General features: G+C 28.3%; 5 protein-coding genes, 1 long non-coding RNA gene, 1 other non-coding gene and 1 pseudogene across 8 annotated transcripts; 4 read left to right on the top strand and 4 right to left on the bottom strand.

Moving 5' to 3' along the window:
• Positions 1-11,270: 11,270 nt before the first annotated feature.
• LOC135929764 (uncharacterized) lies at positions 11,271-15,297 on the bottom strand. The gene is made up of 4 exons (XM_065466474.1): positions 15,139-15,297; positions 13,925-14,830; positions 11,428-11,520; positions 11,271-11,348 (listed from the first exon to the last, which is right to left on the bottom strand). The coding sequence occupies exons 1-4, from the start codon at positions 15,253-15,255 to the stop codon at positions 11,271-11,273; spliced, it is 1,194 nt and encodes a 397-aa protein (XP_065322546.1). The 5' UTR covers positions 15,256-15,297.
• A 4,329-nt stretch (positions 15,298-19,626) lies between these two features.
• Positions 19,627-23,524, top strand: LOC135929765 (mitochondrial import receptor subunit TOM40 homolog 1-like). The gene is made up of 5 exons (XM_065466475.1): positions 19,627-19,762; positions 19,807-19,964; positions 20,008-20,109; positions 20,155-20,473; positions 22,521-23,524. The coding sequence occupies exons 1-5, from the start codon at positions 19,627-19,629 to the stop codon at positions 22,880-22,882; spliced, it is 1,077 nt and encodes a 358-aa protein (XP_065322547.1). The 3' UTR covers positions 22,883-23,524.
• A 7,297-nt stretch (positions 23,525-30,821) lies between these two features.
• On the top strand, positions 30,822-51,579 carry LOC135929963 (sulfotransferase 1A1-like). Of its 2 annotated transcripts, XM_065466724.1 has the most exons (7): positions 30,823-31,143; positions 31,195-31,464; positions 40,001-40,218; positions 48,257-48,386; positions 49,176-49,276; positions 49,603-49,783; positions 50,422-51,579. In XM_065466724.1, exons 1-7 carry the CDS (start codon positions 30,921-30,923, stop codon positions 50,538-50,540), a joined length of 1,242 nt encoding a protein of 413 aa, XP_065322796.1. In that variant the 5' UTR covers positions 30,823-30,920; the 3' UTR covers positions 50,541-51,579. The 2 variants fall into 2 exon arrangements, with proteins under 2 accessions (XP_065322795.1, XP_065322796.1); XM_065466723.1 differs by having other exon boundaries at positions 30,822-31,464.
• On the top strand, positions 46,223-46,739 carry LOC135929964 (uncharacterized). The gene is made up of 3 exons (XR_010572679.1): positions 46,223-46,399; positions 46,463-46,500; positions 46,546-46,739. It is a non-coding gene; the product is annotated as an uncharacterized LOC135929964 (long non-coding RNA).
• LOC135929962 (exocyst complex component 3-like) lies at positions 51,505-88,031 on the bottom strand. The gene is made up of 21 exons (XM_065466722.1): positions 87,788-88,031; positions 87,679-87,735; positions 87,521-87,633; positions 87,389-87,479; positions 87,241-87,347; positions 87,027-87,108; positions 84,630-84,892; positions 84,128-84,233; positions 65,973-66,056; positions 64,149-64,222; positions 63,478-63,573; positions 62,943-63,009; positions 60,803-60,895; positions 59,065-59,158; positions 57,057-57,127; positions 56,822-56,979; positions 55,982-56,053; positions 54,997-55,149; positions 53,363-53,465; positions 52,529-52,813; positions 51,505-52,053 (listed from the first exon to the last, which is right to left on the bottom strand). The coding sequence occupies exons 1-21, from the start codon at positions 87,965-87,967 to the stop codon at positions 51,811-51,813; spliced, it is 2,592 nt and encodes an 863-aa protein (XP_065322794.1). The 5' UTR covers positions 87,968-88,031; the 3' UTR covers positions 51,505-51,810.
• Positions 88,032-91,044: 3,013 nt separating this feature from the next.
• On the bottom strand, positions 91,045-103,554 carry LOC135930589 (ubiquitin carboxyl-terminal hydrolase 46-like). The gene is made up of 11 exons (XM_065467434.1): positions 103,513-103,554; positions 103,382-103,468; positions 102,931-103,147; positions 102,802-102,882; positions 102,622-102,759; positions 94,991-95,245; positions 93,977-94,446; positions 93,589-93,749; positions 93,036-93,174; positions 92,110-92,271; positions 91,045-91,708 (listed from the first exon to the last, which is right to left on the bottom strand). Exons 1-11 carry the CDS (start codon positions 103,513-103,515, stop codon positions 91,595-91,597), a joined length of 1,827 nt encoding a protein of 608 aa, XP_065323506.1. The 5' UTR covers positions 103,516-103,554; the 3' UTR covers positions 91,045-91,594.
• A 3,730-nt stretch (positions 103,555-107,284) lies between these two features.
• Positions 107,285-110,381, top strand: LOC135929766 (uncharacterized oxidoreductase YtbE-like; annotated as a pseudogene).
• On the bottom strand, positions 107,992-108,062 carry Trnag-ccc (transfer RNA glycine (anticodon CCC)). Its single transcript has one exon. It is a non-coding gene; the product is annotated as a tRNA-Gly (tRNA).
• Positions 110,382-122,974: the final 12,593 nt, after the last annotated feature.

Raw genomic sequence — 122,974 nt, forward strand, 5'->3', positions numbered from 1 at the left:
TAATTTCATCAGTAAATTACTTAGAATTATCTTAATGTATACCAACTAAGCTAGGTTAATCGATGTGGTTTTATTTAAAGAATAATCAATCTAAATAATTATTATATGTCATTGGATTTATCTTAATACATCATGGCTTACAAAAAAAATATTTAAAATTTTTTTTTACCATTTATTTATAATAAAACTCTTATAATTTAGAAAAAAATAAATATTCTATATATATATTTAATTTAATCATTTAAAGAATATAATATTATTTTAAAATTAAATATAAATAAAATATCATTTATTTAAATAACTATTATAAAGTTCTAAATTAATCGTTGAATATCTATTTAAAATTTTTTTTTAAGTTCGTTTAGATTAAAATTCTCAAGATAATATTGTTTATGAAACATTAAAATAAAGTTTTCAAGAATAATATTTAACTGATCATGTATTGACTTGATTTACTCCCCTCTTCTAAATATTTTAATTCCATACAATGCATACCGTGTATTTAGATCGCCCCTGATCTTTCCCCTATTCTCTTAGACTTTTTAATAAAAATATATTTTCAGCATAAAAAATATTTTTAGATATAAATTTTTTATTTCTTATCAACATATTAATTATCATTCTTGTCTTGTAAAATGCGTTATTGTTTATCTATAGAAATTCAATGCATATTGAATCATGGACGTTTAACTATTTTCAACTTTCTATTGCTATAATTATAATCATTATACTTTCTTAATATTATTTATTATTTTTTTAGAAATCAAAATACAATAATTTGAAGGTAAAACATAATTACAAATCACCAGTGTTGTTAAACCTTACTTTTAATAATATCACGCTAAAATTATCACTATTTTCTAATGTTATATAAAAATATATTTTAGTTTTATGGCTCTCGGTGTGATTTAAATTATTTTAGTTTTGTTTATATTTTATCGCGTTACAATTTTCATTTTTTTAAAATTATTTTATCACTTAATTTAAAACACATTCGTTTTTGGGTACTTTAATATGACTAATCACTCTCTGATTTTTATTTTATAAAACATTTTATGTTATACGAAGACGAAAATGTATGATTTTTATAGTGTCAAATAATGCTATATTTCAAATTTTATTATATACAATGAACATTTGGTGCAATTTACTAATCTACAACTAATTTCACTAAATATTACATGGTGGTAGCTCCAGCTACTCCGAGGACATAATAGTATCCTCTGATTTATATATCAATGATTTTTTGAATTAAATATTATAAATTAAAATTTTATGGCATCTTGATCTTTTGCTATGAATTTTACTATGGACATATTATTGTGGATATATTACTATGGACACTTATTATTGATATTTTACTATGGATATTTTATTATGGGTATTTTACTATGGACATTTTATTATGAATATTTTACTATGAATATTTTATCATGGATAAATATACGTAAGGAACAAATAAATTTATCTTGTAATCATAATTTAAAATATCGTTTCAAATGAAAGTTTAATTATATTTTATTAATCTAATTATAATGAATAAAAATAAAAATATAGAAAATCTTGATAAAGAACCTAATTAAAAAAAATATATCATAGTAAATTGTTTTATATAAATATAGTAAAAAAATTATTATAAAAAGTAAATCAATTAAAAATATATTTTATATGGCTAAGCCCTAAAGTGATAATGAATTGACTATCAGTTTACCTAAGGATGAAACAGAGGTTTTTTTTTACTTTTTCTAAGTTTATAAGTAATATTAATTCATATATTTCAAAAATTAAAGATCTGTTCGAGTCGGCTAAGTTAAATGATCACAATATGGCTATTTTATTAATTAATAACTTACCCGAGAGGATCTACCAAAATGTTAGGGCCATTTTGACAGATGAGGAGTTTACAAACATTGTTATAGATAAGCCTCAAGCTTATATTTCCATCTAAAATTAAAAACAAAAAATTTGAATTCTAAAATACTACACAACCTAATGGGGAATAATTTGCCGACTGGATAGCAAGGATTTGTAAGTTAGGAAAAGATTGTAGTTTTAATTTTGATAGAGCGATCTAAAAGATTAAGTCTCAGCTTATTCTAAAACCATTATATAATAATTAAGTGAAAAGGATGTTTATACAATAGATGAGTTAATTAACATAGGTAATAAATTAGAAGACATTGTGACAGATATTTAGAATATTACAGCTAAGGAAACGGTAGAGAAAGATGACAATTGCAAAACTGAGGAACACGTCAAACAGGTTATGAGTGCTATAAATAAATTCCATAGAGATAAACACCCAGTATAGTATGATAATCACATTCAACAATGGTCTTCACTAGATTTTGAAAATTAAAGGTTCAACAATTATTAGCACAATTATGTCCCACATCACCAATATTACAAGAGATACAAGTTTCAGGACAGGTTTCAAGCTTATCAAAGACCTCACGATGATGATCACCGAAGATATAACACAAATTTTAATAACGATTTTAATCAATACAGAAATAAAAATTTTAATAATAATTGCAGACAAATTTATGAAAGTCAAAACAATTATTACAGCACCAACCCAAGATGCAACAATAATAATTACAGAGGCAATAATGAACACTATAATAATAAATAATATATATATGAAATCAAGACAACACACAATATAGACAAAAATGGGAATTAACAATACTACAATAAATTAAACAATGAAAATAACAGGAATTGTATACAAAATGGTAACAAGATAATCACAATTAATTTTGAGTAATTAAAAAGTGACAAGAGTGAAGTCATAAATAAAGATTACGATTTGCTAAACATAAGTATAAATAGCTTGGAAGAGTTCTTGATGGCGAGGAGAATAACGCATGCAAAGTGACACTTAAACTTAATAATGCAGTGACCGCGATGCATGTAGATACGGGCAAAGATTTACAATCATATGGCATCTTAGAACATGGGCATCAAAAAATTTAAAAAAATCTTACATCAAAAAGATTATGCTAGGAACATGATAAAGGTTCTTGGCAATGCACACCTCAACGTAAACTATGAAGACACAATAAAAAACTTGGAAACCTATATTGTGGAGAGTACTAAAGGTCCATGCTTGGTAGAATGTGGTTTAATGAGTTTAAAGGCATCTTAAAGAAATTAGTATGTTGATAATAACTATAATGATAAACAAATGCTACCATTGAAATATGAGAATATGGCAGCAGAAACTTCGCGTGAATATTTAGGAAGTTATAGTACAAGGAGAGGCGATGTTATGAAAAATAGGACTCGAATATAAAATAATAGAAAATCTACCATAATAGTCAAAGATCGTTTCTTCAAATCAAATAAAATAATTATTCCAAAAAACCTAAAAAGAACAATACTACAAGATTTACAGCTAGACATCTGGGAACAGATAAAGCCATAGTAGAAAATCCTGATACAGATTTATGTATAAATAATTCACAATTCTTTTTTAGAAGGGGAAAGGGTAGTGTAATTATTCCGACATCGAGACCGGTAAGATTATTAAGCAAATCTGAGAGGTTCAAAGATTTTATTATGTCTCTTGACGAGACATTAACAATGTAAAATATTTAGAAAAATAAACAATAAATAATATATTTCCAATAAAAATTAATTTATGAAAAATTAGAGCACACGTATTAATATGAAATTTAAAATTTATATAAACCAAATTTCGACGTCATCAAAATTCATATCCTACTTTAAATGTAAAATTGATAAAAATATGATTAAACCCAATATTCATATAAAATTAAATTACTAAAAGGTGATACAACTAACACGCGCCAATTAAAATATTAAATAAACGTTAAAATAAATATAAAACGCGACTTTTGTAAAATTGCATGTATAACGCAAATTTGTATAATTTAATTATTCCTATACAATTCAAAGTCTAATTCATTATAAAATCATTTGCATACTTGCTAGCTTATTCAACGAACCTCCCTTGAATCAAACAAAGGACATTTTTTTTTTATTGTATCACTTAATTTAAAATTCGTTTTTGCGTAACTTAAAATGACTAATCACTTTTTTATTTTTTATTTGTGGACGCATTTTTAATTGTTATATGAAGACGATTTGGATTATTTTAAGTAGTGTCAAATAAAGCGATATTTCAAATTTCACCATTATATACAATGAATATACCAATTAACTATGTGTAGAAAATATCAAATTATTACCGGGTGTACAAGGAGATTATATCAAATTATTATACCCTCAAAAAAATTGGATATCAACTGTTCTAACCCCTACAGCTCATGTGGACGCATTAACCTCAAGATATCTGAATTCATCACTTTCAAGTCAATTGAATTGAAATAACTAATTACCACATAAGAATAACTAAATCATGTAGGCTCCCCTGTTTACACAGCAATCTTTTCCTTACTTCATTCCACACTTTATATGCTTTTTGAGTTAGCTGATTTATTTTCCCTTCTCTCCTCCTATAAAGGTTTTTTCTTTTAGAAAATTTTTTTTAATAAACTTCGCATCCAATATACGCTACGATCAACTCCCATTTTTAAATATCTCATACCACTGGGTTTTATGAAAATGAAATCAAAGTAATGCTTGAAAATATTTTAAATCTTAAGTTCGATAAAATAGCTTGGACTCAAGCTTCTTTACTCATCAAAAATGGTGTATTAAGGCATCAGATCTCTATCCGATCTTGCACCATATCCAGTTGCTTTTTAAAAAAAAATATTATAAATTCCCATTTTATTAAACCTGACCCGTCCTATGAATGTGCTCCTTTAAGCTATTCCCTACTTTAATTTACAATTACAACTAAGGCTAAATGAGCTCACTCACAGTATTTGCATTTAGACGATAACCCAAACCACACTTAAAGTAATGGAAGATGGAAGATATAGCCTTTATTGTCGTTCTTAGATCTATGAAATCAGCTCAAATTCCATTTCTTGAACCTCCATGTTTTCTAAGATCTGATCAGAAATATCAAAATCAAATTACTCAAATTCCCCTGAAGCAAGGTCAATTCCTGGCTTGTGATTACAGGTGCATTGATTTATTGGCTCCTTCCGAATATACACTTAGCATACTTGAGAAAAAGGAACAACCGAAAATACCAAATTCAGAAATTTCACAAGAGCACATATTCATTCCTATAATTTCCATCATCTTAACAACCTTTGGGAATCTCATCTTATCTTTATGGAACTTGGCCCTCACATTCGTAAATTTACTGATGAACCTTATGTAGGCTTTTTCTTGAGGCAAAGACTCGCCATAACTATTCACAAGGCTAATCACATTGCTTTGTTCTTTAACAAGAATTCGTGATATTTCAATCGCATTTTTAGAATTATAAATAATAAAGTATTTTATAATTGAGACTTCCCTCAAAGTATTTTTCTTGAAGAATCTTATACCCTATTATGCTAATGGATCCTTTGGCATGGTGTTTATGTGATCAATAATGAAATCTCTATCTTGATCAGAAATAACATTTTTATAATTTTTTCTTTTGCTCTCTTCTCTTGCATGGAGTTCTAACATTATTTTTACTGTAGAAGATAGATCTCTTAGCTTCATTAGCAAAGTTCCAAAAAGCTTCATGAATTTTACTCTGATTTGAATTAACTTTTCTTATGACACTGAAATATAAATTTATTAGAAATAATTCTGAAACATCCTTGCTTTTTTTTCAAATCACCTTTAATATTGATGAAGGTCTCACCAATTTCTCTTAGTCTTTTTCTTTTATTATGTCTTACTTCTAGAAGCTAAAGGGCTAGATAAAGTTAATAATAATAATATTACTTAATTCAATTTTTATATCTATATAAATTAATAAATTTTACATATACGCATTACTTGTTCGTAATTTGTGCTTTTTGTGATAGTTATAAAATTGGAAGAAACAACAAATGTATTATTTATAATTTTTTGAGATTTTCGATTGAAAATTGTTGTAGGTTGCGAAATCAATACGTTTTACAATGATACACTTGTAGAAAGACCGATTACTAACAACCCTTTCCTATTCGATTATAGTAATAATAATAATTGTTTTCGTTTTTAGAAACATTGAGAGTCGTATGATTATGTTTGAAATAATGATGATTAATTTTTTCTAAGATAAAATTTAATAAAGGTTGAAAAAGTATTAAAAAGAGAGATTAGGAAAAGGATTTAAAAAAAAAAGAAGGCTAGGAATGAGAAGGGAAAAGAGAAGGCATAGACATGGAGGGTTATTCGATGAAAGAGATAAAACATAGATAGTTAGAGCGAATAATGGCGGTAGCAAGTCCTTGTCGTAAGAAGAGGGATTCCTTAGGGTGATCGGTTTTTTCTCGAATCCGTTTGCCTAATTCTTTAAAAAAAACTATACGCTTTGCTACCGAAGGTGGTATCAAGGAGCAGGCGATGGGTATGAATAAGAAAGAAGGGTCTATGGGACAGTACTTAAGGATTTTTCGGGATTCTGCGAGAGCTAGGGCGTCGACATTTTAGTTAGATGTTGCATTTGGGTCAATGCAGGTGAAGTCTCAAACCAGGAGCTGAAGCCTTGACCAAGGAATCAGGGACATTCCATTTTCCATCGGTTCTAAAAATGCCTGTTGGTTCAAGTCTAGATGCAATGCCTGCGAATTTAAGGGCACGTAATATATAATTACATATTGTATACATTGCAAAACGACCTCGACAAAAGTGACATTTGCAATGTGTTTTCATTGGTACGGCAGAACAATTTCGCTATTGAGCCGTGGGCCAATAGCAAATCTTAACCCGCCAGCAGAAAGCAACAAATTTGTTAGAGGGTATGGTTTCCAGAAACTCGTAACCTGATCCTTGGTTCAAATGGTGAAAAACTGCGAGATCGTCATATTATATTATCTCATTTATTTTTGATAACACTGACAAATAATATTTTTTTTTATAAATTTAATTATGTAAAATTTGATTTATTGAATAATAAATATATTTGATAAAATTATGATAATTATCAGAGTTGTTAAAAGATACTTTTTAAATGGATCTAGATACAGATACATTGTCTAAAATAGTATCTAGATACAGATATTTTAATCAAAAATCTATCTAGATACAGATATCACATTTTTATATCTAGATACAGGATCTAGATACTTGCATTTAAAAAAAACTACTATTAATACAACTCCATTTTTTAACTCACATAATTAACCAACACAACTCTGAAACTAAAATTAATAAATTTCCAACTCCAAATTTTATCGATTAAATATATTTTAAAAAAACAAAAAAATGTCATGATAATTATATCCAGTCACTTTTGTACTTTTTTGGGATAAAGAGATCACGAGTTCTGCACGTTGAGGCGATTATTAATAAATTTGATAAATATTAAACAAAATATTTTTAAAATGAATGATAATAATATGATAAAAATAGAGAGACTATTATAGAAAGATCATACAAAAATTAAGTAATAGAATAGGAAGTAAATAATAAAAAAATAGTTGATTATTTGAAGAATATAATGAAGAAAAGGATTTCCCACATTTTAAAAATTTTATTTATTTTTGGATGATTTAGTTGGAAGGAATTTAAAAATACATTTATATCTTATTTAACTATGGGAGTTGAGTCAAAAATGGTAATTAATTAAAGGAAGGTAGGAAAGAAGGAAGGAAGGAAGGAAGGAAGGAAGGAAGGAAGGAAGGAAGGAAGGAAGGAAGGAAGGAAGGAAGGAAGGAAGGAAGGAAGGAAGGAAGGAAGGAAGGAAGAAGAAGGAAGGAAGGAAGGAAGGAAGGAAGGAAGGAAGGAAGGAAGGAAGGAAGGAAGGAAGGAAGGAAGGAAGGAAGGAAGGAAGGAAGGAAGGAAGGAAGGAAGGAAGGAAGGAAGGAAGGAAGGAAGGAAGGAAGGAAGGAAGGAAGGAAGGAAGGAAGGAAGGAAGGAAGGAAGGAAGGAAGGAAGGAAGGAAAGGAAGGAAGGAAGGAAGGAAGGAAGGAAGGAAGGAAGGAAGGAAGGAAGGAAGGAAGGAAGGAAGGAAGGAAGGAAGGAAGGAAGGAAGGAAGGAAGGAAGGAAGGAAGGAAGGAAGGAAGGAAGGAAGGAAGGAAGGAAGGAAGGAAGAAAGAAAAGAAAGAAAGAAAGAAAGAAAAAGAAAGAAAGAAAGAAAGAAAGAAAGAAAGAAAGAAAGAAAGAAAGAAAGAAAGAAAGAAAGAGAAAGAAAGAAAGGATGAGAAAGAAAGGAAGAAAGAAAGAAAGAAAGAAAGAAAGAAAGAAAGAAAGAAAGAAAGAAAGAAAGAAAGAAAGAAAGAAAGAAAGAAAGAAAGAAAGAAAGAAAGAAAGAAAGAAAGAAAGAAAGTTTTGTACTCAACGGTGCACAAATTAGTCATGTTTTACTGTATTTTAATAATAATAATATTAATAAGAATCGCATAAGTGTTGATTGTTAATTATATTTAATAATTGGGTTTTTTTTATTAGCAAATATGGCCTATTTATACCTAAAACGAATTTTTGTTATTCGATTCGATTTGATTCGATTCGTATTTTACGAATACGTATAACACAATTATTCTGGAAAATATATTATTCGTCGATTAATTTTTTATCTATTATTTGATCGAATTATTCGAGATTATTCGACTAAAATAATTTATAGTATTAATATATATTGGAAAATAATCATATATAAATCATATATTATTATTAGGAATTATTTGAAATTATTTCAATTTAATAAAATCTCCTTGTGGAATAATGAAAATTGCGCCAAATTGTGAAACTCCATTTTAATTTATCTCATAATAGACTATTACTTTAGAAATTTCTTTTATGATAGAGATGGACGAAGAAGGTAATTTATATAACATATAACATATACAATTATAATAAACTGTTAATCCCATCACATCAAGAATGACGGGCAAACCTGATATTTCTCTTTAATTTGATGATGGAGAAATCATAAATTTGACTTTTTGCCTAATTTTTTATAAGCTATCATCTCATCTACATTTTTGGATAATTTATCAATTGTATGAGCGGTTTGTAAAAAATATTTTAAAGAAAATTCTGATATGATGATTATAGGATCTGATGATTTTGACATATATATATTACTGACTAACTTATTGATTGCCATATTGGGTTGGCTGGCTATGCTATAAATATTATAATAATATTTAATTTATTAAATAGATATTCAACCTATTGGTATAATAGATATTTCTGAATCAGAAAGCATTGGAGAACAAAGACAATATTCATCATCCACCTCAATTCTATACAGTCAGGCTCGGGAGGACGGAAAAATGCAGATATTTGGAAACATTATATTTACCAAGCATCAACAGAAACTGCAATATGTAAGATTTCTCAGGTTGAAATCAAGTGTAAAAAAAACTACTTCAGCTTTGATTAATCATTACAAACCATTCCATCAAAAAACTTATAATAATAAATTTATTGAATCATATTTTGATAATGATATAAATAAAAATCATATGCACAACAATAATGATATCAAACACCATTTATTAAAATTTTTGATAAAATCTAATATCCCATTTAAAATTCTTGCAACAAATGAATTTAAAGGTTTTGTTAAAGCATTAAATCCTAGCATTAAAATATGTTCAATTCCTACATTAAAACAATACATTAATGAATCTTTTGATAATGAATTCCAAAAAATTAAATTGTTAATAAACAAATCTAATACATAAATAAATTTTACAATAGATATTTACAAGTCCAACAAATGTCCCAAACTTGGGATTAACCTGCCATTACATTGATGATGAATGGGTACTAAAATCTATATTATTAGACATTGTTCCTTTTACAAATCCCCATTCTGGGGAAAACATATATAAGACATTTTATAGAATCATTAACAATTATAGCATAGATATAAAGTCAACGGCTATTACATGCGACAATGCCGCATCAAAAACTACCTTTATAAATACCCTTAAAATTAAAAATCCAAGATCAAAAATTGCACATATTCTCTGTTTTGCACATGATTTAAATCTTGTTGTTCATGAAATAATAAAACAAATTGATGAGTAATTAATAAAATTAAGAGGGACTATAAAAAGCATTGGAAATTCTTATAAGAAAACTACTATGATGAAAGAATTTTGTAATTCACAAATTCCATCTATTACATATTTGATGAAGTTAAAATTAGATATAGCTATCAGATGGAACAGTTCATATTCTATGATAGAACGAGCAATACAAATGAGAAAAGCTATAGATCATGTCGTTATTAATAGTTATGATATATCTATTATTCAAGAGAAACAACTTAGTGAAGTATTTATTAATATTTAAATCTAATTTTTATTTTTAATATAGGATGAATGGACCGCCTTAGAAAGAATACATTTAAACTTAAAAACAATTTATGATTTTACTGTTGCCATATCAGGAGAAACATAACCTACACTTAATCTGGTCATCCCCTTTTATATATCATTAATTGAGCACTTAAGTGTCTTTGATAATACGCTTATAAACGCAATTAATGCGCAACAAAAAATAGTATCATATTATAATTTAACAGATTTCCAAACAATCTGAAATTGGCACATATTTGAAAGAAGTGAGAATAACGTCAAATAAAAACCCACTAGAATGGTGGAAACTACATGGAGACCGTTTTCCCGTGTTATCTAAAATGGCGAGGGACATATTGTCGATACAGGGATCTTCAACCCAAGGGGAGCGACTCTTTTCTGTTGGAGCTCATATGGTTACAAAATACAGAATGTCGTTAAAGGAGGAAACTATCCGAAAAACTTTATGTTTGAAAAATTGGCTGTTGTCAGATTTATCTTCTACATTATAGATATGAATATTATATTGATTTTTCCACATTGTATATAAATATATTATACATGTATGCTTCTATTTTGTCTCACTAATAAAATTTGTTTGTCTTTATCCTTAGTTAAATTTTACAAAATAAATTTTATAATAGATCTTTTTTAATTCATGGTAAATAAAATTTTAGAATCGAATCGAATAATCATTTTATTATTCATACGAATACGAATAATAAATTATTCGATTTAAAAGAATACGAATAATTCTATTATTCGATTCGATTCGTATTTTTGTAGGTATAACTATTATGTTAGCCAAAATATATGTATATGGTTTAAAATTAACTCTTAAATTTACGATATTTATAAAACAAAATAATTATTTATTTTTGTGAGGTGGGGGGGGGGGGGGTAAATTTATATACGTGTCGCCTCATTTATTGAATCATTCTACCATTCGAAACAGATGTTTCCTTTTCGAAAAGCTCCACATTTTTCCTGTACTCGCTTTCCTCCTTTCCGCACATTTTGTTAAGATTTTCGGCCTTTTCGTAATTTTCACTCAACCAACCCTCCAATTTTTTATTGTAATACCTCAGGGCATCTATCCTTTGCCGCAAATCGTCGGCGTCGCAGGCAAGTATCATCTGGAGACTCTTTCGTTGACGCGTTTTTCGGCATTTCGATCTATAAGGTTTTTGTTGACATTTAGAACGACACTTTAAAATGCTATATGTATAATTATTTACCTACATCGGGCCAGATTTTTCAAACCCGGTCCGAACCCGAATTTTTTTTAAATCGGCCCGGCCCGAATTTATTTAAATGTAGAAAATGCATTTCTAAATAAAATCAAATATTTTTATTTTACATAAAAAATTTAACATAAAATTGATAAATTTAGATATATTTTTAAAAAAGATTCGAAGGCCCGACCTAACCCGGCACAAATTTTTTAAAGAAATATTAAGCCCCACGCAACCCGAAGCCGATATTTTTTAAAAAATAGGCCCGGCCTAAGCCTAAACCTAAACTGCAGATCTCTAAAGTATATATACAAATACGACTTAACACCTTAAATATAGACTTTCTACCTAAACGTCCTGGTAAGTTTTATGGATATACAGACTCAAAATATAGAAAACTACGTACCAGTCAATTGCAAAGATCCGAGTGAAATCTTACGACTAGACTTTTCTGATGATAACATTTTTTTTCCCCCCAGGAAAATAAAAAGTATTAAAAAATGAATTGTTAAATTTAAGAAATACGAGAGCCAGTTATGCATATTATACACCAAGATGATAGTATTTTTTACATTTTATAAAGGTTTTTAAAAAACGATACAATCCCGATCCCCTAAATATATATTTGGAGTATCTGAATCGTATCGTTTTTTTTAAAAAAAAATTAAATAAATTTTCACGAAAATTTTACGGTCTTTAATAAATTAACGAATTCGTATGACAGGTGCCAAAAGTCACTTAATAAAGCCAAATCTTGTTGTGCTTTTCTAATTGCAAAAAATAAAGAAATCAGATGACAGGTTGATAGAGAAGGTGAGGGGGGGGGGGTAGGAGGGTAAGGAAAATATTTATATTTATTCTTCATTATACTTAATCTAAGCTGTGCAAACGAGAGATAGACCATAAGGGCATACATTCGGCTAATTAATTTTATGGTCTAATATAAAATATCAAATTTTTGTCTTAAAATAATTTAGCATTGACCACCTCACCTGATTACTCTCACTGTAGACAGCGATCCCGCATTTTAATTTAAATGCATTGAAACTTATTTCTCAGTAGAACAAACAATTTACCACCATATTTTCCCACGTTTTTAAAAAGATTCCATTTTTAAAAGCAAAATATATTATGAAATCCTGGAGTTTTCCTACTACATAGAAGGGCAGAAAAGTTTGGAGACATCTATTAACGAAAATCAAGAGGCTCAATGTAATTAGTATTTTTGGCTAGAATCTTTATTTTTAAAAAAAAATTGGTCGTATTAAGGCCGACCAACAAAACTAGTCGCAATCTTAGTTCTCGCTTCCGAGATAATGATTAATCAATGATTGAAGAAAAGAAAAATTTACATTTACGAGCACTTAAAAATAAAGTCTATCTATTACTTCAAGAGCTATGTATAATATCTATGTATCGGTTTTGATTGGGGACTTTAAAAAGAAAAGAAAAGAAAAGAAAAGAAAAGAAAAGAAAAGAAAAGAAAAGAAAAGAAAAGAAAAGAAAAGAAAAGAAAAGAAAAGAAAAGAAAAGAAAAGAAAAGAAAAGAAAAGAAAAGAAAAGAAAAGAAAAGAAAAGAAAAGAAAAGAAAAGAAAAGAAAAGAAAAGAAAAGAAAAGAAAAGAAAAGAAAAGAAAAGAAAAGAAAAGAAAAGAAAAGAAAAGAAAAGAAAAGAAAAGAAAAGAAAAGAAAAGAAAAGAAAAGAAAAAGAAAAGAAAGATTTTAAAAAAATTGAAACCATTTACAAAATACGCATATAATTTTTTTTTTAAGGCTGTGTCCAAAGTATCAAAAAAATTTAATCGCGCAATTTGCGCAAATCTAGCGAGAAAAAAATATAAGCCATTTTTAATGGAAAATTAAAATTTTGGCCTAAATCATTTTTTGGTATTTATAGAAATTTGAAAAAATCATTTAGGTCAACATTTTAATTTTCCATTAAAAATGGCTTATATTTTTTTTTCGCTAGATTTGCCCAAATTGCGCGATTAAATTTTTTTGATACTTTGGACACAGCCTAAATAATAACTCATTTTGACTGCTTGCCGATCATTTTTCCTTTTTCAAAATTCTAATCAGCGTATTAATAATAGTAATTTTCAAATTACAAACAATATTACACATTTAATCATATTTGAATAATAATGTTATCACCTCCAAGTATATCAAAATCTACAATTTCAAGAAAATAATTGGTAATCCTTGCTTCTTTTTCCGAATATAAATTCAGAATGATAAAATTAAAATTTACGTGGAGCCTTTCCCTTTGACCTGATAAGTCAATATGACTTAAAAATTTTTGAAAGTTTTTTTTTTAAATCTAAATAAATATGAATGAAAACTGACTTGAGAAGGTGATTCTAGATTTTTCTGGCAGGCGTCATTGACCAATTTCGGTTGAGTTCGGTAGGTCTCGTAAGTGCTTGTAGGTGAAGAATGCCCTCCCTTCCCCAACGAGTCATTTTTCCAACCGGATAGCAATGTTTTTTCCAACCTTGCAAAAATGGAATTCGAGGAATCCTCCATCAAATCTTTAGACGAAGATGAGTCTTTCTTTTTTAAGATGATTTTTTTGAAAGATTCGATCTGCTTTGGGACAATTTTGCTCGATGAACATATGTTGTCTTTGTTGAAGCATTCCATCTTCTTAGGGAAGTCTGTACTCAAGGTCTCTTTCTTAGTCGATGCTTCCGGGGAGATGGGAAGATACATGTCACCATCTTGCAGCTGGTTTTGGATTGGTTCGTGGATCCCTTTTTCTTTACAAAATTCTGCTGTCGTTTGATTCGAATTACCGACCACGACACTTTTCTTGTCTCTCTCGTCTCGCGCGGAAATTATCAGGTTCCGCGAAGATGACATTCCGGAAGTACTGGATCCTTGACTTATTTCCTCCACCACGAGTCCGCTTTGGTTATTCGGATCTTTGACGTACTTTCGCAGTTTATCGATAGAACCCGTAGAAAATTTTTTCATCAAATTTTCGAAAAAGGTGCCATCGGACGACTTTCTTTTGCAAAGGGTATTTTCTTTCTCCTCCGGCTTCAATTCGAGAGCCTTAAAAGTGTCTTTGACCGAACCCTTGTATACTGCCTTTACATCCTCCGATTTTTTCCCATCAGGTGGCAGCTTCCTTATGTTAGGAATGACACGAGAATGACCAATGATTATACGATCATCTTTGCTTTTATCGCAATTAGAATTTTCTAGGGTAGAAAATTTGCTAAATGATTTCGAAAATACAACAGGTTCCTAATAATTTATTATTTTTTTTTATCTTGACCAAATTAATTTCACAGATAAAATTTAATGTTGAACCAAAATGACGTCAACAATAGCCTAGATTGACGTTTCGTATATTAAAATGACCATTAAAGGGGTGTACATACTTTGAAGTTAGCCATAATAAATTAGACGAAAAGGAAATTTAAACAAAAATATCTCTTAATGGTATTGACTATAGCTGACTTCCATAAATGTACGTACCCTTTTAGTAATATTAATGTCAATCGTGTTTCACTATTAAAAGTTTAAATGCTATAAAATTGTTTATAAATTACCTCGTTCAAACTAGAATCCGCCTTTCTGTCAATGCTAATGGAGTGAGATCTCGGACTCTTGGATCTCTGTTGTTTGGAGGTTTCATAGTACTCTATAGGGCTAGGAGTATGATTCATCTAATGAGAGAAAGCGTTAGGGAAAAAAAAGATAGAATTGAACAAAACTTATTACATTAACAGAAACATTAAAAAATAAATTTTATTAGTAGGAGAAATCAATGACGTTGCAAGCCAAAAATAATACGAGAAACGTATCAATTTGATATTTTGGAAAATGAGTAATACATTTTAAAATTTAAAAACAATCATCGAATCGAAATTATAATTATATATCGAATGAGAAATTGGGAATATCATTTATTCCATCAACTCAAACCCTAATAAAAGCCTAAAAATTGAGCTAAATTCCCGGTTTGTCGAGAAACATCATTTCGTTTCAGATTTCGCGCAGGGATGTGAGCCTCAACCCTGATTCAGGAATTATAAACTCTATTAAACGGAAATTTTGATAACAGGAAGTTAATCGAAAACCACTAGTAGAGGTCCGAACCGGTCCTTGGCTCGTGTTACCCCGGGTTTGAGAGTTGTCCGTAAATCGGTCTCCGTTTGGTCTGTGGTATCAAAATGCCCAGCCAAACCATTTTAAATTTCTGAACCCAGGTTCGGGTTCGCCTGGTTGCAAGAAGGTCTAGCTAGCTCTTCGTTCGATTCCTCTATCAGTAATTTTTTCCGTTCTTGATATCGATTATTATGTTGAAGTCGGGTTTTCGCATTTATCGGCTGCGACCGGGGAGATTTTGTCAGATAAAATAACTAGATTTTCCTTGGTTTTAAAAACCTGATCCTGAATGCCTTCAACTTTGCTTTGGACCGATCAGAACAGATTTCGGTTGACTTTCACCAATTTGAGAGCTCTTCAAAGTCCAGGGAAATAGCCCGAAAATATTAATTGGGCTTTTTTTCAGAATTTGCCTAGAGTCCCTATCTAGTGTTGTTGAACGACACTCAATAATTAACAAGAAAAATATTGCCTAAGCCTAGAGATATCGATAATATATGTCTGAACCTTTGTTCAAACTATGAGCAAAATCTTCAGGATTGAATAATATTTTTCTGGATAAAATATTGAATTAGCCATTTTTAAAAATCGGCTCCAAAGGAGCTGTTTAACAACACTAGTCTTATCTACTATATTAGTATAGATATTTTTTTAAAAGAGAAATTTGAAATTTATTGCCTCTGGTCATATAGGATTCCAATTATCTTATAGATTATTATTTCTTCTTTTTTTTGAAGATTAACCATGTTATACGTGTTACGCTGCATTTATAGTAAACGTTTGATCTTCTAGCGTTTCCTTATTTGACGCAATATTTTTCCAGCTGATTCAGTTATAAAAACTAATTTTAAGATAAAGCTAAAATAGAGATAATTATTTTAATATAATATTTAAGAAAAAAATCATATACCTTTTTTTTATAGAATTCGCTATTATTTCTATAATCGTAATCGCGTATTTTTTATCAACGCATCGTAACATATGTTTTTACGATTTTATTATAGCAATATCAACGCTGCGTTAAATAACACAACGCTTCGACTTAAACGTATATTCTATAAATGCGGAATTAGTTAGCGTCAATAAATTATTTTTTTAAATATTTAAATAACTTTTTGAAGAGCGTTTATTAAATTATTTTTTTTAAAAAAATTTGATTTTACCGGAAATGCATTTCATTCATATTAAGAATACCATACCCTAAGAAATTTCAGAAAATTTTGGCTCCAAATTTTGAGTCATTTACAATTTATACAAAGAATCTATAAAAGAAAATAAAAAACTAATATAAATTGTTTTAAATATTTATGGAAAAAATATTTATTTTTTTTGAAAAATCAGAGTAGGGTTGTTAAATATGCTGGAATAAGACTAAGAAATCAATTATGTTGTGATAGTTGATTAAGATGTTGATAAAGCATTTACATATTTAATCTGAGTATAGTCTAATTTAAAACTTTGTAATGCTTTGAAATTATGATTTTATATTAAATATGAATGTTATTATTGGGAAACTTTGCCGATTTATTATTATACATAGATGACCAGGAGATATTATGTAAAGTAGTTGCTAATTTTATTCACGAAACATTTTAATTTTTTGGGGGAAACTTTTAATTTGTTCGATTATTTTTAATTTTTTTGCATTTTTTTTTAAAAATATTTATGATTTTTTAAGTTGCTTTTGGAGATATGATTTGTAGATCATTTGGACCCCAAGCCCTAAAATTATTCAAAACAATAGGGCAAAGTTTATATTTAATAACAGGTGATCCATAAAAGGGCTTTTACTTACAATTTATATTATAGATCGAAATTTTCCTATCCAACTATATTTGTATATCAAATCTTCTTAATACTTCTTCTAGACTAACTACATGATCAAAATTTATCTCGCCAGAAATTATTATGCCATTTTAAAATACACTAACCATAGGAATTCTATTTAAAAGGTTTTGCATAAGTTGAAATATTATCGGAGCGCTAGTCAACCCAAAAGATATTCTTAAGTATCGATGATATACGACATGAGTCGAGATTATTAAAAGGTCCCTACATTCTGGACTAGCTCTGAATTGTTAAAATGCATTTCTTAAATTTATCGTCGAAAATATTTTACCACCACTTGCGTTCCTATTTGTTAGGTCGACGAAAGTTGGTAGTAAATCGTTATCTATCGTTAATTTTTTTTTTAGTGCTAAACGAAAATCTTTGCATATCCGCACTGCAATTTCTGTCAAATTCAGCTTTAACGGTTTGACGGGAAATGGAACTTTTTTTGTTGGTATAGCTATCGGTAATGCTTTCGGTTGTATGAGGATAACTGCTTGTTAGAGTTTTAATCTCCTAAAAAAAAATTTTAATATTTGTGAAAATTTAGATGAAGTAGTATTTAAAGTGGGAACATTCATATTTATATTATTTATCCGAAAATTTTCCGTAAGCTTTTTATCGAGATTTGTAAAATATATTTCTTTTATTTTAAGTTTTTAAAAAATTATTTAAAAATTTCACGTTATATCAATATCAAAAGTAAAAAATGAAGTTAAAAAAATATCTTATGGTCTTCAAAATGAATGTATCTATATTAAGTGCTAATATCACAACAAAAATAAATAGTTAAATTTATAGGCGTAGCGGGGGTAGGGGACAAGGGGAAATTCCCCCCCCCCTTCTAAATTTTTCACTTTTGTGAATATCATTTTAAGTTATTAAAAAATATCCCCATTAGTCCTCCCTCTACTCCCTGATCCCCAAAAATGTATGCATATATCTAAAACAATAATTTGAAAGAAAGAATGTAAAACTTGATATTTTTTTAAACTACAACTATTCAACATAATTTATGCATGGAAAAAGCATTTAAATATAAAAAAAGTAAAGCAAAAATGTTTTTAAAGAAATGTAATATAAGCCAAAGATAAGTCTTAAGACAAAAGTGAAATGTATTATAATTATAATAATTGATCCATAAATTACTAAATAATATAATATATAAAATATAATTTTTTATAAAGTGAGTAATTTAATTTATTTATTCTAATAAAAGTAAAATATAATTATAAAACTATTGATAAAATTAAATCGTAAATTAAATAAAAAAATTGAAGCACAATCAATACAAACAGTGGAATATTATATGCAGCCTTTAAGTTATATCAATATACAAGAAATATTTAAAAAATTTAGGTTATGTTTAATAAAAAAGAAATAATAAAAAATTCGATTCAATATAGATTACGTTAATATAAAAGAAATAACAAAAATATCAATTTAAATTAAGTTACATAAGTATAAAAGAAATAAAAAATAAAGAAAAGCTAATTTTTGTTTATGCAATATAAAAAAATAACAAAAAAAAATAAAAGTTAACATCATCAACTACCTTTAGAATAAAAGAAATATTTATTTAAAAGGTATGAATTTTAAATAAAATGATCACGATCCTTATTTTAAATAAAAATCAAAAATCTAGGAATATTGCCAAAATTTGGTTCTTTCTTTCTTTCTTTATTTATTTATTTATTTCTCCTTTAACTCCATCTTTTACCAACTTGGGTTTGAGACCTAAAATTAATACTCTATCATCCTTTAAAGGAGACTTATATTTTCAGTTGGTTTGCCTTAATTTTATATAATAATAATGAAGAGGAAAGTTTTTCCATTCCCCTAATTATATATCTTCCAATCACTATACTTTAAAAAATGAGAGATATTTGAGATCTCGTTCAATTTTTTATGCAAAAATTTCCAGCATTTATCAATTATATAATTAAGTAATATTATTATTTTTAATAATTTCAAGTAAACTTATATATATTATATTTATAGCTTAATAAAAAAAAATTACATTCATTTAAAAAATGGTTCATTTGTGAGCTTCATCTCGTTACATTTCAGACACCGGCTCAAATATAAAAATTAAAGGTATGGGTAACGTATTAGCAGCTACACAACCCTTTAACTCAAATTTAACTCCTTCTGGGGATGCTTTAGAAAAAAAATTCGAAGATATTACCTTATCTAACCCTGGACCATTTGAAGAAATTCATAGAAAATGCAAAGGTTGTTTTAATCTAATCTATTATATATAATATTTCTATTTAAAGATGTATATCCTATGACTTTTGAAGGGGCACGTTTAATGGTTAACAAGGGATTAAGTAATCATTTTCAGATCTCACACACCCTTTCAATTGGGAATATGAATTCAGGTTATCGGTTTGGGGCAACTTATGTTGGTAACAAGCAATATTCACCTATTGAGGTTTTATTTATTAATACAAATGAATATTCAATATTTGATATAGGCATTTCCAGTTTTTTTAGGAGACATGGATATTAATGGCAATTTAAATGCTCAAATTTTACATCAACCCTCATCTAATCTTCGATATAAATTTGTTTCTCAGGTAAATTAGCTATGTTTAATATATATATATTATAATTTTTTTAAGATTCAAAATAATAAAATGGTAGCAAATCAATTCACAGCAGATTATAAAGGTAAAAACTATACTGCATCCCTAACCCTAAGTCCAAATATGGCACAAAATATATTTGCCTCTCATAATATACTCTCTTCGATCACATCTGGCATAATAGTAGCTCAATATTTACAAAATGTCACACCAAGTATAGCTTTAGGTACAGAATTAATGTATCATAGAAACCCTGAATCTAATGGAGCAATGATGATATCTCCTTTTGGGGGAGCTATGGGTGCAGGCATGCCAACCCATAATGCAATCATGAGTGTTGGGGCTAGATATACAGGTATCTCAATTTTTAATAAAATTTCACATAAAGTAACATGATAATATGAAACCAAATATAAGAGTCATTCTTGTGATTATTGAACCAAGCCTGAAACATTAATAATATTGGCACATAAATCAGTCCTTTAAAAAAATCTATTAACCTGTTTGAATATTTTGTTTTTAAATTTGTCATTTGTGTATATTACTATTTGACAATACTTGCTACCATAGGTGGCATCTAGTAAAAAGCCAAACTCGACATTTTAGGCCCAGCATGGATATTAATTTTTTTTTTGTTTTCAAGCCTGATCTGGCCAACATTTAAAAAAAGATTTCGTTTTCAAGTCTCTGATCTTAAAAATTTTGGCCCAATTTACATTTTTTTATCATTTTGTAGCCCATATTAGAATTTACTAATTGTTTTGAAGGGATGAGAATTTCCAACTGATTAATTGTTATATTTTTAAAAATTAACCTGGCCAAAGTTGAAACCCCTCCTACCCCATCTGGATTTTACAAGTCATCATTTTTTTGGAGCTTGTCCTGTAGGTTTCTAGTAAGAAGTACATACAATGAAATTTGTCTCCTGATAGATTTGTTAGAAAAGAATCATTGCAATCCTTTTTTTAGGAAAATACTTATTTTAATTATTTTATTCTGTTAATATTTGAATTATATATATGTATTTGTGTTTATAATATAGGGGAAAATGTGCTTCTTTATCTTGTACCTAATTCTAATAAATTTATATGCCAAACAGTTCAAACCGTTTTTTTCTGAACTGAGTCAGAATTTGTTATGGTAGCAATCCCTATTTTTATTGAATCATAATATCATCATGAAATTTTCTTGTTTAAAGATTTAATATATTGGAGTCCGTAGTGCCAACTAGGGAGGGCAGCAGCCTCCTGAAACATAAGAGCCCCCTCAAAATTTAAAATTTTTTTTATACCATTAAAATTAAAAAAAAGGTATTTAAAAATATAATTTTGGTCCCCTGAAATTGTAAAGGCTTGTGACACCCTTGGTTGGATATAATTTAAAGTATCAATTAAACCCATGGCAGGTTAAATTAATTTTGCCTTGCCATTAATTTGAATCATCCATTTTTCTTTGACTTTAAAATCTTTAAATTTTTAGAATCATAAAATATGCCGGTAAACTTTGTGCCACATATGATCAAAGCCTTCAGGTTTGCTCAATATTCTTCTGGGTAAAATATTGAAGCCATTTATATTTAGAAGGGGCATAGGCAAGACTAACTTATTTAATATTTCTTCCATATTAATAGTTAATGCATCCTCCAACTGTAGTTGTGTATAATCATAAATAACATTTCATTTACCCAACTCTTTCAACAAAGTGACATTTTTTGTTAAGGTATTAAAAATTATAAGGTCAAGTTAAAATTAAATATTCTTTGTGGGAATTATTTGAAATGTGACATAAGTAATGTATTGGTAAAATTTCTATTTAAAGCAATACTTCTTAATTTCCAAAATTATTTTGAAAATGGTGTAGAAATAGTATTATGTTATTTTCAATTTTATAAATATAAATCACTTTTACCAGTACATGACTACCGCTGGAAAATTTAGTAAAATAGAATGAGTAAAATCGTAATTAAATTAATTATGATCTACATTAGATCTTAAAATAGATAGACCAAAAGATTTATTTGTCAATAGTCATGCCAGTTAATAATAACAGAAATATCGAAAAATACTTTGAATCAAAATATGACTTTAAAGATTCATTGTAAATGCTTTAATATTACGGTGGACAATAAACTAATAGTTTTTAAATATAATAGAAACCTAAAATCCTGAATATTGATCAATATCATTTGCCTTAATTATATTGGCAAATTTATGTTATGCAATGATAAAATTTATAGCACAAATATAATAGTTGAAAAAATTAAATAAACAGTTAGAAATCACGTATTTTATTTTCAATGTAGGCCAAATGGTGTAATTTAATTATTTGAACATTATTATTTCCAAGATTTAGACCAAAAAAATATACACCTCAAAAACCTTATAAATTTTTGTTTAACTTAGGTTCTAACTACGTAGCCAGTGGCTCTCTCGGTAGTGCTGGCATCAAGGCTACTTATTGGCAACTGATTTCCCCCATTTTTCAAGTTGGCGCTGAGGTGGAGACAAATCCAACATTTGGCGAGAGCTTAGCTACATTGGCCTACCAAGTTAATATTGGGTCTGTTGCTAGCCAGTACCCCAATCCTTCCCACAATATGAATTCTCAACCATCAACTTTCCGAGCCTACATAGATTCTAATGCTACACTAGGAGCTACCATCGAGAAAAGACTCACTCCACTTCCGTTAACCTTGAGTTTGAGTGGGTCACTAAATCACGCCAAAAATATGAGCAAATTTGGTATAGGAGTCATGCTGGGATGATCAATACAATTTAGAGATTTTTTTTAAATTATACAGATAGAATGTTTGCGTTATTAGCTCCTGTACAAGCCTGAATATCATTTTACAGTTACCCTTGTGCCTTTTTACAAAAATGTGTCTTTTTATTACTTTATTCTTGGTATCCTTATTTATTATGCTTATCTTAATTTCAGTTAAACTTAGATATACTTTTTCTTACGCAATACTCTAATAAGAAACAATTTTAAATCAAGCTGTGATAAAAAAAATTTATATAAGATGGTGTTTTTTGATAAATTGTTCATCTTCTTTCTAGCTAGTCCATAACTTTTTAAGTAAAATTTTTATCTTTGGAACCTTACAAACCATATTTTTTTTGGTCGGATTTTCTAGCCAAAAAATACTACCTTTTTATAAATTATAATTTCATCTTTAAAAAAAACAAACACCACGCCATTTTAATATTTCCTTACCAGCTCAAATCAAAATGAAGGAATCCCTTTTTTATTTTATAATTTCTATAGTAAAGGCTATCATTACAATATTATTTGAACAAATATTTTTATTGGTCCAAAACCGCGTTATTGATTGCGTACGATTTCATGTATCCATTTATGTTGAAAAATTTTTTATATATAAATTGTGATGATACAAAAATTTCGCGCGCAATTGAACCCGAATTATTAAAATTTTATAGGAATATATTATATATATAAATTACTTGAAACGTTTTTGATTCCTTATTTTCTTTAAAAAAAATTTTTTTTTTTAATGCTGTTATATAACATCGTTATCTTTTTCGAAAAAGATGGAGCCATTCGTTACCTTCTTTTAGAAGAAGCGGAAACGCGTTTCTTATTTTTTGAGTAAAGGTAACGCAAAACGCTACTCGTTATTTTAAATTTTATTAATAACCTAATTGTAAAAAAAAATGGATTTTAATGACGTTCAACGCTACGCATAATTACTTCGGTCCAGTGTCTTCATGAAAGAAGTAACATGTCTGTATATACCACACTATTTTCCAACTAAATTTTTCTCCCTTACCCCTTTAGAGATATATGGGGGGAAATCGCCCCCATCTCCTGGTCATAATGTCACTGGTCGGGCGAATCAAACGGCCTTACTCTTTTGGATAATATAAAATAACTGGTTGCGAGATATATTTTTTAAAACTAATTGCAAATTACCTTATGTCTAAAATGGGTGCCAGTTTTCCTCCAAAAATTTTTCCTACTACACTATACACTAAACAACAGTTCTACGAGTGCACTATATATTATATTTAATAAAAATAATTTTTTTTAAATTTGGAAAGATAATAAATTAGATACATTTAAATATTTTAAAAAATTACATGATTTAAATAGTAATTAGTTAATCTTATTTTTCGCAAAAATCTACTTCGAGCTCATTATTATTGGAGTTAGGGCTTAATTATTACAACAAAACCATCCAAATGAGTTGGTCCTTTATTTTCAAGCCGGCAAATCAACACTAATTTATAGGACCAGAAATTCTAAGGGTAAACGTTATTCTCGAATTTTATATATTTAATATAATCGCAGAAACTATTGGCCTTGAGATCTGCACTGCAATAGGCAGGTTTTAATCCAAACGCCCGCTCGTCTATTTTTAAAAAGTTAGCAGGCTCTGCTAGAATTTTTTAAATTAGCCTACCCATTTTACTAAAAATTTTGTTTAGCCCAGCAATGTTTACAAATTCTTCTGATGGCTGATTTAGCTCTTTATATTTTATAGTTTTTTAATTAAACTTAAAAAATATGCAATTATGAAATAAAAAATATGAAATTTTTACATATATTATTCATTCTGCTCAAAATTATTTAAAATTCATTCGCTCTTTGTTTTAAAAATAGTTTTTAACCCACCGGCCCAATGTCTAAAATCTTTTAGCAAGTCCGCCTGAAGAATGAGTGGGCCAAAAAACTGCCCAATGCGGATTTCTACTTTTGCCCACCTCCAATAAAAAAATATCAAGCCTTAAGATTCCACATATACATGGCCGAAATGTTTGGCTATCTTTTTATTAACCTCTATAAGCAATATTTTTATGTTTTGAATCTTGATTTAGGGTTTTTCAAGCACTTAAATCTAGTGTTGTTAACTAACTCAATATTTTAGCCAAATAATGTAATGCAAGACTGCAGATTTTCCTCATAGATGGCAAAAATGTTTAGACATTAGCGAAATCGCAAGGTTTAAATAATAATATTTTGGCTAAATCCACACGTTAACTACACAACTTTAATCAAAGTTTCGAGATCCATGATGTTAGCAACATTTGAAAACATAATTTAATTTGTATTGAACATAATTTTGATATGATTATTTTTAAAAATAATATTCGTAAAAATTTAAATATTTTAAAATCAAGCTAATAATCTGACCAAGTCCAGGAAATGACATGACCTATTTTTGATGATGCAACATTCTATTAAGAGAAACCATAGACCTATTCCAGGTTTTGAAATATATAAATGAGTTATACCACAAATAGATTTCAATTCTGATTAAAAGATTTATTATATCTCATGGCCTGGATATCCATGGTGATCTTCCCAGAATATTCTCACCTTGTCATAATCTCCCCTTGCCTTATATCTCTCTATCATAGGAAAGTTCCTAGTCCTAGCTCAGGCGCGTAACCAATGGGGGGGAAAGGTGGAAATTTCACCCCCCATAGCAAATTGACTGTTTTTCTAAATATTATTTTAAGATAATAAAAAATTTTACCCCGACCCCCGGACCCCCTCTCCCATTAAAATTTTTCAATATCAAGCAGAGTTTATCCTTACTGCTAGTTGCATTAATAAATTATTTTTCTATAGCTCACTACTATGTAGAAATTTACAAAAACCAAATTTCAATTTGGTTCAAGTTATTGATTTGGAGGAAAATGTGGACAGGAAGAATGAATGTAGTTGAATATTTCAAAATATTTATATAGACGTTGAATTAAATCTTATAAAATATCCAATTTCATTCCATTCTTAGATACTTTTTTATCGCAAATTAAAGTACGGTTTTTAGATAAAAAACAAGTCTTTGGTAATCTTCAAATTTTATTACCTAAAGACCCTTCTTCGTTTTCTGATGCCATTATTGGTATAATTAAATATTTAGCAAAATTTTATTCCTATGATGTTGATACTGAAATCAATTTAATCAGTGAATTCGAATTGTGGTATAAATATTTACTACGTTTATTATTTTACCTGAGCATGCTATTGATGCGCTCAATCGGTATAAAAGGCTTAATTTATTTTGAAGGTATTCTTGCATGTTTGCCTATTACAACATATACGAATGAAAGGACCTTTTTCAAATTTAGAAGGTTGAAAACTTATTTACAAAATACTACTTCTCGGCTAAATGGGTTAGCTATGTTAAATATCCACAGAGATTTATTTCCAACGACAAAGAAAATTCTTGATGAATTGGAAAAATTCCCACGAAAATTAAAAATCGCATTATAATTCTAGTATTTAATAAATTTTTTATATAATATTGTATTTAATAAGTTATAAAAACTTGTTCTTTAAAAAATTTTCTAGTCAATATTTTATACTCACTACAATTAGAATTTTCAATCAAAAAAATTTTATATTTATATTATATGAGAATTTAAGCTGAGGCTAGTTTTTAAAGCAAATTTTATAAAAAAAAAAATTGACACTAAACTTTATTTCAATTTTATACTTTTTAAAAAAAATTTATCTATAATATACCTAACTTAAAATAAAAATTGGGTTATAACTTTTATTTCTTCTTATATTCATAAGCGCGAATTAGTAATCAGGAGACCCAAAAGAAAGCGACTACTTACGTCAACGCATAGGAATTCAGATTATAAAATCTAATTTTACACGCCATAGGTTCATTCCCCGAGGAGCCGATTAATCTAGATTTTCTTCTTCTTCACTATGAAGTCCTTGTTTGTTAAATTTCTTGAATTTTCTAGAATTATGTTTTGGACATGATTTTATTTTTATACTATCATTTTGTCAGATTTAATTTGTCTTTATTAATAAATGTTAAATTTAAAAATTAAAAAAAATATTTCTTAAATAATTAATTTATAAAAGGAACCAAAATTCAAAAAAAAATTAAAAATATTAATATAATTATTATTGAATTATGAATAATTTAAAAGAATAGATCAAAGATATGACCCGGCCGAAGGTGAGGAAAAAGCTGGCCAAAGGGGGTTTGGAGGCAAATCCCCCCAAAAAATTTCCCCCCTATAGGAAAATCCTGGATACGCCACTGTCCTAGCTAATGCATATTTAATTCATTTTTTTCTATATAATATTGAAATTCATCAATTGTATTGATGTACTAAATTGTTATGTTAACATTTCTTAATTATATTATTCTTTCTATGTTGTCATTTTATTTAATGTATTTTGAAATTTTAATAAACAAACATTTCATTCATAACAGATGGGTGTAAATATCATTTTTATAACTTGCAATTTTATGTTGCTCACGTTAAGATGAATCGCCTGAAAATCCCATACAACAGTAGCTTTCTCATCTCCACTTAAATATACATTTATTTTAAATTAAATTTACAAACTTCAACAATAAGATAAATGCCACTGTTATATTTTATAACAAAAACGCATACATTTATAAACAAAGGTTAGATAAATACAATCAAAAAATTAATTTTATATACTAATAAATAAAAAATTAACTTGTTTTACTTTCTTATTAAATTACTTTATTATAACCGTCATTTTTATTATTGGGATTACATTAAAAAATAATTTTGTTGGTTGATTTAATTAAAATCAGCTCTCTAATTTACTATTACCTTTATAATTTGTAATATTTTATTTTAATAATTATTAATCTTAAGCAAATTGTAATAAAAGATATGCTTTATCTCAAATAGAGACGAAGTAGTTTATCTTCTATTTACCCTAACAGTACTAATACCGGTTGAATCTAAAAAATTTTATTGCTACAATCCAGAAAGTGATTGTATCTCAGCTAGCCTTTATAGCATGTAGAAGTGTTAAACGACTCAATATCAGCCGATTTTTAGAAATGACTAACAATATTTCGAGAATTCGTTAATAGATGTTCAAACCTTTGTGCCATAATGAACAAAATCTTAAGGTTTGCATAATCCTAATAAAATATTGAGTTAGCCGATTTTTAAAATTGGCTCAAAATGACCTGTTTAATAACACTAATAGTCAGGGGCGTCGCTAGCCTTTACAATCTCAGGGGGCTCAACTAAAAAAAAATTTAGGGTTCGGCCCGCTTGTCCGGGTTTTATATTAATATATTATACTTTTTATAAATTTGCTAACTCTGAATAATTTTTCTGAATTTCATATTTTATCATTTATTATATTATGCATACAAATAAATAATTTTAACAATATAAGACATTTCTAAAAATATTATTTTTTTATATAAAATCTATTTATTACAGTATAAAATTTATTTTCGATTGCTGATATAAATTTTACGTCTATAAAATTACAAGTGATAAAAAAGGTTAATTAATTCATACATATGCCTCAATTGATAATGTTTTATAAAAACTACATATTATAAAATTAGCAACTTACATTGACAAAAGGAGAAGAAACTAATATAACACTCTGTTACCATTTTTAGACAATGTTTTATAGAATGGACTAATAAGGAAATAAACGACCAATCCAAATCATAAAACTATATGGTGGTTAGAGCTTCCTCTAAAATGACATAATGGAAGCTAGATAAGTAATTGAGAAAAAAATTGTGAGATATTAAATTTCTAATAGATTATCTTCCATTTTTAATTATATATACAACTACACAGTTGACCATTATTGCTTATAAAATATGCAATCATATGCTCTCAGCAGCTGTAATAATAATCTGGTTAATAAGCGGTCATAGCCATGACACTCACTATATTAACTTATATCAGAATTTATTATGCAAGATAAATTGATAAAACAAAAACGCTAAAGATCTTTAGAAAAAATTATGCAAATATATTGAAGCTTTAAGTTATTTACAAGGCAGGGATGCCATATTAGAAATGAAACATTTTGTAACTATAAAATTAGAACCAGAGTATGATATGATAAAAGAATTAATTAAGATTTTATATATTATTGTCGCACCACCTCTAGTTGGTATATTATATCTTAAAATAGTAGTAGTTTATAATATCAAAAATATACTAGTATTAAAAATTTAACTCAAAACTGTTTTTCAAATAAGAAAAAAAAATAGCTTTCCTAAAAATGCGTAAAAAAGAGAAGAAAAGTTATCTAATTTATTACATCCATTCTGGGATAAATAATAAGATGTTAAATTTTAAAAAATATTTCCAATTGTTAGATGGCGTTAAATATTTGAAAACAATTTATTACTTATATTTATTATCAAAAGCATTTATTAGTAAAATTTATTAAAATATTTACTGCAATATATTATATAACTGTCAAATACGTCTTTAAAAATGGAATTTAACCTAATCTTTTATAACCAATTATATCTAATAGAGGATTAATAACTATACGTTTACTTAAAATAAATCTCTTATACTTATTTGAATTTGGACCTTGAAAATAATTATATTAAATTTAAATATCAATAATATAGTTGATTAGTGATTTTGAACTCGACTAATTACAATATTAAATTTTTAATTTTCTATTAATATTTATTTAATTAATAAAACCGCAAATAATTTTATATAAAAAAAAAATTAGGGTTTTATAATAATTTAAATAATAAAAGTCAATAAAGTTTCAACTGTTAATGCTAAATTAATATTTAGTGAGTGATATAAATATTCTATTTTTAACACAGAATTTGATTGCAAGCTGACATAGTGAAAATATAATTTATAAATTTAATCTAATCTAATAATTAAAATAGTATTCATTTAAGAATAATTTAGATAGACTTATTAATTTTTAAATTATAAAATTAAATCTATATATTACTCTATAAAATTATAAAAGAAATCATTCAGTGGGCAATCAAAAAAATTTATTTTTAGTTCAAGGGAATATTAAGGAGGCATTAAAAATAAATTTTTCTTCAGGGGGCTATTCAAATTTTTCAGGGGGCTTGAGCCCCTGCGCCCCCCCCTAGCGACGCCACTGTTTAATAACATATATTTTGGTTTAGGCCTTGTATTTAAAAAAATTAAAAATCACTGGCAATTTTAGTGTAAAATTGAAACTAGACTGGGCCGGGCAATTCCCAAATTCCAACAGGACTTGGCCTGAAAATTTTGGCATTCGTAGAAACCCTAAAATAACCCTAATTATCATAAAAATATGAAATTAACAAGTTTGTGATTTGATTTTGTTTTTATTTAGAATTTAAGGGAGAAATTGAAATACGAGCATTAAATTAACTGAAGTACAAATCTCAGAAATCATTAAATTTATATAGCCTCACGTTACATATGTCTTAGGTTATATTTCATTTTAATATGTAGGATTATTTAATAACAAATATAAAATAACTATAGATTATATACCTTTTTTCATATTATATGATATCTTATGATTTTAAAAAAATGGGTGCTTTCGCCCCAAAGCATAGTTAGCGACTCTCCTGGCAAACTCTACTTTCCTATATCAAAATGGAAGCAATAATAAGAGTAACATAAAATTTTTCATGGGGCTAGCCCCTGCGCGACCCCCCCCCCCTCTAGCGACGCTGCTGCTAATAATATATTATTTATTATAAGACCATAAAGTTATAATAATATTTTGATTCCTTTATAATAGTTATTGCCTTGAGTTATATTTAGTTAAAGGGAAGGGTAAATAAAAATTTATTGTATTGATAATTATTCAGTTAAAAATATAATTTTAATTTGTGTATTTTAAAATTTATTGGTATTTATGATATATAATTTATTCAGTGATCCGAGCTTATAAAAATCATCTGTTTTTTTAAAAAAATTTATGTTTATGCTATGTAAAAATATTTATTCAGTTATTAGTTCTTAGAAATTCAAAATATATGGAATTCTAGTCCAATTCAGCAAGCACAATATATGAAGACCTCAAAAATAAATGGAGTCGGTGTAAACTCCAACATAAATTGTGATAATATGTGTAATTTAAAAACTCCTGTAACTGCAAACCATATTTCAAATGTAATATCTAAAACTGAATGTTCAAAACTTAATGGTTTACACCTTTCTCTCAAAAATGCAAATAATAAAAATGAAGATTATTTAGCTTTCAATGGAAGCAAAAATCATACAGGTGAAAGGGGTAATGAACAGCTTTTATTTAATAATTGTATAAATGAAAATAAATCAATAGATAATTTATATTCTATGAATGGAACTAATGATGAGGATGAAGAAACAGATGATAAATTATTCGATAATCGATATACCAATGATATCAATGTTTTATTAAGGGGAGAATCTGATAACATATTTAAAAATTATATACAAGCTATTCCAAAAATTCAAATGTACAAAGGAATATTGTTACAAGGGTTTCTGGTGCCCCAGAAACTCATAAAGGGCTTAGAAGGTTTACAAATTAGACCTGATGACATCATCATAGCCTCATATCCAAAATCAGGTTTGAATAACTAAATCATAAATTTAACTAATGGAATATTTTATAAGACTACTTCTTGTTTTATATAAAATTTGGAGGTTATATGTTATTATGATCACCATTTTATTAGTTACATATTTATGATATATTATCTTAGGCCTCAACTATATTATGCACCTCATTACAATGTGTAATATTCAAAATCAAGTAAATTATTCAACTGTGATATTGTTCAATTTAACTCAGCTAACTTTTTAGATTTATTATAAATTAGACCTTAATTACTTTTTAAGATTGTGTGATAATTATCAAACAATAATTACTAAATGTATAATTATAAAATATATTGTTTAAGCATATCATCTTTGTATAATCAAGGCCATAACAGTGGGGTGAGGACATTTATAGGTCTAGCCCTTCCATATTAATAACTCATCTCCCCAATTAATTATTGGACTGGCCTGATATTTTTAAAAAAAATTGAAAAACTTTTTTTTTATTTGTCTCAAAAGCCCTCTTGGAAATAAAAATTAAAAGAAAAAAATATATTAGTGCCTTGTTCCCTGCAGGAATTTTAAAATATGTAATTTATTTGACAAATATCATATTTAAGGGATTTAAGCCTGTCCCAGCCCAAACCCAAAGTTATATTTTAAAAATAGATCTGATCCGGCTTGAAACCCATTCAGGTAGGGGCCAGGTCTTGGTTTGCAGATCTTTACGGTATGTAATACATTTATTTTCGTGGATCCATTCTAGCTTGTATATTTATACATATCTCAACACATTTTTTTTTTAAATTTGGAAAATAATATCAAAACAAGAGGGGGATTATATTAAATATAAGGAAGATTAATTTTATAATTTAAATTTTTCTTACTCTATATTGAAAAATATTTACTAATTAAAAGAAAAAGAACACATTTTTTATTTTTATGTCTTTTCTGATTTATTATTTACCATTTAAAAATTTTGTAACTATTAAAGTTTTCAATTTGGATTTGGTATATATTTTTTTAAAAAAAACCTTGTTTTTTTAGATGACTTTATTAATTAAAATACAAAAAAAAATTATATGATTTATTATTTTATGCCTCTGTGTCTTAAATCAAATAGACACATCCCTGGTCCAAATTATTAAGAGTTTTAGCTTTGGTTCATTGAAATTTTGGAAAGATGCTTTAGAGTAGTTGACCATGATTTGGGCTCCAAACTGTTAAAAGCATCGATTTTTTTAAATCTTACTTCTAAAAACGAATTGTTTACCATTTTGAGAACAATATACATTTATAAAATTTGTGTATACTCATGTTTTGAGAGTTCCTGTAAAATTTAAATTCTTAATTTGAAGAGAAGAATATGTTTCCAAAAAGCTATCTGGAAAAATTAAAAAGGATATAATTTATTTATTTATTTTTTTAAAAAAAATTATAATTTAGATTTCTTAAAAATTATTATACCCAAAATAATAGATGTATGTCATCTAGCCTCTAGCTTCTATAAATAAAATTAAATATTTTTATTTTACATTAAAAAAATCAACATTAAAAGTGATAAATTTAGATATATTTAAAAAAAAATTCCAAAGTCCGACCCGACCCGGCCCGAATTTTTTTTAAATATTAGGCCCGGTCCAACTTGACCCGAAGCCCAATCGGGCTGGGAACGGGCCGGGCCTACTTTTACAGATCTACTATTTATATTCTATTTAAAACATATATCATTTTGTACAATATTATTAAGAATAATAATATTTAAAAAAAAAATTATTAACATCTTTATTCATCGTATTCATTCTTATTGTTTTAAAATTTAAAAATTATTTTTTTTTTATAAATTATTAAAATTTTATTTATTTTTTTTAAGGTCAAGTAATAGGAAAATATTTTTATTCTAATTTTTTTTTTTTTTTATAAAAATTAAAATTATATTATTTTTTTATCGAAATCGTTATGACATTGATACTGTTTTTTTAAGGTGTAAAAATAATTTACTGTTCATATAATACCTTCCAAAATTTCGAGTGCAGACTCGGCCTGGCCTGGCCGTATTTTAATTTTTTTTAAAAAAAAATACTTGGGTCGGGTCGGGCATATAAAATCCGGAACCGATGGTGCCGGTCTATGATTTTATATGTATATAATTTAAATCATAGACCTCTCAGACCCACTGGTCAAAATTTAAAACAAAAAATAATCCGGTTTTTTATGGTCGGGTATAATACGAAGTCATCCCGGGTTTGAAAAATTAGGCTCGATGCAGATCGCTAATTTATATACCGGTTTATATAGCTATTATATTATTTTTTTAACCATATTGCTAGTGTTGTTAAAGGGCAGCTAACTCAATATTTCATCCAGAAAGATCTTACGCCAGCCTGAAGATTTTGCTCATAGAAGGAACAAAGGTCTAGGCATACATTAACGATATCTCGAGGCTTAAAATTGGCTCAAAATGAACCGTTTAACAACACTACTTATTGCTCTTAATTATTCATATTATTTTCAATATTTTTTTTTGTTTGTGTTCGAAATTATCGTATCTTCAAATATAATGATTAGTTCTAAAAGAAAATACTCCAAGAAAATTATAACCCCCGCCCTCCTTCCTCCTTAGAAAATTCCTAGCTTGCCTGACCTGACAAAAATGATAAATCTTTACTTATTCTTGCTGCTCTCTAGAGGTTCCAAAATTATAAACTTAAACTCGGAAATCATTGTGGTACCCTGCGCCTCTAGCGATTAATTTTATTATTCGTTGCATTATATGATAAATAATTCTTGTATCTCTCTCTCTCTCTACCAGGCGTAGCTAGGTTTTTCTTAGAGGGGGTCTATGCATATAAAAGCCTTCGGCCGGGTTTATCTTACAAATCATAACCATATCTTCTATAATATATATTAAATATATTTTTTTAAATGCATCAATAATATGTTATTATAATTTAGTAGATTATTCTCAATGACTTTATAATAATACTGTCCAGAATAATTTCAATAGTAATATAATATCCTTCCACAAACATCGAAACAAGAAAAATATAAATACTAATGGTATTTATTTAATATAAAGTCACTTTTAAGTCTTTTGAACGTATAATCTAGAAAAAAAAATTTGCTCTGGAAGGGGTCCAAACCCTAAAAACACCCCCGTAGCTACGCCACTGCTCTCTACTAACACGATTGTTTGGTGTTCTTAAGAAGAATATTTTTATAAAAAAAGCATGGGAAAAAAATATAGTTATATCTTAGGTTCACATCTGGATCGGTCATCTAGAAACTTTTACAATTATCGGGCATGGTACAGGACAGTAATTCCGAACTGCGCAGCTGTTCACGAAGAAATTCCGATCCGCCAATCGGTCCCCACGGCGCCGCATCCACTTTTTTTTAAAAAAATCATAAACATTGATTTATTTAAAAAAGACAATCCTTAAAACAAAATAATATACACTTTTCGGCTTAATGACGGTCTATAAATGTTGGATATTGTAACCTAATTAATCATTTAATTTATATATATATTTTTATATATTTACATAACTTTTTATTCTTTTTGGCAGAATATGAATGCAAATAATTATTTTTTTAATTAAATCTATTTCCTATTACCAATAAATTATAAAAAATTCATAAACAAAACATGATGCCTAGGAAATTTTAAAAAAATAAAAATCGTTATTTTGGACATAACCTTATATATATATATATAATGAGTTAGCTAGAGGCACGGTGGGGTTTTATCTCCCGCTTTTACGACCGTTCATTTACCGTTAACTACTGTTTAAAAAATTGAAAAACGAGCGGAATGGCACGTTTAGGCTAAATTTAAATTGCCATAGGGTGTATTTCTTTATTTTTTTTAAAAAATAATAATTAATGTCATGTGCTTCTTCCTTGCATTCATTTTACCTCTGCCTTATATTTTAACTTTAGGGCTAGAGGTCCTTGGCAAACTTTTGAAATTTTTATAGAAAAAAATTCTCCTGCCTAAGGCAACATTTCCTTGCAAATCGGGAGGCTTAGGACTTAGATCTGCTGAAACTATTGCCTTAGTTTCTTTCATATCCTATCTTCTACAATGAAACATATCATTTCAACTTAAAATGAATAGTTTGATGCCGAAGCCTTTGCTGGACCATCAATGCATTGCCAAATACAGCTCAACCAGAGTCATCAAAGCAAAAATACTGGGATCTAGCATTGCCTTCACTTACTTCAACTTGAGCGATGATTACCAATACAAATCCCTCCTCAGGACGCTTAATATTAACAACTCCGGCCATGAATAGCCTTGATTCCTACCCCAATATCTTAAATAATCCAACTAATAGACGACGACTCTTTTCGTTATGCAATCAGTTTGCGCCTGGACGTACCATTTTTAAACCAGTACACTTGCGACAAATGTAATCAAGTCGCAGATTGTTTTGGACGTCATGCGCTCCATTGTAAATTCGTGTCAAAAATTAATCGACGCGACAAAATAAACACACTTTTTGCTACATTTCTCAATAAGAAAAATCTCCCGTGCTTTCTTGAACCCGTGTTCTGCATAGATAAAAAAAACGCCACGACCGCCAAAACTATTGTTACCTTTGTATCAGGCAAACCCCTGGTCTGGGATTTTACTTGCCTTAGACCTCCCTTGCCCCTTTTCTAATAATATGCATGTCCCTCTTGTCGGGACCGAATCATTAAAATGTCAGGAATATTCCTAACCTGATGATTGATCCACTCCCTTTTGGGGCAAAAACCGCCTTGAATCTTTTTAAAAAACCGTTTTTGAAATCCATAAAGCTACAAACTAAACCAAATATTGCTATCACAAATAATTCTGTCCAATTATTTAAATGTTTAAAAAAAATTCTTGACCTGAATCACATTAACTTAACCTTCTCCTTAAATAAATTTTTAAAAAAAATTTTGATTTAAAATAATACTTGATATTTTTTTTATGTTTTTTTAAAAAATATTTTCATGTTTTTTATGTTTTTTTTAAAAAAATTTAATATATTTTTTTCTTTTTTTTCTAAATTATTTATCATATTCTTTTAGTTTAAATTTATTTTTTTAAAAATAAAATAAATTGATTTGAAAACTGAAAAATTAGAAAATTAAAAAGAATTAAAAGCCAACGATTATTAGTAAAGTTACCAAATCGATAACCTTTATAAGGAAAAAAAAAATTTCTTTCCAACGACTGTTCATTTGTCGCAAATATTTTGTCACTTATTTATATACTTTTTATAATAGGGAATTTAATAAAAACAAAAATTATTATTTTATTTGTCCAAATTATAAAAACTATATTATTATTACGTCGAATAATATCCTTAACAAGAGCTCGTCGGTTTAGATTTAGAGTGTTCCACTCGACATTTTCAAAATTTTTGAGTTACAAGTTGGATAATAACTTATTTATATCCCCAATATATATAAAAATAAAAACTAAAAAAAAATATTAATTTTTGCAAAAGTTAAAGCTTCCGTCAAAATTGATTCAATAAACTTTTTTCCTTATATTTGAATTTTAAAACTTTAAATGTTGATTTTCTCATTTTTGAACATTTGCGCAAGTGGAGCATTCCAATTCTAGAACCGACCAACTATATGATTGGCACTTGGGCGAACGGGGTAAAAAAAATACTTTTTCAAGGATGACTTATAGTGTCTGGGGCGAGTTGGCTCAAAAATTGAATGATCTGGCATTTCCAGAAATCATGGGTGGGCAGCTTATTTTTTTTTCCTTCAAAAAACATGGACGGCTCAACGCCAGCTTCCCGGAAGAGGATTGGATTACTTCCGAGAATATGCCCCAAAAAATTAAGGGCAAGGAGCTTATACGAGGGTAAGAACCTGTGGAAGTCTTATTCAAATACACTGAGAGCGGACCGTCGTATATTTATTGCGGGTGAGGGTAGAGAATAGATGCGGATTATAAGGGGAAAATAGGAAGCAAAAAACTCAAAATTTTTAAATCCTTCAACCTTAAAATTCTCTTTTCACCAGCTAAATTAAAATATCACTATACCTGGCACTTCCCCCCGATAGACAGCTGGCGGCTAATCCCAAAATCAATGATGCACATTGATCATCTCCAGACTTTGAGCCTCAATTTTGCAACCTATACCCTGGAGATCAGAATGGCAAGTTATCGCCGATATTAACTTATTATTATCGCTTAAAGCGTATCTTAACGAATTGGCTCCTAGAAAACCGTTATTTTGTATTGGCTTACACACCTCGATAGTTTATTTATTGAATCACTATATTTTTTTAACCCTCTAAAAAATATCGGCTAAACCCAAGTTTTTTAGCCCGAAAACTCAGCATTTTGGTATAGAGGTTTTTCTTGGAAGAAACTACTATAAATTAGGACGCCTCCATGTTTATCGGATTTTCTCCGACAAGCGCCTGGCCAATTACCCAACTATAGAGTAGCAACTGAGAGCCATTTATTCTTTATGGATTCTTAAAATGGCTCCCCCCCCCATCTCTTTCGAAAAATTCTTGTCCCTAATCTTTCACGTAAACATATTTGCGAATTATATATTTTTTTTTAAATATAATTCATCGTGAAATATTTTTTATTTAAAAAAAAAAATGTTACCCGAACAAATTTTCGCATTTAATTATTTTCAATCGACAGATGAATTTAAAAATGAAAAGATATATTACATAAAAATCCCCCTTTTTTTTTTATAATATAATATAATAAATAAAATAATATTAAATCTTTGTAATTTATGACATTTTTTTAAAAAAAATATAAAAAGAAAGAAAAAAATATGAAAAGAAAGAAAGAATGGCTTTGTTTTTTTTATCTCGCCACGGCTCGTTTCGAGCCTATAAAAAAATATTGCTTAAGTCTCGAGATTTTGATAACAAGATTTCGTTGATTGATGTCCAAAACCTTTCAGCGTATCTATGGGCGGCAAGATATCCAGGGATTGCGTAATATTTTGGGGTGAAATTATCGGGCTAGTCGTTTTTTTTAAAATGGCGACCTTTCCTTTTTTCATTCGAATCAATCCGCGTTTCTTAAGGAGAGGGGACGAGGGGGGAAGGCTAATCATATCCTTTTTGGCCTCATAATATCAATACATAATATTGTATTTTTTACAATGACATATAATAATAACTAGACAGACGATGCATTCATTAAAAGTGTACATCGAATGAAAACAGCTGAGGACGCCATTTTGATTACCCGGGCCAATTTATTCCCATGTCCGACACAAACTTCATTAAAGAAATTGCCAGATCATCTAGATAATAAGGAAAGCAAGTTATCAATTTAATAGTAGTTTTTAACATGAGAATAATTACCTATATCGGTTACTAAAAATGGCCGGTCCAGCTGATTTGCATTCAACGACGCCTTCAAATGCAATGCGTCGTCAGTCTCGGTATTAATATATGTCATTGATTCTCTATCGAGAATAATATCTTACCTTAAGTTTTTTAACCTGATAGATCCCTAAATGTACCCGGGACAAAACATTTTTTTTTATTCATCATTTTGGTAAGAGATTGAAAAAAAATATATATAACTTTTTTTTTTGTGGAGATATATTTTGCCCAAAACTTTGATCTTGAAAATCTTTGAAGATCACAAAAATTTGAAAAATCTTACGAAACAAGATTTGGAATTTTGATCCGAAAACATGTCGGACCATTCTCTAGAAAAATCTTCAGAGATTTAAGATTTCTGCATTTCAAAAAAAAAATCATCTCTAACTGTATTATTATATACGATACTATATTATTACAATATGGAGGGGGAAGGGGTGGGGGTGGAGTCCAATTTTATTATCCCCCCCCCCTTTTTGTTTTTTTTAATGATTTTTTGTTTTTTTTAATGATTTTTTGTTTATTTTGTTGACATAACAAAAAAAATAATAATGATATCCATCTTAACAATCACAATAAATTTAATTTTTGGGGGTGCTGGCTGAATACGACTTGTTCGCTTCGCAGCTGATTTCCGTTAACGTTCCTTTCCTTATAAACGATATCCGGGATAGGAATCAACTGAACATCTTGGCCTTTATGGCTTTGATCACCTTTTTTTTTTGATTATTCATTTGATGTTTCTCAGCTCTAATTCTCACATTAGGATTCGAAAATTTATTGCAATTTTTAAATCATCACTAAGGCCATCTGTTATGACTGGAGGATGTTCTAGCATATAATATATGTAACGTTGTAAGATAACCTATCCCATGAATCTCAAACAATAATTAAGGCTAATTCAAAAGTTCACGGCAACGCTGATCTAAAATCATGGGATTTGGGATATTCTAAATTCCTCGCGGTATTCCGGAAAAAAATGTGCGGCATATCGCTGCTTTATTATTATAAGGTTCTAACTCCACCCTTGTTTCAAAATTCGGTTAGGGTCTAAATATTATTCTAAAGACTCCTCCACCCCCGTTACATTTTTTTTAAAAAAAACTGCGAATATTAATAAGGGTTCTAGTCTGTTTGACCAATCATAAATTTATTTTTTTCTATCACGTGATAATGTAACATATGATTAATATTTTTTTTAGGTACTACGTGGACCGAGGAAATCGTCTCTATCCTTTACAACAACGGGAATCTGGAGAAGATAAAATCGAAAAATTTGATAGATCGCGTCATCCACTTGGAAGTGGGCCGGCCCCTATTCCCTTTGACCTTCCTCAACAACCTTAAGTCTCCTAGGCTCCTGGCTACGCACTTGCCTTTCCATCTGTTGCCGGCGCAAGTCAGGGACCTTAAATGCAAAGTTCAATAATTAACCATTCATTCATTTAATCTGTAGTGGGAGTGGGAGTGGTGGTAATGATGATATATCTGGCTAACTTTTTCCTTACTCTAATCTCTTCGGAGGTTGGGTTTTTTTTAAGAAAATAAACTGTCCCGTCAGGGATCGAACTTGGTCCCATCAATATTGGAATCATTATTTTAAATTCTGTATTTATTTATTTTAATTTTTTAGTAAAATCTTTAATTGAATGACAATCATTTAGCCTAAAAATAGCACTTTTATTTACCTGCACCTCTTAGTATGTATACAAAATTTCACTCAAATCCTTTTTTTGAAACGATTTGACATGTGGATTGATTCGTATAATATACTTATACCTAGACTGAAGCTTCATTCATTTAAATAGGTAATCAATACAAATCAACGGGAAATCTAAATGCTCTGTTATCAGCTGATTCAATTGATTTGCACATCTAAATGAATGATGAACCTGCAGTTTGAGTATCATTAATATAAAAGGATATATATCAGCAACTATTGAAATAAAGAGAAAATTTACCCGTCAAAAAAAAAATTTACGACGTTATCCAATATTAACACATTTTTAAAATTAACCAATGACCTCTGATCTTACTACTCATATTTTTAGAAGGTCTTATTTAATAGAGGATTCCCAGAATTCAAATGGCTTTCCTGGAAATTCGGCTCATTTCCCTGTCCTTTACATTTCTAACTAGTAAAAATGCGCCGAGGACCATTCAAAGGGTTGCATTGATTGGCTAGTCTTACTTTTTCGCAACCTTTCCTTCCTTCATATGTCTACTTTGTGAAAAAAACCCCGCTAAGGTGACATAATCATGTATATGCACGCGCATGCGCGATCATTTTACTTAATTTGATTTTAAGAAAAATTGGAAAGCGGAAGTTTTTTTTTTATTTTATATTTACAAATATAGAAATAAGAAAAGAAGAAGAAAAAACTTATTACGAGAAATTATGTAACCATATTTTATACCTCGAAGTTGGGACGTTTAATTTGTATTTGGAGCTTTTCTATTCTTCTCAATCTTATTCTTTATTTATTTATTCTTTTCTATTCTATTATTCATTTATTTATTTATTTTTTTTAAATTCTATTTTTTATGTTAAAATTCATATACAAATATGATAAAATATTATTATTTAAAAATTAACATTATGATATAGATAATATAATTAAATATGTCATATATCAGTTTCAAATGGCGAGGTCGGGCCATGATGTTTTAAATATTTGATAATTAGATCTAATTATAGATGCGACGATTTTCTGCTTGAGTTTGTAAAATGGAGAAAAGTATGATTTTTTTATATAGATTTGGATATTATTTTGAATAGATCTAAAGCCGCTTGTCCAAAAGAGCAGGTTGATGTAGCTGCTATGGGAACAAAGTGGTTATCACACATTAGGTGTGAGTATTTTATATTTTTTAGAGATTCGGCTCTGTTAAGGGGATCATGGGAATTATTAGATGGAGCCATGGGATCAATGCAGGTAAACCCATGAAAAAAGGTAACGACGGTTTTGCCGTAGGGTCTAAAATACAGGGAAAATTGGCTTTATTCAAAAAAGAAGCTATTATTGCATTTATTTTATCATGTCGGCTGATTTTTGGTATAAATTTACAGTGGAAACCGTGTCTCCCATACGCGTCTGCCGAGTGATGGCATTTAATGCAAATATAATGGTTTAGGAAAAGTACGCCCAAGCGTAAATTGATTGCATAACGGAAAGCGTCGTCATCTATTAGCTGGTTATTTAAAATGCTGGGATATGAATCTAACCATTCATGGCCAAAATTGAAATTAAGAGATCTTAGGAGGGATTTATATTGGTGATCATCGCTCAAGTTGAGGTAAGTAAGCTAAGGAACGAGATACCAATCCTTGATCCCAATCTTTTTGTCTCGTTGAATCTGGTGGGGCTATGTTTGCTAAGACATTAATATTCCAGCAACGTAAGGCTTCATCTAATAAATTATCTTTATCGATGGTAATAATTTGCGAGATAATATTTTTTACTGATAAGGTTGATGGGATGAAGGAAACAAGGGCTATACTTAATGCCTATCTTAGGCATAGTCCTCCGGATTTACAAGGGAGAGTTGCTTGAAGCCATGAGTTAGAATCGAGTTTGATGTTTAATAACTCTGTCATCATTTGTAGTATCTTTTGTTCATATTCTTTTAAAAGAATTTCGAAAGAGAAGGCACCAGAAGTTTTTAAACAATACTGGATTTGTGGTATTAAAAGGTTGTTGTAGTTTATAACTATTTTCCTGGTAGCATCATTTTTTATTTTAGATTGTTTTTATTTGGGACCATTTCTTCAATCCAGAATCGTCCAGATATAATCAACAAACACTTTGATGAACTTAATTTATCCTTAAATATAAATAAATGCGAAATTTATCCTTCTCCTCCTCCAACAGACACCATATTAGATAACTTTAGACGGACACCCTTACAAGATTTCAGTATATTAGTAGAAGCCCCATTGGGAGGTGCAGAGGGGAGTTTTTAATTTTTTAAATAATCACCTTCAATCTATTCATTTATTTTCTATTCCTTATTTTATTTTAATCATTTCTTTATTTTATTTTTCTTCATTTATTTTCTATTCTTCATTTATTTTTATTCAATTCTTTTCTATTTATTTTATTCTTATTTTTATTTTCCTTCATAAATTTTCGTGATAATTTATTCTAATATTTTTAAAATTGAATATAAAACAAAAAAATATGTATAAAGATATTTTAGCTATAGGGCAAAAAAAAATATGTAAAATACAACTTATAATATTATTTTTTAATTTTATCAAATTCATCTTAAAATTTTAAAAATAAAATCTGAGACAAAATTTTATGTAGCGAAATGTAACAAAAAAAAATCCCCCCAAAAAATTAATCCACTAGGTTATTTCCGGTTTTTTAATTTTTTTGACATAAGGGGCGGGTCTATTAATAGAGTCAAAAACATTTTTAGTGCATGTCGTGATAGTTTTTACCCTGTCCGGTCCAATTCTTGCCCGAAAAATGTTTCAGCTCGGTCAGCTGGCCGGGGCCGTTTCGACCTCTATAACAAATGGAATCATTTTGACGTTGGATTCGCAAGCCAAAATAGGACAACTTATTTTGTAAGCGTATCAGTACGCGCAATTTGAGCCTTTCATAACGCTGCTTCGCCAACGCAAAATGATGCGCTTCAAATGTCAATCAAATTAGTGCTTGAAGTATAGAAACCATTTTCAAAATCGGATGAGAAAATTTATAGTAAACGTGTTTTGTTCAAGCGGTGCGGTATTTAACGCGTTGCGTTATTTACAAAATCAAGCCAATAGATAGATATAATTTACAAATATGAGAGCCAAATGAATATGTTTATGACATAATTTTAAAAACATGTTGCTAATATTTCAGATCTGCGGAGAATCAGCTGTAATTTCTATAGCGGGTCGGGTTTAAAACCGTCGAAAATTAAAAAACTGGTCCTGGTCGATATTTAAATTTTAAAAAAAATTATAACCAATTAAATCAGTGGAAAAATATTCGAAATTCTTATAATTGGCGCCTTTATTATTTTATTTATTGCTCATATTTTGATTTCCTCCCTTTCAAATAATTTTCCAAAATGCCGCCGAAAGAATTCAAAATGGCGGAATTTTATAAAATTAAAATCTGGGCCGTAAAATGATCAAAAATAAAAACTGGAACTGGTTCGGGCTTAAAAGTGAATTCTTTTTCTGGCGCATAAAATTTAGATCCTCTGCAGATATCTTGTAAAGAGCGATTACGTATTTATTTGAAGGGAACAATTTTTGATATTTATTAGACCCTAACAGACAGATCTTAAACCTATCTTTAGAACTTTCAATGTATTACTTAGTAAAGGATGTTACTAAGAGTGAGAAATTCAAAATGGTTAACTAACTGACAAATCCCAAAATGATATATCACAGGTCAAGATCTCGAAGAAAATGGCAGATAATAAATATAAAGAAAATGTCGACCAGTCCTTCCCCCCTCCCTATATTGTATTTACTAACCCCGTGACACACATGACGAACCTTTTCTGGAATCGATTAGCCATTTTATTTTTAATTATGGATATATATCACAATAATACATATGTATATATATATATATATAGACTTCGTAATATTTTAAAATCTGTATCAGGCGATCAACGTCAATCATTAACAATTTTAGTTAGCATGAGTTATTTTTTGGCGTTGTTAAACTACTCAACTTACTCAGCCGTTTAACAACACTACTAATTATTACGTATAAACCTATACTCACCCCCCTAACTCTCAAAAAATGGCCGATCACGTAATGTTTAGACCTTCGAATTACAAGTAGGCCCCTTGCCCTCAAAATGGTGGATGGCCCATTTATACATCAAACTAAAAATACGCGTTATTGATAAACAAAACCTAATAATAAATATTCTGGCGCGGAAATTAATGGTCGTGTAGTAATGACTATTATTAAATTTAATTTTTTTACTTTTAAAAAACTAAAGCTAATAAATTATTGATGTTCAATTAGAATTCACTTAAATTTTTATTAATTTTATTCAGTCTGGAAACAAGTTGCATATTTTTTTTCAAAAAAAATTCAATAATTGATAAGTAAGAATAGATGGAGCTGGCCTAGACAGTTTTGCCATTTTTTTTTGTATCGATTTTTTTGCTACGATATTTCCGGTATCTTGAAATGAATTACGCAATCGATTTAAATCAAATTATAAAAATTTAAGGCTTTCCGCCATTCCTTCTCTTCTCTTCTATTCTTTTTTTTTACTTTACTTATCGTGACCGATTATCTACTTAGAATTTAAACTATCCAAATACAAACAAACAGTTTCTGAATCTAGCAGCAGAAGTTAGAGTTTTTTTAGAAATCCGAATCTGGTAGCGGAAGTTAGGGTCTTTAGAAATCCGAATCTGTCAGTAGAAGTTGGGGTCTTTAGCAATTTACGTCTCTTAGCAGAAGTAAATTAGGCGCGGGAGTTTAGTTTCTGATAAAAATATAGAGATTTTTTGAATCCAATCTTTAACAGATTCGCCCTAATGAGGAATAATTTGGAAAAAAATATTCAGGGTTCAAAATCCCTTGAGGATTTATTTTTTTTGAGAAGCATTTCAAACTATGACTTTTATTTGTTACATTTTAATTTAAATATTATAAGATGTGATGGCGGGAAAGATTTTGTACAAAAAATTTTAGCGGACCTAGGTCGGGTTTTTCGTAAAACTTTAACTGACCGCGAAAATTCTTAACGGGTCGGGAGTTACCGACTTTTAATCGAGATTATATCGATTGACAAAAATAATCTTCAGCGGCCGGGACATTATTTAGTAGATGAAAATATTATTTTTATTAAAAACGGTATAATTAATGTCAGGAGAGGAGCCAGAAAGAATTCCGATATTCAAATCGATCATTATCGGATTTATCCTATTGGCCAGGCTAGCGGATCGATTTATTCATAACTTATATCAAAACGATCTTGTTATTTGAGCGGAAATGGCATTCATTTCCTACTGCCCACCGTTGTTAAAGAGGGAACTGCCATATAGTCGCGTTTGCTAGAGGTAGTTCTATAAAGACCAAATAAAAAAAAATCAGGTTCTTATCTCATTTGAATTTATATATAACTTATTCGATAGAAAATTATCGGTGGTATGAACACTTATTTTCTATGTTGCGAATCTAGAGGAAAAATGGCACTTCTGGAAAGATTTTATTCTTCTGCAAAACCAAGATCAGGAGTCCAATAAAAAATATTCTTGCCGTGATTCCTGCTTATCAAAGAAAAAAGCTGAAAAAATTGGGTTATATATTTTTGGTTCCATAATGTATCAAAGTTGAACAAGCTTCATTTTTTAAAATTGAAAGAGTGTTTGCTCATCAAAATATAATTGGATATTGTTGTGATTGACGTTGGAATGTTGAGAGCTGTCAATCAAAATTATTATACTTTTTTTTTGTATATATCGTAATATTGTAATCGAGTATTCTGTAATTTTGAAAGATTAACATATAATAAACAATCAAATAAATACGGATCGCAACAGATATATAATTAGGTCTACCATGAAAATTATATTTTGCTTAGAACTTTGCTGTTAATTGGGATAGATTCTAAATCTCTAAGTATTGGAAACATTTCTTATATATATATATATATATATATTTATTTAAAAAAAATTTTAAAAGCAATGCTGAAAAAATAATATTAATAGATGATGCTTCAGGTAAGTTAATTATTACTTATATTTCAAATTAACTTTTATTTTAAGATCAATGGTACTGGCTGCTACTTCACAAACGATTTTTTTTTATAAAAGTAGTCTGCTTCTCAGATTTAAAATTTAGAAAACAAAATGGTAATTTAGTTATATTTTTGTCAGCCAAAGCAGACTATTTAAAAAAAAAAATTTTTTTTTTGTAATGTAATATTTCTCAACATTAATATTAATAACTTCCTTTTCAACACTAATGTTAACGCTCAAATTTATTTATTTAAAACTAATGTAATCATTATATTTATATTTTTTATAAATTTTCCAATAAATAAGAAATTCCACTAAAATTTTCAATTACTTTTTATTTGAATGCCAATTTAAACACATTACTGTAACATTTTTTTCCCGATCTCACAAAAACTTCCATAGTCAAGTGAATAAAATTTGAATATCAAAAATCCCATCATTCTATTTGTTAACTTTATATATTCTCAATATATGTAAAATAACTCCAATTTCCATACATATCATATTATATATAACAAAATGAATTTAACTTGCGCACAACAAATGAGTCTGTTTTCATATGATCACTGTCATATTCTCTAATCCATGGTGATTGACAATCTCTTGATGTCTTACATGCATATCATGTAATATTGTCATATATTTAATCTTAAACATTATTTGATTCACGTTGGATATTATATATTGTAAAAATACACAATTACAACTATACGGATATTCCCTTCCTTTTGCGATTTTTCACCTTTCCTTTTTTTTTCTCCTTCGTCTTTCCTTTCGAGATTACAAGTGGAAGAGGACTATTTTACTAAAGAAGGATAGGAAATCAAGAACAGAACAGTCCATATAGCAGTGGGACATGGAAATCAAGGAGGATTACGACATGCGCAAGGAAAAAGGCCCGATGCTGTAGCGCGGGAATAGTAAAAATCCGAGGATAGATGAAAAAAAGAGGCATAAAATCAGGGAACAATCACGAAAACTATAATATGGAAACGAAGCGAAAGAGATGGGAGAAAGGAAAGACGAAGGGAAAAGGTGAGAGTGTGGGGGGGGGGGGGGTTAGGAGGGTAAACAATATATTGATTAATTTAAGTTATTAGATATTAAACTCGATATTCCGAACCGATTAATTTAATAAAACGATTTTTAATATTATCGGTAAAAGGGTAAATAAAAAATAAATGATTAAATTATATGGTTAATGATGCTTACTACAAAGTCAACGAATAGCAATTTTCTAATTACCAACCAATTTGCTAATTACCGACCAAAATTTATTAAAATGTAATTAGACCCTTATTATTTAATATATTATAACGGAATCACGTGGTCGAGTCTTGCCTCCTATGTGTCATCCGCACAAGGATGGAACCACCGCTTTAGATTAAGAAAAAAAACATGATCATTGCCGGTATTCGAACCCATTACCATCGGATAGGTAGGCTACGCTCTTGCCGACTAAGCCACTGAGGCTTTCCCAAAAATCACGATTTTTCGAATATATATTATAAATAAATTTGGTAGTGCCTATCCACATGAAAAATAAACAAAACACAAATTTGATAGGTAATACCTTGAGGTAAACATGCATCATTAACCCAAATTATATCTTTCAGTATCTCGGCCAATTTTAAAAGATATGTAACGTACTCACAAGTTGAACCACCAGCTGATTTATACTAACGGATCATAATAACCAAAAAAATAATTTATATTCTTATTTTTTTTAAAAAAAAAGATTATATACGTTGCTCGAAATCCGAAGGATAACGCGGTTTCCTACTTCCATCATCATAAGATCGCTTCCTTCCTCGGTAATTACAAAGGCAGTTGGGACGAATTTCTGCACTTGTTCTCCCACGGGAAACGTAAAATATAACCAATCATTTTTGATTATTTTGTGTTATTTTTAAGACTCATCTTAATAACGTTTTTTTTACAATTAAAAATACATAGAACTGACTCATTTTTAAATGCGTATCGATACTAATCAGCTGGTGTGGCGCGCCATTTAACGATTTACGCACTAAAGTAAAAAGTGGGAAAACAAAATGGCGCATCATCAGCTGATTTCTATCCAACGACACTCTTCGAGACGTACTTTAAATGAATAAATTATCAGTATAGGCAATTATTATAATGTCGTCGTAGGAATGAAGCAATTTTCTCTTTTGATTACATAAAATTGGCGTAGGTGAATGGTAGATAGAACCATGTTTTTATAACTTCCAAGGTTTCGAAATAATCGTTACGGCTATAAATAATGCCGCTATAGATAGAACACTCTAATTTTAAAGCAATAGTGTCGTTAGAATGTAGGCTACAATGGTAATTTAGTAACTTTTGCAAATTTATTTTGAAACGTTTTGATTGGTTAAGGGTCAATAGTCCAATCAAGTTTTTGTCTTCGTATCAGGTCTTTCAAATTATACGCGCGGTCAGGACCGCGACCTTTAGTTATGACCGCAAAAATTTTAAAACGGTCTAAAAAATAATAAAAGTTAACCTCCATAAACATACCCTATACCTAATCATTTCCATACATTATTTTACTTTTTATTCTCTTCTCATTAATGGGTTTTTAGATATATTTTTTTTAAAAAATCAATAAAATTATCTGTTTATATTTATGCTACACCCTTTCCTTAAACTTCAAGTTGTTTACGGCTCCTGGTTTCATCACGTGGCTAAGTATTGGGAGGAATCCATCAATAACCCCGACAAAATACTGTTCCTCAAATACGAAGATATGAAGAGAGTACGGGCCACTGATAATAATTCTAATAAATTTTATCGATAAAATTCATTTTATACATTTAAAATTAGACATGCTCAAAATTAGGGGGTTCGAACCAAAAACAAATTTGTTTTTAGTTGGATCAATATGAGCTTCTAGTAAGGGGCTATAATAATGTATCGTATTACGCTCGTTAAGCTTCGGTTTTAATTGAAAAGATTTTCGGGTCGGGTTAGATGTTCAATGATTTTTTTTTTTATCATTACCGGCGGCTAAAAAACCGAGCCGGGCTCTTGTGCCGATTCGACCCGTGCTGATAGTTTAAACAACAACAAACAAATTTTTAGGACTTAGAAAAAGAGGTCAGGAAGATTCTGGGATTCCTTAACATGGAGATAACTCCCGAAAGATTAAACCTGCTCATAGATCACTGTTCCTTTGAGAGCATGAAGAACAATAACATGGTGAACAGGGAGGTGTTGCCTATCAAGGTCTTCGATTTTTCTCATACCAAGTTTATGAGAAAAGGTATAATTATTAATTTTTTTAAAAAAAAATGCATATATACTTTCCAATAAAAATCTTTAACTGATCTAAAACCATTTTTTTTGATACGGACCAGAAGCCATTTTTTTATTGAATTTTGCTTTCTACATTTCGATATTATAGTGTTTTTGCAAACTGCATTTTCGATTATTATATTCTTTTTAAAAATGCTCTCCAGAAATCACAAATCTAAACTAAACCGGAAGTAATCATTATTATTTCCTGATCATAAACTCTATAAAATAAAAAGTAAGCGAACTGATTTGAACCTTTAGGACTCTTTAACAATGATTGATACACGGTTTTGATTGGTTGATAAGGTATTATTAGTAACTATTTTTTTTGACGACGATGTCAGTTACCCAAGTTAAAAAGTTATTCCTTCTTATAATTTTACGGGACAGAACCTTGGGAATTTTTTAAATAAAAACGATTTTAAGTTCGTAAAAATGTTCGAAGTTCGAATCGATCCCGGTTTTAAAGGTGGAACCCGAGCCGTTTGAATTCGTGCCCGAAACGCTAACAATACTCGGCCGACGAGCTGTCAATCAATCTTAAATATATTTTGTTACGAGCCGGCAGAGTTTATTAATTTTTTTTTAACGTAAATATTATCAAAGGGATCATCGGGGACTGGAAAAATTATTTCGACGAAACGCAGAACGTAGAATTCGAACGAATATACCAACAAAAAATGAAGAAAATCAAAAACAATCTAACTTTCGACTTCGAACCTTAAAAGGGGGGAAAATGAGAAATTTAAAAGCTGGGGGTGAAAAAAAATTTTTTTTACTCCCCAAACCAAATTGTAATTTATAAGAGTATCCATTTTTACCTTTTTGCGTGCTTAAATATTTATCGTTAAAAAATATATATATCCCCCCCCCCTTTTTTTTAAAGCAAAAAGTTGCATACATTATATAATTTGATTCGCCATTAAGACAGACAGACAAATAATACTACTTGTTATTTTTTTTCTTCAAATATATTACAAGTTAAATTAATACGATTTTTTTTGTGTTAAACATTTCCAAATATATTTTTATAAAATTGTATATAAATTTTGCTATTATTGTTATTTGGCAAAGTTTAAACAATTTTTCATAAGAATATTGTCGTTACAAAATATTTATATATATGGGAAATGTTTTACGATACAAAAATCATATTAATGTAGTATGTACAATATATATAGGAAAATTAAATAGTTTTTATTTTTGTATCTATTAATTTAAAAAAAAATTGAAATTGATTAGATTTAGTTTCGAAAATATCGGAATTAATTTTTTTTTTAAATCTTGTAAAGATTATTCATACCCCGAGGAGTAAAATGACCCTCTTTTTTTTAAAAAAAAACAAATTATTATTTTTTTTTATATAAATTATGACATTTTTTTTAAAAAAAAAAATAATAATATCTTGTATTTAATTTCTAAATGTGCTTCTTTTTTAAAAAAATTTGTAAGAAAATATGTTTTTTATTTTTTTAAAAAACACCTAAATATAAATATTGTTTTTTTTTGTGTGTATGTGAGTCCTTCGTTTATATTTACTTTTAATCTAAAAAAACATATAATATTCATTGGTTTACTACTTAATACGCGTGTAAAATGATTGAGCTAAAGAATACATTTTTATTGTAATTTTGTAAAGTATTTATATATATAAAAAAAATTTTTTTATGTAATAAATACAAATAATAAAAAAAAAATCATTATATTCAAAATAACTAACATATTACAGCAAAAAATTCATTTATTTATATTTCCTTCCTACTCACAATTTAATTATCTATTTTACAAATATATTCTCGTTCTTAAACAAAATTTTTAATAAACGAATAAAACGTGTTGGTCATCATCAATTGAGTGGATATGACTGAGGGAGTGGAGGGGGGGAGGGGTGAATGATAATTTTGGTGATTGAATATTAACATGGAGAGGTAACTATGGACATAAATTTATCATATACTACGAAAAAAACTGATTAATTCTGGAACATGAATATTTTTATGAATCGTTCAAACGAGAAAAAATGGATTTTTCGGGTTCAATGAAGGAAGGACTGTGTTTAAGGCTGAGCGCCGATGCTGAAGCGGTTAGTTTACCGGTTACGCCTCTGGCAGCTTGAACCAATATGTTGCTGGAGGCATTTGGTAAGGATAAGAGAGGGTTAGTAGAACCTAGCCCAACTATGCCTAAAGTTTGGGACGTTGATCCGGCCACATTTTCTGGCATGATCTCGAGGAGGATCTAAAAAAATTTTTTTTAAAGAAATCTATTCAATTTTAATTACGCATTAGAATGATCATTTCAAGTTTCTTGGAGTCAATAAGTGTCCAAAGTAAAGTTTGTTATTATTTTTCAGAAATAGGTTCTAACTGCGACGGTTCTCGTGCTAAACTCTCGTATCAAATTTTTACTATATCTCGTAAATTTTATTATGGATTCTAACTCAGGTCTCTAAATTTTAATGGACGGTTCTATACTCTGGATAACTTGATTTCATATCACTGCACAGAATATTTATTGTAAATGATTACTTACAGATCCCGAAAATACAAGATGGGGCTCTCATATGGTTGCTAACTTTTTTAGACAAGTACATTTTATTTTTTTTTAAAAAGGCAAATACCTAAAAAAAGGATTTGGGGGCATTGTGTAATGTAATTGCACACTGAATAATACGACTTTGCTTTCATCTAAAAAAGTGTTTATAATATCTCACATTTTTTATATCCGGTTTAGATAAATCACCTCTAATACTAAGTATCTGGCATAGATTATCGTAGCTGACATCCTTGAACTTGGCCAGGAGACCCGAGATTTCTAGGGTAAGTAGGGTGGTATCCTTCATCTTCAAGATTTCGGCTATAACTATCAAACAAGTAGCGTTGTTTTGCGTGGGGGCGGAGGACTCCAGTTTGGTCATGTCCAAAGGTGAAGTAATAGAAGAAGAGGTCTTGTAATGTTTGATCAGATCTGGATCCGTTAGGCTTAATATCTTGATAGGCTGATTGGAAAAAAAAAATATTCTCTTAAAATCATCTTTTTGAAAATTTTGATTACTTAATAGATGGGAGTTAAAATAATGAAACGTTCCACAAGGAACAAGTGTGAATTGGGAAATAATTTCAAAATTATTTACCGATTGCGAAAAAAAATAATACTATTTTGAAGAATAAATTTTTTTTTAAAATAATCATATTCGTTTTAGGTATGATATCAAAGATAGAGAATGCAATATTCAAGCGATTAATCGTCTTTATTTGATATAAAAACCAGTTTAACAGTACTTAACAAGATAAATCAAATATTACAGAATTAATTCTTAGTTATATATAATTAATAATTTTGATTTCTCATATTCTATTGATTAATCATTTTTATCTTCCATTTTAAAAAAAACATTAATCGAAATGGGAGAAATTTATATTATTTTTTAAAAAAAACTCATAATTTTTTGGTTGGCTTTTTATTCCCCCAAATTTCAAAAAAATTCCTAAATATAATTGTCATAATTTATAAAAAACAAATTTTTAAAAAAAATATAAATTAAAACTTTGCTTCGCAGTTCGTTGAAAAAATTTATAAGGTTAGCCGCTTCGTTACTCAACTTTTCGCACGCCTCCTTGCGTTCCTCGAAAGATTTGAAAACGTATCTCCTGAAAGGTGTCGTATGTCATAACAAAAAATATATATGTATGGTGATAAAATTAACGAAAAAATGCAAAGGAAACATCATTTAGCTCATTCCATTGATCAGGATTATTCCGATACATTTTATAGGATCGGGCCGGTTTTTCGTCGGTTTAAAAAATCGATTATCGGCCGATATTATAAAAAAAATTCCGATCCGATAAATTGGCGTCTTAATTAAAAAAAAAATTTTTTTCATTAGCTTAAAGTTATTCAATAAAAATATTTCATACAACTTTTTAAATTCGTGAATATATACTATATAACTGATCATTTTAAAAGAATTTAAATAACTTATGTTATGGTAATAATAGCTAAAATATAAATTGTGTGTACTATGAAAATGTATAGGAAGATGTATGCATTAAAAAAAATTAAAAAGATACGTTTGTTTTACAGAATACTAAATCATTTAATATCCGATCGGCCACTAAAAAAGTGATATCGGTTACATTCCTATTTCTTAGCATTTTAAGAAGGATTAGATTCCATTCCTTGTTAAGGGATTTGAAAGGAATGGCCTACGGTCTGGAAATATATCATTTAAATAAAGATATCAAAAAAATATATATGAAAGCAAGAGAATGTATCGTAATCATTCCCGATACTCCGTTTTCAAAAAAAAAAGTCTTTTGACTCAGTGTCATCTCTTAAAACAGAGTTGTTAAAAGGGTACTTTTCAAATAGATCCAGATTATAAATGTATCTGTTGTATGCAGATATAATTTTTATTATTCTTATATGTAGGGATTTGCCTTTGTTATTATTAGAGCAAAATTTATATAGGTAAATAATCATTTTTATATTTTTTTTTTCTCATTCAATTCGAGCACCATATAAAAGATATGCCAATACTCCTATTTTTATCGTTCTTTCCAACAAATTCTCATTTTAAACGAGCATTTATTTTTTAAAAAAAAATTTATAATTTATTCATTAAAAAGGTCAAGTGGGGAATATCTGTAAGATTAATTTTGAAAAAATTCTAAATTTATTTTGGTTTAAAATCATTTTGTGCGTCAAATCACAAATAGTATCGTTTTTAATCCTTCAACAATCTTTGAACCAGTATCGTTAAAAGGCTCGTTTTGAGCCGATTTTTAAAAACGGCTAACTCAATATTTTAGCCAGAAAAATTTTTGCCTCTAAGCCTCGAGATTATCTAGACCTTCGTTACTTCTACGAGCAAAATCTTCAGACTTGCATTTTTCTGGATGAAATATTGAGTTAGCCGTTCAAACAACACTACTTTTGAAACTGATATTTTTAGACTTTTTAAAGGGAAAAATAAAAATAATATTTATTTTATAAGTTTTTATATATATTATTTTTGGTCTCTTAATATTTATGTTTTTTAAATATAATATTTATTTAAATGAGTTAAATTATTAACAAACTCTGTCTCAAAATGAGCAGAACTTTAGCAACCGGGTTAATTACAAAAATCTCCATGGGTGAAATTCAATTATTTTATTTATTTTTTTTTGTAATAATAACTTGGCGATCATTCCTTTAAGATATTCGAGTACGACCCTATTCTCCGCTTCCATCACGATCCTGACAAAGTAACGAGGCTTAAGGTGCACGTAATCTTGGGCGTAATCGTCTATAGTGGCTCTTATAACCCCGTCCAAATTTTTGTCGGTCAGCCTTTTTCCCCCCATTTTTTTTAAAATTTATATTTAAATCACCTTTTGAAATAAAAAGATCTTCAACACAAGCAATAATCAAAAATAATTTTTTTTTTATATAAAACCCGTTAATTCCCTCATCTTAGCGTTAAAGTGTCATTTTTTTACCGGAAATTGAACTTTAAATCATTTTTTGGGCGCGTTTTTAAAATATTTAAAAATCTGATTTTACCGGAAATGCAGGCCGTTCATGTTTGGAATACCTGCCCTACGAATTTCTGGCAATTTTTCCACGAACTTTTTAAGCTTAATAGGATTTATATTAAATTTTTTCCATATATTTTTATTTTATATAATTTATAAATGACTCAAGGGTTATCGGCAAAAATTATCTACAATTTATTATGATAAGTATTCCAAACATAATGGAATCTTATTTCCGGTAAAATCTGGTTCTTAAACATTAAAAAAAAATGCTCAAAAAAAATGATTTTTTCCGGAAAAAAAACACATTGAAGCTAACATAAATATAATGATTTCACTCTTTATTAATTTGTTTTAAATCTAAAGTAAATTCAATATTCGATGGTCTGATGAAACTACAATTTTATAAAACTAAAATTAAGATTGTGACAGACGTTCCCTAATTATGATTATAAAACAAATTCTTTTATTCCATAGGTGGTTTTTAAAAAATATATATATATAAGGGAATGGGGGAAAAAAAATAATTAAATAATAATGATTGACACTTTTGCGCCAATAAAAAAAAAATAAAAATTTATTGTAAATAAAAATAATGTATTTTATAAGTAAAATACATTTTAAAAAAATATTTTTTTTGTGTTTACCAATCTTTCGTCATCAAATTTTGAAAATGTGTCTCCAAATCCAAAAAAACTTCTTCCAGCAAATAGGAACAACTTATGGAGATTTAAAACAAAAAATAATAATAATATTCAAAAAAATGTTTTGAAAAAGAAAAATTGTAACTTTTCTTTCGATCTGATCATAATTTATTTGTTTCAAAATAAAATTAAATGATTGTTTAAAAAAGGAAAAGTAACTTGGAGGGGGGTGGGGGGGGGGGGGATTTTATAGATCTACCCTGAAACTTTCTCTAGTTTCCTACCAATTTATATATTATGTCTTTTTTTGTTTTTTATCATCTTTAAAATTTAATATTTTGTGTTTTTTTATTGTTTTTATCATCTTGAAAATTTGATATTATTTTTTTTTTCTCCTCAAATCCGAAATTATATTATAAAAAGAATTTTTAAAAAATGATTTTTTTTTTAGCATAAGTATACTGTAGTTTAAAGGTTAAGTGGATTAGAATCAAAACTATTAGATAAATAAGTACTATTTATCTAAAAGAAAAAACGATAAATCAAGTTAGGATAGATGTATCAAATCAAATTGGGCATGACGTAATAGTTTTAAGTTTATATTTTTTTTTAAACTAATGTTAGAAATTTATCATAAAATGACTAAAGTTCCTTATCACGGATCGAGTGAGGATTCGGATCAGAACCCTAAGCAAAAGTAGCGGGCTTAATCACCCAATATTCTAAATAAAAATGACTCTCAACAACGCCTCAGAGAATCTTGATAGGAAGCAACGATTCCAAATTACAGGAAATAATGAAAACTTAAGATGATAAATTATTATTTTTTTTTAAAAAAAACACCCCCTATCGGCCACTTTATCGAGCGTTTTGACCAATTTATTGAGTTTCATTTGCAAAATGCTTTTGTCCATATCATCCTGTTCCTCTGGGTCCACCACGTCGTCCCTAAGTTTTACCATAAAATCGCCGAAACTTTGACAGTTGTCAATGACAGCCATCTAAAACATGTTTGTATCATGGAGAAAAAAAAAAGAATGAATAAATTTGAAAAGTAAAATGTTTTTTTTAGCGTTACCGTATAATGAATAAAATAGTGAGGATATTTTCTGTCAACTATATGCTTATTGTGGTATTCCTTGAGAGCCTCTAAAAAAATAAATAAATCCAAAATTTTATAAAAAATATAATGACATATAATATGTATATATTCGCTTATAACAAAACAATTAATTATAATTTATAAATTATGAGTCTGTAAGCAGAGTGTTGGGCAGTACCGCGAATACTTGTATCTGAGATAAAAGATACAAATAAAGTATCTTTTTTGATATTTTGAAAAAAGATACTAGTATCTTATAAAGAATCCGTATCAAGATTCTTTTTTCCGGAGGACCTGCTCAACACTGTCTGTAAGTCACGGCTCATTAAAAAAATTTTAAAAAAAAAAAACCCGCTCGGTTTCCCGAAATTTAAAGAAAGTCGGACCTGACTCAGCCCGCTAAAATTTTACCGAATTTTCTGTTCGTCACATTTTTAAAATATCTATATATATAATTCTCTCCCCCCCCCCCCCCCGCCTCCCAAAGTCAATTTCTCTTCCTCTTATGGCTATCTGTATCTAAATCAACCAATTTTGTATCAAAATATTAACTTGAAATTCGAGAAAATATATTATTTAAAAAATTTTAATGCCCTTTTTCCCTGTATCTTGCCTTAAATTTTATATATATATATATAAATTGTCCAAGCCCATGTCCGAATTTTTTTTTCGATAGCACGGCCCGGATATATACGACTCGTCCGTCTATTACAATTTTCCGGTCCGACCCGCAGGCTACCCGCCGGAACTCGAACAAATCGAGGAACCAGAACCCGAAACTCTCTTATCAAAATTTATAGGAAGCGAAACCGGAACCTAGAACACCTTTCCAAATTTCTGAAAATCCGTTCGTTTCTATACCCTAAAAGTTCACAGTAAGGCATGCCCGAAGGGCCTAGAATTGATATTTAATTATATAAATTAATCAATTAAAAAATCATTACTATCATAAGTTTTTAAGACTAAATTCGTTGACATTTATTTATACCTAAATATCCGTACAACAAATTTTTTGGTCACAATCGGCTATAATATAATTAACTAATTCGAATCCCCAACAACAGATTCTCACGACAGACAAAGAAAAAAAACCCCTGATCATATATAATAACGTTAAAAAAATATGTATATTAACTTTACTCCAAAAATAAGATTAAACTGTCTATAAATGTCAATTAAAGCGTTCGATGTTCATTCGCCGCTCCCATATCTTCATTTTTTTTCCCCCATTCGAAAAAAAATTTACAAAAATATAACGGCCAAAATAAAAGTAAAGCAACAAAATTTCGAAAATAATCAAAATACAGAGGGTTTAAAAAATACATTTTTATCCCTCCTAGTCTGGGCGGACCGTAAGAATTCTCTGCAGATCTTTGCTAAATATAGGATTTAGAATCAATCTTGTCTTTAAAACAATAACGTTAACAACAATTTTTTGATCTCATCATGAAAGATTTTCTATGCAAGAAAATTGCTATTTGAAGGTTCATTTCAAACTCTGATTTAAAAATGAGTATTATCGCTCGCGGGTTCTTGGCGCGATGAGCATAAAACGAATTTGATCGGACCAAAATAACCGGGTTTGTATCCGGTTTCTAAAATTTGAAAAAGCGGATCTTCGGCAGGATTTCGAGAGTGTGAAATTCTGGTTTCGGTTATTTTAAAACTTGGCCAAATCAATCAACCTTTATTAAATCAATCAAAAAATAATAATTTTCTAATTTATACTATAAATAAACCTCCCAAGCAAACCTATTTACACGATATAATTATATAAATTACTATGAGCCCTGGAATTTAGAAACCAACAGGTTACCAGAAATTTCTAAATGATTTCTGTTTCCGGTTTCGGTTCCTATAAATTTTGATAAGAGAGTTTATGGTTCTGATTCCTTGATTTTTCCAAGTTCCGCCGGTTCCAATCTCTGCCATTTTGTTAGAATTTTTTCTTTAAAAGAAAAGAGATAATTAAATAAAATGTAACCAGAATAAAGATTGGCGAATTCGCTCATCTGATTTACTAGCAAATGGACAGCTTTGGTTGTCAAATTTTGACTGACTTGTTCGGCTACTTTGATCTTTAAAAAAAATATATATATGAATATTATATACATATACAATATGGCTCCTTAGAAAATCGTAAAAAGTGATTGATTGGCAACTTGTCCCATTTATATATGATTTCATTTAATTAATTTCCTTTTTTTCGAATATTTTGCTTATTTAAGTTTTTCTTATTTTTTAAATTAGCTAGTAAAAAAATATCTTAATCGGGGGTGGGGGAGGAGGTGGTGGGGGGAAGGGGGGGGGGGGTGGGGGTGACTCCTCGCCTTATTTTGCGTTTTTTTTCTACAAAGTATAAGTTTTTTTTACTCTTTTCGGCATCTTTTAACATAGACTTTAAAAAAATTCAAGTACATTTAGGCCACTGTCTTAGTCTGTTCAAGCAAAAAATCCAATATTTATGGAGATTCATGTGATGGATTCTAGGAAAAATAATCACCCCCCCCCCCCGGGAAAAATTTGAGAATTTTTTTTTCCCTCGGAGAATTATTTTCCGCGTAAGCTTACCCATGAGTAAGTGTTGTTAAACCGCTCGATTTGAGTTTATTATTCAAAAAAAAAATATGGTGAAAGTCCTGAAGATTTTGCTAGTAGATGGAACAAAGGGATTGGGCATCCTATGAGCGAAATCTCGAGGCATGGGCAATATTGATTCCGGCTAAAATATTGGAGTTACCCGTTTTTTTTAAAAAAAATCGCCTCATCGCGAGCCGCTTAACAACGCTATTAAACTAACACTATCTATCAGAGAACCTTGAGAGGTCAAATTTTAAGGCCAGTCAGTATAGTGTTGCTAAAATGGGTCAATTTTGTTTTTAAAAAGAGCACCAAATATTTAGGCCCAAAAAAAAATAACGTGAAAAGTCCTGAATTTTAGGCTCGTAGATGGAACAAAGGGTTTGGGACATCTATCGGCGAAATTTCGAGGCTTAGGCAATACTCGGTCAAATGTGGAGTTCCATATTTTATCCAGAGAAATATTATGCGAGCGTAAAAATTTTGCTCATAAATGGCACATAGGATTGAACATCCATTGGCGAAATCTCGACGCTTAGGCAATGTTTTCCGGGCTAAAATGTTTGAGTTAACCGTTTTTATTAATCGACTCAAACCGACCCGTTTAACAACACTACCCATGAGATAGGTATTACTATTATTTATAAAACGAAACGTGATGTCAATCAATTTTTTTTTATTTTTACTATAATATTTTCATCGATATCTTTTATTCTTATAACTTCTTTTTTTTAAAAAAAAAACTCTTTCGTTTTTGTAATTCCTTAAAGGGACCTCGTTTGTTAGCAAACGCGTATCGCTCAAACGTAGCGCGTCGCTGGAGATATTTTTTTCGAAAAAGCAACCAAAAAATAGATAAAATTTGAAAGAAAGAAATGAAAAATGAAAGAAAGATTAGAAAGAAATAAAGAATGAAAGAAAGAATGAAAGAAAGTAAGTAAGTAAATTTTACCGATTTTTTGCTTGCTTTTGGAAAATAATCAGGGATACGCGCTTACTATAAACGAGGCCTAAGTTAGTGTATTCTTATTTCTTCCTTCTTTTTATCCCTCTTGCTTCCATACCATTCCAGTAATTTTTTTCTGTGGTTCCCTTGCCTTAATTATATATATTTAATTTTTTTTGAAGAAAAACAAGAATACATTTTGTTTGCACATGTCGTGAAGTACGAAAGGCATTTGAGTGTTGTAAAAATAACCGTCCACCATATCGGGTATTTTCTCGCTGTACCAATCCTATTATTTAGAATTTTTTTTTAAAAAAAAATAAATAAATAAAATTACAATGTTTATAATTGAGTGATCACGTGACACAAAAATCTAAAAAAAATTTTTTTGAAATAGATCTACTTTAATGTTTTTTAAATTTAAATTTAAATGAAAGAGATAAATGCAAACCAATCCTATTTGGAATAAAATTACAATACTACGAAAGATGAAATGGTTGGCTAATCACGTGACACGAAGATCTGAATTCTTATTTTTTTGGAAATAGCAGATGAGAAGATACAAGTTAAATGGCGTTATTTAAATTCAATATCCCAGACGAATGATATGAATGAGGGAAACTAGAGTAAGATTGGCTACTTTCTCGCTGTACCAAACCTATTTAGAAATAAAATTATAAAAGTTACAAAGAATGGCTGAGTGATCACGTGACACAAAGATTTGATTTTTTTTTGAAATAGCAGATGGATGAAGATAAGTTAAATGATGTTATTTAATTTCCTTAAACGAATGATATGATATGATATGACGGAAACCAGAGTACGATAAATAAATTGAAAAATACATGTCCATCATAATCAAAAAAAGACAGACGATATATATGAGATCTGGCAAAGATAAGCCCAGCCCCCGGGGTAATTTTTTTTTTAAAAAACTCGGATCAGCTGGTTCGAGATTTATGTTAAAAATTTTGTCGAGAAAACAAGGTGCCGATCATTTTGTTTTTTTTATTTTGTTTGTGGAATGATCGGTTAACTCGATTGGATTGTGTTCAATGTAGAAACTAAATAGAAAATAGGGCCAGGATAACAAATAATTTATTTTTTCTACGGATCGAGTAGGGTTTCTCGGTACAAAATAGACAAAAATTAGCTGGGGATAGAGACGGGTAAAGGTCTGCACGGGATGTCCGAAGCCCGACCCGACCCGAGGCTCGGGTTGGATTTGGACATTGGAAATTTTTTCCTCAGGCTCGACTTCTGGTCGGTCTGTAAGATGTGTCTGAACCGAGGTCCGCGAAAAAATATGTATTAAAAATAACAAATATCCTAAATAATTCAAAATATATCTAAAAAATTTCTTGAATTCGGGCTCGGGTCCGACTCGATCCGCAAAAATATCACGTTGCGGACCTCTAGAGACGCGGACCGTTTTTTTAAAAAATAATTTAGGGCTGGGTTGGGCCGGGCTCGAAAAATTTGGCTCGATAGATCATTAATATATCGTCAGCTGAGTATATCCAATTTTTTGTAAAATGTATTTTTTTTTTGATAAATGAATTCTTCGGGTATATTGTATTCTTACGTATATCCACAATAAAAATATTAAAATATAATTTAGAAGTGATCCTTTATTTGTTACTATTACATTGTGATAGATACCCTATCTAAAAATACAAGAAATATATATTATAATTCTCTCCTGAAACAATTTTTTTAAAAAACACATAGAGAACACTATAACACTCACCTCGACGCTTTATATTTATTAACCTTAGGATTTAGTTTTAAAAAAAAAATGTCGGATTTCTGTTTCATTTCCTTTTCAAATTTTCTAAAATATACATTTTTTATAGAGCGTTTAACGCCGCGTTGCAAGAGCGAATAATGCCTTTCAAAATGGCCTCGCACAAATTGGTAAAATTATCGTTTGGCGTTAGCAACCATTTTTTAAAAAAAACGGAAATGGGTTTGCTTTTTTGTTACCATTTTTGTAATATTATACAAAATGTAATATATAAATAACTTACTTATAATCCTAAAAAAAGGAATATTTTAGAAATTAAATAAAATAAAAAGGCAGACGATAATTATAATATCCAGAAGACAAATCCTATTTTTTTGGTTAGAACTTATTTAAAATTTTAAATCGAACGGATATTGATAAAAAAAAAAGATGTCAATTAAAACACAAGGGACGCGTTACGTTTTTTTTATTAACTTTTACGGGTAAAACGTAAACGCTCAATTTGTGGGCACTATCACGCCGGTACGCCTCGAAGCCAACCAATAATTTACCAAAACGAAAGAAAATAAATGTCAATCAAATTTAAAACCTTGGAATCGGATTTGACCGTATTGCGCATCCACTCTTGAACGTTGTTTTGCATAGTTTGCAAATATCTGACACCCGCGGAAGGCATTAAAGATAATAAAATAGTATCATAAATTACGCGAAAATTATTTTACGGGCCTAGTCGCGGCAAGTTGGATATAAAGTTATAACGGGCTGGGGCAAAATACTTCGGGGCTGATAAAAACCTTAGGTTCGGGCCTTATCGATCGTCGAGGTTAGGGCCGGATTTACAGCAAGGTCCGATCCGACGGAATTTAATTGCTGATCGATTGCGATCAATTTTTTTTCTTACTAATATAAATAATTCTCAGATCTCGTAAACAGATTTTTTTTTTAAAAAATTGATCAGCTGTTAAATCGTGTTGGAATGGATCCCGCCATGTATCCAGCCCTAACGTTTACGAAGTCTAAACCAGGACCGTAATTTTTTTTTTAAAATAAGATATTCAAAGCCGGAAACAGGAAACTAATTTTTTTTTTGACAGAAATTTTTATTTTTAAAAATATTAAATTACTTTTCGATCAAATTATCTTTAACGGATTGTTCCAACAATGGCGGCAAATTTAAGTCGGCGATCTGAAGATCGGGATGTCCCAATAAGTCGCGTCCACTTTTTTAGTTTTGATAAAAAAAACGATATATATAAATATATATTGATCGATTTCAAAAAACTGTTCTTTGCTTTCAAAATCATAATTTTTATCCCGATAATTAACACCGATTCTGAGCAACTTCGAAGACGCTTCGGCTAAATTTATATTTTCCATTCGCTGGATTAAGGAAGGAATTACTAATGGAAAATTTATAATCTTAACCAATAATTTTATCGTAATTTTTTTTTAAATCTACCCAATAATTTTTGTAGCAAAATTTTTTTTTCCCCGTTATTTCGCAATCGCTATATTATCTCCGCTCGTTTTGTTAAATAACCGCTTTACCTTGAATTCCTAGTGCCGCGATGGCGATCGCGATACAGCTGATCGATTTTTTTTAAATATGTTTTTGAGATCCATTTTTAATTTATTCAATTCATAATAATAAATCTAAGAAAATAATGATTTAAACAAAGGAAATTTGATCACATAAACAGATTTTTTAAAAAAAAACTGTCAGCTGTTAATCACAATCGTGCCACTAGGAATTAAAGGTTAGAAGAATGGGAAGAAGAAAAATAGTATTATTTACTCGTAATCTTTGATCCACGTCAGCAGGGTAATAATTTCGTTGCCTTCCAAGTTATCGTCCACCAATTCTTTAAGCTTTTGGATTTATAAAAATTATTTATATGGCGCCATTTCGATTTAAATAATTAATTAGTGGTTTTTAAACGATTCGATTTCAGCTGATTTATATTTCGTCTAGAAAAAAAATTAGGGCATAATCTTTTAAAATTTTTGGTTCACAGATGGCACAAAGGTTGTGGGCATCTATTCAGCCAAATCTCGAGGGTGTGCAGGGAACATTTTTCCGGCTAAGATATAGAGTTTTAACCATTATCGGCTCAAATAAGTAGCTATTTAACAATACTATATAATTAATAATGATTGAAAGGTTCGATAATGTGATTGATTTACGCACTATTTTAATAGATGTCCAAACCTTTCTGCTATCTGTGAGTAAGTATCTTCCGGCTTGCATAATCTTTTTGGCTAAAATATTGGATTTGACCGTTTTTAAGAACAGAGCCGTGTAACGACACTAATTTATAGTATTACTCCGCATAGTTTAAGGGTAGGGTTCGATAAAGGAAAAATATTTGACAAGCATTTGGCCCAAATATTCGAGGTAAAAAAAAATCTTTGAGGATTCTTGCTTTTTTAATTAGTATCGTTTTTTTTATTAAAGTAACGAAATGTATATTTTTTTTTCGATAGCCAGTTACTTTTTTTTAAAAAAAATAAAAAAAAATCTACAATTCTTAACACTTACCCAAAAAAATTATTGTTAATTAAATAATATAATATAATGTCTCGTTTAAATTCATAAAGTTTGCTTGGTCTAACGGGGCATTAATTTAGGGGGGAAAACGCGCGTGTCATTTAAATAGTGTCGTTATAAACGGCTCAATTTTGAGCCGATTTTTAAAAACGGTAAAACTAAACATTTTAGCCAGGAAAATATTACGCGAGACTGAAGATTTTGGTGGTCATAGGTAGCGCAAAGGTTCATACATCATCTATTAGAGAAGCTTCTAAGTTTAGGAAATATTTTTTTTCCCCGGCTTAAAATATCGAGTTTGTCGGTTTTTTTTTAAAAATTGGCTCAAAAAATAACCCGTCTAACAACACTACATTTTAGACACCGATCTTGAAAATAGTTTCGAGTTAATGAAAGTCGTTATAAAAAAATTTATCAAGGCCCAATGAGAAACGATTATTAAATTTCGTGCTATTTATATATATTTTTTTTTATTATGGCGCAAATGGAGATATGTTCCTCAATGCCTGTTCATTTTAATTTTTTTTAAGTCCATTTAAACCTTCCAATAATTAAATTTTTGTAAAATCGCTAAAAAAAATTATTTTGTACAATAAAAAAAAGAAGGATTATATTAAGAATTCGGAGTTATATTAAATCATTTATATAAGTAGCTTTCGATGCAATCGGTTGCTTTTGAAAGTATCAAGTTACTTTTAAAACGTAACTTGTCACTGGAACTACTAAACAACTAGTTATGCTCTTCTAGACAATGTAAAGAGTGCAACCTGTAAGTAGTTAATTTTTAAAGACTTAACAATACTAGATTTTTTAGACGTATAATCACAAAAAATTTACGCATAAAAGATTTTTTATAAAAATAAATAAATTAGAATTTTAGGCAAAATTTAATAGGAAATCTTGCTTTCGGACCTTTTCCTTTTATGATTGACACTTTTCCTTTTTTTGAATGGGAAAACCTGTTATCGAAAACCGATTTTCTATAGGAGGTCGAACCTGCCCCGTACAGTTACCCCAAGTTCGATGGGTTGTGATTTACATAAAAAAAGAAAGAAAGATTTAATAACTTACTCTGTAAGATAAGGCCTTGTGGTACAGATTAGTCATGACGTGGAATATGTTATAGGTGTCCGGGAAACATGGCGGCAAAATTTTCTAAAATTAAAAATTTTTTGGACGAATATAATATAAATATAATAAATATATATATATATATATATACTTAGTATAGTAGTTATAATGAAATATTCTATTTTCTCCATAGATTGTTACTTTAATCCATGGATGTTTAGAACCAGAAGTGGAACTTTAACATATAATATAATATATAATAATAATATATTCTTCATTACAATTTTTTTTTACGTTGATAAAATATAAAGGTTTAAACTCGTTCAATATAAAGTGTAATATCAAAATTCATAAAAGAATACTATAAAAAAAATAGCATAATATATAAAACTATGTTTAATTTAAGAGGTAAAAAATAAAACAATACAAATATAAAAAACTATATTTTTTAAAAAAAAACATAAGAAGAGGCAAAAAGAAGCTCTCATTAAGATCCGAGTAAACTAAGATAGTTTTCTCGGAACCAGAGACCTTCATGGGCTGGAGCGGCCTGAAGGTCCATGGGGTGGTATGGACCTAATATTATATTTTCTACCTTACATAATTTTATTACCTTTATTTTTATATTATTGTAATTATTAATAAATTTTTCATTTCATACTTAAAATTTATTAACCAGTTTATTATAGATTAATCATAGCGATAATGTTCTATTCATATAAAATAGTATCACTATTCAAAATACTAAATTAATAATTTAATAATAAAATATTCATTTCATACTTAAAATTTATTAACTTGTTTATTATAGATTAATCATTGCGATAATGTTTTCACCATTTAAAATAATCATTTCATACAAAAATTATTAACTTGTTTATATAGATTGTGACAATGTTATCATCAAATTGAAAAATTAATAATATTTCATTTCACACTTAAAAATTATTGATGATTTATTTTAGTATCTTCTATAAATATAAATAAATTAAAGTTTTTTAAGAATATATATAAAAAAAACTATCTTTCTTATATTAAAACTAAAATAAACTGTCGATATCCAAGCGAGGTTTTCAAAGTTCTAATGGCTAAAAACTTTCAACTTGGTAGTTCTTATTATTTTAAAATACAAAGTCTTTATATTTTTTTTTACCTTTTCAAAACAAATGATTTTACAATATAACGTCTTTATTTTCTTGTTTCAAAGGAAATTTTTTTAAAAAAATATATATTTCAGGTTTATTTTATTTTTTTTTTCATAATAAATATTAAAAATATTTATAATAATGGTCACGATGAGATCGCGAAACTTTAAAAAAAAATATTAAAAACAAAACTCCAAAAAAAATATTTCATGACTCACACAAAAAAAAAATAATATTAATTATGATTAATAAATAAAAATATATAAAAACCTTTGAACACAAAAAAAAGTTGTTTTACAAAGACGAAAAAGAAGGGGTGGGGGGTTCGTAAATAAAAATAAAAAGTAATCATCTATTATTCTAACACATGTTCACATAAATAAAAAAATACTATGATGTTAAATATTTTAAAAGTTTTATTCCATATATTAATATCGAATTTTAATTATTCTCGAAATTCTATTAAGGAAAATGATAAAAAAAAAATTGTTTTATTGTAAAAAAAAAAAATTGTAATATTTATTCGGGTCCGGTATCAATTAAATTGATAATAGAAAACAAGTTATAAAAATTATTACTAGATACATTCAATAACTAAGTAATAAAAATTAATAATTATATTACATCTAATTTAATAAGAGATTGTTTAAATCTTTTAATATAATAATTTTAATATATAATTCAATAATATTCAATCCGCTAGTTGGCGTATTCTTATTTTTTAAATTAAAATAAACTTTATTTTATTTATTATCTACATAAAAAAAATTCTGAAGCAAATTACGAGTCAAAATGCTAGATTTCTAATATGTATTTTTGCATAAAATTATTAACTTGTTTATTATAGATTCTCATTGTTATAATGTTCTCATCATTTAAAATAATATCATTATTAACAATACTAAATTAATAATAAAATATTCAATTCACGCTTAAAAATTATTGACTCGTTTATAGATTAATTATTGCGACAATGTTCTCATCATTTAAAATAATATCATTCCATACTTAAAAATCATCGACTTGCTTATAGATCATTGAACAATGTGATAATGTTCTCCTCATCAAATTAAAAAATTAATAAAATGTTCATTTCATTCTTAAAAATTATTAAATGATATTATTTTAAATGGTGACAAATCTCACATATAATTAAAGAAAATATAAAACAATCTTTCGTTTTATACTATACCTAAAAAAGCTGTCGATATCCCTAGCAGGTATCAATTAAATTGATTAAAAAAACAAGTTATAAAAATTATAATACTAGATATATTCAATAATTAAGCGATGTAAACTAATAATTACGCCTAACCTATTTAATTGATGGTTTAAATCCCTTAATATAACAATTTTAATATATAATTTCTATGATATTCGATCCGCAAGATGGCGTATAACATTATTTACTCGCTTCATTTCACTTATTATTTATAAAAAAAAATCGATAGATTTATAAAAATCTTAACTTTTGCGCCTAGAATCTGTCATTTTAAAAAGGGAGAGGGGATAGTCTTTTTAAACGGCTCGTTTGAGCGGCTTTAAAAACGGCTAACTCAACATTTTAGCCAGAAAAAATATTACCAAAGTCTCAAAATTCCGATAATATATGTCTTGATCTTTGTTCCTTCTACGAACAAAAATCTTGAGGCTTGCGTAATATTAATCTTGACGAAATATTGAGTTAGCCGTTTTTAAAAATCGGCTCAAAACGAGCCGTTTAACAACACTAGAAGGGGATACCAGCATTGCCACTTTACGAGTTAAATTTCTAGATTTCTTAATAGTTTTTTTATTAAAATCAATTGCACTATGGTTAAATTTTAAGGCTTATCTACAAGATGATTAATTTTTTTTAAAAAAATTTGATCTACTTTGTTATTGAAATTTTTTTTTAAATAATTTAAATTATCAAATTTTGCAAACTTGAGGAATTAATATTAAAAGAAGAAAAAAAAAATTAATATCACTAAAAAAAAATATTCCCTTTCTTTAAAAAATTTTAATAGTGCGATAATAGCAAATTTAATTATAAAAAAAGAAATTTCCGATGTGTTTTTTTCACAGAAATGTGTTATTTTTTCAATCTTAAATCACATTTAATTAGATTTTATCGGGTATGTATTCAATAATGTTATGATTTAATTATATATATTGACGATAATTCAAACCAATTAATATAAAATGATAATATTTGCAAAAATAATTTAAAATATAAGACAAAAAGCATTATTGAAATTTCTTTAATTATTTTTTTTGTTGTACTGCATGTGTTTTAATTAAATCGTCAATATGTTTCATTAAATCATCACAACAACACTGTAATGTTCGGAATACCTGCACTCTGAATTTCGGGTAATTTTTCCCATGAATTTATATATTAGTTTACCCATAGATTTTTCGTATAAATTTTTAAATGTCTCCCAAAGTTAACGGCAAAATTTATCTACAATTCGTAAGATAGGTATTCTAAACGTGCTGGAGTACATTTCCGGTCAAATCAAAGTTAAAAAATAATAATAACATATTGCCACTAATAACATAATAATAATAATTTTAAAATTAATAAACGCCATCTTGCGGACTGAATATTATAGAATTATAAATTTTAAGTATATTAACTCAAAATTCAAAAATCTTCACAGATCGTTGCTCTTTTGAAGATCAAAATATGCGAAGATTTTTTCGCTAAAAAAAATTTTGAGCTTGCTCAAAGAAGATTTTTGAGCAAAATAAAAAATATTTTTTGTAAAAAAATCTTCTATAATTTTGAGAAAATATTTTGAGAATTTTATAATAAAATAAAATCTTTTGTAAGGAAATCTTTATTAAAATATTTTTGAAATTTTGATCTTAAATTTTTTTGGTAAATTCTTTAAAAATAAAATTTTTGATATATATTTTTTTTTATTTTATTATGTTAATGAAAATATTTTTTTTGAATAGGTTGTGAATGTGAGAATTGGTCATTATACCGACTGCATTTTTTTTAATATTTGGAATAAGTAATAGTGATTATTTTAAAAATGTAATGTCATAATTTTAATGTTTTATATTTAATGTAAACTATAAAAGTGACAATTGTCATAATACTCATCTCAGAACCTTTAAAAATAATTATAATTAAAAAAGGCTAGTTGAGCATGTTTTGAGATGGTTTCAGTGATTGTAAAGCATATAAAGGTGACAATTGTCATAATAACATATGTTTTAATTGGAAATAGAGAAAAATGATTATTTCAACATGAATTAATATAATGTGTAAACTATAAAAGTGACAATTGTCATAATATTCATAACAGAACCTATAAAAATAATTTTATTTTTAGGTATTAAATAGGCGAGAAAAAATTTTTTGAGCATGTTTCGAGATGGTTTTATTGTAAAAATTGTCACAATCGTTATTTTTGAACTTTTTTAAAGCAAGTAGATAAAAATTTATTAAATATAAAATTAAATGTGGATGTACCATAGAGCAGTGACAATTGTCATAATCGTTATTTTTGAACTTTTTTGAATTTTTTTGAAGCAACAGAGTAAAATAATAAATTGTAAACATGTTAAATTGAAATTTAAATGTGGATGTACCATAGAAAAGTGACAATTGTCATAATCGTTATTTTTAATCTTTTTTGAATTTTTTTGAAGCAAAAGGGTAAAATTATATATTGTAAACATGTTAAATAAAAATTTCAGTGAAGATGTACCATAGAAATGTGACAATTATCATAATTGTTATCTTTGAACTTTTTTGAATTTTTTTAAAGCAAATAGGTAAAAATATATATTGTAAACCTGTTAAATTAAAATATCAGTGAATATGTACCATAGAAAAGTGACAATTGTCATAATCGTTATTTTTAATCTTTTTTGATTTTTTTTGAAGAAATTATATATTGTAAACTTATTAAATTAAAATTTCATTGAAGATCTACCATAGAAAAGTGAAAATTGTCTTAATTGTCATTTTTAATCCCTTTTAAATTTTTTTGAACTTACAGGGTAAAATAATAAATTGTAAACTTTTTAAATTTAAATGTGGATGTACTATAGATAAGTGACAATTGTCATAATGGCCATTTTTAATCTTTTTTGAATTTTTTTGAAGCAAAAGGGTAAAATAATAAATTATAAACATCATTAATTAAAATTTAAATGAGGATGTACCATAGAAATGTGACAATTGTCATAAACGTTTATTTTAATCTTTTTTGAATTTTTTTGAAGCAAAAGGGTAAAATTATATATTGTAAACATGTTAAATAAAAATTTCAGTGAAGATGTACCATAGAAATGTGACAATTATCATAATTGTTATCTTTGAACTTTTTTGAATTTTTTTAAAGCAAATAGGTAAAAATATATATTGTAAACCTGTTAAATTAAAATATCAGTGAATATGTACCATAGAAAAGTGACAATTGTCATAATCGTTATTTTTAATCTTTTTTGATTTTTTTTGAAGAAATTATATATTGTAAACTTATTAAATTAAAATTTCATTGAAGATCTACCATAGAAAAGTGAAAATTGTCTTAATTGTCATTTTTAATCCCTTTTAAATTTTTTTGAACTTACAGGGTAAAATAATAAATTGTAAACTTTTTAAATTTAAATGTGGATGTACTATAGATAAGTGACAATTGTCATAATGGCCATTTTTAATCTTTTTTGAATTTTTTTGAAGCAAAAGGGTAAAATAATAAATTATAAACATCATTAATTAAAATTTAAATGAGGATGTACCATAGAAATGTGACAATTGTCATAAACGTTTATTTTAATCTTTTTTGAATTTTTTTGAAGCAAAAGGGTAAAATTATATATTGTAAACATGTTAAATAAAAATTTCAGTGAAGATGTACCATAGAAATGTGACAATTATCATAATTGTTATCTTTGAACTTTTTTGAATTTTTTTATAAGCAAATAGGTAAAAATATATATTGTAAACCTGTTAAATTTAAATTTCAGTGAATATGTACCATAGAAAAGTGACAATTGTCATAATCGTTATTTTTAATCTTTTTTGATTTTTTTTGAAGAAATTATATATTGTAAACTTATTAAATTAAAATTTCACTGAAGATCTACCATAGAAAAGTAAAATTGTCTTAATCGTCATTTTTAATCTTTTTTAAATTTTTTTGAACTTACAGGGTAAAATAATAAATTGTAAACTTGTTAAATTTAAATGTGGATGTACCATAGATAAGTGACAATTGTCATAATGGCCATTTTTAATCTTTTTGGAATTTTTTTGAAGCAAAAGGGTAAAATAATAAATTATAAACATCATTAATTAAAATTTAAATGAGGATGTACCATAGAAATGTGACAATTGTCATAAACGTTTATTTTAATCTTTTTTGAATTTTTTTTAAGCAAAAGGGTAAAATTATATATTGTAAACATGTTAAATTAAAATTTCAGTGGAGATCTACCATAGAAAAGTGACAATTGTCATAATCGTTATTTTTAATCTTTTTTGAATTTTTTTATAAGCAAATAGGTAAAAATATATATTGTAAACCTGTTAAATTTAAATTTCAGTGAATATGTACCATAGAAAAGTGACAATTGTCATAATCGTTATTTTTAATCTTTTTTGATTTTTTTTGAAGAAATTATATATTGTAAACTTATTAAATTAAAATTTCACTGAAGATCTACCATAGAAAAGTAAAATTGTCTTAATCGTCATTTTTAATCTTTTTTAAATTTTTTTGAACTTACAGGGTAAAATAATAAATTGTAAACTTGTTAAATTTAAATGTGGATGTACCATAGATAAGTGACAATTGTCATAATGGCCATTTTTAATCTTTTTGGAATTTTTTTGAAGCAAAAGGGTAAAATAATAAATTATAAACATCATTAATTAAAATTTAAATGAGGATGTACCATAGAAATGTGACAATTGTCATAAACGTTTATTTTAATCTTTTTTTAATTTTTTTTAAGCAAAAGGGTAAAATTATATATTGTAAACATGTTAAATTAAAATTTCAGTGGAGATCTACCATAGAAAAGTGACAATTGTCATAATCGTTATTTTTAATCTTTTTTGAATTATTTTGAAGCAAAAGTATAAAATTATATATTGTAAACATGTTAAATTAAAATTTAAATGAGGATGTACCATAGAAAAATGACAATTGTCATAATCATTATGATCATTTTAGAATTTATTTGCTGAAACGAGCAGGTTTTTAGCTGAAGCCCATCCATGGGCGGCCTAGCTTAATAATTTTAAAAAGTGCGAGCGAATCGGTTACAAAATTTTAACAATTAGCGGGCTAAAAAATTTTAACTTTAGTTTATTATTTAAAATCTATTAGGTAAACATTAAAAAGAATCTATGAATATAATTCCCAGGAAATAAAATTCCCATTTTTTAAGATATTAAAAATTACAAAATTAGTAAAATAGTCACTATCTCCAGGTCTCTTAAATCTTTCTACATCTACATGTTGGTACCAATTAACATTATATTGTTTATTATATATAATCTTTTAGATTTTTCCTCACAGGAAGAACCATCTTATTCTCAAAATATTTCAAATTCAGTTTTATTTGGTATAACAAATAATTCTTAACCCAATCAAATAAATTTTTCTACAATAAACTCTGATACCTATCATAAACCACAAAAGAAATATAGCAATTGGAGTCAGGAAAAAATATAAATAGCCATAAACAAAATAAGAGGCCATCCGTCAAACTCCCTCCTTCAAGGGGGAAAACGTATCGGTTTTGGGTACCATTACAGCAATGAAAATTAAAAAAAATTTGAATTCAATTAAAAAAAAAATTATATAATACTTTTTTTCAATCTGGTGCCGCCTCGCTGGCACCAGCAAATTTCATTTTTTTGAGATTTTTATTTTCTTTAATTCATAAGGCAAAACATTAAATAAAAATAAATAAAGGAGGGAGAGAGAGAGACAATGGGAAAAACGAAAAGAAAAGAAAATGCATTTTTTATATCTTCATTTAACATTTGATTTTTTATAAATATAAAAAAAAAACATTAAATAAATGTATCCCATCCAAATTTATAAATGGGGGTTTTATTTGGCCTCAATAAAACAATTATTTTATTCATTTTTTTTATTTTATATAACATTAATTCCTGATTTTTTATTTCAAAATATAATAAACAAGTGAAAATAAAAATAAAAGGAAAAAACAAGAAAGTTAAAATTAAAAATTACAAAATTTTTTTTTTATATATAATGCAAAATAAAAAAAATCTCAAAGATATTCTAAAGGAGCATTTTTTAATCGATTCTTCTGATATTATCCTATTAGGTACATCAGTCCTTTTCCCATTATACAAATTCACAATGAAATTACAAAAAAGTAATATTGTAATAGGTGATTTTTTTGCTTCATGGCTAGAATGCAAAATGGAGCTGGAGGAAATGGATAATAATTTATCTAAAAGTATGTTGGAATGTTTAAACATTAGAGAAAGCTATCTTTTTCAAAATGACGCATTTCGTAGTGCGATATATATGGATCATAGATTCCATTATGAAAATGGAAAATATCCTTTGGAAGAAGATAAAATATTGGCCAGGGTAAATTAATAAATTTATAATATACATCTTTTTATTTTAGGAACATATATTTGCAACTTGGAAACAATTGCAAGCTATTGACCCTCATGAAGAAAATACAACTCTAGTTATGCCTTCCACTAGTGATTATAAAAAAACAAAACTTGACCTTTACATTGAGCGTGATTGCAAGAAGGGACCTATATTTTATGAATTATGTAATAGCGATATCAAGCTAAAAATAAAATCGTTATTATACAACAAAAGATTGCCATCCTCACAAGATATTTTGCAATATTGGGTTTCAAAAAAACACCAAGATGCAGAATTATTTAAATTATCTCAAATAATTCTTGCTGCTCCTTGCACCCAAATCTCAGTTGAGAGAGCATTTAGTGCATTGGCACTAACTGTAACCTCTCTAAGGACAAGATTAGACAAAGATATACTTGATGATATTTTAATTATATAGCTTAATCGTACATTGTTAAATAATGTGATATTTTAAATAATTATTTATATAACCTATTTCATTATAAAGTTATTGTTTACATTGAAATTTTAATAAATAAAAATTCATATATATAACTGATTTAGATTTTTTGTATGAATAGTATAATCAGAGGGGGGCGTATTTTACTAGATATATCCAAATAGTAGTTTCTAAGATCTAAAATTGATTTAAAAGATTAAAGAAAAAATATTTTTAAATTTGTTGTTCCCAAAAATATCATGTTTATATTGATGCATCTTTCTAGTTCAACTCCGTTCCGGTTGGCTCTAAAAATTTAACATATATGATACTATTATCATCTGCCCAGAGGTTTAAGTGTTTCCCAACAAGATCATATTAACCTAATTTAAAAATAATGGATATGACTATGAGTAATGTGATAATTTCAAAATATATATATTAAAATAATTTCAAAAGGGAGTTGAGAATTAGATATGTCACTTATCTATGGTACATATTCACTGAAATTTTAATTTAACATGTGTACAATTTATTATTTTACCCTTTAAGTTCAAAAAAATTAAATAAAAAATTAAAAATGATAATTGTCACTTTTCTATGGTAGATCTCCACTGAAATTTTAATTTAACATGTTTACAATATATAATTTTACCCTTTTGCTTAAAAAAAATTCAAAAAAGATTAAAATAAACGTTTATGACAATTGTCACATTTCTATGGTACATCCTCATTTAAATTTTAATTAATGATGTTTATAATTTATTATTTTACCCTTTTGCTTCAAAAAAAATTCAAAAAAGATTAAAAATGGCCATTATGACAATTGTCACTTATCTATAGTACATCCACATTTAAATTTAAAAAGTTTACAATTTATTATTTTACCCTGTAAGTTCAAAAAAATTTAAAAGGGATTAAAAATGAAATTAAGACATTCACTTTTCTATGGTAGATCTTCAATGAAATTTTAATTTAATAAGTTTACAATATATAATTTCTTCAAAAAAAATGAAAAAAGATTAAAAATAACGATTATGACAATTGTCACTTTTCTATGGTACATATTCACTGATATTTTAATTTAACAGGTTTACAATATATATTTTTACCTATTTGCTTTAAAAAAATTCAAAAAAGTTCAAAGATAACAATTATGATAATTGTCACATTTCTATGGTACATCTTCACTGAAATTTTTATTTAACATGTTTACAATATATAATTTTACCCTTTTGCTTCAAAAAAATTCAAAAAAGATTAAAAATAACGATTATGACAATTGTCACTTTTCTATGGTACATCCACATTTAAATTTCAATTTAACATGTTTACAATTTATTATTTTACTCTGTTGCTTCAAAAAAATTCAAAAAAGTTCAAAAATAACGATTATGACAATTGTCACTGCTCTATGGTACATCCACATTTAATTTTATATTTAATAAATTTTTATCTACTTGCTTTAAAAAAGTTCAAAAATAACGATTGTGACAATTTTTACAATCATTAAAACCATCTCGAAACATGCTCAAAAAATTTTTTCTCGCCTATTTAATACCTAAAAATAAAATTATTTTTATAGGTTCTGTTATGAATATTATGACAATTGTCACTTTTATAGTTTACACATTATATTAATTCATGTTGAAATAATCATTTTTCTCTATTTCCAATTAAAACATATGTGAAATAAGTATTATGACAATTATCACCTTTATATGCTTTACAATCACTGAAACCATCTCAAAACATGCTCAACTAGCCTTTTTAAATTATAATTATTTTTAAAGGTTCTGAGATGAGTATTATGACAATTGTCACTTTTATAGTTTACACTAAATATAAAACATTAAAATTATGACATTACATTTTTAAAATAATCATTATTACTTATTCCAAATATTAAAAAAAATGCAGTCGGTATTATGACCAATTCTCACATTTACAACCTATTCAAAAAAAATATTTTCATTAACATAATAAAATAAAAAAAAATATATATCAAAAATTTTATTTTTAAAGAATTTACCAAAAAATTTTAAGATCAAAATTTCAAAAATATTTTAATAAAGATTTCCTTACAAAAGATTTTATTTATTATAAAATTCTCAAAATATTTTCTCAAAATTATAGAAGATTTTTTTACAAAAAATATTTTTTATTTTGCTCAAAAATCTTCTTTGAGCAAGCTCAAAATTTTTTTTAGCGAAAAAATCTTCGCAAAAAATTGATCTTCAAAGATTTTTTCCTCAAAATTTTGGGCGAAAAAAATCTTCAAATTTTTATTTGAAGATTTTTGTAAAACCCTGATTTTTGTTGTACTTTAAACTATAAATATATAAAATTTTATTTAAATATACCAAATATTAAAGGTTTAAACATTTTAATTTTCATGAAAATCTATAAAACAATTATTTGTGGGCGTAAAACATAAATATACACCACATTTTTTGCAAGATACTTTTTTTGTTATAAATAAGCATCCTGGCATTTTACATCTACCCTTCTTATCATTATATTTTGGCCAATGAGCCGTGAGGTCTTTCCTAACCTCTTGAAGTGGTAAATATTGAGCTGAGTCCTTTTTTACATTTTTCCCGATAACCAGTTTGAACTGATTTTCGTTTTGGAATATTGTTTGAAGTGCATTTGCCATATTTGCAAAGGACTTCCGCCACCGAAATTTTGAAATTGTACAAACTTAATCGATCCTTGCCTGCTATTGTGATATACTATTATAATCCCGTTTGTATAGCAACCAAGAATTTATAAGTACCATGTCAGAATACATGAAATAAAATTCGATGGTCCCATTTTCTTGATTTGGTATGAATTCTATATAATGAAAGTAAAGAATCCATAAGATCTACACCTCCCATTGATTTATTATAAACTTTAACAATGTTTGGACATTTTATCATTATTTTATCCGTTTTTTTCTATCATATCTTTCGCAATCGATAAGAGGATGTGCACCTACAAAAGTGCTCAATAAGGTCACAGCACGATTGTCGTGCCACTTCACTGAATTTAATTCCAACCCCGTTTATTATTGTTTTTTTTGAAACAAAAAAATCCTCGTCCTTTTTTTTTCAACTCCTTATCTGTTGGGAAGTTGATATTTGGTAGTCGATTACCTCTGACCGTGGCCGCGCAAAATATCCCTCTTTGAGCGAGTACGACTTGCAAATTTGGGTGAACAAAACCAGTTATCAAAAAATAATTTATAATTAATTTGCTGTGGTATATAAGAAATTAAACGTAGCACAGCATTGCCACTTGCTCCAACATCAGGCAATCCTTCCGCTGGTAGTATTTTCCCAGAGTATACTTCAAAATTATGGAGAAGGCCATCATCTCCGCATAGTAGAAAGACTTTATAGCCCCATTTTTTTGGGCTTTTGGGGGTTATATTGCTTTAATCTGCTCATCCCTTTGTATGGAATTATTTGCTCATCTACGCAAATATTTTCCCCTCTCGATAAAGATTTTAGTAGGTTATTGGTTATAGTCATCGAGCGGTCTAATTTTATGAAGTGGGTCATGGCCCTCACTTCCAAAGCGGAATAAATTTGTCATTATCATTTATATGAATGAATGATTTGATTTGTTCCCAGCGATTTAGGGTCATGACATCAGCCACCTTGGCATGTCTTGTATTGGTGGCCCAGTAGAGACGTGCTCTGGGAAGTTTAATAATTGACATGTAAAAAATAATTCCTATAAATTTTTCTAATTCATCTATCGGATAAATTCAAAGGTTTGTTGGAATTACATTGAATTGCATATAAATTTGATTCGTAAACAATTAGAGGTAATAAATCATTGAGATATGTATTATAATAATCCATTGGTTTTTTTACTTTATCAACCGTTGGGTTTTCTCCTTTCCACTTTGGAATAACTAATGGTAAATTAGTTAAGCAATTTTTCCAAATCATTTTTCTCACGATTCCTTTTTCATTATTTATATTTTCATCCTCTTCCGATTCATCACTCTCATTGAAATCTAGATATTTATAGATTATATAAGAGCATACATTTTAAATATACCTAAATCATTATTTTGGGTTGACAGAAACTCCTCATCAGACGATTCACTTAAATTTGAATCTTCACTATCATTAGGTATGGTACCACAATTCATAATTCTAAAAATATAAAACTCAAATAAAATACCTTATTTGCATAATGTGTCTTTAAAGCAACGTATGATTATTACAAAATATAATTATCATCAAAAATAATAAATATATATAAAATAATTTCATAAACATTAATTTGTACCTTTTATTTATCTAATTTTAATGTTTTGAAATTTGTCAAATATATTATTTATCCTTTTACGATGTGTAGAAAATTTGAGAAGAAAAATTTTATAAAAAAATAGCCATTTTTAAAAAATAGGGTTTAATAAAATGCGAAATTAAAAATAAATAATAGATCATCGTGGCCCAAATTAAAATTCCAATCGAAGATATAGAATATGGCTTCAAATACACACCATGCAATTGATTGAAAATTTATTTATAAAATATTTTTCATATAATTTGTGGTATGGGTGTGCGAGATACACAGTATGCAATACAGGGTTAAAAAAAATCTAACCTATTTATTAAATAGATTAAATATTAATTCATATAATATAAAATTTAAAAATATCTATTAATAGATTAAATATAAAATAATTATCAATTTCTAATAATTTAATATTTCATAACTTTATTATTGATTAAAGTAATTTAATTTTTACAACTTATATAAAAATGTATCCTCATCTTTACCACATGATGTTTGCAATAAGTTAGAAAAAATTCTCAGGTATTCCCTTTGACATGTTAATCGATAATTGATCAAAAAAATATTTTTTTTATTTTTCTATTTCTTTTATTTTGACCATAATAATGTATGTTACATATAAGTCACAAATTGTATTTAACAAACAATTTATTGTATTTTTATATATTGGTATGAAATAAAATAAAACAGTTTTTATTTGCATGGAAACATAGTGCACATTGGCATTTCGAGCATTTTACATGTGTAACGCCTTTACATAGTGGATTTTTGCACCTTTGACGATTATTCATCCACTCTGGGAAATGTCCACATTTGATCCGTGCGAATATCTGTGGACGGTACGAAAGACATAGGCCCCCTTCTTTTTTTATCTAAATGAAAATATAATACAATAATAAATAAATAATCACCTTCTATTAAATTTTCGACCATAGAAGAAGGACGTCCACGTTTCAATTCTATTGTAGCTTCAACTTGACACATTGTTGTGGCTACTATCTTGACGAAATTCCGATAGAGAAAAAACAGAATTGTCATCTGATTTGGCTTTCTCACATTGAATACGCCGATATAATAACCAGGAATTTACAACTGCTATATCAATAAGGTGTTGGAAGACGCTTATATACCACTTTTTGGATCTGGTTGTATTATGGTATCTTCCAATATTGCTGTCTAACAAATCAACCCCTCCCATATGTTTGTTATATTGTTTGACAAGCATGGGACAAGCTATATTTAGTCTTTTCTTGGTTTTGCGGTTATATCGTTCAATTTGACTCTGGGGTAATTTCCCGTACAATGTTGACAAAAAGGTTACCGTTTTATTATCTTTCCATACTAAGGAAGTTATATCTACCCCTTCAATATTTGCCATATATTCAAAGGATGACCCTCTGATCTTTTTTTTCATTTCGATCTCTGTAGGAAGCTTACAATTTGGGATTCTATTCCTCCTTACTGTACCAAGACTGTATATACCTATAAATATACTTAAAATATTAAATATATAATAGATTTCTTATACCTTTTTTTGCCAAATATATCAAAAGGTTTATTGAGGTGTAGTAATTGTCAAAATATAGCTTAAAATTTTGATTTATAGGTATAGTACGGCTTAGACGCACAACAATATTGCTGGACGCTCCTAAATCTGGTTCTGTTGCTGGTCTTTTTTCAGAATCATTTTCCTGCCCAGAATATAGTTCAAAATCATAGGCAAATCCTGATACACTGCATAGAATGAAGAATTTAAAGCCCCATTTGTGAGGCTTCATTGGCATATATTGTTTTAAATGTATCCGAGCTTTAGTTGAGCAAATTTGCTCATCGATTGATAAGCATTCCTCTTTAGGAATTGTACGAAACCTATCTTGAAAGTGTTTCACAATTGAGGCTACTTTTATAAGCCTATTATAGCCTGGTTGACCTTTAGCTATAGAATTATTATTGTCATTAAAATGAAGAATGGATCGAATGCTTTCAAATTTAGTGATTCATGGTCATTTTTATAAGATCATTGCCAATTACATCTTTCCAATAGTCTCTGATAGATGATAATTGGACAATGGACATCAGAATATTAATCCCAATAAATTTTCTTAACTCCATTTTGGAAATTTTTATAGGTTTATTTATATTTTTTATTGCAGCGTATTTAGTTGATTCGAGAACCACTAAATCTAGGAAATTATCATTTAAAAAATATGATAAACATTGATATGGAGTATTTAAAGCCAGTATGTCGCTGGCCAAAGTTGACTTTCCATTGAATTTTAAATAATTTTTAGGGATGTTTATATTTTTTTCCTTCCATAGTATGTCTCTTCGTCTATTTATAGCAGTAAAATTATCTGAAAATAATGAATTTTCATCCTCATTATCGTCGAAATCTTCAAGGCTATCATCAGAAGAATCAGATGATGAAATCATCTTTGTGTCTTTTGTGTTACATATATATTAATGCTAGTAAAAAAATTTTAATTAAACTTTTTTTAAATATAAAAACGGAAAAGAATATAGGAATATTTTAGTTATCTGTTGATATTTTTTTTGAAAAATAATATCGGAGTTTAATATTAAAAAAATGTAATTAAAAATTACGAAAAATGTCAATTTTGAAATATAGGGAACAGCTGACATTAAATACTCGCACTTTAAATAAATATGAGAATTTCTATTTAAAAAAATGATTTTTATATAAAAGGAATGTTACTTGTAAGACACAATTCAAATTTTAGCGCCAAAATAATTTACACGGTAAAATAGGTCAGAAAATTCACTATGTGACTGATTAGTAGTCATATGTGATAAAGGGTAAGTTAATTTTTATAAAAAAAATTTAATTCCAGCATTTGCAGTTTAGTCAAACACCACAAAATATTATATAACTTTTTTTATTTAAGTATCTATTTTTTTCTAACAGTTCCTTATTTAAACGTGTTCTATTATAATACTCATTTAGCAAAGTTGCAAAGCTAAGTAATCTTTCTAAAGGTTCTGGTCAAGACAAAAGTATACTTTAGACTTTTTTCAACAAAATTTACGATTAAATCATTAGGCCACTTGATGACTTATCTTGGGTGACTGAAAAAAAATCTGGTAAAGTTTTGCTGAATATTTGCTTTTGATGCTTTAGCAAAAAAAAAAAATTAATTATAAAATTATGTTAACATAAGTTAGAAGGATGTTTTATCTAAAACAGGATTAGGTACAAGAAGTCATATGTTTTCGGGCATTACTGATGGTTTGATTGTGTAGTCCTTAGCTATTTGATTAGCAGACTGCACAAGCAGCGCTTTGTGGTTCTATCATTTTTATGAGCTATTTTTTTAAAAAAAAGTATTGAATCTAGATATCTTCTACTGAATGTAAGATTGTATTTGAAAAATAAGTATCGGAGTTATAGTTAGAGTCTGTTACAGATTCATAATCACTCATTATTTTCCGCTAAAAAATATGTGAATGAAATATTACAATTATAAATAGGTTTTAAATATAAAAAAATGTGAATGAATTACTGCAATCATAAGCGTTTTTTTTTCATAAAAATTAGAAAAGGAATTATAAATGTAATTATGAATTATAACTGCTAATTCTTAATTACATGTCTGAAATTAATTAATCTTAATTGATAACTTCTTTTTTTATAAAGTAGAATTGATAATTTATTAACTATAAAAAAGGAATTATAGTAATTAATTACATTAGTTAAGAAATAAAATAGTCACGTGAATTCCGACCATATTAGAAGTGGATTGTAAAGCAAATATATAAGGAGCATTGCTACAAACATGTGCCAATCTTACGGTCAGTGCAGACTCTCAACCACTTTATGATATAAGAGTTTGATAAACAGGTAGCTAAATATGTATTAATATTTAGTTTAATACAGAATCCTAATGAATCATGATGACTGCGAAGATTAAAGATGTTGTCTAAACTAAGAAGAAATTAATTTTTAAAAAAATCTTATATTTTAACTTTGTCTATTAAGGTAGGTAGACAGGACATTGTCAAAATGTGTTAAAATATTTTTTTAAGCATGGATATTATACACTATAAATATTATTAGATTTGAATATATGAATAATTTTTTAGGGTTTAAACTCTAAAACTTTCCTCGTGGATAACAAACTTTTATTATGCCATTTTTTTTTGTCAAATTTAATATTATTTAATATAATCTACAATCCTCTTCAGTGAGTAGATAAGATCTGATACTATAGTCCGAAGCCGAACCATATCACTATTTTATATAATTAGTCATTTTTTAAAATAAAAAAATATTTATAATCTGCAAACATGGGTGTTTCGTTTCCGTTTTTCGGAACTGTTAAAGGTACGATGCTGTACTGAAAAGTTTGTATAGAATGTTATCACCAATCAATTAATTCTAGTGTTGTGAAAAAGCCGAGTTTACCCGACTCCGACTCTCAGAGTCTGTAGTCGTTAGTGGAATTAGCCAACTAACTCAAGTCGTGAACTCAAGTCGACACGAGTCGAGAACACGAGTTTTTAGCTTGAGTCGACTAGAGGACGAATATTTTAAATTAGTATTGTAGATAAAAAGAATCATTTAAATAAATTTTTTTATGGAGATACTTTTTTTTAAAATTTAAGTAATTAGTATCGAAAAATAGGTACATTTTCATATCAACAACAGCAAACCTTGATAACTCTCAAGTCGTCGAGATATTTGAGTCTGATCATTTCCAGATGTTTGACCAACCAGACATTGCTAACTATCCTGTCTTCGGATTGGGTACCTTCTAGACTGTTGAGATATTGTTTTTATTATTTATTTATTTTTTAAAAAAAATTAATGTTAATTACTTAATCTTCCTGTAAAGAAAGAAAACAAGAGGCTCGAACGGGCTCATCCGAGTTCATTTGACGGAGCTCGGTTCGGTCGGACACGACCTTTTCTCGAATTCGGTTTTTAAAATTATTTCGAACAGGAAATCGATAGGATCGGATCGGAACTTAAATCGAAAATAAAATCCAAAGGATCTATTTAAAATAAAATTATCGGATCTAGGGATCTTTAAAAAAAACTCCCTGTGTCAGATAATTGGTTCAAAAATAATTTAGTAATAAATAACATTATATCGATGGTTGTCTTCATCCCTCCCCTCCAACCCCGCCCTTTATAATAAACGAGCAAGTATACCTATTCCGTATAGACGCGGTTAGAACCTCGAAAAATTTCCGTTTCAGGTCTTTGGGCCGGCCGGGCGGGTTAAAACCGGTAAATTCGGTTCGATTACGAATGTGGAAATCGTTCTTTTCCTCCCTCTCGATTATTCGGACCATGGTAACGACCAGAGTGGGTTCCTTCCGAGTGCTGGGGATTAGCCTATCACCTATGAGCAAAAGTTGCTTCGTCAGACGAGCGTTAAGGTCTTGTAGGTCTTCGTAATACCTATGAATCATCTGATATTAAAGTATTAAGTTTTTTATAATACCTGCCTCTATTACTCTAAAAAATATATAAATTATTGTGGAATTAATAGGGAACAAGAACCGAAAAGTGAGACCAAATACAAGCTTGAAAGTTCCAAATGATTGTTTGAAAAAATGGCACAAAAATGGAGAAAGGCGATTTGAAGGAAAAAAATGGCCGAACCGGGTACATATGGAAAAAGGGCTACTACAAAACTGCCAATGAGAAGTTAACGGAAGACAAAAAAAATTTCAACGCGCCAACGCTGGCGATATCCTGATTATAGGAAGCGATATTTTTGCAACACTTATAATTTTTTAAATTTGCTATCTTCTGAGTCTGATATTACACCGATGGTTTTAGCTCTAATAACGTTTCTAAAAAAAATTTAATATAAATTTATGGGGAATGAATCGACAACTCGAGCTAAATAATTTCGATGATAATTTATATTAGTTTTTTTTACATATATTTTCTAAATTATGAATGACATCAAAGAGTAACAACAAAATTGTCTCAATTCATGGAGTAGGCATTCCAATTCATGGAGTAGGCATTCCAATTCATGGAGTAAGCATTCCAAATATGATGAAATAATTCATTTCCGGCAAAATCAGATTTTGAAATTTTTTTTAAATGACGCGCTCAAAAAATGAAACAAAGTTGTAAATATAACACATTGATTTTGCAGCAAACATAAAACAATCGATTTTCCTTTAGAAAAATTTTAAAAAAACCGAAAATTTCTAAGTCTAAAGAGAGACCACTGAAAAAGAAACCCTGAAAACCAAACCCGTTTAAAATAGTGAATGGTCACTGTCGGTTTCAGCGATTTACGCGAATAAGCACTGTGCCGTGGAAAGTTATCAACATTATACGTACATTTTATACATCTTAGAGAAACTTTCATGAATATTCAAAGGAACGTTAACTTTCATGTACAACAATTTCATCCATCAACTTTATTACTGGAAAAATAGGCAGTAGTTCTGTCATGGCCTTTATAACATTACTTACGACCGTTTTATGGATGAGATAACATTGTCGTTTATGATTATATTTTAGAAGGGGATAACGCTTCTTTTTAAGGCGATTTTTAAAAACGGCTAACTCAATATTTTATCCAGAAAAATATTACGCAAGACTAAGCATTTTGCTCATTGAAGGAACAAAGGTTTAGACACATATTATCGAAATCTCAAGCCTTAGGCAATATTTTTCTGGCTAAAATATTCAGTTAGCCGTTCAATATCGCTATACCCATATACGTCAGCTGTTAGCTGGCTGTCGAGATGTTCGAGCTCGCCAAATATGACGCCATTTATTAGTATTAAGTTGAGGCGCAGCCGATTTACGTATTAGGGTCCATTTTAAATTTCTTTTTTTTAAATTCAATTATTTTTACATTTATATTTTAATTTGCATCTTAAAAGAAGTATTAATATAAAATGAAAGAGTTATTATTAACCATTAAAAATGTTAAAATTATATCACAACTAGATGACAAAATTAATTGCGCTCTAAAGAATTTTCTGGAGCAACAGGAAAAATGAGAATTGTAAAAAGAGTTTTGAAGACATTATTTTAAACATTCAAACCTCTTATTTACTTTTCTTCAAAAATTTAAAGATATAGTCAAACTTCTTTTTTCATAAAAAGGGTCTACTTTAAATATTCTGCGCTTACTGCCTCATGAGTAAAATAAAATTTAATTATAACTCGAAGATTACTTTACTAAAAGAAAATACATGATTAACAAAATAAATAACAATAAATTATTTTAGGTGTTGGCTTCTTTATTAGACCATCGAATTCAAAAATTAAGGATAGAACAAAATTATAGGTCGACTGAATTTAGTATAAAACATCTTAAGGTTCTTAGAGTAAGATGATAGATATTTTTATAAAGAAACCTTGATATATTTGACAAAAAATATTGAGAAAATTAAAAATTCTATAGATTTCAGCTATTAATCGCAAATTTTTTCATTAATACAGAAAATCATGTAATTATTGGAGTTTAAATTTAGTAATCTCTCTATAAAGGAAAATCGAATATCATTTTATAATGGTTTTGCTTAAAAAAGATTAATATAATATAATAAGGTAAAAATTTTAACAAACATTTATGTCAATGGGATTTGGAGTTGGTTGACTGTGCAATTCCCATAGTAAATCATCACGTGATCTTTCTAGATCTTGAATACTAGAGTTTAAAAAAAGGAAGATCATCCTTATATATATTTATATCATCTTAAACTATTTTATAATTTAATATATTTATAATAAAATATAATTAATAATGAATTAATATATTTTTAATAAATTTAAAGTATACCATTGATGAGCATGTAACAAATTACCATCATTCAGATAAATATTTGCCTTTTTAATTATTTCAGGAACATTGAAAATATGTTTTAAATTTTCTACTGCAGATGCAAACTTAATAATTATATAAACAATGTATGAACTAAATTTGATACCTGATTATGCTTATGACTTTCATCTTTAATATCTTTTAGCTTTATGACCAATGGTGCTACATCTTTATAGGTTTCTTTGATACCTTTAATTCTATCATTTTATATTGTATTTAAAATTTAATATTTATAAACCTTTCCTTAATACTTTTAATATCTTTCAAGGCATCCTGGAGTTGTGTTAACCCTTTACTAACACCTTCTAAATATGATTGTATCATTGATTTCAACAATGCTTCAACCATAACCTAATAAAATACATATATATTACTTGATTGAAAATTAATGCCTACCTTTTTTCTATGAATACGCTTAGTGTGTTGTTCAATTTTATCCAATTGATCTGGTCTCTTTTAATATAACGCGAAATTCATTATTAAATATTTCAATAATTAAATTAACTTGTAAAATATGAGCCACATATTTAATTGCAGAATTCTTTGCTTCATTTTGTAATGTATCATTGTTAAAAAAAACTTTTAATTTTGTAGTAGATGGAGGAGTTGTGACCTTTTTCTTTTCTAATTTAGGAGATAATTGGGCTGCTAACATATAGATATTTTCAGGCCTGGCAAATGCCATAATTGTATTTGATTTAAAACACAGTATCTTATTTATATAAGAACCATATGGTTATGGTGAATGCATGGTGTTACAGCAATCTATACTTAAAAAATGCGAATATAAATTTTGAAAATGTCGAGTTGTTGGGTTCGATTTTCTGGTGCAAGGAATATAAAATGTAACTAGCTTTTAAGAATTTGTGTGAGCCTCATTACAATTATTTTGTATGAATATAATACGAAGGAACATATAATGTTTTATTCATTTAGGATAAATCTGAATTCATTGAATGTTATATATTATATCTTTAAGAATACATCTGATATCTTTATATAAAACAAAAAGTCTCTCAGCACTAATCTCAAGTAAACTATATTGTATACCTATTTTGGAAAAGCAGAGTAGGAAGTTAAAATTTTTTTTTAATTTCTAACAGCTTATTTCCTAAGATATGCCATATTTAAAAACTCGTAAATTAATAAACTTTATTTAATTTTAAAATTCTAAAGATTTAATTTAGCTAAAACCGTTAAAATTTTAAACTCTATAATAGCCCTTTAATATGATACTGAAGGTACCAAAAACCGGAAATAGAAAACTGGAAATATATATAATAAAACTGCTATTTTTCCACTCAATTTTTTAATAGACATTATATTTTCTTATATTTGGACAAAATCCTAGATGGGGACGAACAATAGTCCGAGAGTTTTTGCACCTTAAACATTGACGTATGGAAAATCGAATATAAATATCATTTATATTTTATTTTTTCTAATTTTTAATATAAAAAAAATTTTAATATTTAGACATGTAAAAAAGATGAGTGGACATTGGAATTTTTTTTATGAGCCTCATTATCACTCTATTGATCCTTTTCAATGTGGGAGCGCTTTCATACCTCCTAGTACCGACTCTACTCGCTTAAATTTCAACTCTCTCAATGCCTCGACAAAAATATTGAAATGCTTCTTAGGTTTCTTTAAGGCACTTAATATTGATACCCAATATTTCTCGCATCCATCAATATCCACCATTTTACCAACTATACCGTTTTTTTTTCTATCTAGGTCGGATACTATTATCATGATAAAACAAGCCTTACCCCCGTTTTCATATAAATTTGCAAATGTTTGTATTCATGAATGTTGATCCTTATCTAGACTGCAATGTTGGCACACAGATTTTATCTATGATTTCTTCGACATTTTTACAACTATTCTAGTAGACAGACCATTAATTAACCTCCTCAAAATTCATCTGGAAAATGGATTCACAATTAATATATAACCCATCTAATATAACTCAAAAAAAAATTTCCTAACAACCTGCCCTATATATTGATGCCACAATCGTGTAAAAATTGTATCATGTATTCTGGCTATATTATTTTCCAATCCTTTCTGAACACACACACTAGCGTGATTTAATTTTTATTTAAATTTTTAGAAACTGAGCCCAACGCCTAAAATGTCAATATCTTTTTCAAATGTAATGTTATATAAATGTAGAATTTTTTTTAATATGTCAAAAATATAAACTTTTTTCATAATTTTTTTATAGCCAGGGGGCGCTTTATAACATAAAAGATAGAGAAGCTACTCTATAATGTATGTTTTCAAATATAGTTATAATAAATTTTTTTATTTGTTTCAATAATATGTTAATTAATATTATTCTTTATCAAGTAACTATAACATAAATATATTCATAAAATGCTGATTAGATTCAATTGTACATGTCTTATAAATAAAAGATTCAATAATAATTATATTTTATTTTTTCTGTACCAATTATTTATAAATTTAATAAAATATTATAAAAATGTACATTATGAATAAAATTTTACCTTTATATCAATTTTCAACATCAATTACATTGCTTTTTTCCCTGTATTCATTTGGCAATTTTTATAATATGAAAATATTTATTTTGTGAGAAAGATAAACATTGGGTATTGGATTGATATTTTCTTTATCCCTTGAATTTTCAAATAGACATATAGGCAATAATGTCATTCTTTTTACATTGAAGGCGTTAATGATTTAAAACAATCACCATATCATTCTCATTATATATATTGGGATGACTTGTGAGGTTAAAAATTATATTAATTTATATCTATATCATATATATACCCTTATTTCTTCTAACTGTTACCATTTTATCCATTTGTTTTCTCATATTGAGAAACTGTTATCTGCAGCCTTCAGCAAATAAAATAGTCTGCAACTAATGTCTATACTATTTTTTATAGTAATAACTTGTACCAGCTGTCAAATAAACATCAGTGTTTTTTCTCTATAAACAATTATTATAATAATTTCTTGGAATAATAATTTTTATTACCTGGTGTGGTGACTATTATTATACTGATTTATCTTATGTTTTATTTTTGTTTATTTTAAATTAAGGACATATTTATTTCAAAATCAAAATTTAACTTTGGATGTTTCTGCATGTAAGAGAAAGAAAGCATACAAATAATAGAATTTACTATTCTTATTTGATTTGTCCAATTAAAAAGTATTCTATTCGTTTAAAATCTGAATATGAATAAATCTGTAATCGATAGCTACCACCTAGTGTTGTTAAAGAGCCCTATTCGGATCAAATGGTCCGATTAAGCATATAACCAAAATAACATTATGTAAGCCTAAAGATTTAGCACACAGCTCTGGCAGAGATGTTTTGACATCTATTCGCCAAATCTCGATGCATACACAATATTATTATTAGCTAAAATCTTCATCGGGTCGTTTTGAAAAATCGGCCTAGATCGACGGCTTTTTAACAACACAACTACCACCCGAGTATAATTAGCAAGGCAATTTAAAGGGTTGAAAGAAGATAATTAATTTTTTTTTAAAATAAATAATTTATTTCGTTATGGTAAATGTGTATACCATGATAAACTTATTTCTAAAAAAAAAAAAAATTTTTTTTTATATATATGTAAATATATATATAATATTTATATATATATAAAACATATTGGCATGATTTAGTTTCTCTTTTCGAAATATAATAAATAATATCTTAAAAAGGATTGAAAAAATTAATTATATATATATAAATTTCTTTTAAATTATTATTATAATAGTTAATATGACATATATTTTTCTTCTTATATTATTATTATTTATAATATTTAATTTTAAAAAAATAATAATATAAGGGTGTTCAAAAAAAAAATATTTTTCTTTCGTTTTTATAATTAATGGCAACATTATTTATTTTTCTTAAAAAAATTATATTCATGAAAATTATTGGCATTATTTTATTGTCATTTATCTCCCCCAAAAAAATATATAATTATATTTAAAAAGGAGGGAAAAAAATGAGATGTAAAAGATTGTTTTATTAAGAGTTTTGCCATTTAACACAAAAAAAGATATGGGTTTGGATTTTTTTAGGTAATCAATAATTTCCCATTTGTGTAATATTAGGGGCAGAAGGAGCTTGTCAGAGGGGGGCTAATTGACTATAAATTAAACGATTAACGACGATGGTATTATATGGATATCACAGTAAATGATTTTTGTTTTTTTTAATAATAATCAATTTTACAACAAATTTTACGTTCCCATATGATATTGTGGTTTTGTGTGTATATATATATATATATAAAAATGAAGTTTTTTATCATAAAGAGCGCCATTCTAAAGCTTGATAAAATAATATGTAAGCCGTATCGGACGATTTCTGGTGGTCGGACGAAACGCCAAAATAATCTTGGATAGATGATTCGTCGATGGTCTTAAATAATAATTTTTTTTAAAAAATAAAATAAACTATTGAGGAAAAGTTATTAATCGAAAGATGCATTCAATTTATGATATTAAACATCTGTTTCCTTTGCAGAATAAAACTTACGGGTATCCGTCATTTAGGAGTAAATTATAATTCCTTTCCCCTACTTGAACCTGTCAAATCACCCAGACTCTATATTATATCATTTTTCAAGATAAACTACCATTTCCTCCAATACCAACTTATAAAACTCGGACCTGAAGTGGATCCGCGAGAAGAAGAATAAAAAAATAGTCTGAATCTGATTGGTTTAAACATTTAAAAAAAAAATTTCAACCTATCCTATCACAGATAAATATTAATCTATCTATACTATTTATATTATATATTTTTTTAGAAATTTTAACCTCCACAACGTCGTCGTCGAATAATAACCAATTACCGAGCGATTTGACGATGCTAATGTAATGACCTCTGTTAAGACCAGTTCCGCAGTGCACTATAATTGCGATTAGTTCGTAAAGACGGCTGGATTCCAATTCGTCAGAAAGGACGCTAGAGTTATTGGGCTGTCGAACGATTTTGCATTTATATAAAATATTAACGTAAGGATTTTTATCATTTAAATAATTTTTTCCTAATAATCCGCCATTTATATTTTTTTTTTAAAAAAAAGGGTTCCAGTTCCTAATAATTTTCACCCGTTTCTTGGATTTGGCTCAATTTTCTAGGTTTCCGGTTTCAGACTCTGTCAAATTCCAAAAATTTATTACCTTAACGTTCCCAATTAACCTAGTTAAAATATTAAATCTAATTTCTTATTTTTAAAAAAAAAAAATTTTAAGCCATAAGTAATCCTAGTTCGACTTAAATTCAGTCACCCACAGTCAATATTTATTTAATTCAGGCCATAGATCTATAGTATATATTAGTGGTCTGCACATTGGGCGTATTTTAAGCCCTGGAGATTTATTAATATTAAGAGTTTTATTTCGAAAGAAAGAAAGAAGGACAATCTGTTTTTTGCTCTCCTCTCACTATGGCATATTATATATGTTGTATTGAAAATTATGCGATAGTTATGAAATAAATAAATAAATAAGAGCCAAAACCGGCAATAAATTTTAAGCATTAGCGGGCGGGTTAAAACAAAATTTATAGATAAATAGACGTAGGACGGGTAATTTTTTTAAAAAAAAAATTTATAAATGGGTGAGCGGACGGATTAGGGCCGGAGTTTGGCTAAAAACTCGCCAATCTGCAGTATATCCGTTAAACAACAATAGCCATTGTTAGCAACTTAGCCGAACCGCTATCATGATAGGGTTTTTACCGATATAGGAAGCCTGATTTCGAGAGGGAAAATGACTTTGAAGGAGACTTTGGTAAATTTATTTGGTTGGCCCAAGGTATCCATCTTAAATCGCTTCAAGTGGAGAGCTAGGACTACGGGCAATTTCTTGATGCTAGTTCTTGTTCGGGGTTGAAATTAATATAAGAATAATTTAAAAATAATATCGTTTCGTAATCGGTTTATTTTTTTTAAGAAAGAAATATTTGGTTTCTTTCTTCATTTATATTTTAACGCTAACTCTTTTGAGCGCATGTCCTTGCGTCCCGCAAAACGCGAACAAAACGCGAACTGGTTTTTTTTTTCGAAAACGCTCAATTAGGTCGTACTTATGATGCGTTGGTTTTTTTTTCGGGATTTATATAATGACCATTTTTGTTAAACCCTGTTTGCAACTTTTTCGTTTTATTTATTTTCGACCAAATGTACGACTCAGTATGAAAAAAAAAATTCTCATTGGTGTTATTTAAGCCATTCATTCATATTTATCTTAATCTTCTTGGGCATGCCAATACTCATATCATAAAAAAAAAACCTTCTTTGAGCTTCCTGTTTGCAGTTGCAAGTCTTGCATTCATATTTATTTTCGCCCAAGAGCGTTTGAATATTGCTGTAAGATCGCAGGCAGCTGGTAATGGATGTGTTGGGACCGACGTCGACGGAAATGTCAAAAAATACTTCTGTCGTGCTACTGATCTGTAAAAATTGGAATAAGGAATGTTGTCATATGTAAAATCCTTAAAAAAAAATTTTTATAAAAAATGGCGATGGTTCTTAAATTTAGACACGATTCTGAGGTTTATGGACTCTGACTCCAAGCTGTACCACATTCAACGAAGTCGATTTTAAACCCGAACCCTTTATAGATTCGATAGTGGAAATTCAATGTATACAACATATAAAAAAAAATCGTATCGGTTTACGCTTTCGCAGTTGAGGCAACGGGTCTCGTGGGCCAACTGGCCCCGGAATATTTCGTTCACGAAATTATCGTTCTTACCACTCGCTCCTTCTCTCGCGCGATCCCTCGAGCCTTTATCGCAATCTACGCCATTGCACTGGGTATTGCCAACGCTATCTATTGGTGGCGTTACCCTGTTAGCGGAACAAGAGCTGCTGTTCAAGTAAGGGGTGTCGAAAAAGCTCTTCTTGCCTCTCAGCAAGAAATTGGGCCTGCTTTTCTTCTTGACGTTATCGTTATTCGAGACGGGAGCGTTCGATCTTACGCAGTTGCAGTGGGATAAATCGGGATCGTGGTTCGTTCTATGATTATCGAGCGAATCGTGTTTGAGGTCGATTTGATAAGCCTCCGGATTTACGGGTATACCCGAATTTACGTGGCGGTTAGGGAGTTGGGCGGACTCGAATAAAGGTAACCCGCTTTCGTTTTCGGCTGAAATACGGTATTTAATCAAATAAGAACCGTTTATGAAGGGGAAAAAATTAAATATTCATTTTATTTTAAAAAACACTGTTCAAACTAATCAAAAAATTAGGTAAATGAGGAACATAGGATATTCCAAAAAATATATATATATTTAAATCTCTTAGTGTATCTTTAACGGGTACGGTCCTGTTAGAAAACGCGAAACGCGACAAAAAAAAACCGCGAATATTTCTTATATATTTTTTTAAGGAAATCTTCGAAAAATAAATTTGATAGACGTTTATGACAGATAATAATTAAATATCGAGTTATTATATTATAAAAAATATGGCCAAAAATGGAGAGTTCTTAGAAAAAAATCTTGATAAAAACATTTTCCACACTTGGAGAATTTAAGATATTTTCTCTCGCCCCCCCCCTCTACATATTCGAAGATCACCTATCACTCATCAATATTATCTTCGAGATTGACTCTTTTCCGAGGGTATAAAAGATACCTCTTCGCGCATGAATAAGAGAAAAAATGTAAAAAATTTGATTTTTCATTTACGCGTCGCTAGAAAAGGAGGTACGAATATGCCAGCGTGAGAGGCCCTCCTCCTGAAACTAGCTTTTGATTTGGCCCAGGCGGAAAATATTTTTTCTTTCGTAGTGTGTTTTCGGTGGTAGTTATTGCCGTCGTTATGAATAGAATTCGAATTACTGAAAGGCGGTTCGGTCGAACTGTTCGAAATGGAATTTTGGTTGATGGACGATTGAATACTGATTTGATCTTTCGAGATATCGCTGGTCACGTGTGAATTGTCTGAAAATCGTATTATTATAATATATTTATATAGTATTGCGTATTATGGTTTTAAAAGGAAAATGCCCAAGTAAGACATGCGCATCGCTGGCGATTTTATTCAAGCCGTAACAGCCGCCGATTGAGATGATCGGCGCGGCGTCTATAATTTTTAGAATGCTGTTTAATTTATATTTATATTTATATATATTAAATTATTATCATTTAAATTTGAATATTAACAAAACAACAAAATTTTAAAAAAATGAAATCGTAATTCTATTACAATAGAATAGTTTATGGTAGGCCTATTCAAAAACGAATTCGAATCGAATAGTGCATTATTCATATTCGATTCGTTATTCGTTCTGAATAATAAAATCTACTATTTGTATTCGATTCGAATTATTCGAATCGAATCGAATATTCGAATTATTTTTGAATAGGCCTAGTCTATAGTGTTGTTAAACGGCTCACTTTGGGCCTATTTTTTAAAAACGGCTAACTCAATATTTCAGCAAGAAAAATATTGCATGTCTAGACTTTTGTTCCTCCTTCCATGAGCAAAAATCTTCAGGCTGGCGTAATATTTTTTTCCGGATGAAATATTCAGTTTGAACCTCTCTTCTCTTCTCTATTCAAAAAATGGGCTCAAAACGAGCCATTTAACATACACTAGTCTCTTATATCATTTTACAGTCATTCCCTACATCGTATATTACGTTTCCACAAACTATTGGCATTTTAATCATCTTTTATTGACTCGGCACGTTTTAAACCACCCTGTTGTACAATTACTGAAGATGACCTCTCTCTCTCTCTCCGCTAATAATCATAAATCTAGGTATGCCTGGAGGTTACTTTGGGAAATGATAATTTTGAGGAACGGAAATGAGAAAAGTGTGTCGTACAATATTTTATAACTTTCCTACATTTATTATTATATTATATTATTCGAGGTTCAATCTAATTGTCGCATAATATTAAGAAGTTTAAATTTACAATAATTAGTAAAATACTAAATATATATATTATATATATATATAGATAAGAATTATTTTATAATAAAGATACCAATTGTTTTTGACTTATAAAGAGAGAAAAAAGGCACAATAATGTCCAATTATATTTATCGAGAAGACTCGCTAAAAATTGGGATGGAAAAAAAAGGGATGAGGAAGATTCGGAATAAACATAAAGAAAAGAAAATAAAAGAAAAGAAAAGAAAAGAAAGAAAAGAAAAGAAAAAGAAAAGAAAAGAAAAAGAAAGAAAAGAAAAGAAAGAAAAGAAAAGAAAAGAAAAGAAAAGAAAAGGAAAGGAAAGGAAAGAAAGAAAGAATCCATTTTCAACTTTTATTTAATATATAATTTGTATCTTTTTTAATTATGAAATAAAATGTTTTAGTAAAAAATTCAAGTACAAGTAACCTTTCTCGGCACTTCATTAATGTGCACAAACTATCAGGAAGATAAGTTAGTAATTATAAATCTATTTAAGGTCTAAAAATTGATGATTTCGGTAAATATTATTTATTTAAAAAAAAAAATTATATTTTGCAAATAATTATTTATTTATTATTATATTCAAAAATATTAATATATAAATAGATTTTTTTATTTAATATTAATGGCGGGAAAAAATGGAATTACTTGCTTAATTACGAGTCGAAAATTATATTTTTCGATTTTTATATTTAATAAATATATCTCCAGAAGAGGGCGTTAAATGTCAAAATATAAAAATTAATACGATATTAGGCACTCGGAATTATTATTGGTCAGTGCTTTTATACAGGTTTCTTTGACATTTAATTGGTGAGTAAGTTTAGAATATGAAAAATAACGGCAAATCGCAAAATTGTAAGGCACAAATTGCTAGCGTTAATTGAACGGAATTTCTTCTATTTTGTTTTCAATGACCATATTGTGTGTTGACCGATTGCCGACCTAAAACCGGCCGATGACTAAATACTGGATTGCCGGTTTTGTCCATTGAAAAATGATCATTTTTGTTACATGTCGCTAATAATTACTTTAAAATATTGTGATTTACCGATAACCTACTCGTATAACAGACCCAGTGACTAAATACAGCTGGTGTCATTGCTGTAAAAAATCTTCATTCTTTTTTTCCTTTATAGGCCTTTCTTAACGCCTTAAGCATTATTCTAAAAAACAATATGGCGATTTAACCGATAGCCGAACTCAAAACCGAACCGCTTTCAAAATATCCGATAGACCAAAAAAAATGTTCGCTTTTTGTTTTATTACCGTTTCTCTAATTGTTAGAGCGTTATTACAAAAAAAATATTTCTAAAAATATTGCACTTTGACCGATAATCGACTAGCAACTCGACTAGCAACAGACCCAAGTGGCTCAGTGGCGTAGCTTGGGGGGGGGGGTCGGGTTTGGACCCCTCACCCCAAGCAAAATGTTTTTTTTAGATTATACTTTCAAAAGACTCAAAAGTGACTTTATATCAAATAAATACCATGAATATTTATATTTTTTTGGTTTTGATGTTTGTGGAAGGATATTATATTACTCATTGGAAACTATTCTGGATAGTATTGACTTATAATCGAGTCATGCAACACTAATTAAAATGATCAAATAATTCCAGGACTTTTAAATTATAAGAAAAACAAATATGATTTTTAAGATTAAACCGTGCCGAAGGCCGTTAAGAGGAGTTTGGAGGACGAAGCCCCCAAGGCTTTTATATGTATGGAACTCCCTCTAAAGAAAATTTCTAGCTACGCCACTGCAATGAATAAATGCTGCATTGCTGGCGTTTATCCATGAAAAAATCTTGTGGTTTTTGTTTTATATGTGCCTACGTTTAGGTTTTAAAAAATTTCCCGCCAAAAAAATATCGTGATTTGACCGAGCGCCGAACTCAACCGACCGCTTACTAAATATTCGATTGAAATTGCTAGTATTATCAATTGAAAAAAAAAATGTTTCTTTTTTCGTTTTACGCGTTTATATCTATGGCGCTAAGCCACCCCCCAAAAAAAAAATATTTTAAAAATATTGTAATTCGAACCGAACAAAAATATAGATATTTTGCATGGATGAAGAAAGCCAGCAACGCAGTATTTAGTCATTGGGAACAGGTTACGAGTACTCTGTTATGAGTTCGGCAATAGGTCTCAAATCCAAATATATTTTTGAGGATAATGCTCTTACTTAACACGTGTAAGTTATACGTGTGTAAAATATATTGTGATTTTACACCTCCAATTAAAAGGAATGGAAGAATGATACTGTATAATATAGGCATATTAAATAACTTATTATATAATAGATATTTAATGTATTTGTACATTTAAAGTTGCTGGTTAATAAATTGATCATAAAAGCTTAAATCTAAAAAAATGATAACTTTTCTGCGGATAACGACAGAAATAAGCGGTATTGAGTCATTGTGTATCGATGATCAAATCGCAATATTTTTTTTTTGAGGATAATGTTTCACACGTAATTAATTATAAGCGACATATAACAAAAAAATGAACATTTTTTATCACGGGGCAAGGCGGTACTTAGTCATGGGTCGAGTTTGGGTCGGCAATAGGTTGAAGAGATTCTGATCAATAACGCCAGCAATATATTCCTCACAAGTTTGTGGTCATTTTTCGATTCTAAAACCTCACTCAAAAAATTAAATGTCAGAGAAACCTATCATTTTCTTTCAAATTTTTAGGTTTTCCAGTGTTTCTACACCTAAATAAATATTTTAAAAAAAAAGAGTTAACCAATAATCGTTCGGGGTTTCCTAATAAGATATATTCGTATTTATGTATCTAGCGCCCTCTTTTGGAGATAAATTTATTAAATTGTTAAAATTAGGTCTGATTTGTATAAGCTAGTAAAATATATCATTTATTCCAAATATTAAATAAAATAATACATTTATAGACATTTAATCTCTATCATTTACTTAATAAAAAAATACAATTATTTTAAAATATATTTAAATGGTTGATTAGCAATAAAATAGTTTAAAAATTATAAATATCTTAAAGCATTTTTTTAAAAAATAATATTTAATTACATATCAGAATTATCTGTTAGATAAATTAGTTTATCTATCGTAGATTAAATTATATAAATTTTTATGTTATACGTTAAAAATAATAAATATTTATAGATACAAATTTTTGCACATCACGTGGAGTTGAAGATTCCTAAGGAAGTATAATGATATGAGGGTTATCTAGTGAAGACCTGTGCGCCGCAGGAAAATTTTATTCACGCCGGAACAGCCGCCGATTTAACTTTAAAATTAAATTTGCCCCACCCGCTGGCACAGCGTATTAATTATGCCAGAAAGTGTTTGCAGTGTGAACACAATTCCTATAAAATAATGTTCTGAATAAAAATAGGAAAAACAATCTTGAAAAACTCTTAAATAATGAATGGGACATGGTTGATGAGCTTTACACGGCATTAAACCCATTCCGAGAGTCGGTGGAATTTACTTCTTCCCAAAAGGGATCGACAATAAACTCAGTGTTATTATTTCGCAGTGAAATAGAAACCCATATACAAATCAATAGATCTGATTGCTCAGATATTATTTACTTTTAAAATAAAATATGAAGAAAAAAAGCTTGACCATGGGTTTCCCATTACTGAACTTAATAGATATTAGCGACTCTACTTGATCCCAGATTTCAAAATCTCAAAATTATTTCAGAATATTTAAATTTCGAATTCTACGACATCATTGCAATTTATTAATTAGACATTTAAAACTTTTAGAGCATGATAAAAATGCACAGAGTGAGATTCAAGTTGAAAATAATGGGCAAACATCCAGTTCTTATATAGCTTTCCAAGTAACGGGTTATAACAACATTAGTAATCTAGAATATGTCATATTTTGCTCAGCCAACATAATATCCCAGAAGAGAATGCTTCAACATTTGAACGTGCTAGACTTGCTTTAGCTAGGAAGGTTCTTTGTACTGCAAACAGTAAACTTAGCGAAAAATTTTTTCCCCATTGCTGATAAAATACTATTTATTTATGACAATTATAATTTTGCTAAATCTGAATTCCGATTTTATTATATTTCATATTTTGCTTGCATTCCCAAATTTATATTTTAATTTTGTTAAAGTAAAAAATCAATAGAATTATTACTAAATATGTCTTGTTCACGTGACTCCGATCTGAGTAAAAATACAATTCCTTAGTGCTACTTCCGGGAAGGTGGAAAATACAATAAATTTAAATCGGAGTTGAGACAGGAAATTATTTTAAAAAAAAATGAATTAACCAATGTAATTTGGAAAAAGAGCGCCTAAATTATAAATTAAATTCGTTAAAAAAAAAAAAGTTTTTTTTTAAAAATAAATATCGCGCCGCCATCGACAATTTTAATAGGCGGTGGCGGAATCGACGCTTAAAAAATACCGCCGCCGTCGAATCGGATGTCGACGCAGAGGTCTAGGTCCAAGCCAGAATTTAAATTTTTTTTTGTCCGAGTCCAACCCGGAGGCACACATTTATTAGGTCCAACCCAACCAGAGTTTTTACTATTAAAGATATCTAAGAAACAATATATTTAACCCCCCATAATCTAATCAATGTTGTTAATATAAGGTTGCATTTTATTTAATTTGCATCAGATACCTGCAAGCAAAGATTGTTAAAGGATCTAGATACAAGAATTTAGATCCTGTATCTAGATATAAAAATGTGGTATCTGTTTCTGTATCTAGATAGATTCGTGAATAAAATATCGGTATCTAGATATTATTTTAGACGATGTATCTGTATCTAGATCCATTTAAAAAGTATCTTTTAACAACTCTGCCTGGCAAGAGATACCATTTCACGCGACCCAGCCAGGGTTTTATATTTTTAGGCCCGATCCAGTTTTCATTTAAATAATATTTTTTATTTTTTGATTTGTATAGCTAATAAAGGCGATTTTAAATATTAAGTTTTAAAATATACAGCCTCTCCGGGAGATATTTTTTTTAAAAAAAAAAATTTGCAGCAGCGCCGGACGCGGGCTTGTAGGTCTTTGATTTGCATATATAAATAAATTGTATCAATTAAAATATAAAAAGAAGTTAAGTTAAAATACAATCGAAATTTTAAAAAAATAATTGCGATAAATATAAAAATAATTTGCATGATTGATGTTGAAAAAAAAATGATGATAGAAAATTTCCCCCCAAATAAATATAATAATCATCATATTAAAAACGACATATCGATACTTAAGTTCGACACCTCTAACAACCAGACCAGAGCTCAAGATAAGTTTAATGGATCCTAAACCATCCATAGAGTTGGCCTTCTGATGCAAAACACTGTCGATCTTCCCCTGAGGTCTGAATTGGCTCTGGTCAGGACTGGGCCTATTTTTTAAAAATAATTTTAGTTCTTTTTTTTAAAAAAAAAATTGGGCTTGGCTTTTTATGCTGGGTTTAATGATATTTTGGATGATGCAGATCTATAATTCATAGTATCATATGTAAGGTTCTGCAGGCAATAGAATAATTTTTCGTACAACAAAAACAATAATTTCTTTATTCAATTTAAAATAAATTCACAACTTTCATATAAAAATATATTTCCTTTAGTTTTTAATTTACAATAATCATCAAAAACTTTTTTAATTAATTAAAAAATCATCCTCTCAGCACCAATTATCCTATATTTTAGTTAGAATGAAAAGAAATGTGGAAATAAGGTTCCGCGAGCAATAGAATTTCTTTGTACAACAAAAACAATAATTTCTTTATTCAATTCAAAATAAATTCACAACTTTCATATAAAAATTTATTTCCTTTTTTTTTAATTTACAATCATCATCAAAAACTTTTTTAATTAATTAAAAAACATAGTAAAAAACTGAACCCAAACCCTGGCCCAAAAGGGGCAGAAAAATGGTATAAATTTAAAAAATCTGAGACCAGGCTGATTTGAATTGTTTTTTTTTAAATTATAGCAATGAATCAGTTGGAAAAAATATTAAAAAATCATATAATGGAATATTTAATATTTATTTTACTGCCAATTTTTTCAATTTTAATTTAAAACTATTTTGCAAAATACAAGCGAAAATTATTCAAAATTAAATAATTAAATTTTAAAAAAATTCAGGGTCAGACCAAATAAATGACAGATCAAGGCTTAGAAATTTTAAATTCAAAGCCAGGTCAAAAAAGTGAAATTTTTTTTCAACCTGAGGTGGGTTGAATCTAATTTTACCTCTACAGGACTCTGACAAATAAATCATTACAATAAAGTAAAACATAAATTAAATCTAGCTTTTATTTGATTAGTTATCATCCCTCCCTATTTTAGTATATTTAAAGTAAATAAATATTCTTTATAAATTATAACAGTAAGAAAATAATTAAAAAACCTAGGGAAATTGTGTTTGATGTACAATGAATTGCATGATTGAATGGATTTTGCCTTTTCGAACTTGCTGAAATGTGATTACCCATATGGGCATTTTGGTTTAAGGAGGCTAGAATGACAAGTTTCTCTTGACATTCAACTGTTAACAAATTTAATTATTATAAAAATTTATAAAAATAACTTGTGAGAGTTTCTGAAATGTCATTTAATAAGTAATTGAGAAATTCATGGGCATCTTGTTGCAAATAATTATTAAAATTCTCTGAAAATATTTATAGTTGAATGAATTATTGTTGAAATAAAAATATACCATATTCTTTTCGTAATCTTGTTATGAATTTTTTAGGAGCCAAACTTCCAACAGTTTTCTTTTGAGAGGCAATAGTGAAAAATAAGTCACCTAGTGATGCTAAGATTGTATCTTTGGTTTTCTTATGAAGTAGCTTGTATAATAACAATCTCTCTCTAAATGGTTTGCAAAAGTATAATGCTTGCAATACTGAGTTACAATAGCAGGTGTTACCAAACTATAAAATAATTTTTTTATATATATAATTAGCTATAAGACTATCATAAACATTTCATATAAAATAAAAACTAGTATCATTGTATATAAAAAGTGTAATGCCTGGTTCAATAATATTAAAAAAACAATCACAATCTGATTATAATTTATTACTATCTTAAAAAATTAATGTTTAAATTATTTGTGTCATTAATTAATTATATATATTAAGCTTTTAAATGTCCAAAACTCTTACATTGACAAGTCCAAAATACTTTTCAGCATTAAATAATTCTAAATGCTCATAATCCAATTTATCGAAATGGTTTGAAGATAAATTACCCTATATAAAATAATCATATTATGTATTTATAATTAAAAACTTACCATATATACCAATAATCATAAGTTAGCCTATAGCTTTCTTCTTTCCCATATAATATTTTTTATACATAGGATTTTTATATTTACGCATGTGAGTGCAATCGTTCTACTAAAGCCCTCAATAGAGCTGGTTATAACTTGTTTGTATTTACTATATATCATTATTTTATATTCACATAATTGAAATGAAATTGAATTTAAAATAAATAGGGTAAACTATATATAAATTACTTAATTTATTAATATTTTATAGCTGAAAACAATAGAGAATAAAAAAAATTTGAGGTAAAGTCGCTAGTGTAATATAGTGATATTATTTATTATTTTATAAATTCTACATAGACCTATTAAATTTCATTTTTTATATGATGGGGTTATTTTAAAATTAATTTTAAATAAAGTTTTTACTAAGATTCATCATTAGCTATCAAACATTGGTGACGATATTAAACTTCCTCATTAGATTTCATTTGTGTAAATTTACTGTGAGTAGTCTAAACTTTAGTTGCGGTTAGATCAACAAATTCTATTTCAGTAAACATTAGTCGATTCAATTTAAGTTTAATAGATTGGTGAAGAGTGGTACTATTCTTGCTGAAACAGTCATGGGAACAGCCGAATCTCCGCCAAAATATATAATCATTGCAAAATAACGAATAAATTCAGATTTATCCTTAAATACCTTTCTATACTTATTAATTCTTTATTTTCAATCTCAAATCTTTATTCAAAGAAACCACCAAAGTGGTATATTTGTGTAATAATCGTTGTTATTTTTTGAAATTTTTCTTGTAACTATATTTATGATGCTTATTATATATATTATAGTATATAATTTACTATTTTTGAAATATTTAAAGCTTATGTAATGAAATAATATGTCATTGGGTTTATGGTGGCCCTTTTAATATTTCTCCAGGTAACTTAAATAAGCCCTTTTCCAAAATAACTGTAACCGCTTGATGTCGAAGGCTCTACTTTAGGCATGTTTTCTGCAGTTTCTTTTGTCTTGCAGCACAAGAAATCTCAGAAATATTTTTACTCAAATCTTTCTCTAATAATATCTAAACATTTTATACTCTAGAAATTTTGCTTAATCGTGGTTAGTGGCAATAAATAAATATTTTTTTGGTTTATAAAATTTTCTTATATCCATCAGGTTTACGGTTTAAAAAAATGTAAGAAAATATACTTAAAATTCTTATTGGATAAATTTTTACTTTATAAGATAGAGATATTTTAACATTTTACTTTAAATTTAAAATAGAATATAACCCATTTGAAATAGAGACTTTGCAATTACATTTATAATTCTTATGGTAATTTCAAATATTTAAAGAAGAAAAGAAATTGTTATCAAAAATAGAAAAGTTATATAATAAAAGTCAAATAAATTGATGAAATAATATAATTTTTAAGCTTAGGAAAAGGCCATTGAATTATTTTCCGCTTATTAAACTGCTGGAATAAGTTCAAACAATATTCAGGATATTTATAGTAAGGTCAAGTCAGTTGTAAAACGAATTTTGAATTATTTAATTGAAATTAAAAAGAATTGATTTAAATTTAAATTTTAACTTCTTTTAAATTTAGGCTTTTACTATTTTTTCAATGTATAGTTTGATAAATTACTTTTATTCTTTTAGATGGAATAAAAGCATACCAATTGAACGTTTATATAAAGATTTTTTTAAAAAAACAGTAAACAAAGGTACAATAATAAATGCCCTTAAAGAATTGTTAATATTCTTTTGTATATGCAGTAACAAATTCCCTGCTCAATAAAATTGTGCATCCTAAACAAATTGATTTTTCAAATTTAAAATAGAGTATTTAGTGGTTTAGAAACAATTTTTTTATGTATAAGTTACTATACTAATTTTTTTCTTTTTAGTTTTCACATTTTCTGGTGGTATTCAAAATCTATCTCCACTTTATGTTATTCATGCTATCTCTTTATTTGCTAAATATTTCTTAATCTATATTCAAAAATTGGGATGATATGATATTTGTTTTTTTTTTGTAATATTACTTTTTAAATTTAACAACCTCTTAAATAATGATGGAACATCATTTAAAAAAGAACTGCGCTTGATATTAACTCCTTGGTTCTTCGATCATTATTCTTCTTATTAACAATATACTTACTTAATACTAGGAAAGATTTATATATTATTTTTTTCATTGTTCCTTCTCGATAAAATTAGCTATTGAAAAAAACTCATTTTTATTATGGTAATACATTAATATATATTTTTTTCAAATTTACATACTCAGCCCCATACCTATATTATATTTTTCTTTATTATAATACTCTGATTTCATGCCTATCTCTGATTCTTTTGTGCTTTCTGGGGTACACTCCCCACAAGGCCGGAATAGCCCGACGCCTAGCAAGAGTTTATTTAATGGATCAGAATACAGTAAAATTAATATTGTCGACTTTTCTAATGCTTCCAATCCATTTACCGATCTCACTTTTTTTCACAAATATACCATTTATTTCCCACCTTTCTCAAATTTACTTCTGATATTCTTTGTCATCTCACCTCCAATTCAACAATTATTTATTTCCTTCAACAGAAGAAATTTAATTAGTCACTCCTCTGGGATCGATTTTTTTGCATAGGTATCAAAGAAATTGTTATGACAATTCCGCCAATTGTAATATTTCATTGCATACCTGGTATATAAACAATGGATTACTCTGCTGCCCTAAAAGAGGTGACAAAAGCACGGGCTATCATTAAAACACTCCCAAAATTGAACTTTTACTTTACGAGTGGATACCGAGATTTGTCGATATTGTTCTATCCCATTTATCCACTTCCATACAACCGAATTCTCGTCCTTCACTTATCTCGGCTCCCCAGTTGGTAGTTTGAAATTCATGAATCACTTTTTTTACTAATGCATCATATAGCTTACTTCAGCTTAAAAACATTTCCAAGCACCTCTCTCCACATCAAACTTTTTTTTCTTCTCAAAAATTTTTAATACATTCCCAATTCGTTAAGCTCTTCGATTCACCTCTTTCTTCAAATTCCCCGATTCATTAACTTCAAATCCTTGCTGAAGAGCTTTCCGCTCTAATCATAATTTATTTACAAGCATCAATTCCATGCAAGCTCAAGGGAATCGGCTTACGTTAACCACATGAAATTTGTAATTTCCACGCTTGATTCATTGCTTCCCGTTTCTAATCGATTCATAGATTAGCCAACTTTTTCATTTTTCTCACCCCTTGTTAGCAAAAGCCGCATTTGCATAATTCCGTTGTCCCAAAGACTCTACGACCCTCCTCGTGCTCATAAATATATAAGGTTATTCCAATCAATGAAGGCTCCGTCGCTCATCTAAAATCGGGTTTTCACGATTATAATCTCACAATTTTTCACAAATTGAACCAAGGATCCGGTTCAGAGTTTTTTGAAACTATACCCGCCAACAATCTTGTTTTCTAACTTTCCCCTGATGAGCTATGATTTGCTTTTGGATTACGACTCAATGTGAAATTACTCTACCGTACCTATAGAAACTTGCGAAACCAGCGTTGATAGAAAGGGTAGACATTGCCTCCATTGCGGGTTTTGGCCATCATGGAACACCAATTTTTAATGACATTTAGTGTTCACTTAAATCCGCAGGCATTTCATCGAGACTTGAACTAACTGGCATGTTTAGAGCCTATGGAAAACCTCCTGATGGAATGCTCTTGATTCCCTTTTCACAGGGTCAGCTCCTGTTTAGGGCTTAAACTACTGCATTGATCCCAATGTACAATCCAAGCACATCGATGCACTTTCCCTTGCAAAAAATCTATAAAACTACCAAATACAGCCCCATAGATCCTTCTTACTCATTTTTACCTATCACCTGGTCCTACATTCAAGAGCAAAGTTAAATTTAATACATTGGGGTGACGGATTCGTGAAAAGATGGATCAGCCTTAGGATCACGACAGACTTGCTACCGACATTATTCGTTTTGACTATCGAAGCCGTTTAACAACACTATCAATTACCCAATATTTAAGCCAAATAATATTGCCCAATCCTGAGATTTTTTTCATGGATGGCAGAAAGGTTTTTACATTTATTATGGAAATCTAGAGGCCTGTGCAATATTATTTTGGCTAAAATCTTATTTTTGAATTAGCGAAATTGAACAGTTTAACCACCATTACGCGAAAGATAATTCCCCCCTAATTATTTTTTATCTTAAAATAAATCAAAAATAATTCTCCCAACTCATCAGAGAAAAAAAATGTAGGGTTTATTTTTTCCGAGGAATCTTCTTTAATCCTTGTGCAGGATAACTAGGAAATAATCTTTTATTTATATTATATTGATTAAGTCATACTTGATATAAATACTGACAGAAAAAAAATACTGGAAAAATAGAATAGAAAGAAGCTTTTGAGAAATAATTGTATCTCTTGTTGGATCTTAAAAAAAAAAAATACTGAATAAAAAGTTTGCATGCACCTCCCGGGAATTGAACCCGGGTCGCAAGAATGGGAATCTTGCATGATACCACTACACCAGAGGTGCTCATATAAATTTGCGGTAAATATTAATTTTATAACATGATTCAGATGGATTTAAATACTTGTTATGTTTGTTAACAAATTCAGCAATTTGATAATTTTATTGTTATACAAAAACTTTAAGATTATAATCAGATAAAGAATCTACTGTGATAAATTCAGAATTCGTGATTAGTCAAGTCATCATTACTCACTGCTTATACGTTACATCTGTCAAAGGAAGAGCAAGTTGAATATCTACGGTTTTCAAATAATTTTTAAATCAGCCCTTCATAATATTCAAAAATCATCACACCTGAAAGTATGCAATATATTAAGCTTAATTCTGGGAATAATATGCCAATACTGGGATATCTTCGCAGTATATATGTATTAACAATATTTTAGTGGGTACATACATGATAAATGGTAAAAAATGTGCCAAAAAAACGGTGGAAGCAGCATTATTAGCTGGCTATAGAAAAGTAATTGCCTAGTTTTACTTTAGATACTGCAGAAATGTATGAGAATGAACATGAATTAGGTGAAGCATTTGAAGAATGCCTTCCAAAATTTAACCTTGAAAGAAAAGACATCTTTATAACGACAAAATTAAGTAAACACATTATTTTATATATTTACATAGTATATACCTCCATGTTTACCGGAGCTCAAAATTTAGGGCCTGACCTGGGCTTGAAAAACCAAACCATTTCAAACCTGGCTCAGATTTTTTAAAAATATTTTATGACCCAGTCCATAACTAAAATTTTATTATTTGTTGGCTGATTGTTTCAAGAAATTGAAAATATGAGCAAGTAAACAAATTATAATATTTTTTCTTCAATCAATTAATTGATATTATATTTATTTTAAATTCAGATTTTTTTAAAGTTTCCCTGCCCTGGATTTTATTAATAATCACAATACAATACAGATATCAAACACAATTGATTATAAAACTGTTGCTGTAGATGGAAATACAAAAAAATTTAATAAATTAGGGTGGATTTTTGTAAAATTTGAATGTACTGGGCCAGGCATCACTTTTCAAATTTTTGCAGGATAAATTATTATTTTTTTATTTTTATAATGGGCCTGGCATTTTGTGTAAAAGTTCCAAATAGGCCAAGTGGCTCAGGCTTTACAGATCCCATATATACATCTAAAGAGTAAATTTATAGATCTAATTAAAATATCTGATTTTATATTTCACCTGGAATGACTAATGGAATTATCAATTTTTAAATTCTTTATATAGCAATTTTCAGTTTCTAAGACATTCTTTATGAATGGTATGGCTTATATTAGAAACCTATATAAAATAAATTATTTCTAGGAGGTGGAAGATTAAAAATCAGTTATAACCCCTTTTCCTTCTTAAATAAACCACTCCTTATTCCTCATTTAAATATTTAAGTCTTTTTTGAAATTGAACTCACCTATTTTTTAAAATAAGATTTTAAATTGATTTTTGAGAATTAGGTCAGGCAATAATCTATTAGAAATTAGGCAAAACATTAAAAAAGTTTGAATAAATGATTTTTTTAGTGAAATTCAGTTATAATGAAATAAACAGATGCAATATTTTTTTTATGCATCCATTAAGACTAAAGAGTTTAAAATATAAGATTTTTTAAAAATAAATAAATCCATAATAAATAAAATAAATATTCTTATCACTTTTATGTATTTAATTTACTTAAACAGATACAACCAGTCAGGGTTCCAAAGTCCCGAAGGCTATAGAAAATTCTTTAACAAAGTTGAAAACTGCCTACATAGACCTGTACCTCATTCATTTCCCAGGCGTATCTGGACTTTCTCCCTCAGACCCTAAAAATAAAGAACTCAGAACCGAAAGCTGGAAACACCTCGAGCGATATTGCAAAAGCGGTAAACTGAAAAGTATAGGCGTCTCCAATTACACGCGCCGTCATTTGGAGCAATTATTGGATGTGTGCGAAATCGTTCCGGCCGTAAATCAAGTCGAGTTTAACCCTTACTGCTACCAAGATGAGCTGTTGGAATATTGCAAAAGCAAATCCATAGCCCTCGAAGCCTACTCCCCCCATAGGTTCACAACTTTCTACGGATCTATTGAATGACGGTTTGGTCAAGGAATTAAGCGTCAAATACGAGAAAGACCCCTGCCAAATATTATTAAGGTGGGCCATCCAACACGGGGTCATCGTGATACCCAAGTCTCAAAATCCTGGCCATATTGCCAGCAATATAAATGTGTTTGATTTCGAGATCGATGAAAAGGACATGAAAAGAATAGATGGTTTGAATAAGAACCTGAGACTGGATTGGGATCCTTCTCATATAGCCTAATGTCTATTTTATTTTAGAGAAATAATTATTTTGCAGAAAATTGATTTTAATCATGGAATTTCAATTGGTGATAGATTCTTAGAAATCATTTTTATTCCTATGATATATTTAGAGAACATACTTTAATAAATCAAATTAGCAAAAAAAAGATATATGATTTTAAACGTTTACACATTATTATTTTTTTTAGCCCTGTAATTATTATTTTTTGTCAGATTTTGGAAAAAATTTTAAAAATTTATTGGTATTTAGAAAAAGACAGATTTTTGATTGAATTTTACCTGAAAATGCCAAATATTTGTAAAAAAAATCATTTATAAGTAAAATTTTGTGATTTTTCTTCCTTCTTTCCTTTTCCTTACTTACTCTCATTCTTAGCTATTTTATGTGTATGTAATTGTTATCATAATTTACACCGATATTTGTTACAGTTCGGATATGCTAAAAAAAAGAAAGACCATTGGTAAGGACTTGGATTGTCTGCTTAGTAGCTTCAGGAGGCACTGAATTGTGTTAGTTTCAGTAGACGGACTTTCCATGCTGTTATAAAACCATAATAAATAATGTTATCGATATATAAATGCCACCATTGCTAATGAAATAAAATCATTCTTATGAGAGGGAGAGCACACCATAATCACTTTATAAATAACATTCGTAATCATATTAATTCCTAATTAATGATTCTGAAAATTTGACTAGGGTTTTAACTTTTCCCTAAAATTCTTATTGAGTCAAAAGGTTTATTTATAAATATAAACGATAAAGTTTGCAATTATTTATCATTACTTTCGGTATACTAAAACACATTTTTCTTATGTAAAAAAAACAATACTAAAATTTTTTTTAGCCAATAATGTATGACATATAAATCCCTGAAAATAATAGCGCAATTTATTGGAGCGACCTTCCCCTGCCACTCAAATGTACTCCAGACTCTTATAATGATCACTTTTTGAATTCTTATAATGTTTAAATCATTTTTTGAGCGAGTTTATTTAAATATGATAATCTGATTTTACCGGAAGTATATGCCGCCATGTTTGGAATACCTTCCACTATAAATATCAGACATATTTGCCATGAACTCTAGAACTTAAGAAAATTCATATTAAATTTTTAAATAAATTATAAATGACTCAAAACAGCAAAAATTGTCTATAATTCATAAGAATGATGGAATGTATTTCCGAGTAAAATATTTTTAAATTTAAAAAAAAACGCGTTCAAAAAATCCTATTCGATCTTCAACGAATTCTACCACGTTTTCTTTTATTATAAATAGGCGATCGAATTTTTTGGGGTTGATTAAATATCGCAATATCATCCAATTATATTATCACTGATAGGAAAAATTATCTGAAGATATTTCCCAAATCTTCTCCCTCTTGTATTGGTATTTAAACATTTGTATATATCTCCATTTTTTGACTTGCAAGCATCATTTGTCGTGTTAAGACTGAGCAGTAATAGAAATTGATTCAGTAATGTTTTGAAGTAAAACAATGACTTAATTTTAAATGCTAGTTCTTTATAGCCAAACCTTAATATGTTAATTTCTTATACAAAGTGATATATGCGTATTCAAATTATAAAATAAAAATTTAAACAATGTTAAAATAATATTTAAATCTTCAATTACAACTCACCAAAAATGAACTCACTCATGCCATTGAAATCCGTCTCAATTGCTCAACTATCCAACTTTACCTTTGCTTTGGGTGCAATATTCGTGTTGACTCGAAGGGACTACATAGCCTACACTGTTGTTCATGTAAAGGACCTATTCCTAGTCAAAATCATTGTGTGCCATTATTCAACGTGCCCTTAAATGTGCGAAGATTTTATCCACCCTAAAACCTAGTGGTCCTTTTAGATCTGATGGAAAACGTCCAGACGGCATTACCCAAATTCAGAGGTCAATTTCTAGTTTGGGACTAATCCTGTATAGATCCCTTATCTCCTACAAATCCTAGCACAAACATCTTGGACATCAAAGAGTTGTCCAAATCAAATTTACACATTTTTATATCTATAATCTCCTCTACATTACCATCATTTGGTAGCCGTACTTTAACCTTCATCAAGGATCTCTCTCTTATTCGCAAAATCACTGATGAACCCAGGGAAGGTTTTTAAGACTCCAATGACATTCATAAATCGAATAACATCAGTTTCATTGGAAACCTCCTTCCTAATGAGCTAACCTAACTATTTTTTAAAAATCCACTTTATATATTTTATTTTATATCCTTATATTTTAACATAGGATGGATTAAAATTATAAAAAACTATATATTATAACTATTTTATTATAGAAATATGATTTTTAAAAAAAGTATATATTATAGGAGTATATATAATAATAAAACAAAACTTTGAACGTTTTTATAATATAATAGATATCATATTCAAATAAAGATAAGCTTTCAAATATAACAGTAGGCACGGCGTCAATTATATATAGTCAAGGGCGACATCGTCAAACCGCAATAAATAAGATAATAAATCTAGATTTATCAGCCGCCCCATTCCGAGCCCACAAATTTATCTCAAGTATATGGCTTAAGACTTTGGTATGATAACTATACCTTGGACCCTAGTAAAATCGCCAAAATGCGATTTCATATACGTCTCTTCATTCCCCTCTAACATCGATATCAATTCACTAACACAAACAGGAATAAAAAGGATGAATAAATACAAAAAATTTAACATCTTATTTATTCCAAAAGTAACTTACACAAACGGTCATTTTTCGCTATTAACCTATAAGTTTTTAAAAAACGGGAAATTTGTCTTACTGAGAAATTTCGCAATAAGTGTATATATTTTTGTTGTGCCGATTCATTTTTGATATGAATTTACAATGGAGCGCATGGCGTCCAAAACAGTCTGCGACCTGACTACATTTGATGCAAGTGTATTGTAGTGTTGTTAAACGGCCCATTTTGAGCCGATTTTTTAAAACGGCTAACTCAATATTTTAGCCAGAAAAATAGTACCTAAGTCTCGAGATTTCGATAATATATGTCTAGGACCTTCGGTTCCTTCTATAAGCAAAATCCTCAGGTTTGCGTAATATTTTTCTGGAATGAAAGGAGCCAGTCGTAAGCTATTAGTTGATTATTTAAGATACCGGGGTGAATCAAGCCATTCTTGGCAGGAGTTCTTGAAATTAAGAGTCTCTGAGGAGGGATTTGATTTGTATTGGCGATCATCGCTCAAATTGAGGCAAGCGAAGGAAAGAGATACGAATCCTGGATCCCAGTTTATTTGCTTTGATAAATCTTATTGAGGTGTATTTAGCAAAGTATTGGTGTCACAGCAATTTAATGCTTCGTCCATCAAACTATCATCATCAATTGAAATTATTTAGGAAATGATGTGTTTTACGGATTTTGTAGAAGATTTGAAAGAAACGAGAGTAATAGTTATTGCAGATCTCAGTCCTCAGCCTCCAGATTTGCAAGGAAGAGTTGACTGAAGCTAGGACTTTGGGAAATTTTTTAGTAAAACAATTTAAGACTTTAAAAAATATATATATACTAAAATTATGACAATAAATAAGATATTTCATCCTAAAAGCGTTCAATACAAGCATTTGAATCCCGAAAGTAAAAACCTAGCTTTTTGAACTTTGGTAAGTATATAAAAAACAAATGAAGATACAAAAATTATTTTTCGTCATAATAAACTTTGCAGGAATTCGATACAATCATAGGCCTCGGCAATAACATTAATATTAAATTACATGAGTCGAATTTCAAATTCTTGAGTCAGTTTATATTTTATGATTAAATCAATTATCTCGAACAAAACTTAATTTTGAACAAGAATTCGTATTTATTATTCTTATCAAGAGTGTCACCAAGTAATTAAATCAATTTAATCGAAATATAATTCCAATTACTTTATTTTTCAGTGACAAAAAATATTTAGGAGGTTTTAAAAAAAGATAAAGCCATAAAAATAAATTAGTAAAAAAAAAATGAATTAAATATAACTCATTAAAAGACATTTCGAAAATAATTTTTCCGATAACTACCATCTGTGACACATAAAAATATGCGGAATTAATTGACTATTAAAAATTATTTTTATAATGATATCAAATTTAAATTTTTTTTAATGACTATTCCAATTATATTGAGTTTATATTAAGGTGAAAATTCTTAGTTTTTTCTTGGGAGCTGGAATTGATTTCGGAGGAGGGCATTCAACAAAGTGATCCCTTAGGCCCATTCCTCTTCTTCCTTAGGTATCCAGGAGATATCGTTTCTAACATTAAGACTAAATTCAATCTAGATCAGAACCTTCGATACTTGGACGATGGAATTTTATCTGGTCGTATTGTGTTGGAGGCCATTAATTTCTTAGCAAAAGAATCCTATGCTTAGGGGTCTTGTGTTAAATATGGATAAAAACTTAAATTAGTTTTGCTGTTTTTTAAATGTTTTAAAAGGTTATTGATCGAAAGTCAATCTCCCTAATTTGGATCCTCACAAATAGACCTATCCCCAAAACATATTTTGCTTGACCAAAATTGAAAACCGCACTGAAAAATATTCCCTCATCAATCGAGTATACGATAAGGAAATCGCTTAGCTTCCCACAATATTACATTTTTTTTTGTCTTTTCTTCATTTTTTTAGTCTTTTCTTCATTTTTATAGTCTTTTCTTCACTTTTTTTAGTCTTTTCTTCACTTTTTTTAGTCTTTTCTTCATTTTTTTTAAAAAAAACTTTTCTTTCCTCTCCGCCCTAGATTTGAAAAATCTTAAATTGCAAAGAAATAAGCATACAGTAATTGATTTTCAAATAGTATAATAAAATATAAATATTATCTTATAATTAATAAAAAAAAAATATATATCAAAATTTTAGGAACTGTGAGGTCCTGCCTGATATTTTATATATAAATAGCCCGAATCGGTCTAAATGTTTTTTATGGTGCGTTAGTTAGAATTTTTTTTTTAAAATTTGACACTATAAGGTTTAGCTTTTCAGATCCTCTGATTACAGAAATTTTTACTTCCATTTTATAGTTTTCAGTCACTTTTTATTTATTAAATACATGATATTTTAAAAATAAAATAACTATTTTTTTTAAAAAAAATAAATAACATATTATCTAATTACTTTATTAAATTATAAAAATAACCAGGAATTTTTTATAAAAAAAAAATGGACAGACCGTTACTGAGTTCCGCGGAAACCGACCTCAACAGCTGTTTGGGTTGATTAAAATTTTAATAGAGGATCCGCTACCCCAATTGATATGAGAATTTTTTTTTAACCTAGCCTATGGGACCTAAGGAAACCCATTGGACAAAATAACAATTGGGATACAATAAAGGTCGTGGTGAATAAGATATTTTTTTATGATGAAGAAGAGGATAATTAGATAGATGATATTTAATTTTCAGTTTATTTTGGATACAAAAATGAAGTTATAAAATAAACATAACTTTTTTTAAAAACTCTGAATTTTAAATTGTCTTCATTATCATTCAAGTTGTCTATGTTATATCCAATGACGTATAATAATATCTAAGACTGAGCATTCATTAAAAGTGTCACATCAATGAAAACAGCTGGGGACGCCATTTTGATTACCCATATCATTATTAAAGATTTTTAAAACGAGAGGCCAATTTATTTCTATGTCTGACCCAAACTTTATTTTAGGAATTTGTCTGATCATCGAGATAATAAAAAAGCAAATACTCAAGTTAATAGTAGTTTCTAACATGAGAATAATTACCTATTTGGGGGTTACCAAAATGGCGTGTCCAGCTGATTTGGATTCAGCGATGCTTTCGAATTCATTATTACGAATGCATCGTCAGCCTAGGTGTCATTATATGTCATTGGTCATATCGTAAGCCAAGATGAAAGCCTAGATAAAATTGGGGCAGATTACTGAAAAATTGAAACATTAGTTTTTAAAATAACAATGAAATTAAAATTGAAACTTCTGCAATATTTACGAAATCCTTCCTCAAAGTTTATATTCTATGTATAAATTTAGCAATCAAAGACGTTCAAGCGCGATTTTACGATTAACTTGTTCGAAAGGTTTATTTTCATATGAAACGATTTTTTGAAAAATTAGTAGTCAAAACATTAATAAATATGTGTTTTATTTATATATTTGACTTTTATTGTAGTTTTATATAGATTCGTTGTTTATATAGAGTAAATAATTTTGTATTGTTGTAAAATATTTCCATATATGTATTTGTAATAAATTTCTGTTAACTTTTTTCAAAAAAATTTATAATCAATATCTCACTTTTACAATGATTAAAGCAGATTTAAAAAAGTTTAATTTGGAAGTTATTGCATAGATATGAAAATGATAAAATCATATTATTACTATATATTGTATCTGATTTTTTTTATATTGGATTCTATTTGTTTATATATAGTATAAATCATAGGAGTAATGAAGATTTTCCTATGGGAGAATGGGGGTAGGGTGGTATTATTGTACATTTTTCCGCCATTAGGTTTATTTATTGTAGACCTTTTTGTCTATGTTAAATTTATATAAAAATAATTTTGTATTTTCATTTTTAAAAAAGGCTTTTTTTCTTAAAATTTTTTTTATATTATAGGCGGGTATGCAAGAAGTTTCCAACTTTCCCGCCATACAATTACGATCATGATATTGATTAAAAATATATTAAATACTTTTAAAATTCTAATATTGTTTACAACTATCTGCCAACCATAAAAATAGATAATTTATTTCAGCACGTCTACAATAACAACTTTTACTCCACGATAGGATATATAGCCTGATTATGTGTGCCCTATATTCTTCCTATCCCATAACAAATAGCGTTTATTTTTCATTCACATCTACGAGAGCTAATCGGTGTAGATACCCAAATCGAGTTCTCAACATGCCATTGAAAATCATTATTAAATAATTATATTAATAATTCCTTAAACAATTATATAATGAAAACCTTGTATCAGCCTACCCTTATTATATACAAATATACATCCTTTTGTTTTTTTTTGCTAGAAAAAAACACCAAATCTTAGTGTATATGTTTACAAACGAGTTAAAGGTCGTTTGAAACGTATGGAGATAATATAAGCATCAGTTTAACTGAGATCATCTTCGTATTGGTAATATTTTAGGCACCCCTATCCGCATACAATGCTAAAATTAAAGTTAAATATCACATTATCCAAAACACTTCCCAAAATCAAAACAGGCACTAGACTTTTTTTAAATCTTTATTTCCAATAGCCGTTTAAATAAGTGGAGTTATCTCTTGCGTGCTCAAAAAAACATGAATGGTGTCCTTCTCACAATTATTTCCTGTAATTTTTGTTTATTGGTGGATTTTTTTAAGGTTCGCTTTCGCTCCCATGTTTATGCAACGCTAGGCGCTTAATGTCGCGTCACGCGTCATATCATATAGTCAATTCAACTCTTTTTTTTAGCGTATTTTAATTTTCATTTAATAGGGTTCTTCAATTAAGTTACATAATTTTACACCTATATTTTGGAATAAAATCTCTGATTCCACATAAAGATGGTAACATTTGTCGATTTATCTAATATATATAATCTTCATAATCACATGATGATCGTTTTCGTATCTCCTTAATGTATTTAAAATTTAAGGAGACTATATAGTGTAATGTTAATTATTTTTTTTTAAATTTTTTTTTGCCATCCCCGGGATGACTTCACGATTGGAAGGCAAACGTTCTTTAAACGCAGCCACCCTTAACTTTTTATTTTACGATAATTTTTCATATATAATTAATTTAAATTAACAATCATTTTATGCATCAATTTCAACATAATTAATTATATAGATGTTGAAGGGTAATTATTTAGTTTGTGTGTATGGTATTAAATATACTTTATTAATAAATTTTATATAAAATTAAAATTTAAGAATAAGATAGGTAAAATTGTCCAATGTATACTGTGAGCATGTATTAGAAATATCAAAATTTAAAAATGTGATGGAAATCATATTGAATAAAATTTAAAATAGAGGTGCTAAGATTTTTGAATTTTAAATATGGGTTATAGATTGGTCTGAAATTTTTTTGCAGACAGCCAGAACTGATCAAAAAACCATGTGTTGAAGGGTAATTATTTAGTTTGTGTGTATGATATTAAATATACTTTATTAATAAATTTTATATAAATATTAAAATTTAAGAGTAAAAGAGATAAAATTGTTCAATGTATACTGTGAGCATGTATTAGAAATAAATCATATTGAATAAAATTTAAAATAGAGGTGCTAAGATTTTTGAATTTTAAATATGGGTTATAGATTGGTCTGAAATTTTTTTACAGACAGCCAGAACTGATCAAAAAACCATGTGTTGAAGGGTAATTATTTAGTTGGTGTGTATGATATTAAATATACTTTATTAATAAATTTTATATATATATTAAAATTTAAGAGTAAAATTATTGCAATGTGTACTGTGAGCATGTATTGGAAATATCAAAATTTAAAATGGTTTGTTTAAAATTTAAATTAGGATGAACACATTTTCAGAATGGTACTTTAATATGTATTCATGAATTTCATATAAATACCAGGAGCTCACCAGTAGAATCATAGGTAAATCAGAAATTTACCCTTCATTTGATTATAATTTTGAAATTAGACAGATTTAATTCTTATAAGCCCCTTACATCAGACCTATTTTTCTGGATCAAATAAATTATTTGGGATTTCCTGGGCTTGGGAAATATTTTTCACCATTAATATGGACTTGGACCTAGCTTGAGAAACATTTTTCATAATTATTATAGTCTAAGATTCCTGTGAATTTTTTAATTTTAAATATGGACTAGAAATTGGCCTGAAAATTTCTTTTAAAGACATGGCAAGGCCTGATCAAAAACCAAGGCCCATGCAAATTTCATATTCTGATTGTATTTTTAAATGCATTGTGACTTATATATTTTATTTCAGTCCTCAACTATCAAAATTATTATGGTCTTTTGCGGGTTTAAGAAAACCAAGTGCGAGGACCTGGCTTGGGAATTTTTAAATATTAGGCATAGGTGTAATATTTAACACAGAATATTTATATGGCCCTCAGGTAAAATCTAATTTAAATATATTTTTATTCAAAAAAATAGTATTCACTCTTAGTCTTAATGGATTGGCCTTGGTTGGAGTGAGCTAGGTTAAAATAGACTTAAAAAATAGATATGGTTTTTAGAAATTTACCTATCTCCAGGCTTGGAAAATTGCTATCGGTTAGCCAGGTTTGATAAATTTTTTTTTATAAAATTATTATGGGTTGGGCTGGGCTTGGAAAATATTTTTATAAATTATATTGGGCTGGGCTTGGGGAAAATTTTTCAAAATTTTTATAAGCTTAGACGCTTGAGAATTTAATTATTAATAATTATAGGTCAGACATTGGCGCAAAACAAATTTTTTTGTAGGCCTGGGCTTGACCTGATCAAAAAACCAAGGCCCATGAAAATCTGAATTTTGATTGTATTTTTAAATTCATTATGATTATTAAAATATTTTATTTCAGTTCTCAACTACCATTGTGATCTTTCATTGGGCTTGGAAGAATTTTCATAATTAATATGGCTTTTGACTTTGCCTGGAAATTTTTTTTAATATTAAATATTAGGTATAAGTAATCAGTAATATTTAACAAATAATATTGGTATTATCAAGTAAATGCTTTAAATTTATTTTTACTCAAAATATAGCACTTAGTTTTAATGGATTATACCTTTCCTCAAGGGATGAAGGGGTAAGAAGAATTAAAATGGATATTATTTTCAAATATCATGTAACATGCATAAAATTAAGAAGATAATTTTCATTTCCAGTCATTTTTGACGGGCTATTTAATAGTGTATATATATATATCTTGTATTAATAAGTATTGTTTTTACATTTTTTAAAATTTAATAAATAAAATATACTGTTTATTTTTTTAAATATTCCAAATAAAATAAATATTTCCAAATGTATATATGGCAAAAAAAATAATATTCAATACAATAAAAATAAAATCCATCTATATTATATTTTTTTGAAAAAAAATTAATACCATTTTTTGATTCGGTATGTGAAAACCAAAACTAGATACAATGAAAAAAAGAATGAATAAAAAGATGAAATAGGAAAAAAAGAGACAAAGAAATGAATTATAAGAAAATATAATAATTGTTTACACATCAAGACTTGACGATTATAGCAAATCATCGAATAAACATGAAGAACGTTTACAATCTTTCCTTGATATGCTTCGCCAATATCACTTTAAATAAATACGTGGAGAAGGAAATCACTTGGCTGGAAAAATTGACCTACGTGTACATCTTGGGGCCATTTCTCCTCTTAGGCGTCATAGGCAATATTTTCTATTTTATCGTCTCCAGAAAAATGTCGCGCGACGACAAAGATAAAAGCGGTCCATCAAATACGAAGAATGACAATCACCTCGACAAAGATGATATCATCCTCTCTACCAAAAATTCTGACAAACATCGAACCAACCCGAAAAAAAATGTCTCTCTCAAGCCATCGGACAAAATCGTGAACGACTCTACGTCGCATTTTTACGTTATCATATTCACGATCCTATTCTGGGACGTTATCGCGTGCGTAAATTTCATCTTTTTCCCGTTCCTCTACTACGCGAGTAGCGACTTGGGGATCTCGAACGAGATATTCATGACCATAATAACTAGAGTCACGCCATTCGTGGAAGAAGTATGCGCCACCAACCTAAATTGGAATACCACGATTCTGTCCATGAATAGATTCATGGCGCTGTATTTCCCTTACCAATTCGCTAACTTGACAAATCGGAATCGCGGCAAAAACGAGCCCTCTCAAAGATACAGCGTGCGAAACAATGCGTGTTTAAAATATATTCGCCAATATAGTAGCCATCTATTCACGCTGAAGAAAACAAGAAAAAGTGGCATAATCTTAATGGCCTCGATTTTCATTTTTTCTCTGTTTATCTCGATGCCTTACTTATTTTACATAGATTTAAAGAAGGGTGTTAGGGACATGAATTCTTCTAGACAAGATACGACGGTGGTAGTATTATATCGACAGGTTTCATGCGATTCCAAACTGCCAAAAAATCCTATCAAATTTTCTTACTATTATAAGATGAGTAAATTTTTTGATTATTTTTCCATTCATTACGACAATTTTTTTAGTATTCTAGTCTACCTACTTCCCACTTTGCTAATCACTTTCTCCCAAATTTCCGTTTTCGCGAAATTGAAAAAACTCAAAAGAACTATCAATGTTCAATCGCATGTTGAATCAAATATTTCCGCACATCTAGAAAGGAGTTTAACAATACCCGATCAGAATAATAGAACCAGTCAATTAGGCCTTAAAGGTCGCCTAGGTAAACTTTTCAATAGTATAAGCCCGAAAATTGCTCCTTCAGCCCAAGTGACTCCTTCTATAAGATCCCATTTGCCGAAAAGTGGCCAAAATAATAAGACCACAAAATCTTATCTGGACAAGTACATTCTCACTCTAGCTATTGGCATTGAATTTATGTTATTAAATTTACCATATGTGATTTACGTTTTTATAACAAAACAAACTTGGGTAGATGGAGCATCAAGCAAGTTAGCCAAAGTTCAAGTTATCCTAATTTTTTTAAAGGATAGTAATCATGCCGTAAACGTCTACATCAATATTATTTTTAATTCGACTATCAGAACTTTTCTTATGTTTCAATTAAATAAATGGTATAGATCCTACTTAACGAGAACTCGTTTATGAATTTAAAATTATTATTATAATCCAGGAACAAAATCAAGAAGGGAGAGGGGGAGGAAAAATTCTCCCTTCCCAATCACAAATTATCTGCTCTCGTAAACATCATCTTAGGCTAATAACAGCCTCGTATCTCCCCCAAAAATATATACAATATATCACTATAAAGATGAATTCGAAAGAAAAATTAGTAAAGTTAATATTTTTAAAAAAAGAAGTAAAAAATCCAAAATTACTTTTTGTAAAAATATAATATAGCCAAGGGCTTAAAATAAGTGGGCCTAAAGACCTGGCAATAAAATTTATGGCCATAAACAGCCTAATATTACCCTATAGAAAATAGAAGATACGGCTATATTACCATTCATAACTATGTTAACTAACTTTAACACTCCTCTTCCCTCTTCCTTACCCTTCATCTATAATCTAGGGAATCATATTATTTCTAGGACCGATAATAGAATCATAATGAATATAATCATAGAAAATTATATTAAAATTAGTAACTCCATTGATGGATAATAACACACGCATTAATAAATGTATGTTTAAGTATTTCATTTCACTTGCATAACAATTTTTTTTATCTTTTTTTCTTCCTTTTATTACTCACCCTATTAATAATTTTAGACAGATATGTGTTTTAGAAATATTTATTTGGGGCACCTTTGTTTTGTATTCATAATTAAATATAAATTTTTTATTGAAATATTGGTGAATATAATAAACGTTATTAATAATATATATATTTCTTATACATAATATAATAAACGTTATTAATAATATATATATTTCTTATACATGTTCGTCCA

This window comes from Gordionus sp. m RMFG-2023, chromosome 5 (genome assembly GCF_954871325.1).
Source record: "Gordionus sp. m RMFG-2023 chromosome 5, tfGorSpeb1-WG-v2, whole genome shotgun sequence".
Lineage (NCBI taxonomy): Eukaryota > Metazoa > Nematomorpha > Gordioida > Chordodea > Parachordodidae > Gordionus > Gordionus sp. m RMFG-2023.

Excerpts from the sequence above, each read along its gene's own strand:
- LOC135930589 (XM_065467434.1), bottom strand. Across the intron at positions 93,750-93,976 it reads GTTGCCTCAACTGCGAAAGC|ATCAGTAGCACGACAGAAGT; the intron begins GTAAACCGATAC and ends CAATTTTTACAG. Across the intron at positions 92,272-93,035 it reads AAATCAGGCTTCCTATATCG|CCCAATAACTCTAGCGTCCT; the intron begins GTAAAAACCCTA and ends ATCGTTCGACAG.
- LOC135929963 (XM_065466723.1), top strand. The coding sequence starts at position 30,921 with ATGAAGACCTCAAAAATAAATGGAGTCGGTGTAAACTCCAACATAAAT. Across the intron at positions 48,387-49,175 it reads CTTGTTCTCCCACGGGAAAC|TTGTTTACGGCTCCTGGTTT; the intron begins GTAAAATATAAC and ends TTAAACTTCAAG. Across the intron at positions 49,277-49,602 it reads AATACGAAGATATGAAGAGA|GACTTAGAAAAAGAGGTCAG; the intron begins GTACGGGCCACT and ends ACAAATTTTTAG.
- LOC135929764 (XM_065466474.1), bottom strand. The coding sequence starts at position 15,255 with ATGAATCATACTCCTAGCCCTATAGAGTACTATGAAACCTCCAAACAA. Across the intron at positions 11,521-13,924 it reads ATCTAGAATCACCTTCTCAA|ATCGAAATGCCGAAAAACGC; the intron begins GTCAGTTTTCAT and ends AAAACCTTATAG. Across the intron at positions 11,349-11,427 it reads CAAAGGATAGATGCCCTGAG|GAGGAAAGCGAGTACAGGAA; the intron begins GTATTACAATAA and ends ATGTGCGGAAAG.
- LOC135929765 (XM_065466475.1), top strand. The coding sequence starts at position 19,627 with ATGGGTAACGTATTAGCAGCTACACAACCCTTTAACTCAAATTTAACT. Across the intron at positions 19,763-19,806 it reads AATTCATAGAAAATGCAAAG|ATGTATATCCTATGACTTTT; the intron begins GTTGTTTTAATC and ends TTCTATTTAAAG. Across the intron at positions 20,110-20,154 it reads GATATAAATTTGTTTCTCAG|ATTCAAAATAATAAAATGGT; the intron begins GTAAATTAGCTA and ends AATTTTTTTAAG.
- LOC135929962 (XM_065466722.1), bottom strand. The coding sequence starts at position 87,967 with ATGGCATTTGCCAGGCCTGAAAATATCTATATGTTAGCAGCCCAATTA. Across the intron at positions 64,223-65,972 it reads ACAAGGCCTTATCTTACAGA|CTTAAAGAATTGGTGGACGA; the intron begins GTAAGTTATTAA and ends TAAATCCAAAAG. Across the intron at positions 56,054-56,821 it reads GATAAAGTGGCCGATAGGGG|TTGTTCCTATTTGCTGGAAG; the intron begins GTGTTTTTTTTA and ends AATCTCCATAAG.